General features: G+C 36.0%; 4 protein-coding genes across 5 annotated transcripts in view; all 4 read left to right on the top strand.

Moving 5' to 3' along the window:
* The first annotated feature begins 6815 nt into the window (after positions 1 to 6815).
* Positions 6816 to 11227, top strand: mmp13b (matrix metallopeptidase 13b). Its single transcript, XM_073817829.1, has 10 exons — positions 6816 to 6911; positions 6996 to 7234; positions 7312 to 7460; positions 7570 to 7695; positions 8083 to 8238; positions 8323 to 8443; positions 8548 to 8681; positions 10393 to 10552; positions 10670 to 10773; positions 10861 to 11227. Exons 1-10 carry the CDS (start codon positions 6816 to 6818, stop codon positions 10959 to 10961), a joined length of 1386 nt encoding a protein of 461 aa, XP_073673930.1. The 3' UTR covers positions 10962 to 11227.
* A 3780-nt stretch (positions 11228 to 15007) lies between these two features.
* On the top strand, positions 15008 to 22003 carry n4bp2l2 (NEDD4 binding protein 2-like 2). The gene is made up of 6 exons (XM_073817722.1): positions 15008 to 15118; positions 15374 to 16413; positions 16616 to 16740; positions 20606 to 20694; positions 20913 to 20989; positions 21284 to 22003. The coding sequence occupies exons 2-6, from the start codon at positions 15374 to 15376 to the stop codon at positions 21405 to 21407; spliced, it is 1455 nt and encodes a 484-aa protein (XP_073673823.1). The 5' UTR covers positions 15008 to 15118; the 3' UTR covers positions 21408 to 22003.
* A 1861-nt stretch (positions 22004 to 23864) lies between these two features.
* On the top strand, positions 23865 to 74094 carry pds5b (PDS5 cohesin associated factor B). Its single transcript, XM_073817265.1, has 34 exons — positions 23865 to 24127; positions 27861 to 27987; positions 29957 to 30160; positions 30451 to 30537; positions 30629 to 30726; positions 33081 to 33207; positions 34429 to 34509; positions 35147 to 35287; positions 38707 to 38822; positions 38935 to 39029; positions 40602 to 40747; positions 43211 to 43362; positions 48080 to 48193; positions 49961 to 50042; positions 50159 to 50207; positions 50296 to 50435; positions 50530 to 50645; positions 50724 to 50829; positions 52351 to 52511; positions 52776 to 52899; positions 52975 to 53133; positions 56130 to 56198; positions 56425 to 56561; positions 58813 to 58936; positions 59708 to 59912; positions 63575 to 63689; positions 64003 to 64135; positions 65576 to 65695; positions 66175 to 66237; positions 66320 to 66462; positions 70759 to 71220; positions 71307 to 71402; positions 71524 to 71635; positions 73290 to 74094. Exons 2-34 carry the CDS (start codon positions 27880 to 27882, stop codon positions 73323 to 73325), a joined length of 4221 nt encoding a protein of 1406 aa, XP_073673366.1. The 5' UTR covers positions 23865 to 24127; positions 27861 to 27879; the 3' UTR covers positions 73326 to 74094.
* A 31206-nt stretch (positions 74095 to 105300) lies between these two features.
* Positions 105301 to 123995, top strand: part of amot (angiomotin) — a 57823-nt gene continuing 39128 nt past the window's right edge. The window contains exon 1 of one of the 2 annotated variants that reach the window (XM_073817248.1): positions 105301 to 105623. The gene's annotated coding sequence lies outside the window, so the exon portion shown is untranslated. The remainder of the gene's footprint in view (positions 105624 to 123995) is intronic. The other variant, XM_073817250.1, reaches the window with a different exon arrangement.

The following is a 123995-nucleotide window of genomic DNA, read 5'->3' as shown; positions in this document are numbered from 1 at the left end:
ATCGGCTTTCCGTCTCCGCCTCGGGCTCTTCCACCACCTGCTCCGCCTCCGTCGGTCGGCCCCATGGAGTCGTCAGCCCTTCCTCCACCATGGCTCCTCCCTCCATCGGCTCCACCGTGGGATTCCATCATGGCTGAGTTCTGGGTCCCACCTGGCTCCTCCTGCTCCAGCCCCCTTCTGTCACCTCCTTGGCTCCTCCCTCCATCATCACCTCCCTGGACTATTCTGTATCCTCCCTGGACTCTGTGTTTTGCCCTCCTTCCGGGAGGCCGTCCTCCGCCAAAACCCCCTCCTGAGACTTGAATTAATTTGTTTTCCATGTTCGTCGGCGCGAGGACGCGCCTTCCGGGAGGGGGATGTAATGTCACACCCCTGGACTATTTAGTTTGGTTTCTCCCAATTCCCCCGGTAGCTCTGTGTATTTTGGTTCATCCCTCATTGTCTGCACCTGTGTTAGTAATCAGTCTGTCTATTTAATGTGTGTGTTTTCCCCTGCATTCGGTTGGTCTTTGGTGTTATCTCCTGATGTTACCACTCCGTGTTCCTGTGTCTGCCTGTTTCCCATTGGATTTATTAAATATTCGTCTTTTACTACATCATTGTTGGTGTGTTCCTGTGTAAACGTGACAAATGTAAAATGCTTCCTTATTCTTTTATATTTTAATATGTACAAGTCAGAATAAGCATGTTGAATTTCTACATAAATATTGTGTTACTTTTTATTTTTTTCAGAAGCAGAGCACGCCAGCAGGAAGTTGAAGTTGAGTATAATGTTTATAGAGAGCGAGGTAAGATTGAAGTAGCGTTGATTGTAGTCTCATATATAGATATATGACTACAAGCAAGCCAAAGCTGGCAAATTGAGCTCATTCACCTATTTTACTACTACTTTCCCGCTGATGAGTGACAGACGCCCCTCCCATGACGCGAATTCGCCTCTGTTGTGAAGTAAATTTCACGCGCCAATGAAGCGAATAAACTAAAATGTTCAAACGTCCAACTACGCGCGAATAGCGCGATTTATTCGCGCAAGTCGCGTCCGGTGTGAACGCACCATAAGGATCGTATTCACACTGTTTCAGCTCGGTGAGGGCGGGTCTAAGGTCAATCAACTGTGTTTCGTCACAACGACAAGAAGCTGAAAATGACCTGATTTTAAAAAGGGGATATTACTTTTAAAGATCAAAAAATACCCCTGGGTGGATTTTTATCATTGTAGGGTGGTTGTGTACACAAACTGCCAACACACATTAATGTTCAAACATGTTAAAGTTAGTTTTGCATCCGATGACCCCTTTAAACAAAATGTGGTTTAAATGAAATTGAAAACAAAATGCCATCTGAACATTTTTAAAGACAGTCAGTTCCCCTCAGAGACACATTAAACATAACCCCCACCCCAAACTATATTGCTATTTGTTTAACAGCTGTCTTGAATTGTCATTTATTTTCAGCAATTTTCAACCAGCTCGGGTGCATCATTACATCCCTAGTTGTAATTTCATGTACACAACCAGTCAAAAGTTTTTGAACAGTAAGATTTTCATGTTTTTTTTAAAGAAGTCTATTTTGCTCACTAAGCCTGCATTTATTTGATCCAAAGTATACAGCAATAACAATACATTTTTTTAAAATATTTTTACCATTTACTGTTTACTATTTTTACTAATAACTGTAATTAATTCCTGTGATCACAGCTGAAATTTTGCATCATTACTCCAGATTTAGTCCAGTCTAAATCTATGACGCTTAGGTCATATAATACTTTTTCTTATTTGACCAAATGTATGTTTTTTTTAAATCTAGACAATTGTTGTTATAAGGTCAGCAGTTTAATCATCTCCAGTAAATAACACTTTAATCACAACTGGGTGGTTCTTACCATTTAGTACTGGCAGCTGCTCTTAACATCCCCTTCCTCATACATCATCCCTGCGGATGATCTACATTTTCAACCCGGGAAGTTCCCCATGGTCTCATTTTGACATGATTCACACTCATCATTCATCATGTTTGCACATATTTACAGTTCTGTTATAGCTCACAGTCCTTTTTCAGCTATTTTAAGATGTAGAATGCAATCATTGTTAATTATGAAAAATGTAGCCTGTTGTATTGCGTCAGAAACATCGTGTCATTTACACCCACCCACATCATTTACACCCACAATTTTTAGAGACGGTCATAATGCATTCTTAGTGTTTTTGATTAAGACGATAGACTAATAAAAACCTCAAAGCAGGACGTGAGGGTTTTACTTTTTCCACTGAAGTGTCTGATCTCAGCACCTGGATTTGACTAATGCCATCATCTTCCGGAGAACATGTAGGAGTTCATTGCATCTCCTTTGTTGAAATGGTAGTGTCTGTAGATTTTGGCCCCAGGTTATGATAGATCTGAATTACATCTATCATCCTCAGGTGCAACAATGTTTTTCTTTAGTCAGTGTTTTATTGCACATGTCTCTGCTTGCTTCTTTGTAAAACAGATGAGCAAATAGAATTTGAATCTTTATGCTCACTGAAATGACCTTAAATTAATATAAGAATTTATGATTTGTATTTTATGTAAATCAGCCTTACTACAACTGCTTACAATATACACTACCACTCAAAAGTTTGGGATCAGTATTTTTAATGTATTTTAAATAGGTTTCTAATGCTCATCAAGGCTGTGTTTATTTGATCAAAAATACAGAAAAAAATTTATATTGTGAAATATTATTACAATGTAAAACAACGTTCTTCTATGTTAATATACATAAAAAAATCGAGTTTATTTTTGTGATCAAAGCTAAATATACACTACTGTTCAAAGTTTGGGGTCAGTAAATTTTTATTCGTTCTTTTTTTTTTTGAAAGAATTAATACTTTTATTCACAAATAGATAAAAAGACTTATATTGTTAGAAAAGATTTATATTTTGAATAAATTCTGTTAAGTAAAAAAAAAATGTGTTACTTTTTATTCATCAAAGAATCCTGAAAAAAAAATAGTACAGGTTCCAAAAAATAAAATTCAAATAATAAATCAGCATATTAGAATGATTTCTGAAGGATCATGTGACACTGAAGTAACGCTGATGAAAATTCAGCTTTGCAGCAGGAAAAAAAATTTTTTTTAATGTATATGAAAAAAAACATTATTTTGTATTTTAATAACATTTTGCAGTGTTATTCTTTTTTTCTGTATTTTTGATAAAATAAATGAGCATAAAATACTTATTTTAAAACATTACAAGTTTTACTGATCCAAACTTTTGAGCTATAGTGAGAATATATTAGTTTTAATAATAATAATAAAAATAGTGGTAAAACCAAGTATAGCTAGATGCTTAAGATAGCTTAAGATGCTTAACAGCTCAACATTTTCTAATTTTTTTACAGTCTGTATCATCACACTATACATTTAAGGATTTATTTAGACTTTATATTTACCAGTTATTTTATTTTACATGTCAAAGTCTAATATTCCTTTTAATATCCAGAACATTTTATGAGGGAAAGAAACAGAAGCCTTGAACCACAAGAATAGTTTTAAAACTGATGTTGCAATGTAAAGAAAAAGGAAAAAACATACATAGTTGCATTAACCATGATTTGATTTGACTGAAATTAAATTCACATTCACATTCCCACTATTTGCTCAAAATGTTATTCTTGAGCAAATAGTGAGAGATGATAAAAAAATGTTCACAGTGCTTTAACATACCTGCCTAGTCACCTATAATTGTGACAACTTTAAAAACATAGTGCATTACGTATATTGTTAAGTTGTTTTCTGTACATTATGTCTCATGTGTTGCAAGTGCTTTTGGCCAGTGGTTTTATTTACAAACCTTCTGTAAAATCAGTGTTATTAGAAAGCTAGACACTTGTCTGTTTAATAATGTGTACTTTACAGAGGTGTGGAGTGGCAAAGTCACATTTGAAGAATTCTGTCACTCTATTATGGCTTTATATGGGTGACAACTGCCATTAACAGGACATGCCTACACTTGCAGCCCTGAAGATATTTTGTTCTTTGCACCTCAATACAAGCACCTTAATACAAGTTAATGTATAAATAGATTTAAAGGCCATTTATCCATCTTGTTTTTCAATGCAGAAGTAAGATGCTTTCTGGTAATGTGTGAGACTTCTGGTTCATAAGCCGCTGTAGGGAAATAACGAGAGGAATAAAGTGCAGTAAACACTAAAACTGTTTGCTCTACAAACCATTGTGTTCAAAATTAATATAATACATTGAAATAAAATGGTAAGACTCACCAGTTTGCAACATCAAGCAGCAAAACAAGCTTTTGTACAGCTAAAAATATCTGGATGAGACCGGAAGCAAGATATATTAAATTTACAAATGGCAATACTAATTCTTTCAGAAAAAAATAAGGTGGATTGTCAATCTAATATTAACAGTCATTTGTATTGTGTACAGTGTCTTTTCTTACGCCTTTTAACTGGGTTCAGGCTGCACCACAGGAAAACCAACAGATTGGCTGTTTTTCATGTGATGACGCAGCAAAGCTGCAAAAAAGCCCCTAACAGCTGTGCAAAAACATACAGAGTATTTTGTTTTTGATGAAGCAATAAACCTTAGTCAGTCTGTTTTTGACAGGAATGAAAATGGGGCTGTGAGGGAAAGAAGTGCAGTGCGTTCAGTGGGTTGTACTGTTGTTTAATTGTTCAGCTGACAAATGGTTTTTCCAAAAAAAAAAAAGTTTTTTTTTTTTTTGAGTAGACAGAACTTCACAAAACAGTTTTGAACGTTTTGGACCTTTATAGAGTGTGTGCAAAAATGAAGTAAAAACTAATATTGTGAAATATTAGAACAATTTAAAATTACTTTATTTTAGTGTATTGTAATGTATTTTAAATTCCAATTTATTCATGTGATGGAAAAGCTGAATAACATAACAAATTTCTTAGTTTCCTAAACTTTTCATAAATTTCAAATCCCATTCTTAAATCCCAAGAATTGGTTAGTTTAGCCTGTTTTCAGTTAAGGAACAGAACATTGTAATGCACCTCACATCAAATAAATCATAATAAGATGAAACAATATCTAAAATTTCACATTTTGTCTATTTTTACAGTATTCAAACAATAAATGGCATTTTGGCTCTTTTTAATGTGGAGAGACAGATCGCTGTGGTGCCTCAGTTCAACAGAAGTGGCCATGGACTGATCATCTCCTCTGCTTTAATACCAGTTATTGCACAAAATAAACATGAATAAGCATCTGAAGGTATGTTAAAATAAAAGTACAACTTACCGAAATCAGTATACTGTCTCATGTAATTGCTCAGTCAGTGTTTCAACCACACAATAGATGGTTTGCACTTATGTCACAGTTTGGTCAGTTCCCTGGATGCGCAGCCATATTGGCGATACTTGGATGTAAACAACAGCATTGATTGGTTAATGTACTACTGAATATGTTGTTCTGCTAATTTATGCTGTCTAAACCATGGAAAAACCACATGGAAGCTGGTAAATCATAAAGAGAAGGACTCAGTAAGCAGGAAAGGGCGCAATATTTTGACAAACTAAAGTAAATACTGTAGGTGGTAAAGAAACATACAAGCAGTATTAATAAAGATATTAGCTTAATATTTCACCTACCTGACTGGAACAAACTTGAATGTTGTCAAGATTCTTGACTTGGAAATCCTGGTTCAGTTTGGTCAACCACAAATGCATTTTGTTCCTCAGACAGTTTTTTGCACTCTTCTCCATGATTTGTTATTACTTTTGTCAGTCTATAATACTCAAAATGTTTTCCCAGTCCGACCAATTAGTTGAGCCCAAAACATGACAATTATTGACTATTTTCAGTAGAAATAATCAGCAAAATATGTAAGTTCCGTTCATTTCAGTGGCATTGTTTACGTTCAGTGCCGCAAAACGTCACATTTACCTCAGAAAAAAACTTGTTAGTAAGCAAGAAAAATGATTTTTTACTGTTCTTCAATGTTTAATTTCCGTATGAATAAATCCTTAAAATTTATATAACAGCCACTTTTAAATATTTATATTTCAAAAAAACTGAAATCTGGCATGTATTGTACTTGATATATAAACCCTAAAATAATCTATATTGAATCAGAATCTAATGAAATTTGTCAAAACCCAGCGCTAGTGTATATTGTAATTTTTCATTGCTGATGACTCAATTTGAAGTCATCAGCAATGATATTTATTGGTAACTGTGTAGTGAAAGATGTGTTGACAGCACTCGTTTTGGTGTCTGTGTATACTTCAGACCCTAGATCTGCAAAATTTCCTCTATGTCTTAACATCTGTGCAGGTTTAGAAGTCATATGCCAGGTCTTAGTCAAAACTGAATGGCTGTGATTCATATTCCAGAAGTCTGGAAATATTAATAGTCACCTTGAAACGAAGCCAAGAGAGTTAGCATCAAATTTTTGCCACCATTTCTGGCTAAAAATAGATTTCTTTTGTACTTTTTAAATCAAACATAAGCAAGACTGAGAGCATGTTGTACTAGAGCTTCAAAAACTTAATAAAACCCACAAGAAATATCAAAACAAGAAGTACAAACATGACTTTATAACCTGTCATTATACCAAAATGAGTCAACATATCACTTGCAGCCAAAAGTAGCGCCACAGAAGTGACATCACTGCCCACTCAGGTGTCCTAAAAGCAGTTTTTAACCACATTCTGCTGGCTGTGTGGTTTAGAGGAAGTGGCAGATTGGGCAAGGTACTTTTTACATGAATCACAAACAATTTTTTGACAGGACTGAGCACTATAAAGATCCCAGTCAGACTGTGCTGAACATCATTCGATCAACATGGAGCTCACAGCTGTGGTTTTGTTGGTGATTGCTGCACATGCTTTAGCAAAACCTGTCCCAACTGAGGAGAAAGACAAGACGTTATTAGCTGAGGTAGGAAGTGCTTTCTTATGATAAAAGATCTTTGCTTTTTAATTGACATGTTCTTTAAATTTTTCTTTCTTTGTTTTTTGGTAGAAGTATCTTCGGAAGTTCTATGGCATGCCGGTTGGTCTCCAGGGAAAAGGAAAAACGTCTGATCTCATGCACCAGAAGATTCGAGAGATGCAAACGTTCTTCAAGCTGGAAGTGACAGGAAAGCTAGACGACAACACTTTGGAGATCATGGAAATGGCTCGCTGTGGAGTTCCAGATGTGGCCGAATATAACCACTTTCCCCGAGACCTCAAATGGAAAACCACAAATGTGACTTTCAGGTTTGTGTCTGCACATTAAAGCATTGAATGTGATAAAAGGGGCAGTTTTGGTTTTAAAATCCGTCTTTTATTCACAGGATTTTGAACTACACTCCTGACCTGAAGAAGGCAGAGGTGGACAGAGCCGTTCGAAATGCTTTTAACACCTGGAGCAGGGTGACTCCACTGAGGTTTAAGAAACTGTATGAGGGGAATGCAGATATCATGATCAGCTTTGGAGCAAAAGGTACTACTAGCAGTCGTGAAATTCATTGAAGTGGGAATAAAATGCAGGGTATTTCTCCTTGATATATTTCTGTCAATCACCATGCTTTTTGTTTATTTGTGAATGACAGAACATGGAGACTTTAACCCGTTTGATGGACCTGATGGGCTTCTTGCTCATGCATATCCACCTGGAGTTGGCATTGGTGGTGATACACACTTTGATGAGGATGAGACATGGACCAAAGACTTTCACGGTACAAAGCAATATATAAACACATTGAAAGAAGTCTCTTTTGATCACAAAAGCTGCATTTCTTAAATGAACAATACAGTAAAACCAGCAATATTGTGAAATATTATTGCAATTTTAGAAAGCGAAAATTACTTTTTGAATGTAATTTATTCCTGTGATGTAAAACTGAATTTTCAGCATCATTACTCCAGTCTTAAGTGTTTTGATCCTTCAGAAATCATTCTAATATGCTGATTTGGTGCTGAAATAAGAATTTGAGCATTTCTTTGAAAATCTTCACTGTCATTTTGGTCAATTTATTCTCTCTTTGCTTATTACAAGTAAAAAATGTAGTGTATATGAAAAGTTCGATTTCTAATCATAGTAACTTTTCCTATGTTCTTTGCAGCATTCAATCTCTACTTGGTTGCGACTCATGAGTTCGGTCATGCTCTCGGCATGGCCCATTCCTCTGATCCAGGTTCACTGATGTACCCTGTGTACTCCTACGACAAGGGTTACCCTCTGTCTGAGGATGACATTAAGGGAATCCAGTCTCTCTATGGTGAGTAATACATTTCGACCAAAAGATCATTCTGAAAAGCCTCACATTGCTCTGATTGGGTCTTTGCTTTTGGTTTAATTGCAGGTGAAAACCCAGACCACGGAAAAGTCAAGCCTAAACCAGATGCTCCAACTAAGTGTGACCCTGAACTGAGTTTTGATGCCGTCACTGAACTCCGTGGAGAGACAATCATTTTCAAAGACAGGTGCAAAAAATAGTCCACGATTCATTGCCACATTTTTAAACTCTTATATGATGTATTACATCCTAATATGGTTCCTTTTTTTTTTTTTTTTTTGATGTTGGCAGGTTTTACTGGCGGCTGCATCCACAAATGCCTGAACCTGAACAAACTCTCATTAAAAACACCTGGCCTGAAATACCAAACCAAGTAGATGCTGCCTATGAGAACCCACAGAAAGATATTGTCATCATATTCAGCGGTAAGTTTTGAGATTTAAATGTCAAATTATTAGTCATGTTATTTTAGCATTGTTTTGGTCAACCTTTTGTGAAAGTTGTTTTTACCAACATTTACAGTTGAAGTCAAATGTTTACAGACACCTAGTGGAATCTGCTAAATGTTAATTATTTCACTAAAATAAGAGGGATCCTACAAAATGCATGTTATTTTTTATTTAGTACTGACCTGAGAAAGATATTCCACATAAAATATATTTACAAATAGTCCACAAGAAAAAATAATAGTTGAATAAAAATTACCCTGTTCAAAAGTTTACATACACTTGATTCTTAATACTGTGTCGTTATCTGAATGATTTATAGCTATAATTTTTTTGTTTACTGATAGTTGTTCATGAATCCCTTGTTTTGTTTTTGTGTAATTGAACCCTTTCCAACAATGACTGTATGATTTTGAGATCCATCTTTTCACACTGAGGACAACTGAGGGACTCATATGCAACTTTTACTGAAGGTTCAAATGCTCACTAATGCTCCAGAAAGAAAAACGATGCATTAAGAGCCAGGGTGTGTAAACTTTTGAAGTATGCATTTTTCTTATTTTGCCTAAATATAATATTTTTTTTATTTAGTACTGCCCATTCCAAAAGTTTTCAATCCCCGGCCCTTAATGCCTCCTGTTTCCTTTAGGAGCATCAGTGAGAACCTTCTGAAATAGTTGCATATGAGTCTCTCAGTTGTCCTCAGTGTAAAAAGATGCATCTCAAAATCATACAGTCATTGCTGGAAAGGGTGCAAATACTTGAATGTTTTTTCTGATGAACAGCAGGCAGTTTAACTGTTCAAACTAGGCAGTTAAAACTCATTAACAACTAAAAAAACAGCTGTGGATCTGTCACAAGGAGAGTCAGACTGAGACGTGCGGATCCATTTGCAGCATTTATTAGAATCGTCAACAGGTCAGAATAATCACCAGAAAACAGGAACAACGTAGGTAATCCGGGAAACAGTTCGATAGACAGGGAATGGTCGCAATGGCAGGAAGCAGGAATCGTCAACGGGGTACACAGTCCAGAGTCATACACAGATAATCCAACACAGAGAAAAACGCTTAGAATTACGACCATATGGAACGATAAGACTTCGCCAGGAAGTGTGTGTGTCTGTGGCTTAAATGCATGTGGGTAAATGTAAAACAGGTGTGTGCAGCAATCAGTTCAGTGGGAAACAAGGAGCAGCTGTGTGCAGTGATTGGTGCAGTGGCTTATGGGGATTGCAGTCCAGAATGTGTGTGCAAGAGTTCATGATGAGAAGACAGACCAGATACGTGACAGGATCATTCATGCAACAACATAGTATTAAGAATCAAGTGTCTGTAAAGTTTTAAACAGGGTAATTTTTATAAATTCAAGCATTATTTTCTCTTGTGGACTATTTGTAAATGACTTTTATGTGAAATATCTTACTCCGGTCAGTGCTAAATAAAAAATAACAAGCATTTTGTACAATCCCTCTTATTTTGGTAAAATAATTAACATTTTGCAAGGTGAATGTAAACTTTTGACTTCAACTGTATTTATATACTATTATGGTAATAAGCTAATAACAACTATATAGACATAAAAAAAACTAATATAAATGACAAAAACAACATTTACAGATACAGTCTTTTTTTTTTTTTTTTTTTTGTTAAATTAACTGGCATATTTTTATGAATTAAAAATAATACAGGTATCCGAATGTGGGCTCTCAATGGCTACACACTGGTGGATGGCTATCCTAAATACATCCACACGCTGGGTCTCCCAAAGACTGTCCGCAAAATAGATGCAGCAGTGAACATCCGAGACACGGGCAAGACTCTGCTTTTTGTAGATGAAGAATACTGGAGGTATGTTACAATTTTGTGGAACAAAGCTCTAAAATCTTGCTTTTTGAGTATTTTGAACTCATAAGAAAATCCAACACTCAATGCCAAAAGCTAATGTGAGCTGCATCTCATCTCCAGTTATGATGAGGAGAAAGGCACAATGGACCGTGGATACCCACGATCCATTGAGAAGGACTTTCCTGGAATAGGAGACGAAGTGGATGCTGCTGCATATCATTATGGTATGTGTGAATTCATAATGTTGCGTAACTTTCATAATTATTTCTCATAACTTTCTCATAGTAATTGTTGTTTCTGTCTTTTAACAGGATATTTGTACTTCTATCATGAGCACCTGCAGTTTGAATACAGTTTAAGCTCTCGTAAAGTCATGCGCATCATGAGGGCCAACTCCATACTCAACTGTTGAGCGCTTGTGATGTAGACAACTGCTGTGAATATAAGCATTCTTTTATTTGAGTTTTCAACTACTGAGCTGGTAAATCAGTAGAAATTTTCCATTCTTTTAAAATGTATTTATAGACCATGATTCAGGAATCATGTCTGGGATATTTTGGTAAAATTAACTGAATGATTCTGTATATGCATCCAGTGGGACGCAACAAAAATATACTGATTGAACTGAAAACTGTAAATGTGTTATGAACTCTTCAATACCACTGTTAAAAAAAAAAATGTAGGGATATTTTTGTGGTGATTTATTGGTATGAATTTGTCACAAATGTATAAATAGACACATAAGTGAATAAATACGATGAATAAACAATGTAAAATATGTATTTATATGGAATGGATCGATAAATTAAATAAGTAGACTACTTACAATCAGCAAAATAAAAAAAAATACACTACCAGTCAAAAGTTTTTGAACAGTAAGATTTTTTATGTTTTTTTAAAGAAGTCTCTTCTGCTGAGCAAGCCTATATTTATTTGATCCAAAGTACAGCGAAAACAGAGATATTTAAAATAACTCTTTTTCTATTTGAATATATTTTAAAATGTTATTTATTCCTGTGATTTTAAAGCCATTTTAATATTCTGATTTGCTCCTCAAAATACATTTATTAATAGTATTATGTTGAACACAGCGGAGTAGAATTTTTCCAGGTTTCTTTAATGAATAGAAAGTACAGAAGAACAGCATTTATCCAAAATAGAAACCTGTTGTAACATTATAAATATCTTTTCATCACTTTTTAACAATTTAAAGCATCCTTGCTAAATAAAATTATTAATTTCTATCATTTTGGATCTTTCGGTTCATCAAAGAATTCTAAACACGCAACTGTTTTAAATTAATAATATTTGTGATAAAGAATGTTTCCTGAACAGCAAATCAGCATTATAAGAATGATTTCTGAAGAATCATAAAACACTGATGACTGGAGTAATGATGCTGAAAATTCAGCTTTGATCACAGGAATAAATTACATTTTAAAATATATTGAAATAGAAAGCAGTTTTTTAAAATAGTAAAAATATTTCACAATTTTACTGTTTTGCTGTACTTTGGACCAAATAAATGCAGGCTTAACAGAAGAGGCCTCTTAAAAATCTTACTGTTCAAAAACTTTTGACTGGTAGTGTAAATGTAAATTATACATCATAACAATTCATTCACAGTTAAAAAAAAAAGAAAAAACATCAAAATTTGTCATCTAAAAAGGATTGTTTGTCTCTCCCATGACTAATAAACACATGAAGACCATGAGTTCCTTCATGGTTCTGGGTCAAACGATGGACACGTTTTGTTTTTATTCTCTTTTTCTAGAATCTGACCCTGTTGATGGTATCTGTGACTAGACTAAACGCTTTTGGCGGTGAGATGACTGAAAACATTCTCAAAAGCTGGTCTGAATTACGCTCAGCACTCACGGTGTTTGGCTGCCTGCAGTGTTTACAGGGGATTTCAGTTAAAACCCACATATTACCACATATGTTTGCATATGTGCCTGCACAAATTTCCTGTTGTGAGAGAGAGAAATGTTGGGGATTTTATAGGAAAACACAGTAGTTTGATGGTCATCAAAAATGAAGATGAGAAGTAGTTCGGTTTAGTGAATAGGTGGATATTTTGGCCTTCTTTTTTTAAAGAAAAGTTATGAAAAAAGGAATCCAATGATAATATATCATCTTTTACTATCATGTGTTTGCAATAATACCACAGTATACAGTTGAAGTCAAAAGTGTACATACACCTTGCAGAATCTGCAAAATGTTAATTGTTTTACTAAAATAAGAGAGATCATACAAAATGCATATTATTTTTTAGTACTGACCTGAATAAGACATTTCACATAAAAGACATTTACATAGTCCACAAAAGAAAATAATAGTTGCATTTATAAAAATGACCCTGTTCAAAAGTTTACATACACTTGGTTCTTAATACATTGTTGTTACCTGAATGATCCACAGCTGTGTTTTTTGTTTAGTGATAGTTGTTCATGAGTCCCTTGTTTGTCCTGAACTGTTAAACTGCCTGATGTTCTTCAGAAAAATCCTTCAGGTCTCGCAAATTCTTTGGTTTTTCAGCATTTTTGTGTATTTCAACCCTTTCCAACGATGACTGTATGATTTTTAGATCCATCTTTTCACACTGAGGACAACTGAGGGACTCGTATATTTAACTATTACAGAAGTTTCAAATGCTCACTGATGCTCCAGAAAGAAAAACGATGCATTAATTTTAAAGATCAGGGTAAATTTAACTTATTTTATCTTTTGGGGAACATGTAAGTATCTTCTGTAGATTCTGAAGGGCAGTACTAAATGAAAAAAAATATATATATTTTGGCAAAATAAGAAAAATGTACACATCTTCATTCTGTTCAAAAGTTTACACCCCTGGCTCTTAATGCATCGTTTTCCTTCAAGCGCATCAGTGAGTGTTTGAACCTTCTGTAATAGTTGCATTAGAGACTCTTCAGTGTGAAAAGATGGATCTCAAAATCATACAGCCATTGTTGGAAAGTCTTCAGATAAACAAAAACGAATTCCACTTCCTTATCCATATTCCCTATGTAGGCTATGTTAAATCATCCTTCAAAACAAAATATGGTTTTGGCAGTTATTTCGATCAGGGTTATTATTGTAAGAATGGTGACTCAAACTTTATGTCTGTTCACAGAAGAGGATCTAAGTGGTGACTGACACATTCTGTGGTTAAACTGGAGGAGCGCAGTGAGTTTAAGTTCACTTCTGGTTTAAGTGAAATTTGTAATTATACTTTTTTTGTTGACAATATTCTACCAATACATTGAAACAACGTGTAAACTATAGTAATATCGTTTTATATCACGTTCATTAAGTTTATTGAGGAAGAGCCCATTAATTTGATCAAAAGTGTAGTGAAGACATTTATACTGTAACCAGTGTTTTATGGCAAATAAAAGTGTTCCTTTGATCTTTATATAAATCAAAGAATCCTGAAAAAATGTGTCATGGATTTCACACAAATATTAAGCAGCACGACTGTTTTTAACATCCAGTGTTGGGGGTAACGCATTACAAGTAACGTAAGTTAATAATATTACTTTTTCCAAGTTACTAAAGCAACGCATTACTTCTTAATTGACAAGAAAATATCTGAGTTACTTTTTCAAATAAGTAACGCCAGTTACTTTTCCCCCGCATTTATAAATTAAAAGCTCTCCTGTCCCCATGTTGAGAGAAATTGTAAGATGTTACTTTAGTTCTAGAATAAATGTGAACGTGCATTAATTCATCTCACTCACTACACTAAAAAAAAGTACATCCTCAAAATGAATAAAAACAGTGAAATTCTACACAAACCTTCAATAATTAATTATGTTAAATAATACAAATATCCTTTATGTATTTAATCCTATTTTATTAACCGATGTCTTTGCTGCAGACCTTCGAAGATCCAATTCATCCATATAATAAGCAAAAATTACTCAAGATAATCTAACATTTGCTTCCCCTTTTTATTTATTTTTTTATTTTTTTTGCGGAAGAGTTGACTTTTTTCCTTCTGCGGTCTACTGTACAGACGTTTTTTGGTGTAAAAAAGCTTTTACATTTGCCAAAAATAGAACTTTTTATATTAAAAACAAACAAGCAAACCCTGCCCAGATTTAAAAAGTAACGCAAAACTAACGTAACGCATTGCTTTTCATAAAAGTAACGTAATTAGTTACTTTTATAAGGAGTAACTCAATATTGTACTCTCCCTAACACTGGTAACATCGTTGATAAGAGATGTTTTAGAGCAGCAAATCAACATATTCGAATGATTTCTGAAAGATCATGTGACACTAAAGACTGGAGAAAAACATATTTAAATATTAAATTGGAATAATATTTCACAATATTACTGTTTTAAATACATTTGCGAAAAACATTCGAAAACATTAAGTATAATTGTTTTTTCATTTTATTTTAATTTTAGAGACTTTTATTTTGAACTGGCTTACTTCCCTGTTGTGGTGTTGTGTGTCTAGGCGGCTGGCTTCTCGGCTCGCTATGCTATTAGCAGATATGTCGATGTTCAAAACATTGAATTAACCAGAACATAGTGCTTACAAGTTTTTCACACGTCAGGTAAAGCTTTTCTCCGTAACTTGACAGATTTGAGAAAATATCAACGTAAAATAGATAAATATTGAAACATGAACCTCGTTGTTTATCGAAGCTAGTAACGTTAAGTTAAATGATGGTTGTCAAGCAGATATTGGTTAACTTTTTTATCAGTAATAAAAGGTTGACCTGACTATTCCATTCATCTTTCTACAATTTACATAATATTGCTTTACTGTGTGGTTCAAGTCACTGTTTTGGTTTCTTTTTTCTTTATAGATGCCAAATGTCAATACCAGTAAATCTACTTCTCCACCTGATGGTGGAAATGTAGAGAAACCATATGAAAGCATACCATTAACTCACGCAGATGGTGTCAGAATAACACCATTGGCTAATTCGTCCAATAACCAGACAATCAATCAAACTGAATTTGCTTTTTTGCCTCATGGAAGTGATTTAAACACTCTACAGCATGTGAATCCAGATGGTGGAGAACTGGATCCTTCAACACAAATACAAACAGACACTAATGTGAAAGACGTTACCAACACATGTTCAACTAAGAACACAAGTCCGACAGAGAGAGAACGTGTCATTAGAGAGTTGAGCATCACTAGTACTTCATTCATTGGGCCTGTTTGTCGCCCAGAGCCATCCATTGAGAAAGAACTTTCTGAATTTTACAAAGAGCTTGAGGAAGTTGATAAGGTTGATGTCAGCGCCGAAACCACACCGGTTAAACAGCATGACTTTCATCCTTCTAGCAAGCTCGAAAGTGACCAACCAAATGGTGCAAACATTCCTGTTGTTGTAACTGATCATGGCAGAGCCTACAGACCTTACCCAGATCCACATGAACGCAACCAAAGAGATACACAGAGATGGAAACCTCGCTTGCAAAGTAATGTAAATGATTTTGGTAGAGGAGGAGGATATCCAGAGCCGTGGTATCCTCCTCCATCATGGGTTCCTCCAGGCCCAAGGGTGCAGTTCTTTCCTCCCCCAAACTCTGGAGGTGCTATCATGTATCCTCCAGACATGAGACCTCAGGAGAACGTCTTCCACAGTCTCCATGCCAATAACAACAGCTGGGGCCCATGGGACGGACCACCGTTACCTTCAAACAGGTGGCATGAACAAAACAGGGGTTTCCAGTCACATGAGCATCCTGGATTCCCTGGGGAATATCAGTCATCTTCATCACACTGGCAGCAGCATTATCATGAAAAAGACCAATATCAGCATTATAATAATAATGCTTCGGTGCTCATATTGTTGAGGGGAGTCCCGGGATCTGGAAAATCCTCTTTGGCCAGGTAAGCGAAACTAACATATACATATGATCATTGATGTTTTTGCACTAAACTTGTGGTCAAATGTTTGATTTAAATACTAAAGACATATGAAAAGAAATACTGATTGGTTAAGTTGTGCTTATATTGTCTAAAGGCATGTTTTGATTAGCTAAGCTAAATAGACAACTGTAGATTTTCTAATACTGCACTGTATGTCTTTCAGAGAGCTCCTGTCCACTGGTCCCAATGGAGTCATACTGAGCACAGATGACTACTTTTTCCAAGACAACAGATACGAATTTGATTCCGCTCTCCTTGGGGACGCACATGACTGGAATCAAAAGAGAGGTGAGGACGGGTTAAGTTACATCTTTGTAGACATGGGAGACAATATCTTCATCCTATAATTTAATACTTTATCCCCTGGTTTCACAGATAAGACTTTAGACTAAAATGTAAGTCTGTGCTGTTTCAGCCAAAAGACAGTTGCACTGACTCATTTAAAAATGTATCAGTGCCTTTGTTTTGTCTCAATATTTTTTTCTAGGCCTGTTTATAAAAATGACTTAAATGGCCTAATTGAACTATGACCTACTTCTGGCTTAGTCTAAACCCTGTCTGTCAAACTGGGCATATGTAAAACAAAATAGTTTGGGTTTAGTTTGATTAAAAAAACAGTAATATTATGAAATATGATTTCAATGTAAAATAACTGTTTTCTCTGTGATTATATTTTAAAATGAAATTTATTCCTGTGATGCAAAGCTGAATTTTCAGCATCATTACTTCAATCTTCGGTGTCATTCTAATATACTGAAAACAGTTGTGCTGCTTAATGTTTTGTTGGAACCTGTAATGCTTTTTTCAGGATTCTTTACTAAATAAAAAGTTAAAAAGAACAGCATTTATTTAAAATAGGAATCTTTTGTGACAATATAAAGTACCATTTATAAGTTTGTGGTCAGTCCATTTTTGTTCCTTTAAAAAAAAAATAATAAAAAAAGATTTTCAATAATTGCTGCTCTTTTTATTCATTAAAGAATTCTGAAAAAAGAATCACAGGTTCTAAAAAACATTAAGCAGCACAACTTTTTCCAGCATTGACAATAAAAGTAATAAATCAGCATGATTTCTGAAGGATCATGTGACATGTTGCATTACAGGAATAAATTATATTTCAAAATATATTAAAATAGAAAACCATTTAAAGAAAAAAACAACATTTTTATATTTAATTTAATTTAGTCTATCAAATACATAATTTAAAATTAGTTGGTTGACTCAAGGTCACGATTCAGCACAAAATAAGTAAGTTATATATGTCATAATAGATTATATAAAGTAAAAGAACCATATTTTTGTAATTTATTTTAACTGGTGATTCACGTAATTATTTGTGCTTTAATGCTGTCATTTTTACTGTAGTACAGTTAAAGAATAAATGATAAAATAAAGATTAGTGAAGATTACACAAGTAATTCTGTTTATCAAATATTAGTGGTGTATACATACATATATGCCATAAAATTTGGATTTATATGCGTTACATCAAAGAGAAATGGCAGGAAATTATATTTATATTATTGGTGGGCATAGATTAATTTTTTTAATCTAGATTAATCTCACTGTAATCTTGAAATTAATCTAGATTAAAATGGCCAATTTGAATTCTGCCGAAGGCATTCAGAATATGTGTGCTACCCAAATAATGGCTAAAAGTAAGTCTTTGAGAACGGGTTTCTCAAGCCAGGTGGCGCATTAGACCAGGGGCTCATCTCCTGTTTCCAAAATGCATCTCAAACTGCTTGACAGTTGCATTTACAACACAATTAACTATACAAACTTGTGTAACCAACTATTCCTACACTGCATGTACTTCTGCGTAAAAGGCTGCGCGACGTGCGCGTTGCAGTTAAATACACAGACACGCACGGCATGGATATCTGCGTGCATAGTCTTCGGTTAAACTGCGTTGCTTTTAGAAGCGTCAATTCAGTTGTTGCATATACTGTAGTTTAATGTCTTTATTTCGGGATTATCAAAGTAAATTATAACTCAACTTTGAGATTTTACTGGGGCACAGCAGATTTTCACTGGGGCACGTGTCCCAGTAAAAAAGGGTCTAGCAACGCACCTGCCCTGAAGCAAACCCGGCGGCTTCATAGCTGCATCCATGTTAGCACGTCTCGTTTGATGTGGTAATTTCACAGTAGGTATACACACAGATTCGAAGACTCGTTCTCGCCCCCTACAGTGCAATTCGGCTAGGTATACATCCGCTAAAATATCAAGGTGAAAGTAGCTTGCGTAGTATAGACCCAGCTCCCAACCCAACTCTGAGAATAGATTAACGGCGATATTTTTTTTATCGCCCGATAAGAGTCTCATGTTAACGGCCCACCACTCATATATATATTATAAGAAAACAATGTTATTGTGCAAAAAAAAATCCAAAGAATCCTAATATACAGTGCCTTGCGAAAGTATTCATACCCCTTCAGTTTTCTCACATTTTGTTATATTGCAGCCTTACGTTAAACTGCTTTAAATTGCTTTCTTACTTTACTACATCAATCTACACTCCATACACCATAACAAAAAAGCAAAAAAACAGGTTTGTAACAACTTTGTAAGTTTATTAAGAAAAAAACTGAAATGATTCCTTTGCATAAGTATTCATACCCTTTTTTGGGACACTTAAAATTTAGCTCAGAAGCATTCATATCGCTTGTAGATGTTACTACACTTCGAATAGAGTTAACCTGTGGCAAATTCATTTGAATGAGCATGATTTGGAAAGGCACACACCTCTCAATAAAAGGTCTAACAGCGGAAAATGCATATCAGTGCAAAAACCAAGCCCTGAGGTCAAAAGAACTGCTTGTAGAGCCCAGAGACAGGATTGCATCAAAATGCAGATCTGGGGAAGAGTTCAGAAAAAAATTCAGCTGCATTGAAGGTTCACAGAAGCATGTAGTCTCCATTATCCATAATAAAAGAAGTTTGTTACAACTATCACTCTAGAACTGGCCTTCTGGCCAAACTGAGAAATTGATGGAGAAGGAACTTGGTTAGACTGGTGATCAAGAAGCTGATGGTCACTCTAGTTGCGCTCCATGATTATATATGCAGTTGAAACAAACTTACAGAAGGATAAACATCACTGAAACACTTCACCGATCTGGGCTTTATGGTGGTGTGGCCAAACTCGGTGTTCTCAGTGAAGACATAAAAATCTACTTGGAGTTTGCAACAAAGCACCTAAAGAACTCAGATTGTGAGAAACAAGATCCTCTGGTCTGATGAACCTCAATTTTAAGCATCATGTTTAGTGGAAACCAGGCACTGCTCATCACCTGCACAGTAGCATCCTCATGCTGTGGGGCTTTTTCAGCAGCAGGGACTAAAGGACTCGTCAGAGTAGAAGGAAAGCTCAACACAGCATACAGAGATAGCCTTAATGAAAACCCAGTACAGAGCATTCAGAATCTCAGACTGGGAGGAAGGTTCATCTTCCAAAAGGTCAGTGACCCTAAACAAACAGCAAGAGAGAGTGGCTTATAGACAACCCTGTGAATGTCCTTGAGTGGCCACAGCCTGAATGCAATCAAACATTTCTGGATAAACGTGAAAATGTCTGCCACCCCCAACCAAGCTGACAAAGCTTGAGAGGTGAAGAGGTGAGGAGAAGAATGGCAGATAATTGCCAAATGCAGATTTGTTGCATCATACCAAATGAGGCTGTAAAGCTGCTAAATACTTATGCAATGTACTTGTTTCAGTTTTTTTAATTTGAATAAATTTGCAAAGTTGTCACAAATATGTTTTTTGCTTTGTCATTATGGTGTATGAAGGAGTGTAGCTTGATGTGGAAGAATAAGTTTTGTGAAGCAGTTTAACGTAAAGGCTGCAACATAACAAAACATGAAAAACAAAGGGGTATGAATACTTTTGCAAGGCACTGTATCTTTCATTTTCTTTATGAAAAAAAAAAAAAAAATCTTTAGTTTTTTTTGGTGTCAAATATGACCAGGACTTTTCCTTGCCAGTTTTTTTGTGAATGTCCTGTTTACAAAATTATTCAGACAATGTCAAGAATGGAAACCTGTGCAATTGTGAGTACTGAATGTTAAAAAAAAAAGAAAAAAAAAGCATGTTATTTTTTCTGAATTCAATCTTGATGCTAATTCTTTATGGCTGTGTCATTTCTAAGCTGAACAGGTGATGTTAGAGGGCCGCTCGCCTGTTATCATCGACAACACTAATGTTAAAGCCTGGGAAATGAAGCCTTACGTTGAAATGGTGAGTTTGCATTTTTAGGTAATGCCTGGGATTAAAGTGATTTTTTTTTTGTTTGCAAAATTGGCTCTGAGCCCTGGCTAAGTTTTATTAGCAGTGCTTTAGAGAATTTCCATATGTTTGCATTCAGAGATTTTGTAGTACAGTGGTATTTGCTAAATGAACTATATCTGCTTACTAATTAGTAATACATTTTTATTAATTTACTTTATTTCACACAGGCTTTAGACAACGGATACAGAGTGGACTTTCTTGAGCCAGATACCCACTGGAAATATGATCCTGCCCAGTTAGAAAAGTAAGTCAGTGACTTTTATGAATCGCAGAACGAAAAAGACTATTGACTTTGGATCAGGTTTTGACTTACGGTACAGAAGTTCAGATTTCAGTTGTGAGTAAGTGGATCAGATATTTCATAGTTTAGGATCAGTGATTATCTTTCATATCTCTGTGAATAAGAGCAGCTGACTCTGGTCGGATTAGAAGCCATTGTTACTTTCATTTATTTGTTTTATTTACAACTGGCTTTGTTTAGCAGTCTAATAGAGCTTGGCTCTCCTGGTAATTTCCTGTCTATTAATTGAATCTACAGGAGGAACAAGCACGGAGTCCCTCGAGAAACAATAGCGAAGATGCTGGATGGTTTCGAGCGGCCGATGAATGTGGACATTGTGATGAATTCTGTGGTGCCTCCCCATAAAAAGAAAGGCCATTAACAGAGAACAGAAGATGTAGCTGTGCTTTAAATATTGTCATGTTATCATTCGGAATGATAGGTTTATATATATTTTAATACATACTGATGCAGCTAAAGATGTTTTTAATGATTGTATGGTGATTTTAATGTTTTAATGACCATTGGCATATTTATTTATTCGAATGTCTTTTAAATGACATTCAAATAAATGCTTAGTGCACATATGAAAATGTTCTTTGCTGTTCTAGTTTTGTGTATTGTGATATACAAATGTTAATTGTAAATTACCACATTGATAAGACCATTGGTGTCTGATAAATACTCTGACTTTTAGACAGTCTGACACATTATTAATGCTAAGCTTCCACAAGGAAGACTAAATAAAAAGTGGTATCTGTAAATATTTTTAAGCATTCTCTGTAACCTTTTTGTTTTTAAAGGCCGGCAGCTCAATCCATTAGACTAATCTAATCTCAGGGTTTGCATTTAATGAATATGCTGGTGCTGTACATTGTTGATGGCTCATGTACTAAACAAGACACTGTTTTCTGAAGTGTTGATTATTTTTGTAAATAAATGTTGATTTGTTTTGATACAATGGAAATAATTCATTTCTTTACTTGGGTGCTTTTCTTTCTTTCTTTTTTTTTAAAGACCAATATATCTTTCATTTCATTTATATAAAATATATTTTTCTTTCAATAGTCAATTGTTTCTGTGAATAAAAATGTTAACATGTTCTTTTATGATGAATTGATTTTTCATATTAAATAGATTTATATTATAATAGATTTATACAAACACACACACACACACACACACACACACACACACACACATACATATATATTCATATATTCTATATTGTATATATGTGTAGCAATAGCCAACAATACATTGTGTGGGTCAAAAGTATTGATTTTTCTTTTATGCCAAAAATAATTAGAATATTAAGTAAAGATCATGTTCCATGAAGATATTTTATACCATAAATATATCAAAACTTATTTTTGTCATTAGTAATATGCATTGCTAAGAACTTAATTTGGACAATTTTAAAGGCGATTTTCTCAATATTATGATTTTTTTTTGCACCCTCAGATTCATAACAGTAAAGAGAAATGGCAGGAAATTATTTTTATATATTATATATTAATTAAATTAATCATGTAAAGGATGTTAAAGTGCAAAATAATCTAAAGAAAAAGAATATATCTTTAATTTTCTCTATGAAATATATATATATATATATTTTTCAATAGTCAATTGTTTCTGCGAATAATTTCATATTCATTATTATTCATATTAAATATATATATATATATATATATATATATATATATATATATATATTATTATTATTATTATTGTTATTTAGATTTATACACCCACCCACACACACACACACACACACACACACACACACACACACACACACACACACACACACACACACACACACACACACACACACACACACACATATATCTTTTATGCCAAGGATATTATTTAAACATCATGTTCCATGAAGATATTTTATACATTTTCTACCAAACATATATCAAAACGTATTTTTTGATTAGTAATATGCATTGCTAAGAACTTCATTTGGACAACTTTAAAGGTGATTTTCTCAATATTATGATTTTTTTGCACCCTCAGATTCATAACAGTAAAGAGAAATGGCAGGAAATTATTTATATATATTAATTACATTTTCATGTAAACAATGTTAAAGACCAAAACAATCTAAAGAAAACTAATATATCTTTAATTTTCTTTATGAAAACTATATATTTTTCAAATAGTCAATTGTTTCTGCGAATAAAAATGTTAACATGTTCTTTTATGATGAATCCTTGACTTTTATTTTTTCATATATATATATATATATATATATATATATATATATATATATATATATAATTTAGATGTACACACACACACACACACACACACACACACACACACACACACACATATATATTTGTATATATGTGTAGCAATAACTAACAATACACTGTATGGATGAAAATTATCGATTTGTCTTTAATGCCAAAAAATAATTAGTTCATGTTCCATAAAGATATTTTATACATTTTCTACCATAAATATATCAAAACGTATTTATTAGTAATATGCATTGCTAAGAAGAGCGATTTTCTCAATATTATGATTTTTTGCCCCTTAAATTCAAACAGTTGAGATAGATTCTCAAATAGTCATCAATGGAAAGCTTATTTATTTAAAAAAATGACCCTTATGACTGGTTTTGTGGTCTAGGGTCACACACAAAGATTGAATTTTTCACCGAATATTTATATTTTATTTCATTTATTTTTAGCTACACTGGTGCAGTGCCTTTATCCAGCCATTGTAACTGTCATTTGTGAAGGTGGAGACCCGCTGTCATTCTCCTCATAGCCTATAGGTGTCACTGTTGCCCCACACTCCAGCCCGCTAGCGCCTGAACATAAACGCTCGTTTATACACCAGCCATTTACATCACTATTACAGCAGTTGATTTCTTTTTCCAAACGCAAACAGCCAATATATCCACAAAAAACACAGTCATGCCCTTAAATAAATAAACTCGAGCGGAGGAGGGAAGCGAAGGATCTGTATTGAGCGGAGCTGCACTGACTGGTGCAGATAGGGACAAATTGGCGCCATTTTGAAGCCGACAGGAGGATCACAGCGGTGGGAGAAGCGAGTGGAGCGCGCACTTTTTCCAATAAGGTAAACGTCTGCTTGAATTTATACCGCAAGCGAGTGGAATCGACCCTCGTTGATTGGAGTCCGTTAACGGGAATTAGTATTTCGTGGCTGTTTTAGTAGGTGCTTTTTGCTTTTTAAGCGGTTGGTTGTCTATTCTTCTGTTAACCCATGCGAGGGTATCCGACTCTCACTCTCACTGTCTTTCCCCCCAAATTTGCTCGTTCTCTCCTCAGAACGCAAACGGCATTGACAGTCGTTGTTGGTTTACGTGTAACGTGTGTTTTTGTGGCCGTTTTCATTGCAAAAGAGGGCCGTGCACTTTCCTGATGCCTCGTGTGTGTACATGCATATGAGTGTTTGTGTTTTAGCTCTGTTAGCTTAGCTTAGCTGATCGTAAACCGCTTCAGCCTCTGTTTAAATCTGATTCGAAACACATTTCGGATTCTACTGCTGTAGTTTGCATTCATATTTCTTATGGGTTCATTTAGTCCGTTGCATATCGAGGTGAGACGTGCTGTTGTGCGTTGGATCTAGATAGTAACAGAGGAGCTGTAGTGGTGTGCAATGAATTTTAGCTAGTAAACACCCCCTTAGGGGTGTTATCTCGGTTTCTATGGGATAAACCACTGTCAAAGGAACGAAATGACAGCTGCTGTGTGATCAAGATCGTATTTTGTTCTGCTTGTGCTGCACAAAGACATCAGTTCAGAAAGTCAACCTGCTGTCGGAGTGTAAGCCTCTCTTTTTCCGTGCAAAATCGTTGTAAGGGTGTAATGTGTCTGTAAATAGCTGGAAATGCGATGCATTGTTTATTAATTGCATGCATAGAGGTGTTGTAAAATGCTGGATGTGTTTAGCGTTTGCAGGGATCGTGAAACACTTGCACTGTGGTGAACCTGCTTAGAAATGACAGCTGTTTTTACCTCACCTTACATTATTAATTTCTTGCGTAATTGTCTTGTTACAACTTTCATGGTTTCCTCAGGGGAAATGCAGAGCACCTATAATGCATCTATTTGGATTTGGACTCATTTATTCATATACTGTGTATTTAAAGTGTATTGTTAAAATAATTAGTATTAACTGTTAGTAGACCATTACCTATGTTGTGTGGGTGTGTGTATATATATTAATTATAATGCGTCAGCTTATATTTTGTTTTTGGTATGTGAAAATATTTAACAATTTATTATTTCGTAATTTTTAATATTTCTATATAGCTTAAATTTAAGTTTTCATAATTTTAGTATTTTAAAAAATTCTGGAAATTGTACTAATTTTATGTTTTTTGGTTATTTATTTGTCTTTAATTTATTTTAGATTTAGTAATTGCAGGAAGTTTATTTAATTTTTTTTATTTATAATTTTTGAGTGTGTTTATCTTTTAGTTGTAGTTCTGTTTATGTCTTTAATTTTATATTCTAACATTTAACAATTAAATTATTTTATATATTTCCATCTATTATTGCAGAAATTGATTATTGTAATTGTTTTCTAAAGTTAGTTTTTTTTTGTAAAGAGAATTTTAAAGTCCACATGAAATAAAAATGGACCTAATTTGTAAAATTCATATTACAGATCTTGAATGGTTCATGCATGTATATTTCTCATTTAAAAAATGTTTTGACCTAATTTTCTTGAATAAAATGTCAGAATTCGTTCTTCTGTTTAAAAAGACAGATTTCTCTCTGTTTATTGGGCTTCTTAATTTTTTTTAGTATGCTTAAGATCCTTGCACACTGAGTTTGAAATTCTCACCCGAGATTTTCGCATTTTAAAAAATAAATGCGACCTCATGTTTGGTTCTTAATGTTTACACCCTGCCTCCGACACTTTCATCCGTCATAAAAAAAATTCAGATCGGGTTAAATTTTCCGTATCCATAGCAAGCATTTTGAAAGGTGTTTCGAACATATTGAGATTCTGTGCGTGACAAATTTTTTTTTTTTTTTTGTTCTTTTATGTTTTAAATAAATCTAATAAATTATATACTTGATGTATCCCTTTTATTGGTATAAAGGCTGAAATACCATTTTATAAGGTTTTTTGTTTTTGTGAAAACCTTTAGCTGAAATGTAAATTAGTTAAATACATTTTTGGGCTACTAAAATCTGAAGAGTATCTGCCCAAAGGGCTACCAGAGGTTTTGAAATTTGAAAAGTTGTGTTTTGGGCTATTATGCTTTGGCACAGTATCTGTCAAACTAAAACTGAAAGCACAATATAAATTTAATCCTTTCATGAAGTCTGTTTTTGCTCTGTTTCAAAGCAAATCGTGCACTTCGTTCAGGCAATCAGCTCGTGATCTGGTGTTTTCCGCTCCTCAGAACGGCTCAGTTCACAGTGAATGCGGTGAACTTGTTTATTGCACAGGATGTGAGTTTAACGCATTTGGGAACAAAAAAAGGCCACCAGTTAAGCTTTATTTTTGAGCAGATGATTACAGCATTTTATTAGATTTGTAGTAAGAGGTGTTTTTGTAAGCCTGTTTTCACTGAAGCTGGAGTGTTCCATCAAAATAAAAGCTCTACTGCCGTTTTCGTCAAAATCAAAGCTTAAAAGTGCAGTATGAATTGCTGGCAGCTAGCAGTTTAAATGGGTACCGTTACTGCAGTCCAAATTCAAAATATCTTTCGAGTGTAGAAATTAGGAAAGAAGTATTGTAATTTCCCTACTGTAGTGTAAAGCAAAAATAATATAGCTATGAAATATTCATTTTCATTTATTTTACTGTGCAGTTGTTTATATTACTCTCATAGAAATAACAGTGAAATAAGATTATTTATATTATTGTTATATTCTAATTTCTTTGGCGTCCTGAAACACCAGTGTAAATGTAATTTAGACTGAGACAGTATACCACAAATAAAAAGTTAAGTTATCTTGAAGTTGTCTTAGTTAAAAGCATGGGTTGGAGCTCTTAATTTTGAACTCTTAAAGTGCACTGGATAGAATAATTAACGTGAAACTGTAAAAAAAAAAAAAAAAATTCATTTTGTCTAAGCCTTCATTTGTCTTTTTTTTTAAGTATCACAATAAAATTGTATTGTTGCCCTCATATCGAGATATTGTATCGTAGGATTTTGATATTGTTACATCCCTATTGTTAGGGATATAGAATTTTTTTTTTTTGTCCAATCAAAGCTAAAATGTACAAGCCCTATAATACATCCTCCTCCAGTTTCCTGTTGATGGTTCCTGTTGATTTCATTGGGTCTTTAATTTTTACTCTTCATTATGCCAGTAGGCTTAATTTAGCTGTTTATAATTATGAATTACAGCTGATGATTATGTGCAACACTTATTATGCAGTTGTTTTAATTAGCATTTTTCTCTTGTCTGTTTAGATTAATCTGCTTGGTATTGTAATTCATGTGTGGGTGTTGTTTTAGTTTGCTAATCGGCAAAACCTCTGTGCACATCGACTGGAATTGAAAGTATAGCATTTCTTTGAATTGAAATGTCTCTGTGGCAATGAAATGCATGAGATTGCTCTTTTTAAAATGGGTTTTTTAGCGCTGTCAATATTTAGCCGTCCACAGGAGGTGAGGGTTTGGCCATCATCCTGCGATTTTTGAAGAACAAACTGATTTTGTCACTTACTTTTCTTTTTCTTTTTTGGGGTGTAGTCAAATCCATATTAAGAGGCCATTGGATCATTTCTTTAACGGCACATTCTTTTCCAAAAGAGTAATTGATGGAAATTCCCTGTTGTGCACTGACATATTCATGCCTTTTTTTTGACACGTTTGCAGCGAGCACTGATTGGAGAGCATGGCTCACTCCAAGAATCGAGCCACGGATGGCAAAATCACCTACCCGCCGGGGGTGAAGGAGATCTCCGATAAGATCTCCAAGGAGGAGATGGTTCGGAGACTGAAGGTGAGGAGCAATCTGTCATTTGCCCAAGTGGAAACGGCTTATATGTAATTACAATGAATAATGAGTACTGAAGATTGTCCATACAACTCTTGATGCCATTAACACAGTGTTATTTGATATTATTTATAAATGGATTCTTTTTGATTTGTTCATTTTAATTTTAAGTTTTAGTTATGTTATTTTGTCTTTTTGTTAATATTCCTATTTAGCTTAAATTTATGTTTTAGTAATTTTAGTATTTTAACAGAAATCTGGGAATTTTACTAATTTTATGTTACTTTGTTCTGATTAATTTCCTTAGTCATTTTATTTATTTAATATTTCAAATTAGATTTTATTTCAGTTTTAATGAATTTAGTTCTTGAAATATTTTTTTGTAAAAATTTTAGTAATTTTTATATTCCTTTTTCTTTAGTTTAAAGTACTCAGTTTTGTTTATTTAATTTTTAGTAATTTTAGAAAGTTTGTTCATTGGTCATTTATTTATTTAATTATTATTTTTGTCAAATTTAGCTTACTTCAGTTTTAATAATTTTAGTACTTGAACTAATTTTTTGGAACATTTTACTCATTTTATGTTCCTTTGACATTTATTTAAAATATTCAATTTAATTTATTTCATCTTTAGTAATTTTAGCACTTGAACTAATTTGTTTTGTAAAATTTTAGTCATTTTATGTTTCTTTGTCATTTCTTTATAATATTCAATTTAATTTATTTCAGTTTTAGTAATTTTAGTACTTGGATTAATATTTTTGTAAAAAAAAATGTCATTTTATGTTCCTTTGCCATTTATTAAAAATATTCAATTTAATTTATTTAATGTTTAGTAATTTTAGGAAGTTTACGTTCCTTAGTCATTTTTATTTGTTTATTTTTTTTAAATATCAAATTTAGCTTGCTTCAGTTTTAGTGATTTTAATACTTTAAATATTTTTTTGTACAATTTTAGTCATTTTATGTTCCTTTGTCATTTATTAATACTCAATTTCATTTATTTCATGTTTAGTCATTTTAGGAATTTTATGTTGCTTAGTCATTTTTATTTTATTTTTTGTCAAATTTAGCTTACTTCGGTTTTAGTAATTTTAGTACTTGAACTTTTTTTTTTTTTTAAGAAATTTTAGTCATTTATTTAAAATATTCTATTTAATTTATTTAATTTTTAGCAATTTTAGGACTTGAACTATTTTTTTTTTGGAAAATGTTAGGCATTTTATGTTCCTTTTATCATTTATTTAAAATTTTCTATTTAATTTATTTCAGGAAATAATTTTAGGTAGTTCGTTCCTTTAGCTTTTATTTCAGTTTTAGTAATTTTAGGAAATTTGTTTCTTAATTGTTTAAAATTTGCTTTTTAATATTTTAAATTTAACTTTTATTTCAGTTTTAGTCATTTGTCAACAAGATTTTTTGCCAATTTTTAGTCATTTTATGTTCCATTTGTTTTTTCCCCCCCAAAATATTTGTTTATCTTTTAGTTTTAGTAATTTTAGTAATCCTTGATTTATTTCAGTTATCAAAATTTTTTATTTTTTTATTTTTTTAATTTTCAAATTTGAGTTGTTTTAGTTTTATTAAACAGTATCAGAACTATCAATAACCACAATTAATTAATTTGAAAATTTGTTTATGGATTTCTGCGGATTGATCCATATTTGTTAGGCGCGTTTTCTCCCTATTTCTTTAGCAGAAATATTTTGTGTGCAGCTTTTCGTGTTCAGATTTGTTCATCTATAATCCTCACCTGAGGTTTTATCACAGAATGAAAATTAAATTTATCTCCTCATAGTTCAAGCTGTTTTTACAGCTTGTAGATAGCGTTTCCTCTCTCCGTGGCTTTGTCACTTATGTCTATTTTTAAGTTAGACTGCCAAGTGAAAGTGTGTTTCCCATTAGAGTGTCTTACATCACACTGTTAGCTGGATGCGTGGTTGACACACGGCTCTATGGTGCTTTTCAAAATCAGATGGTGGTGAAAACCTTCATGGACATGGACCAGGACTCAGAGGAGGAGAAGGAACTCTATCTGAACTTGGCCTTGCATCTCGCCTCGGATTTTTTCCTCAAACACCCAGACAAAGATGTCAGACTACTCGTGGCCTGCTGTCTTGCAGATATATTTCGCATATATGCTCCTGAGGCACCGTACACATCACCTGATAAACTTAAGGTTGGAAAACTCAACATCTATTGGTTTGAATGCAGTACTACATCACATGACCAGCCTAATAGTCTTTTATGGCCCCATTAAGTAAAAAAGTGATTTGTTTTAAGAAAGAAATGGTCAGTTATATTAGTATGCAATAAAACTAATGTGTCTGTTTTTTTCACCTTGAACAAAAGACAGCAACAGATCAAGCTGTTCAGCAGGAAATACTAAAATAACACTGCAGTCTCCTCATGCATTGCCTTCACAGGTGCTTAAAATATTAAAACTCTCTGCTCTTCTTTTCCACTTAGGATATTTTCATGTTCATAACTCGACAGCTGAAAGGGTTGGAAGATACCAAGAGCGCCCAGTTTAATCGATATTTTTATCTACTGGAGGTATGACATCCAGCTAATATATAGAAGCAAGGTCTTACAATAGTTTGTTGAAACAGTATCTGACCTTGTCTTTCCTTTTCTGGCTCTCTAGAACATCGCTTGGGTGAAGTCCTACAACATCTGCTTTGAATTGGAGGACAGCAATGAGATCTTTACTCAGCTCTACAGAACTCTGTTCCAAGTGATCAAGTGAGTCTGTTGTTCATGTAAAAAAGACATTTGATAATTTCAGATTTTAGTTATATATGTATTTATTTTTTTAGACTCACTTTTCCAAGTAATCAGTTTGGCCTATGTTTATCCATTCAAGCGTTTGATATAGCCAAAATATTATATCTAAACAAATTAAAATATTCTATGTAATTTATTTTAGTAATTTTATTTCAGTTTTAGTGATTTTAGTACTTGAACTACGGTTTTGTTAAATTTTAGTCATTTTATGTTCCTTTGTCATTTATTTAAAATATTCTATTTAAATTATTTCATGTTTAGCATTTTTAAGAAGTTTGTTCCTTAGTGATTTTTATCTGTTTATTTTTAAAATTATTTTTAGAACTTTACTAAAATTGTATACATTTTTTTTTATTTAACATTTATATTTAATTTTATTTCCTCTTTTACTTTCAATAACCACAATTAATAATTAATTTGAAATATTTTATATATATATTTTTGTATTGTGTATTATATATATGTATATATATATATATATATATATATATATATATATATATATGTAAACATTTTATTTTTGTCAATTTTAGTAAAGTTCTATAATGTATACATTTTTAAATTTGACATTCATATTGAATTTTACTGCAGTTTTATTGCAATTGTCAAAAAAAGATTTTTAATATTTTAAGTTTTATTAAACCATATCAAAACTGCCAATTACCACAATTAATAATCAATATGAAATGTTTTAATATATTATATCTAAACATTTTTCATTTTTAAATGTTAATTTATTTGAGTTTTAGAAATTTTAGGAAGTCTGTTCCTTAGTGATTTTTATTTATTATTTGTTTTAATATTTCCAGTTTATTTTATTTCAGGTTTAGACATTTTAGTACTTGAACGAAATCTTTGTAATTTTTTAGTCATTTTATGTTCTTTTTGTCTTTTTTTTATATTTCTCTTTTAGTTTTAGCCATTTTAGAACTTTACTAAAATTGTATACATTTTTAAATTTAACATTCATATTTAATTTTATTTCAGCTTTATTTCAATTGTCAAAAGTGATTTTTAATAGGTTCAGCTTTATTAAACCATATCAAAACTGCCAATAACCACAACTAATAATTAATTTGATATGTTTTAATTAATATATTACATCTAAAAAAAATTCTGTTTTAAATGATGATAATTTATTTCAGTTTTAGAAATTTTAGGAAGTTTGTTCCTTAGTGATTTTTATTTATTAATTGTTTTAATATTTCCATTTTATTTCAGTTTTAGTAATTTTAGTAACATAATTTCAGTGTAAAAATTAATATGAATAAAATGTAAAAACAATGTTTATAAAAATGACTATTTATAGTAATTATACTATTTTATACTATTAACATGGATGTTAACATAAACAATAATATCTTAATATTTTGATTTGATTGTTATTACACATACATACACACACTTTTTTCCCCCACTTTTTCCAATATAAACAAGGTTAAATATTTAAAAAGCATATATATATATATATATATATATATATATACACACACGTGTGTATATGTGTAATGATTCAGGTGTTGCTTAATTGCTGTATAAGCTGATAAGTGTTTTATCTAGTTTATAATAATGCATATCTAAGACATATTTTCACTCTTTCTAATATAAACAAGGTTAAATATTATAATATTAAAATTGTACTATTATAATTTAGAAAAAAGCATATATATCTTACACTTATTAGAGTATAAATATATAACAATATAACACATTTATTACATTTTATACAGGTAAGTTTTGAGTGATGTTTCACCAGAGATTTGGTGATTTATATCACCAAAAATATGATTGCATAAAATGCATCACATTGTTTTTGTAGTCTTGTATTGGTGCAGCCATTTGCTTCGAGGGCTCAACAGTGATTCTTGCAATAGCGACTGTCATAATTCGGTTAAGCATCTCCTAGGTTTACTGTTTTCTGTTTGAGATGTAAATGTAAAGCTGCAGCCTATTTGTTATGTCCTAATGAGCTGTCAGCCTCCTGCTTGCTGATATTATTTCCCTGCATTCGGTCAGATGACAATGATGTGTGCGAATCCCAGGTGGAAACCCTTCATTGCATGTGTGCTATAAAGGCTGCATATGGGGGTGATTCATCTCAGCCAGTGTTGTTCACTCAGTCGGAAATGTCCTCTATGAGCGGGACACTGCAGAGCTCGCCTCTAATGTGTAAATGGAAAAACAGAGAAGTGTAGCTGTTTTCCCTGCCCCATTGCGTTTGCTTCCCATCTTCCTCTACTCTACTTTAAGTGCCTGATATGCACCTGATTTTAGGTCACTTCTTGTGTTTACCATTTTTTCTTTCTTTTTAGCAATGGACACAATCAGAAAGTCCACATGCATATGGTGGATCTCATGAGCTCAATTGTCTGCGAGGGCGACTCTGTCTCACAGGAACTCCTGGATACTGTTCTGGTTAACCTGGTCCCAGCACACAAGGTACAGAGAACTAACTTAAATTTCACCAAAAAATATCTAGGTCACCCAAGGGAAAAATAAATAAATACAAATAAAAATCTAAGGTAAAATATTATAATATAAATATTAATGATAATAATATATTAGAGAGCAGGTTTTTCAACCGCTGTGTAGAGACAGAGGTATATTATTGCATTTTAAGCCTGGCATATATGCCTTTAATAGTGTATTCATGCATTTACACTTGCCATTCAAGAAGTCATTACTTATGAGCAGTCATGTAAATGTACATTACATTTGAATTTAATGTAATTAATTTGAATGTAGGTGGGACAATGCAGCATTTAGCAGAACTTTAGCCTTCTAGGTTTAGTTTTGTTTCAACTTAATGTTAAATAAATTAATAAAAAAAAAATTAATTAATTTAAATGCACATTTAAAAATGTAAAGTTAATGCTGATTTAATTTTTAATGCTTAATTTAAATTGTTAAATATTTTTTACTTTATTTTACTGTTTTTTTTCTTCTATTTTTATATATTTAACAAACTAATTAGAGCTTATTAAAATTGTGTATCATCTTCATAACAATTAAGCCCCCCATTATTGATTTTAATGTTTAGTAATTATTAAAGTTCAGTAATTTTGCAATAAAGTCAGTATAAAAATACTACCATAATGTGTATTTATTTTACAAATTATTTTTGTGGTGTGATTTATTTTTATTTTCATTAATTTATTTATTGGCTTTGATAATTTGAGAGGGGGAAAATAATTGAAATTGTCAGGAAAATGAGAAAAATTGCAAGATATGAAATTTGTATAGCCCTTAAAATAGGTTTTATTGTTTGAGCAAAACATTATTAATTAATTTTGAGATTTTTATATATTTATTCTAGCTTTTAACATAGGTTTCATTTAATGTTTCATCAGATTTACATAAAACAAAAAAAATTTTTTTTTTATATTTTTGTATATAAAATTATTTTTATATTCTATATTTAAAAAAAATATTATTTTATTTTTAATTTTAAAACGAATATATTCATTATATCAGTTATTGGCCGCTTTATATAATAATGGTACTAGCCACTAAAAAAAAAGAAAAATTGCTAAAATAAAATATTTTTTAAACGATGGTTATTGTTGTATTTTTTTATTATTATTATTTAGTTTGTTTGTGTAATTTTTTAATTCTTATCTAAATTATATACATTTTTAATTTCTCCATCTTGTCTTGCAGAACCTCAACAAGCAAGCATACGATCTGGCCAAAGCCTTGCTGAAGAGAACCGCTCAGGCCATAGAGCCGTACATTACCAACGTGAGTAGATGTGATTGATTATAGTTAACTTTACATACAATGTACAACCTACCTTCTTGACAGCTGTGCCAAAATCATGCTGACTTACAAGGATACGAGAAACGTCTTCTCATTTATTTAAACCGTGAGTAATCCCTAATGAACCTCCATGATTTGACTCCAGCCCTTTTGCTTTCGAAAACTCGTTGAGGCTTGCAACATTAACCGGAGATCAAGAGCGGCTCTCCGTGCTCAAACGGCATGTTGAGCTTAGACACATTCATCAGTAACACCCGCAGGAGCGTGCAGTGCTGCAATGCTATGAACCTTATTCCCTGCAGTGCTCATTAAAAGCACCAGAGATAGCGAGAATAAGCATGGAGGAGAATCCTTTTCAATAACTCTAATAGATCAGCAAGGCCTGATTTACTTTTATTCTGTACATGCGCTCAGTTGGAGACAGCCTCCCCCGCCTGTAGATGAAGCCACTTACTTTTTTTATTTTGATCTAATACCAGCTTTCTCAGACTGATCTCTAATCGACGTCATGTTAAATGCCGATGCCAGACGGTTATGCACTGAGGGGTGCCGTTTTCTAGTGACGTGCAGTAGACGTTGATGGATGCCAGTGTGTGATGCACACTTTGGTGTGTCTCAGTTCTTTAACCAGGTGCTGATGCTGGGGAAGACTTCAGTCAGTGATCTGTCAGAACATGTCTTTGACTTAATCCTGGAGCTCTACAACATCGACAGCCATCTACTGCTGTCCGTCCTGCCGCAGCTGGAGTTCAAGCTCAAGGTAAGATTGCTTGGTAATGATAGATGGCATTTTGTCGTCTTTGGGGATCTTAGATAAAGCTTTTTGCTTGTGTAAAGAATGCATGATTGATTTGATGATGATCAAGTTTATTATTTTAAGTTTCCTTCAGTTCTAAAATGTAACAACAGCCATTATAAATGTATGATGCCTGTTTTCTGTTTTGGGTAAATAGTGAGAATTTTTTACGATTTATTATTGTTAATTTTATTTTTATTTAAAATTTATATTCATTGTAGCAGCCATTGGCCCTTTATTTAATTGCACTAGCCACTGAAAAAACACATATAGTTTCTTGCTTAGCATGTGATTTATTATGTGATTTTATGAATTATTACAGTTAAGGTCAAACGTTTACAACCCCCTTTCAGAATCTGTAAAATGTGAATTATTTGACCAAAATAAGAGGGATTATACAAAATGCATGCTATTGTTTATTTAGTACTGACCTGACTAAGATATTTCAGATAATAGATGTTTACATATAGTCCACAAGTAGTTTTATAAAATGACCCTGTTCAAAAGTTTACATTCCCTTTGATTCTTAGTATTGTGTTGTTACCTGAATGATCCATAGATGTTTTTGTTTTGTTTAGTGATAGTTTTTCATGAGTCCCTTGTTTGTCCTGAACAGTTAAACTGCCTGCTGTTCTCCAGAAAAAATTCTTCAGGTCCCACAAATTCTTTGGTGTTCCAGCATTTTTGTGTATTTGAACCCTTTCCAACAATGACTGTATGATTTTGAGATCCATCTTTTCACACTGAGGACAACTGAGGGACTCAAATGCAACTATAACAGAAGGTTCAAACGCTCACTGATGCTCCACAAGGAAACACAATGCATTAAGACCCAGGGGGTGGAAACTTCTGAACAGAATGGAGATGTGCATTTTTCTTATTTTGCCTGACATATTTTTCCATTTAGAGGCTACAGAAGATAGTTACACATTTCCCAGAAGACAAAATAAGTTAAATTTACCCTGATCTTCAAATTCGAAAAGTTTTCACCCCCCGGCTCTTAATGCGTTGAGTTTCCTTCTGGAGCATCAGTGAGCGTTTAAACCTTTTGTAATCGTTGCATATGAGTCCCTCAGTTGTCCTCTGTATGAAAAGATGGATCTCAAAATCATGTAGTCATTGCTGGGGGGGATGCAAACCTTTGAGTTCAACTGTATATACATTATGTCAGCCATTGACTAGGGTTGTGACGATGAGGAAATTTCCCCACCGGTTAATCGGCACGTGACAACACCGGTAATACCGGTATCACCGTGGGGGTGGGGGTTTGCTCTTTTTTCTGCTTTTAAATAGCTTATAAATGCGTGCGTATTATACTTTCACTTTCAGTTTTGCGGGAATTGGCAATTCGGCGTCAATTGTTTTAATGGACGACAACGAAACTACAAAAAAAAAAAAAACTTTGAACCCAAAATATTGCCAAACAGGTGCTTTTGGACACTAAATCGTCCGCCATTCTCTTTCTGTAAATTCGACTCCTCGCACAGATAATTAACACGGCCAATTCACCATCAGCAATAAGCAATACTCCGTATCCAAGCACTACAAGAGAATCCCTTTAAATAGCCAAGCAGTCTTACCTTCATCATCTCTTGTTTTCAGCATCCCTCTCCCTGGGCAGGGGGAGTGCCCCGGGCTCGGCCAAACATGCTTAACTTTTACGCTGTTTATTATATGTAAGCGCGAACTCCTCACGTGATAAATGAAATATGACGCATTGTAGCCGTGTTCAGTTTTTAATTATACTGCATGCTCTCGTCTTAAGTAAATTATTTAGAATGATATTTTCCATTCAATTCAAATAAATATTTAATAAAAAAAACGAATACTTAAAAAAAAAAAAAAAAAAAAAAGTGGAGACGGTGTCACGGTGGAAAAGTGATGTCACCGGTGTTGCGTCTTAAAACCGGTAACACCGTCAACACCGTCTATCGTGGCAAGCCTACCATTGACCCCTCTGCTTGCTTGATATTGGCATTGAAAAATGCTTCTTTTTGTGACTATCCTCACATCTTTACTCTTTATATACTGGTAATTAATAAATGTTTGACAGCATAGCATGCTTATTATTTATTGATAATGCTGCTAGGACTTGACATTAAAGGGATAGTTCACCCAACAATGAAAATTACCCCATGATTTACTCACTCTCAAGTCGTCCAAGCTGTCAAGGGTTCTGGGTTTTTCTGGGTTTTCGTACGAGTGTTCTTGAGAGAGTAGTGTTAGCAGATGACCTAGGACATAGGCATGGCATAAGCTCTTACACAAACACATCGATTCGCTTCAGAAGGCCTTTATTAACCCTCTGGAGCCGTGTGGAGCACTTTTTATAATGGATGAATGCACTTTATTAGACTTCAAAATCCCAACAGCTATTCACTGCCATTATAAACCTTGGAAGAGCCAGGACATTTTTTTTAATATACCTCTGATTGTATTCATCTGAAAGAAGAAAGTTGTACACCTAGGATGGCTTGAGTGTAAATAAATCATGGGGTCATTTTCATTTTTGGGGGAACTATTTTTTGAAGGTTGGCTACTAAATCTTTGTCCTCTTCTAATGACAGTCTGGTTAGAGGTCTAGTTTTGGATGGATATTTGGCTGCTTCTAGGAATGCATGGTACCCCTGTAATGAAACCCTTATTGAGCCTTTAGGACATCTGTGATAGCTCATGATTAACATCTCACAACATCACAGAAGCAGTACCTTGTTTACGACTCTTTTGGCAGCCTGTGGGGGTAAAAAAACCTCTGGAAAACCTTGAGTATATTAACTGTGGTCAGAACCTGATGACACACATAGTGTTTTAATGGCTAAGTAAATTTACCCTTCAGTGGCTTACCTGACATTGTGTTTTTGTGACAATAGAAAACTTGGTTCATTTGTTAACTGAAAGTTAATAGATGTGGTTTTTGCTGTTTAAAAAATTGAAGGTTTGTAATGAATGAATCTACCCTTTCTGAACAAAAAGATGCTGACATGCTGAATGAAAATGATTACCCTTCAGCCGAGTCAACGATCCTTTCTTTCGCTTTCTTTCACATGAGATTTAATCCAGCGTGGCCTGAAAGCACAGTTAGCATTTTTCAAGAACTAGCAAAGGCGATTGCTTTCTTTTGTGTTGGCCATGTAATTAAATGTTGTATACATTTTGACAAAAGCAGGTTAAGTTTGCGATTAGTGTATGAATGAATGTTATCGGTCTGTAAGGAGCTGTACCGTATTTGACGTCATGCCTTTATCTTTTGTTTTTATGCGAAGCTCAACAACTATGAGGCTAAATCAACTAAATGGGTTCATTCAATCTTTGTGCTGTAATTAATGACCATGGGCCTCGCTTTCTGCAGTTGTGTCACCGGGAGACTCTTGTGTGTTTTGTAGAGCAATGATAACGACGAGCGCCTGCAAGTTGTGAAGCTCCTGGCCAAGATGTTTGGTGCAAAGGATTCAGAGCTCGCTTCGCAGAATAAACCTCTCTGGCAGTGCTACCTTGGGAGGTACAGCTCTCGCACAACACGTCCAATTACCTGTTTTTCTCTCTACACAAACTGAGAAACATTTCAAAAGCAAGACCAAGCTGAAAGGTTTTGACCATCTGCGTTTTCTTAGGTTTAATGACATCCATGTCCCTGTTCGACTGGAATGTGTGAAGTTTGCCAGCCATTGCTTGATGAACCATCCAGACCTGGCAAAAGATCTCACAGGTACAAATTGTTCTCTTTCTAACTTTGAGTACCCTTATATTTCACAACTGAGCATAAAAGTTAACATTAAACTGAAACCGACCCTCTGTACTTTCCTAATACATGTTTTTGGCCTTCGTTTGGGAGCAATAAGATTTTTAATGTATTTTAAAGAAGTTTCTTATGCTCATAAAGGCTGCGTTTGTTTAATTAAAAATACAGAAAAAAATGTAATATTGTGAAATATTATTACAATGCGAAATAACGTTTTTCTATTTTAATATGCATTAAAAATCTAATTTATTTATGTGGTATTCAGCATCACACGATCCTTCAGAAGTCATTCTAATATGCTGATTTATTATTAGTGCTAGAAACAGTTCTGTTGCTTAATATTTTTGGAACCTGTCATACTTGTTTTTCAGAATTCTTTGAATAAAAAGTAAAAAATAACAGCATTTATTTTTAATATTTTTTTAACAAAAGTTTGTGGTCAGTGCATTTTATTTATTTTTTTATTCAGCAAGGATGTGTTAAATTGATAAATGGTGATAGCAAAGACTTATATTATTAGAAAAGATTTATAGTTTGAATAAATACTGTTCTTTGTAAATTTTTATTCCTCAAATAATCCTGAAAAAACTATCACAGGTCCCAAAAAATATTTGTTGCCAACATAGATAATTCTAATAATAAATCAGCATATTAAAATGCTTTCTGGCAGATCATGTGACACTGATGACTGGAGTAACGGCTGATGAAAATTCAGCTTTGCATTACAGAATTTTTTTTATTGTATATTAAAATTGAAACCATTATTTTATATTGTAATAACATTTGCAGTATTTTTTTTTTCTGTGTTTTTCATCATATAAATGCAGTCTTGATGAGCCTAAGAGACTTTTCTTACTAATCCTAATCTTTTGAGCAGCTATGTTTTTTTTTTAAACTAAATAAATATTTACAGCACACAGTAAAAGGAAAATGGTGCAAAAACACATTGTAAAAAAGTATTCACCACAATAAACACATTTTTATGTATTGAATATAAAAAAATATGAATAAATAATATATTAAAATATTTAATTAAATTAACGATTAATTTAATGTATTTTATTAATTTAAAAATGTATTAATATAATGTTATTTTTTCAACGTGTAAAAAAGAAAGAAAATATATATACATAAAGTATTGTTCATTTATTAAGTTATTTATTATAATATATTAATAATATTAAATATTATTTAATGGATATATAACACACACACACACACACACACATTTTTAACATTACAAATCCAGCAAAAAGAGAATGCACATTTAATTTTTTTTTTTTTGCAAATAAATAGTAACCACCATCCACTGCAAACCGTTTTTTTTAAGCCTTTTTTTCTTTTTTGGGGTCTTTTTATGTACTTTCATAAATATAGTTGTGTTTCTTTTGTAATTATAGATTTGTTCTTTTATTTTAAAATGAATTTACTTCACATTTATTTAAATGAAATCCCTTTTTGAAATATTTAATGCATGTCACAGTGAAAATGCATATGCACTATACACCAAATTGTGCATGTTTTCTTTTTCTCCTGCAGAGTATTTGAAAGTAAGGTCACATGACCCAGAGGAGGCAATTCGACACGACGTCATTGTGTCCATTGTGACCGCTTCCAAAAAGGACCTCTCTCTGGTCAATGATCACCTGCTGAACTTTGTGAGGGAGAGGACTCTGGATAAGAGGGTATGTGGCAGGCTCTCTTTCTGCTTGTTTGTTTGCTGTCTCTTAAACATTCTTTATTAGTGCTGCAGTCGTTTTATTTCATGCATAATATCCGAGGGCCTTTTCTCCCATTAGTACCCCAAATGAACCAGAGACTTTGACATCACCGCATTGAGGGCAGAGCCGAGCTGGAATACATTAGCTTCTTGTTTCTTTCCAGACACACTCCATTTCTTCTCACTATAATTTAATCAGCAGTCTCCTTTAGCCACCCGAGCTAGAGGGGATGGAATAATACAAATTGGACTATAACTCACATATAACCATTCCTCAGCCTTTTCAAAACCCTTTCAGGGAGAATTTAATTGAAGGCCCCTCTGTGTTCCTGGACAAATGACACCGCGGTAGTCTAGGCGTATCTCCATTTTGTCTTATTACACCTCGTTTGCTTCTGCTTGCCATACGTAAGATGTGGTTTTATGCAGGAACTGTCATATCAGGCTTTTCAGCTTCAGCTGTAGCTAAATGGATGTTTTGTCATTTTTATGTCTTGGTGAAACCTCAAAAGCAGCCGTTGCTTTGACGTATTCATGTTGAGGCGAAATGTGACTACAGACTAAAAGTGTGATTTCTCTTCTTTAATGTCTCCCTTTTTACTGTTGTACTGCAGCACTGTTCCAAAATTTAGTAAACTGCCTATCTAAGGCAACATTGTAGTTGGCATGGTAGAGACACTTTCATGAATTCAAGATGGGTGAAAAGTACTTTTTTGTAATGATTACAAAAGATTTCGAATACATGCTGTTCTTTTACACTTTTTATTCATCAGATAATCCTGAAAAAAATGTATTAAATGTATTAAAATGTATTAAAATGTATCCTGAAAAAAATGTAATACATTTATAAGAAGAAGAGTAATTGCTTGAGCAAAAAAAATCAGCATATGAGAAGGATTTTCTGAAGGATCATGTGACACTGAAGACTGGTGATTAATGATGCTGAAAATTCAGCTTTGCATCACAGAAATAAATTACATTTTAAAATATATTAAAATAGTAAATTCTTATTCTTAATTGAAATAGTATTTCACAATATTACTGTATTTTTTTTTTTAAATCAAATAAATGCAGCCTTGGTGAACATAAGAGACAATAAAAATTATTTTAATTAAAAAATTGCAATTTTAATTTTACAGATCCCAAATGTTTGAAAGGCAGTGTATGTTTTATTTCATACTGAAAGGTGCTTTATATTGTATCGTTATGGCTCACTTGGTTACGTCACTTGTGGTTAGGGGTTGACCGATATGTGTTTTCTTTTTTGAATTGGAATAAAATGCATTTATTCCTTTGATTTCAAAGCTGCATTTTAGCATCATTACTATAGTCACATGATTCTTCAGAAATCATTCTAAAATTCTGATTTGCTGCTCAAAAAACATTTCTTATTTTTATTATTATGTTGAAAACAGCTGATTAGTATTTTTTTCGGTTTCTTTGACGCATCGAAAGTTCAGAAGAATTTAAAATAGGTTTTTTTTTGTAACATTGCAAATGTCAATTTAAAGCATCCTTGCTAAAAAAGTATTAATTTCTATAATTTCTGTCTGCCCAAGAAAATACTGACTCTAAGGTTTTGAATTGTATAGTGTATAATGTTACAAAAGCTTTTTATTTCAGATAAATGCTGATCTTTCTATCTTTCTATTCATCAAATAATCTTGAAAAAATGTACTCAACTGTTTTAAATATTGATAATATTGAAAATAATAATGAAAAATGTTTTTTGAACAGCAAATCAGCATATTAGAATGATTTCTGAAGGATTGTGTGTCACTGAAGGCTACACTAATGATGCTAAAAAAAGATTTGACTGCTGGAATAAATTACATTTTAAAATATATTCAAATAAAAAAATATTGGTTTTAAATAGTAAAGGTATTTTACATTTTAACACTTTTTGCTGTACTTTGGATCAAATAAATGCAAGTGAGCAGAAGAGACTTCTTTAAAAAAATAAAAATAATCTTACTGTTCAAAAACGATTGACTGATAGTGAATGCCAGGATGAAAATTAAAATTAATGTTAAAATGAAGAATAACAAGAGCTCTGACAAAATCTTTCTGTAATGCTTCAAATTGTTTTATTGGCAAATCGGTTTTGAAAATGGCTGATAACGATATCCATAAAAATACTTAATATCTGCAGCAATAATTGGCCTACACTTATAGTGCATTATGGGATTAGTTCATTCTCTTAAAAGTACACAGCCTTCTAATATTTTAAAGTATTTTTTGCTTCAGATAAAAACATAAGTAAAAACACAACACAGCATAACATTTTGTGCCTATAAACATATCTGTTTTCTCTCTTACATGGGCTGCTGACACAGTCGTTTTTATTACTGCTGGCTTTAACGGCTCATTTTTACACTGGAGCATCATAATCTCACTGAGTAGAGCTTCCTGTTGTGTTATCTTGCAGTGGCGGGTCCGTAAGGAGGCTATGATGGGTCTGGCTCAGATCTATAAGAAGTACGCCTTACAGGCGGAGGCCGGCAAAGAGGCGGCCAAGCAGATCTCCTGGATCAAAGACAAACTGCTTCACATTTACTACCAGAACAGCATCGACGACCGGTGAGTAAAGCTGTTAAGTCGGCGGTCTTTCAATACTTGTATGACATCCCTGGCTATTTTAAATTCAAGTTTATTTATGGTTTATAAATTGGGTCAATAGTGAGTGCTGCTTTCAGTCAGTACTTAGACATTAAGTGGAAGATGCATAGATTTGTCTTGGTAGAAATATAGGGCCCTATGATTTCCGCGATGAGGAAAACGGATGGAATTGTGGAATCCAGTTATTAAAAAAAGCAGATATCAAGGAGTTTGGCAAATTTTGGATGGATGCATCAAAAGTAGGTCAGTACATTTAAATTAAAACATGATATGGACTAGTGTCTGTGAATATTAAGCCACAAAAATACCATTTAAATATGAATCCTGAATGTTCTGCGTGTCTCTGTGTGAATGAATGGTGCGGACGTGCGGTTAAGTTTATTATACGCATACTAAAGCATCTCAGTATATGAGTGCATGAACACAAACATCTCTAGAACTGTTCTGAGAGACACTTCATGTGCATTTTACCCTTTCTTTTGAGAAAAACTATCGTTCTCATATACAAACAGAAACGTAGGTCTTCACAGCAACCCGTCAAAATAAAAGATCAGTTTAACTTGACAGAAACCATGACAGAAACATTACAAAATGTAATGATAGTACTACTGCTACTACTACTACAATTATTATTAAAACATTATCTTTAAAGGAATATTTACCAGAATTTATGTAGCAGAAATAGTAAATACACAACACAGTATTTATGGAAAGAAAAAAAACAATTTTTTGATTTATAATATCAATTAGAGATGCTTTTGATTAATAATATTTCACAAAACCATTTAAATGGAATCCAGAAAACAGAATTTGGTCAATAAAATTGAATTTAAGAAGAAAATAAAACATTTCATAGGGCCTTAAAATGTACATTTTCGTTAAACTTTTAATAAATTGCTGTTGAATACTGTGAGTTTCATGCTTTCAGTTATTTAGACATGCTTTTTGATAAATCAAATTTAATTTAACCATTAAAATAGAGTCTAGAAAAATGAAAACAAGAAAAAAACTGGATCCAGAAAAATTTAACTGAATTTGAGAAAAATAAAACAGATTTCATAGAACCCTAGTAGAAATGTTTTTTGATGATTGATGGATTGTATACATGATTATGTATGTGTAATTAAAATACTGGAGCCTTAAATCATAGTTTGCCATTTTAAGTAATTGGCACAGATTTAGTAATATTTTCCGTGTTTATTTAAAATTGCCCAAATCTTAAGTGTTTTAAAGTGTTTTTGGGGAAATACAACTGAAAATGTGCCTATTACTTGAGATATTACTTAAGGGGTGTCTTGAGACATCTGTCTCTGTCTCTGTGAAGGCCCTAAGCTCTGTAAACCGTAAAAGTCTTTTAGCATCAAATATTTAATGTGCTTCAGTATATGAAATTACCCTTGGGTGGCTGGCTAAAAAGGCCCAAAAAATCTAATCACAAGATTCAGTGAAAGTTTCTGTACCAAAAATTGACACAGCTTCCTGTAGTTAAAGCCCTGCTTTTTCGGTGTTGACTTATGATGCTATTGAAAAAGAGCTAGTGTCTGACAGACTTTGAATGAGGCGTGAAGCCTGTAAGAGTTTGTTACAAAACAGAATCTGCTGTATGAAGGAGCTCTGTTGAGTAATTGGATTTTATAAGGTCGTTCACAAGCTGTTGGAATTTAAGGGCCACTGCTGGACGGAGGATTTGAGATGCTGCTGTTTACAAAGGAAGTTCTACAGTGGTACTGATGGCCGACACATGTCGGATATCTGCCCCCTCAATGTTAAAAATTCGGTAGTTTCTTTAAAGCTTAAGGTGACTTTTAGATGCATTTAGACACCCAGTGGGAATGTTTATGGAATGAGAATATAGAAAAATGTCTTCTAAAAGTCTGTGCACTTTTTCACAGTTCTCTAATAACAAGAGAACTGTGAAAATCCTCAGCTGAACCTCCATTGAGTGATTCTGCAGAGCTCCCTGAATACAAGGCCAGTCGTAAAGAGAGAGAACAGTGATGTCACCAGACAGATTTAGTAATGCATGACTTGGAGTCTGTTTATGTGATGCATTTTAAAGTCGTCATATTGCACATTGTGTGTGTTGTAATGTAATACAATATCTTTTTTTATAAATGGTGGCAATCACTGTTGTAATACGTTATCAGGGTTCACAAGGTTGCCTATATTTTGGGTGGGCATGCAAAGAGACTTCATTTTTTTTCATTTTTCATTTTTTTTTTTCAAATTTTAATTATTTTTGTAAAAAAAATAAATGTTTTATGTAAACTACCAGTCAAGGTTTTTGAACAGTAAGGTTTAAAAAAATGTCTTCTGCTCACCAAGCCTGCATTTATTTAATCTAAAATACAGCAAAAGCAGTAATATTGAGAAAATATTTTTACTATTTCAAATTTTTCTATTTGAATATATTTTAAAATGTTATTTATTCCTGTGATCAATTAATAAATAATAAATAGTGAATAAATTATAGAAATATTTTATTTAGCAGGGATGTTGTAAATTGATCAAAATTGATGATAAAGACACAAATAATGTTACGAAATATTTCTGTTTCAGATAAATGTTGTTCTTGAGCTGAATGTTGAGCTTTGTATTCATCAAAGAAACCTGAAAAAATTCTACTTAGCAGTTTTATTATTAATAATAATGTTTTTTAGCAGCAAATAAGAATATTAGAATGATTTCTAAAGGATCATTTGACTGGAGTAATGATGCTAAAAATGTATCTTGGATATATATATATATATATATATATATATATATATATATATATATATATATATATATATTCAAATAGACAACAGTTGTTTTAAGTAGTAAAAATATTAAATATTTACTAGTGTTTTTTGCAGTACATTGGATCAAATAAATGCAGGCTTGGTGAGCAGAAGAAACTTTAAAAAACATTAAAAATCTTACTGTTCAAAAACTTTTGACTGGTAGTGTACAATTGTTTCTTTTTTTTTTAACAATACATGTTTAAACAGTTAATGTAATTATTTTTAATTTGCAGTAATGGCTCAAAAACTGTGTAAGGAGTGTAAGGTGTAATTATGGTTAGCTATATTCATGCTCACACTCGAAAATAAGGACATAATTTAATTTTGTGTGTAATTTTTTCCAACCATTTAAACTAATTGTTCAAATGATAATGAAAGACTTGCCATTTTAACAACTTGAGTTAGGTTAACCAGCTACATAACTTGAAGAAATACACTACTGTTCAAAGGTTTGGGATCGGTATAATTTGCTTTGTTTTTTGAAAGAAGTGTCTTATGCTCACCAAAGCTGCATTTATTTGATTTAAAAATTCTGTAAATCCAGTAATATTGTAAAATATTATTACTAGGGCCGGGACTCGATAATTTTTTTTTAAATCTAATTAATTAGAGGCTTTGTAATTAATTAATCGAAATTAATCGCATTTTAATCGCAAATAAATATTTGACCTGAGGACAGTGAGAAGTTTTTTTTCATATGGATTTTTAGTATACCATTGAATAATGACTGAATACATAAGCTTAAGCAACAAAATATTGTTTATTTTTGTTCAACCAAGTCCAACAGACCAGTGCAATATTGCCATTAAGTGTAGCAATAGGCTCGATGTCCTGCGGTGAGATGCGAATTCCTTGTTGCATAGCTTGCACACAACCATGCTCTTATCGACGCTTCCATCCATTCGTTTTTTATAACAAAATATCCCATCCACAGGGCCAACCAAAGCGGTCTCATCAGCTTCTTTGTCCATGTTCACTGTGGTTTGTTTTTGTCTGAACGACAATTCTTTGATGGATAGAAACAGCTATTCTTTGAAATATAATTTTTTGTAACAACACTATTTACCAATTTAATGTGCCTTTACTAAAGAAAATAAATTATTGAAGAAAATCCAACTGACACTGACTTTTGAACAGTAGTCTGTTTAGTTCAGCAGAATGCATCACAGCAAACCAAAATTTAAAATTTGCAAGGTGCATGTAAATAAGACCGCACTGGGCGGATAGGTGAAACTAGCCTATCGGCCGTCTTTATTTTTGAGCACTGGAGCGGTCCATATGGACGTACATAGAATGCATTACAATGCTCTAAGAACACCTTTTGTAAAGTTTTATTACATACAGGCTTCAAATAAACTGCTACCACACATTCGCCTCACATTGAACCCTAGACTGGAGCCACAGGATGAGAAATGCAGAGATGGTCGCAATTTGTGGCTCGCAACTTTTCATTTGAAATTTAAATACACATGCTGAGTTCATTTGCGGTCTTTTTTGTTTGAAACATGATTCTCTTTCCTGTCTTGTAATCATTTCTGACCTTGTTGGCGTTTTTGTGCTTTGCGACGTGCAGGACTTTTCATTTTCAAGCCTTCCTGGCATGTTGCATACAGCTTGCTCAGATTGTCCACGTGCCCATTTTGAACTCTGCACTGATGAGTTGGTTTTATAATGTTATTGCATCATTAAAGCATGTAATGACAACTGTGCAAATACAATTTTGTGTTATGATTGGGTCATCAGTATGAGATTTGAGCTCAGTTGAATGCCATCTAAGATCATTTAAATTTGGGTAAGAACATGGCAATGAAAACAACGTGCAATGTTAAAGGAATTTAAATTGAATATTAAAAAAAAAATACATAAATCAGATTGGATTTGTTTTTTTCTGCTAGGTTGCTTGTGGAGAGGATCTTCGCCCAGTATCTCGTGCCTCACAATCTAGAGACTACAGAGCGAATGAAGTGTCTTTATTACTTGTATGCCACATTGGATGGAAATGCTGTCAAGTAGGTGCAGTAATTCTTGTTTTATTGTAAAACAGAGGTGCCCAAACCAAGGTCTGCAAGCCAAATTTGGCGCCTGGTGACTTTTTGTTTTGGACCCCTCTTGCAATATATATATATATATATATATATATATATATATATATATATATATATATATATATATATATATATAAGAAAAATTAACATGCTTCAATGGCATGTTCCTTCCTAATTAAGATTTTTGTTTTAACTTTTTGTTGTTGTTGCATTGAAGTGTACAAAATATGCGTTTTTTTTTTTAATGTAATTCTTTCTATTATTTACAGATATTTTTAAATAATAATACATTTATTCAAAACAATAAAAAGTCATTTTAATTAAATATAGTTGTATATAAATTAAAATTATTTTTATTTTGTTTATATATGACTTTATTTTAATGTTCATTAGTTATGTTAATTTAATATTTTTGTTTTAACATTTTTGGTTGCATTTGAAATGTACAAAATTATATAAATATAAAAATGATTAATATATAAAAGATAAATGTAATAAAATAACTATAAAAATGTTTAAACATAATACTTTTAATAAAATATAGTTGTATATAAGTTACATTTACTTTTGAAGTATGTTCCTTTTTTATAATTATATATTTACAGTTATTTTTAAATATAAATAAGAAATAATGTATATTTAAAAAAATAAAATAACATTAAAATTATATTTTTAATATAATAATTTTAATAAAATATAGTTGGATACAAGTTAAATTTACTTTTGCTCCATTGCCCTCAATCAGAAAAAAAGTTGAAGCATGTTCATCTCTAATTAATATTTTTTTTTAAATATTTTTTGTTGCATTGAAATGTACAAAATATCATGTTCTTTAAATGGTTATATTATTTACAGTTATTTTTAAATAATACAAATAAACATATTTAAAAGAAATAATAAAATGACAAAATTATAATTTTAAAATAAGAATAATTCTAATAAAATATGGTTGTATATAAGTTACATTTACTTTTGGTCCATTGCCCTCAATCCGAAAAAGTTAAGGCATGTTCATTTTTTAATTGTGATATTATTGTTGTAACTTATTTTTGTTGTATTGAAATGTGAAAAATATACATTTTATTTACAATTATTTCTGAATAATATAAATTAAAGTAAAAAAAAAAAAAAAAAATCTGCAAAAAAACATGCCATTGATGCATTCATTTCTAATTAATATTTTTGTTTACCCGTTTTTTTGTTGTTGTTTTTTTTGTTGTTGTTTTTTTGGAATGGAGACATACAAAATGTTTTTTTTTTTTAAATAATTATTTACATTTATTTAGTTATTTTTAAACAATATAAAAACAAAAAATAATAATAATATATATAAAATAAATGTAATCAAATGACAATTTTTTTTTTAAATCATAATATTTTATTAAAATATAGTTAGATGTAAGTTACATTTACGTTTGTTCCACGACACTCAACCAAGTTTAATTTTTGGCCTTTTGTATTAAAAGTTTGGGCACCTCTGATCTAAAACATCTGCTTGTGCAGAAGTGAAATAGCTAAATTTTGAACCATGAAACCTGTAAACAAAAGTCCCACCCTGTTATATATTGCTTCCCTTAAAAAAATGTCACATAATGAAGAGAAAAACAGTTGTTTCTTGTTTTTAATGGTTTTATAAGGTGTCTATGGGTCTGAAATGAGATTGCACCTATAAAGATGTATTTGCAGACATGGAATGTTGATTGTGGTTATTGTGGTCCATCTCTCCTACAGGGCTCTGAATGAAATGTGGAAGTGTCAGAACATGCTGAGACACCATGTCAAAGATCTTCTGGATCTTATAAAACAGCCAAAAGTTAGTTTTCCCTCACAGTTGTTTGGTTTTGGTTATAGCTGTTCTAAATCATCTTTATTACACGTTGTACTTCTGTTTGAACATTCTTGAATATCTTTTTTTCTTTATTCCCCCAGTCTGACTCTTACAGCAAGGCTGTTTTCTCAAAGGTCATGGTTATCACAAGTAAGTTGTGTTGTCTGCTCTTCAGGGGTGTTAAAATTATCTAAAATGTTTACTGATGGGGAAACATCTCTGTATCTTTGTGTTGAAGGAAACCTGCCAGACCCAGGCAAGACGCAAGACTTTGTGAAGAAGCTCGCTCAGGTTCTTGAGGAGGACGAAAAGATCAGAAAGCAACTGGAGACTCTTGTAAGCCCGTCCTGCTCATGTAAGCAGGCTGAAGTCTGCGTGGTAAGTACCATATCACTTCACCTCACAGGGAAAATCATGTTTTTATCTTTGCAGCTGAAATTGTCTCAAAATTGGCTGTGTTTGCACCCCACAGAAAGAAATCACCAAAAAACTGGGCAGCCCCAAACAGCCCAGCAATCCTTTCCTAGAGATGGTGAAGTTTTTATTGGAGAGGATAGCGCCTGTTCATATTGACACTGAATCCATCAGGTACCTTAGTACTTTTAAATAAGAGGTAGATGTGGTGTTATATGTTCACAGTCTCAATTTTCGTTCTTTTTTGTGCAGTGCACTTATCATACAGGTCAACAAATCTATAGAAGGAACTGCTGATGATGAAGATGAAGGAGTCCCGACCGAGCAAGCGATCAGAGCTGGCCTGGAGCTGCTGAAGGTAAATAAATCTGTAGACCCACGTTGGACTGTGCCCATTTTGCATTAACATTTACATTTAGTCATCTAGCAGATGCTTTTATCTAAAGCGACTTACAAGTGAGGACACAATTAAACAAGCAAATCAAAACCAACAAAAATGTAATATGTGGGTGCTGTGACGAGTCTTGTTATCATTTCGCACTGATATTTGCATGTCAATATATAGGTTGAAAGTCAATTTTCTTTTAGCTAATTTGTTGCTACAGTGTAGCTACTGTTTTTTATTATTATTTTATTTAACTTACATTTTATTCATATATCTTTTTTAGGTATACATTTAGTCATTTTATGTATGAAACCTTGCCATTACTAGTGTCATGCTCTTTTTTTTTTTTTTTTTTTTGAGTTACAGTTTTATCTTATTCCTCAGATGAACCATTATTTCAATTAAACAGTTATTCTTTGAATTAAAATGTTACAAATCCAGCAAATTAATTTGTTGCTGCAGTGTAGCTACTGGATTTTATTTTATTTTTCAGATGAACATTTATTTAAATCAAATAGTAATTCTTTGATTGAAAATGTTACAAATCCAACCAACTTATTTGTTGCTGCAGTGTAGCTACTGGATTTTATATATAAAAAAAAAAATTCTCAGATGAACCATCATTTCAACCAGTTATTCTTTGTTATAAATCCAACAAATAAATGTGTTGCTTTTTTTTTTTTTTTTTCGATTCCTCGGATGAACCATTATTTCAACCAAATGATTATTCTTTGATTCATAACATTGCAAATCTAACAAATTAATTTGTTACAGCATTTATTTAATTTAATTAAGTTTAATATTATTTTACTGCTCAGATGAACCATTATTTCAACCAAACAGTTATTCTTTGTTTCAAAATGTTGCAAATCCAACAAATTAATTTATTGCTGCAGTGTAGCTACTGGATTTTTTTTAATTTTTTTTTTACTTTATTTTATTTATTTTTTAATTTATTTTTTTTAATTTTTTTTTTTGGTTCCTCGGATGAACCATTATTTCAACCAAATAGTTATTGTTTGATTCAAAACAATGCAAATCCAACAAATTATTTTGTTGCTGCTGGATTTTATTTAACTTTATATAATTTTACTATATTTTATTCACATGAACTATATTTCAACTAAATAGTTATTCCTTGATTCAAAACATTACAAATACAAATCACTTTGAGTTACCAAAAACATCTGGTATCATTCATAATACAAATGAATTTGTAAATCAAGTTTTTAATCGGTTTATTAAAGCAGGCAGTTTGCACTGATTAATGGAAATGAGTCAAACTTCCCAGTGCTATAGCATTTTTACTACTGAAATCAGAGACTCCATTAAACATTTTCAGAGAACCTGATTTTTTGTAGGAATCTTGGCCCAGTAAAATGACCTCAGACAGCATCGCTCAGCTAATACACATATGTAAAAATACAAAGTAGCCTTTTTATTATTAGTCTGAGGTTTGTGTATGTAACTGTAAAGTGTCTTTACGCCTCTTAGGTCTTGTCCTTCACCCACCCTGTGTCATTCCACTCTGCTGAGACCTTCGAGTCTTTGCTGGGCTGCCTGAAAATGGACGACGAGAAGGTTGCAGAGGCCGCGCTGCAGATCTTCAAAAACACTGGCAGCAAACTGGAGGAAAGCTTCCCTCACATCAAATCGTAAGTTTGACTCTGTCTCACGGCCCTCACTGATCAGAAAAGCACATCTGGGTTTTATTCAAGAGGATTGATGTTGCCTGATTTGTTCCATCAATTTAAATTTCAAACATGATTGTGTTTATCGAAGACTGTTTCTCATTTCTTGGTTTCTGAGATGCTCTGTCACCTTTAATGGTGAGCTAATTTCTATTGTGCTGTGCAGTCATCCATAAAGTTGGATGGTGCCATTCACTCCTGCCTGTTTGACTTCCTTTTGCCCCCTAGAGTCCTTTTACCAGTACTGCAGCACAAAGCAAAGAAGGGTCCTCCTCGCCAGGCCAAATATGCCATCCATTGCATCCATGCCATGTTCTCCAACAGAGACACACACTTTGCACAGATATTTGAGGTAAGATTAAGAAAATATTTCAAACTTTCCGTGGAGGTCTGGGTTTTCTTACCAGTTGCTTTTTATCTGCCGCAGCCTCTGCATAAGAGTCTAGACACAGACAACATGGAACAGCTCATCACCCCTTTAACGACGCTGGGACACCTGGCCATGCTGGCCCCGGAACAGTTTGCAGCTCCTCTCAAATCTTTAGTGGCCAATTTCATCGTTAAAGACCTGCTAATGAACGACCGGGTAAGTTATAGCACTGCTCATTACGGTTCCGCAATATAGCCTGCATTTTGATGAGAGCACACAGCAATCAATGTGATGCACTGCGTAAAAATGCACATTTTTATGTCTTGCCTTCTGGTGAAGTAGTGCATTATGTGAGCACTCGAAATGAACTCAGATGCTCGATGCATAAACGCCTCTGGATTGCTCAGGTGTGCATGATGTTCTTAACGTGCTTTGTGACCTCTATTTATTTATGTATTTATTTTCAAAACATCTGTCCATTTTGGGCTGTTTTGGATGTGTCTAAATGATATGGAATTAATTTGGAATTAAATAAATGAATGTTTCAATATACAATATTAATAACTGGAGCTTTAATGGCAACAATAAAATATCCTACAATTAATGATCTTGTAATTAAAATATTTTTCCAATTAATATAAAATATATATGTAATTAAATAATTAAAATTAAATATTGACATGTAATTGCTCTTATATATAATATTGCCAATACCAAATATAACATTTTATGTATGTTATTAAATAATCATTTTTGTAAATATATAACATTCCAGTGTTAAGAACAATATACAACATTTTATAACTATTTATGTATTTATTTATTTATTTAAATGTATATTATTCCAGTGTTAAAAACAGTATATTCCAGTTTTATAATAGCAACAATAAAATATCCTATTACAATATAATTAATATTTAAAAATATTTAAATGTATAACATTACTAATACTAAATATGACATTTTATTATATAATTTATTAACTGTTAATTTATTTAAATATATAATATTCCACTGTTAAGAACAAATGTATTCCAATATGACAATGGCAACAATAAATTATATTACAATTAATTATCTTGTCATTAAAATATTATTTAAGTTAATATTTAAAAACAAATAATGAAATTAATAATTAAAATTAAATATTGATATGTAATTGTTTCAATGTATAATATTGCCAATACTAAATATAACATTTTATTATACATAATTTATTAGTTATTTATTAATTTAAATATATAATGTTCGAAGGTTAAGAACAATATATTCCAATATCATAATGGCAACAATAAGAATATACTATAATTAATAATCCTATGATTAAAATGGTACTCCAATTAATATTTAAAAATAAATAAATACAATTAAAAATATAATAATTTCTTTGTATAATATTGCCAATACTAAATATAGCATTTTATTATATATAATTTATTAACCATTTATTTATTTAAATTTTCTAGCATCAAAAACAGTGTTAAGAACAATATATTCCAATATCACAATGGCAACAATAAATTATATTATAATTAATAATCCTGAAACTAAAATATTATTCAAATAATATTTAAAAATAAATAATTAAAATTAAATATGTATGTAAATATGTAATTGTTTCAATGTATAATATTGCCAATAAGAAATAACATTTTATTATATATAATTTCTTAACTATATATTTATTTAAACATATAATGCTCCAAGGTTAAGAACAATATATTCCAATATCATTATGGCACCAACAAAAACTATCTATAATTGATCATCCTATAATTAAATTATTATTCCAATTAATATTTAGAAAATAAGTAATTAAAATTAAATATTGAAATGTGATTGTTCATATGTACAATATTGCTAATACTAAATATAACATTTTATTACATATAATTTATTAAGAATTAAGAACAATATATTCCAATACCACAGTGGCAACAATTAAAATATCCTTTAATTAATAATGCCATAATTAAAATATTACTCAAATTTATAAATTAAAAGCAAATAATTAAATTAATAATTCTAATTAAATATTGATATGTAATTGTTTCAATGTACACTATTGCCAGTACTAAATATAGCATTTTATTATATATAATTCATTAACGATTTATTTATTTATTTATATAATATAATAGTAAATATAATAGTATAATGTTCCAATATTCCATATTCCAACGTTAAGAACAATATATTCCAATATCATAATGGCAGTAATAAAATGTACTATAATTAATGATCCTATGATTAAAATATTACTCCAATTAATATTTAAAAAAAAAAATTTCTTCTTGGTATAATCAATACTAAATATAGCATTTTATTAGCCATTTATTTTTTAAATATGTAATTTTCCAGAATTAAACACAATGTATTACAGTAACATAATGGAAAAATAAAATATCCAGTAATTAATAATCCTGTCATTATCAACTATTAATTAATTTAAATATATTATAATCCATTCTGAAATTAAGAATCCTATAATTAAAATATTAAATAAATAATAAAAATGAAATATTGCTGTGTTATATTAGTTTATAGAGCCTTAAAGGAAATCAATTTTAGTTTTGTGTGATTCTAAGCAGTGTAAATAAATTGTGGTGTATGTGTATTAAGCTGTATTAAAGACAATAAAATAAAATAAAAACAAAGAAAAAAAATTATAAAAAGCATTAGCCATTTAAATCATTAATCACAATTATTTACATAACAATAAATCAGCCAAAATTTCATGATTATCAAAGCCCCGCTGATAATGGATATCATAGCTAGTCGAGAGAACAGCATTAAATATGCATGTGTTGTTTATTTGCCTGTAGCATTAACTAATTTAGTCTCATTGATTTAATGTGATTTCATGGGGTTGTGCTTCCTCTCAGCTTAAATCAACACAGAATAATTATGAGAGTAAATGGGTGAGAAAGTTTAAAATGCATCAAACAGATGAGATCCTCTTTACTCATCTCATTTGATTGACCTTGTGGGCATAGTTTTATTCCATTTTTAGTGGTTTTAAACCAAGTAGTGTGTTTTAATATACATAGACTTGCGACACATCATTTGTCTCCCGCTTCTATAACAAGAAGTGTTTATTTTTTTAGTCATAACCTTGTTAGCAAACTTTCAGACCAGGCAATAAAGGATTCTCCTCACTCTCGGCTTTTGAGGCATCTGATACTGATCTAGATTTTCTGTTTGCTGCAAAGATTCCTGGCAAGAAAACCACCAAGCTGTGGGTCCCGGATGATGAAGTCTCTCCTGAAACATTGGCTAAGGTAAGACGCAGCTATTATTTATTATTCATTTTTATTGAAGACAGTAGCAGAGTGATTCACTTCTCAGCTAGCATTGCGTTGATTCCCAACAGATATAAATAGACAGGTTGTTTTCTTTTCTTCTCCTGTACATTGTAAATAAATACCAGCTGAGCTTGCACTCGCAGGAGGTGATACTGAGGAGTAAAGTATGAGATTAATGTTTGTCTATTTCTGTGTGAATCAGATTCAGGGTCTGAAACTGATGGTCAGATGGCTGCTCGGTGTGAAGAACAACCAGAGTAAATCTGGCAACTCCACTTTGAGAATGCTGACGGCTATCCTGAGCAGCGACGGTGATCTGACGGAGCAGGGCAAGATGGGGTAAGTGACATTTCCATAGTTTCAAACCCTTCACTAGTGACTATCCTGAGCTGTTATGTCAAAAACTGCTGATAGAGAAAATAAAAGTTTTTAATCTTTTTAAGAGCCCTCAAAAACAAAGTACAACAAATTAACATATACCGTTCAAACTTTAAGTCTTGAAGATTTTTATGCTCAGCAAGGCTGCATTTATTTGATCAAAAATACAGTAAAAATAGTAATATTGTGAAATATTTTTACAATTTTAAATGAACTGTTTTTCTGTTTTAATATATTATGAAATTCCATTTATTCCTGTGATGCAAAGCTTCAGTCTGCAGTGTCACATGATCTTTCAGAAATCATTCTAATATGGTGGTTTGGTGCTCAGGAAACGTTTTTATTATCAGTGCTGTAAGAGTTGTGCTGCTTTATATTTTTTGGAAACTGATACAATTTTTCAGCTTTCTTTGTTGAATAGAATTGAATAGAACAGTGTTTATTTAAAACGGAAATGTTTTTAACTTTTATAACTGTTTTACTGTCACTTTGTGATTCATTTAATGTGTTTTTGCTGAATAAAAGTAGTAAGTACTTATTTTTAATTTTTTTTTAATTACTGACCCCAAACTTTTGAAGAGTAGTGTATGTAAAATCATCAAAATGTAAATTTAATTGTTTTATTTTATATTTAGAAATAAGAAATGTGTAGTTTTCAGTTATTATTTACTGTTTATTGTAAAATTATAAAAAAAAAAAAATCATGTGTTTTTATTAGGGCCGGGACTTTAACGCGTTAATTTAGATTAATTAATTACACAAAAATAACGCGTTAAATTTTTTTAACGCATTTTAATCGCACTTATTTTTGCACTGCGGAACGTTTCTCACTGGATGAGTTTCGGCGGACCGATTATACTGGAGCACCAACTAGCGTTCAGACAAAAACAAACCACAGTGAACATGGGCAAAGAAGCTGATGAGACCGCTTTGGTTGGCCCTGTGGATGGGAAATTTTGTTAAAAAAACGAATGGATGAAAGCGTCGATAAGAGCATGGTTGTGTGCAAGCTATGCAACAAGGAATTCGCATCTCACCGCAGGACATCGAGCCTATTGCTACACTTAATGGCAATATTGCACTGGTCTGTTGGACTTGGTTGAACAAAAATAAACAATATTTTGTTGCTTAAGCTTATGTATTCAGTCATTCAATGGTATAATTAAAAATCCATATATGAAAAAAAACTTACTCCTCACTGTTCTCAGGTCAAATATTTATATGCGATTAAAATGCGATTAATTTCGATTAATTAATTACAAAGCCTCTAATCAATTAGATTATTTTTTTTAATCGAGTCCCGGCCCTAGTTTTTATATATAAACTGCCATTTGAAAATTTGGGATCAGTTGGGATTCTTACGCTTATCACGGCTGCATTTATTTGATCAAAAATGCAGAAAAAATGAAACATTGTAATATATTATTACTGTGTTAAATAACTTTTCTCTGTTTTAATATACATTAAAATATAATTTTTTTTAAAGATTTCTATTTTAAACAGCATTTATTTAAAATAGAAATCTTTTGTAACAATATAAACTACAGTTTAAAAATTTGGGGAATTTTTTTTTTTGAAGGAAATTAATACTTTAATTCAGCGAGGATTTGTTAAATTGATTAAAAAAGTGATAGTTAAGACTTAAAAGTTAGGAAAGATTTCTGTTTTGAATAAATGCTTTTCTTTTTAAAATTTTATTCATCAAAGAATCCTGAAAAAAATAATAAGCAGCACAAATATTTCAAACATTGATAAATCAGCATATTAGCATGATTTCTGAAGGATCATGTGACACTAAAGACTGGAGTAATTATGCTAAAAATTCAGCTTTGATCGTAGTATCATTTTAAAGTATATTATAGTAGAAAACCATTATTTTAAATTGTTATACTATTTTACAATATTGCTGTTTTTCAGCATTTTTGACCACATAAATGTAGTCTTGATGAGTCTAAGAGACTTCTTAAAAAAAGCCTTACTGATACCAAACTTTTGAGCAGCAGTGTAAAAATGAATTTACGTGCCCTTTATTTGTACAAAGAAAATTTGCAAATATAGCTGAAAATCATACTTCATAGACATGTTATATAGGAAACTCCAACACTACACTAAATGTATGAATGCATCTGTGGCACAACATTTTTATTTATTCATATACATGTTTGTAATATGGTAGTGATTTCATGTGCAGATTTTTTTCTTCTGTGTTTAGTAAGCCAGACATGTCTCGTCTGCGGCTGGCAGCCGGCTGTTCCATTCTTCGCCTCGCTCAGGAGCCCTGCTACCATGAGATCATCACCCTGGAGCAGTACCAGCTCTGCGCCCTCGTCATCAACGTAAGACCCATCGCCGCCTCCTTATCTGACTGCATTTTGGCCTGATGGACTTATCTTTCATCTTAATGTCAAAAAGAAGGTCTCGTAACATCATTTTAATGGGTTACACTGCTCTGACTGACTAATAGGCTGGTTATGTAGTGAGTGTTCTTGGTCACCAGTCATGCTTTGAAATTTAATTTTATGTCCAGTTTATCTAAACGATAAAATCAGAAGCCAGCTTCAATAGCCCTGATTAAATCAGTTGAGAAAAATGCCTCTCTTACCGCAGATGGAGGTGTAGCCACATTCACAACCCGGAGAGTGGATCAGAGTGGAACAGGATGTTCAACCAAAAAAAATTTGGCTGGGAATTTATTGGATTGTTGAAAGTGGGTGTTTAGTATTAAAATGAAGCCAGACCAAATGCTTGTTTGGAAAACCAATGCTTAAGTAGCCTGTGCAGGATATTGAATAATGTTGTTAACCAACAGCCAAGAAGTGAAGGTCAGAAGAATACATAAGTGGTTTTGGATACATAAGAGGAAGAAACGGATGAATCTTTCATAAAAAGATGAAGAATGTGAATTAAGAAAGTGAATGAGGTTAATTTGGATTTTATAACAACCTATACAGAAAACCAAAAGAGTGTAGGTTGAAATCCTGCAAAAGAGCATTTCACAAGCCATATGCTGGCACTTAACCCCAGGTTACTTGAGGGTTATTTTCCTTGGACTGTTTTGTGAGGTAAATGACTCAATAGGAACTAATGAGTCCTCTTGTCTTTCTCAGGACGAGTGCTACCAGGTGCGACAGGCCTTTGCCCAGAAGCTGCACAAAGGTTTGTGCAGATTGCGTCTGCCGCTGGAGTACCTGGCCGTGTTCACGTTGTGTGCCAAAGACCCAGTGAAGGAGCGCAGGGCGCATGCCCGCCAGTGCCTGGTCAAAAACATCAACCTGCGCAGGGAATACCTGAAACAGCACGCAGCAGTCAGCGGTAAGGAGAGCTTGCTAAAATCCTGCTCTAAAAGCAAGGGCTAGGAATGGAGAACCAGTTCATATTTAATTAATTTTCTTGTTTGTTTGTTTTATATAAAAAGGTATTGTAAATGACTGTTTTTTTTTACAATGTTGATTCATTATTTTGTTCTTTGTTGTGTTGCATCAGGGTGGCCGCGGATCCTTAAAAAGTCTTAAAAAGTCTTAAATTCCGTTGTCCTAAAATAAGGCCTTTAAATGTCTTAATTTGTCTTAAATCTAAATCCAAGGGTCTTAAATTTTTTACACTTTGAAAAGGAAAAGTTTATCGTTTTGAGGAGAATCTCCTGCGCACGTTCTAAATCTGTTCTGTTGCTAGACACGCGCTTGCTTGACAACGCCTCAGTGTTGCCAGATTTAGCGGGTTTCCGCCCAACTACACGCATTTGATTTGCAGATTAACTGTTAAGTTTAACCATCATAGAGTAAAAGTTTATAATTAGCACATGTTTTTACGTTGCCGCACACACCTGACGCGAGCACGCGCAGAGAGAGAGAGAGAGAGAGGCGCGCGGCGCGATTCACACAGATTGATTCCTCTTTAACTGCTATTTGAACGGAAACGTACATACCAAGTCATGTCTTAATACCCGTTTTGGTATTCTGTTTAACAGTCGTTTATGTCTTCAGTGAACCGAAACAGCTGAGAAAGAGATGCGTGCATTTGGCCTTAAAGAGACAGCGTCCTATAAATACCTGCAGTGAGAAACACTAGTTATTTTACAATTAATTATTAAATTTCCCCTCCTGAATACTAGTGTTATTGATTTTATTACTAACTTTATGTTGTATTCATTTACACTTGTCATTTGTGTAATTGTTCTTGTTTTGTTACTGAACTTTAGTTCAGCTAGTAGTTTTTGCTGTGGATGAGAAGTAGCCTACCTAAAGTAAGCATTCAGTAATTAGGAAAAAACAAACTTTTTTTTTTTTTTCTGATCCGAAAAATGATCCGATCCATGACTCAAAATCCGTGTTTGTTACACTGTTACATTGGCTTCAAAGTGTGTGAGAGCCTTGACTTTGTCATGGAATAGAAAATAATTTCTTCTTCTGGAATAGTGTTTTCTGTTGAATATTCCCAAGAATAATCAGTTAAATAAAATAATAATTTAAAATATCTTCATAGTTTTGTGCTAGACTTTTGCGGGACTTTCAATTTGGTCTTAAATTTTGTTTGAAAATGGTATTAAAAAGTCTTAAAATGTCTTAAATTTAACTTGGTCAAACCTGTAGACACCCTGTGCATCCAACAACAACCGTATGTATGTCTAGTGTTTGAGTGTAACTCTTCAGAGTTGGTTATTTGAATTAATCTGTACAGTAGGGCTGTGCAATTAATCCAAGTTCAGTTTCAAATTCAGCTTCACATGATTATGAAAATACAATATTAGAGATAAAACGATTATTGCTCCCGATTTTGCCTCCTTTGTGTGCTTTTGCGCCTCTATAAAAGCCCAATTTCACATGCAAATCAGTAAAATCATGTAACGTGACTTGCATAAAATAGGACGTGCTTGATTTATTGATGTTTATTTGATGTTGTGTTTTTAAAGGGGTCATCGGATGCCCATTTTCCACAAGTTCATATGATTCTTTAGGGTCTTAATGAAAAGTCTCTAATATACTTTTAAATTAATTACATTAAATTTCCCCCCCAAAAAAACTTTTGTCTTTTTTTTTCTATTGTATTGCTATCTTTATATTAATCAATCATATTAAGTTCCAGACCCACTCATAATCGTGTTAAATAATCATGATTACAATATTGACCAAAATAATCGTGATTATGATTTTTGCCATAATCAAACAGCCTTACTGTACAGAAAGATTCTATTTAATTTAGGGAGTTTATAGCAACAATTATTAGTAATTCATTATGAGTTAAAGAAGTGATTCTCCAGTTCATATACATTTTAGGATCTTCACTATATTTTATATTAAACATACTTTTTGGTTTAAGTGTGCCGTTTATCACCATGTTTTCAGTCGACTTACATAGACTGTCTAATATTGTTGTTGTTTTTGTTTAATGAATCACGGAAAAAAGTAATTTCTAACTATAACCTCTATTGCATTATAAAAGTAAAGATATAAAAAGAATTCTCAATTTTAGTTGATTCTCATTTTTACGAAACAATATTGATTCTTAACCCACGAATCAATTAGTCTAGCTTGTTTTCAGTTAATGAATGGAATTTTGTAGCACCACCTCCCATCCAGTAAGTCACAATAAACTTAGTGTTTTGTTACGTTTCATATCTAACAAAGTCTCAGATTTCAAATTCTGTCCATTTAATTACAATATTCAAACTACCAGTTCAGCACAAAATAAACATGAATAAAGCTATTTTAAAAGAGTACACTTTACGGAAATCTGTATCCTGTCTCGTGATCTCTCAATTAGTGTTTCAACCACAGAAAGACATCAATATAACAGCTTTTAAACGATGTCACAAAACATCACATTTACCTCAGAAAAAACATATTTGGTGACACTAGTCAGCTTGAAAGATCCCTAATTTAGCTAAATATATACACCATATAACATATTTATTATAATTTGTACTGTTCTTAAATGTTTGTGTAAATACATCAGTCACGTTTTTATGACAGCCACGTTTTAAATGTTTATATATATCAAATTGGAGTATGAATGGAGTAAATATGATTATGTAATTGTAACTTTAGTATTCTAAAAACTTCTTTGGGTGTAATTTAAGCATTTGTATACAAATCAGTTAAATTTAACGTTCAATATTATAGTAATGTACCAACTGACAGCATAAGTTAGGTTTTTTTTTTTTGTTTGTTTTTTTTGTTTTTTTTTTTACTCGAGGAAATTTGGCACGTGCTATACCTGAAATATAGCCAAAATAACCAATATTTAATCGAATCACAATCTTGTAACTCAGTATCGTATTTTGAAATTTGTGTAAAAACCCAGCCCTAATATTTAGGCACCTCACAGTTCATTTAGATTTAATTCGGGGAATTACAGTTACGTTCCAAATTGATTCACAATGCATCTTATTACCAATTATTAATTAATTTCAATTTTAAATTAATTAATAATTGGTAATAAGATGCATTGTGAATCAATTTTTGGGTTGATTCGTAAGAGAATCTCAACGAATCCATCATTATGTTTAGTTAATGCTGGTTATTCGAGAGCTTAGGACTCTTTAAATACTAAAAGAGTCATACAGGAATCAGAAGCAGAATCAAATTCCCCATTAGAGGCATTGAGGTATGTTTTTGTGCTAGTGACCTTTATTAGTTAATATTCATGTGTCTTCCAGTGCAATGAAATCTTTAGCTGCTCAGTTGAACTGTTCATCAGGGTCATTATGCTAGGCTGCTGTTTTTATGTCTGTCCTGTCAAGTGGATTTGCCGGTCCATTGTGTTGGTTTCTTCATCTGTTGCTTTTGGAATGAATTCATTGCACGTCAGGCTTTTCAGTTTTGATTTGTTAGTTTCAGACCCTTGGAGGATGTGAACCTTTTCCAATTGTAATTCATATTCATGAGACACCATACAAACCGGGGCTATTGTAAAATATTGTGGGTCCTGGAATATGCCCTGTTTTTTTATAATAAGCGTGTATGTGTATACTGCAGAAAAGCTGATATCGCTTCTGCCGGAGTATGTGGTGCCATATGCAATTCACCTTTTGGTTCACGACCCAGACTATGTGAAAGTCCAGGACATCGAGCAGCTCAAAGACATCAAAGAGTGAGTGCACACAAACTCCTTCGGCTTCTCTTACATTTTTAATTGGAGAGTGTTTATATCTTCATTAGGTTTTCATTTCAAGCTCTGAAAATGTCATATGCGTAATTTGGACTAGTTATTCGTTACCAATATGTTGTCCTTCAAATTTTCATAAACAGTGGCGAAAATGTGCAGCTTGTTAGATGTTTGGCCAGCTGCCGAAAACACTGATAAATGGTGTTCCAGAGCTGCCATCTGCCTTTAATCTTGAAAATGATGTTTCTCTCTCCATTGCTCGCTCTCTCTCTCTCTCATATCTTTCCTTTTCCTTCAGGGCTTTATGGTTTGTTTTGGAGATCCTAATGGCCAAAAATGAAAACAACAGCCATGCGTTCATCAGGAAAATGGTGGAGAACATAAAACAGACAAAAGATGGACAGTGTCCGGATGATCCCAAGATTAATGAGGTCCTTTCTGTTTCAAAGAGATGTTTTTCTCTTGTGGCTTTTCAGAAGTTGTTGACTAACAAAATATTTAAATTTAAAGCAACTCGAAAAGCATTACATAATAACAAAACATGGAAATCTTTATAGTCCGTATCAACAGTCTTTCCCGAAGACATCTGTTTGTTTAAGTTTTATTATAGACATTTTTACAGTTTTCAACATTGATTAATGGTTCTTGAGCACCATTAATTGAAATGCATTGACTGCACTGAAATTTAAAACCTTGTTATATTTACAATTACATTGAGTAGTGTTTATTGATATTTTTAAGACAATATTTTTTTATGTACACTACCAGCCTACATTTATTTGATCCAAAATACAGCAAATCAGTAATAATGTGAAATGTTTATTATTTAAAATGACTGCTTTCTATTTGAATATATAAAAAAAATTATTCCTGTGATCAGAGCTTAATTTTCAGCATCATTTCTTCAGTCTTCAGTGTCACATGATCCTTCAGAAATCATTCTAATATGCTGATTTGCTGTTCAAGAAATATTTTTTTATTTTTATTATTAATATTTAAAACAGGTGAGTTTTTTTTTTTTTTTTTTCTTCAGGATTCTTTGAATAGAAATACCCAAACATCAGCATTTATCTGAAATAAAAAGCTATTGTAACATTATACACTACACCATTCAAAAGCTTGGAGTCAGTCTAATTTTTTGGGAAATAAATGAATACTTTTATTTAGCAAAGATTTTTTTTACATTTATCAAAAGTGATGATGAGGACATTTAAAAAATATTTCTATTTCAGATATATGCTGTTCTTCTGAACTTTGTTCATTGAAGAAACCTGAAAAAAAATTACTCAACATTTACTCAACAAATTCTAAAGGATCATGTGACTAAGTAATGATGCTAAAAATTCAGCTTTGAAATCACAGGAATAAATTGCATTTTTAAAATAAATTCAAATAGAGAAGAGTTATTTTAAATTAAGTCTTTCAAAATGTTACTGTTTTTGCTGTACTTTAGATCAAATAAATGCAGGCTTGGTGAGCAGAAGAGACTTTTTTAAAAAACATTAAATGTCTTACTGTTCAAAAAGTTTTGACTAGTATTATATACACTATGATTGTGGAAAAAGTGGACGGATAAAATGTAATGAAACCATTAAATTGGAATCCAGAAATTTTATGGAAACAGAATTTGGTTTTAAAAAAAAAAACAATTAATTGACATGCTTTTTGATTAATATTTCATAATTTAACCATTAAAATACATTCTAGAAAAAATGGAATCCAGAAAAATTGAAACACAAAAAATGGAATTTGGAAAAAAAAAATAGTAAAATTGAATTTGGAAAAAAACAGGGGCCTATACATTTTGCTCTGTGAAAAAGATCATACCTAAATGTGTTTTACACTGTTCTCAATTCTCTTTCTCCTTGCAGAAATTGTACACCGTGTGTGATGTAGCCATGAACATCGTCATCTCCAAGAGCACCACATACAGTCTAGAGTCGCCGAAAGATCCCGTACTGCCTGCACGTTACTTCACACAACCAGACAAGGTGATTAACTACTGTCGTTGTTGAACTGTTACAAGTCTTCCAGTTATAGAAATATCAGAGATTTTTTTTCATTCTGAGTTTTTTTTCTTTTTTTTTTTTTTTTCTTTCGTTGACAAGGGAGAGTTAAGTGAATGGAAAGAGAGGCAGTATGGGATTATGACTTAATTTGAAGTCATATCTCCCATGAACAGCAGCTCTTTATTTATGTATCATGAGCACTACACATTTTTGAAGTCACAGAGATTTATAAAATATTAAAGAGTCATGGTCTATAGAGTATATAACTTTTTCGTTAAGCCCTAAAAAATCAAAGTTCTCTTGAGTGCAGTCTCTATAAAAATAAGTCTTGATCTAGTCAGAAGACATAGAAAGTAATTGGTTTGCAGGTCAAATCTGAATTTCGAACAATGTTTGTTCAAATTGATTTTTTTTTCTCCCACTTGTTCACTAAGTCTCTCAACGTTCTCATTGCCTTTCAGAATTTCAGTAACACGAAAAACTATCTGCCTCCTGAGATGAAGTCATTCTTTACCCCAGGAAAGGTACATATTTGCCCTCTATTGCTTCTTTAACCTTCTTGGGTCCGACTGGACTGTGAGATTGACTGCCTGATTCTCTCTGTAGCCTAAGGCAGCAAACGTGCTCGGCGCTGTGAACAAGCCTCTGTCCGCCACAGGAAAACTGCAGACCAAACTCTCACGCATGGAGACCATCAGCAACGCCAGCAGTAATTCCAACCCCAGCTCCCCTGGCCGCAGTAAAGGAAGGTTAGTGTCACAAATGCTCCTACCATGTGAGCTTTCTGATAAACACTACCATTTTTATTTCATTCGGCAAGGATGCATTCAGTTCCAAAGTGACATTAAAGGCAACCCCATGTATTAAAGGAGTAGTTCACTTCCAGAACAAAAATACATCCAAGATGTTCATGGCTTTCTTTCTACAGTTGTAAAGAAATTGTTTTTTGAGGAAAACATTTGCATATAGTGGACCTCTATGGTGCCCCCGAGTTTAAACTTCCAAAATACAATTTATATGCAGCTTCAAAAGACTCAGACCCCAGATGAGGAAGAAGAGTCTTATCTAGTGAAACAATCAGTTATTTTCTAAAAAGAAATTACAATTTATATATTTTTTTAACCTCAAACACTTGTCTCGTCTAGCTCTGCATTAACTCTGTGGATTTCGGTTCATGACAGTTAGGGTATGTCGAAAAACTCAAAATCGACCTACATGGCTGTTTTACCTTTCTTTGCATGTTCACTTTGTAAACACTGGGTTGGTAAAACTGTTGGAACCTCAGAAGCAAAGACCAGGAGACTCTTGGCTGTCTTCAGCAGAGTTCTTTATTGAGAACGCACTGCGCGGCGCTGCAGTCATCAAAAGTCTAACTAAGGCAGTCCTTAAAAGGGTTGACCTTACACAGCCTCAGAAGTGATCACTTAATCAAAACATCTAAAGACAATACAGGAAGTCAACCCCCACTGTTGATCACTTAATCAAAACATCTAAAGACAATACAGGAAGTCAACCCCCACTGTGAGTTTCAACAAACTTACTCCCCAAAGATAACAGTACCCAAATGGTTTAAGTTGCACCTGGTCACAAGAACAAAAGACGTGTAACAATTCACATCTAGTTAACTTTCAGTAGAAAGTTAAGAGACCAGCAGAACCCCCTTACTAGAAACTATATTGAATCTAATCAGTAAACAGATGCCACTATGTTCACATTAAATGCCCAATACAATGTAGGTCACTTTAGTCTTTCATACGATGTTGCAAATAAGATGGATTCTTAAATTTGTAATCCCACAGTCTTTCTGCAGTGATGTAGGACGATTTTGAAAAACTATAATTTTTTTTTTTTTGCGACTGAAGAAAGAAAGACATTAACATTTTGGATGACAAGGGGGTGAGTAGATTATCTGTAAATTTTTGTTCTGGAATTGAACTACTCTTTTAAGACTTGTATGGGTTAATATAAAGTAAATAGCCTCTTACTGAAATATGTGGAAAAAAATCTATTTAAGATTTATCTTATTTAAAACATCCACATCATTTTATACATACTTTGGACTGTGGGTGGCAACATTATTTCAGTTATGTGAAATGGTTGCACTCTGTGAGCTATTGATGCCACTGTTGCTATTTTGACTGAAACAACTCAGAAAATAAAATGCTGATACGATGAACACAGCTACTGAAAGCACTTACAGGTGCCTATGGATATAAGCTTAGGCTTAAACCAAATGCTGAACCATCAATTTTTTTCACCACAAGAAATCTAAACACTATAATATCGAGTGAAATCCGAGCTGAGAAACTCCTTCAGTGACATGACAAGCAATGTTTACATCCTGCCACGATGGCATCTAGCGTTTTTTTTTTTCCTGCTGTTTGTAAGCTCTTTAAGTAGCTGGGGTCTACTAAAAGCCTCAAAAGCATCAGGGCTAAAGTGGAGAGAACAAAGACGCAGGTCTTTAGGAAGTTTTATTTATCCACAAGCATCTTCCTATTCTTTTCTCCTCTTATCGCTATGAAAGCAGTGAAGACTTGCATCGCTTCTCTTGTTGACCTTTGACTGAAAATTACAACCAAAAGCCGCACAATGCGGCATTCTATCAGTATTTCATTTTCCAAGTTGTGTAAAAATAGCAACAGGTAGTGGCAGTAGCTCACCGAGTGCAAACATTTCAAGTCATCAAAAATAATGGCGCTCATTGTAGTCTAAAATATGTATAAAACGATGTGGATTTTTTTTGTTTTTTCAATAACGTAAATCTTTCATGGGATTTCTACTACATATTTCAGTAAGAGACATAAATTTGTTCCAGATGTCCCATAAAACCAATGCTGGTGTGCATGAACACACAAGCAATACACACTGCTTCTCTTCAAACTGTAATATTGTTATGAACTCTGAGCTGTCTGCAGTTTGATCGCAAGCCTTGTCTGAATCCGTTTTGGATGTTATTAAAATGAATTTTCGGTCTGCAAAATACGGCTGTGGTATTAACATCCTACTGTGGACTAAACAAGCTCTTTTGAGGTTACGCTGCTCAGTAATCACACCGCCTTTCAGCTTCCCTGCACGAGTGAAAGCAGAAAGGGTAGGTGTGCGATGGTCGCCTCCGAGACGCTCGGTGTCTGAGTAGGTGTCATTGAGATTCTTTTGAATGGAGCGTTTCATGGATCTGCGTCATGAAGGCACAATAATTGCTGTTTTCTTTTACCTGTGGCACGTTGAAAGAGCACTCAGGGAATGTGCTGCCCGATGGCATTGAGATGACTCATGCCGTGCCTCGAGATATATAATGGCCAAACTTGGAGGTGTCTTGATACGTGACCAAGACAAATAGATGAAAAATTACTAGAAGTTTGTCTTTGAAGTCTTTCAATTGAAGTTTCTTCAATTAGTAGTTCATGGCTTTTCAAAACGACCATGGACCACAAAACCAGTCTTAAGTAGCACAGGGACATTTGTAGCAATAGTGAAAAATACATTGTATGGGTCAAAATTATCCATTTTTCTTTTATGCCAAAAATCATTAGGATATTAAGTAAAGATCATATTCCATGAAGATATTTTGTAATTTACCTATCGTAAATATATAAAAAGTTAATTTTTGATTAGCAATATGCATTGCAGTAAACTTCATAACATGAACAACTTCAAAGGTGATTTTCTCAGTATTTAATTTTTTTTGCCCCCCTCAGATTCCAGATTTTCAAATACTAATATCTCAGCCAAAAACAAACAAACCATACATCAGTGGAAAGCTTATTTACTCAGCTTTCAGATGATGTATAAATTTCAATTTTAAAAAATTGACCCTTATGACTGGTTTTGTGGTCCAGGGTCACAAATAATCTGAATGCAGACAGTAATTTGTCTTGCAGTGTATGTGCTATGGACATGAAGGATGGCTCAATGTTAATGTATTTATTTTATTATTTTTTTTTAAATACATTTTTAATCTTGGTTTAATAATATAATTTAAATTTAATTGTAACTAATTTTATTAACATATTATTATTTTTATGTGAGCGTATATGAAGTACATAATTTTTCTTATTATTATTTTTAATAGGTATTATTTGTTTAATAAATTATTTTAATGTATTGCTAATTTTATTATATAATGCAATTGTAATTGTTATGATTGTAATGATATTTTTTATAGTACAATTCAGATAATATCAATACAAATTATTTTTTTTATTAAATAAATTTTTTGTTTCAGAACTTATTTTTAATTTGCTATTTTTATTGTTTTATTTATATATTATAATAATGTTATTACACATAGTATTAGTACAATTTAGAAAATATCAATACAAATTGTTAAAATATATTTAATTATTTGTACTAACGGTATATATTTTAATGAAGTACATATTTGGTAGATTTTGTCAGTACATTTGTTTCTTAATATTAAGAAACAAATTAATTGAATGAATTTTGTAATGGTAGTATGGTTTTTGTTTTGTTTTTTGGACAAAGTTGACTGTTTAGCAATAATATGTATCCCAGGATCACAAAACCAGTCATTAAGGTAAATTTCTTTTTTTAATTGAGATTTATACATCGTATACATCAAATAAGCTTTCCATTGATGTATCGTTTGTTAGGATAGGACAATATTTGACTGAGATACAAATCTGGAATCTGAGGGTGCAAAGAAATCTCAATATTGAGGAAATCGTTGTTAAAAAAAAAAATAAAAAAAGTTTAAAGTTGTCCAAATGAAGTTCTTAGCCATGCATATTACTAATCAAAAATAAAGTTTTGATATATTTACGGTAGAAAATTTACAAAATATCTTCATGGAACATGATCTTAATATCCGAATGATTCAATCATTTTGACCCATTCAATGTATTTTTGGCTATTGCTACAAATACACTCGTGCTACTTATAATTGTTTTTCGTCCAGGGTTATGCATGTTAAAAATATCCCCAGACATACGCTGACACCCTAGAAACCACCCAAAGTAATTTTGGCACCATACCAGTAAGTTTTGAATGGACTAAAACCTAGATTTCCTTTCTCGCCCCAGACTGGACTCGGCTGATGTGGACCACAGTGAGAACGAAGACATTTCAATGAAGAGCCCTGAGACAGAAAAGCCCACCAGGGGGCGCAAACGGGGTGCTGCAGCCAACCAGGACGACAAGGGCCAGGAGTCCAAGCCCAAGCGAGGCCGGAAGAAAGCAGCCAACACAAGCACCGACGATGCTGAGGACCAGTGGGGCGAAGACAGCAGCATAGCAGAGGCCACCATGGAGACCGAAGACGAACAGAACAGTCCCCCCAAGAGAGGACGACGAGGACGGCCTCCCAAATCAGCAGCCTCAAAGGACGAGACGCCCAGCAAGGGCAGGAGGGGTCGCAGGAAGGCAGCTCCACCTGCAGAGGAAGAAAATGAGGAGGAGCAAGAGGAAGAAGAGGAGGAGGAGGATGACGCAGGCAGTGAGAATATGGAGGTGAAGCCCAAAGGAAGAAGAGGACGTAAAGCAAGGTTAGTGGCTACCTGTATGTCCTTGTAGTTTTCCTTCCTGAATACTCTTTATTCGTAACATATATCTTTGAAATGGTTATTCACAGAGGTGAGCCAGATGCTGCCAGCGATTCTGTGGAATCCACACCTCAGAAAAGAAGAGGACGACCTCCGAGGGCACAGACAGGAGCTAGGAAAGCCAGGTACACAGACTCATGTTGCTAAAAGCTTTCTGATTCTTATCCCTTGATGCTGTCTGGAGTCTATACACGTGTCTTGGTCTATTTCATGGGTTTTATTTTTGACTCATACAATCTGTTTCAGCGGTGGGAGATCAAAAGCTGCCGCCAACCAGGAAGAGGAGTCTGAAGAGGAGATGGACACAGCCCAGCAAAGTGAGGAGGAAGAGGAGGAGTCAATTGACTCTTCACCTAAAGTGAGTTTCCTTTCTACTGAAACCCCACAGTCGTGAAAAATCAAATCAGCTGATTTAATTATTATTCAATTAAATTATTCATTCTAAATTATTCATTGAACCTCATTCAAATCTTAAGATTACCAGGTTTGGGATGAGTACAATTTTTTTTTTTCCTTATGTTATTAAATATTATTGCAATTTAAAATAACAGTTTTATATTGCAATGTACTTAACAATAATAAAATATCATTTATTTCTGTGAATTTTCAGCATCATTACTCCAGTCTTCAGTGTCACATGATCCTTCAGAAATCATTCTAATATGCAGATTTATTACTTTTATTATTAATGTTTGTAAACAGTTGTGCTGCTTAATATTTTTTGGAACCTGTAATTTTTTCAGGATTCTTTATAGAATAAAAAGTTAAAAAGGAAATCTTTTCTAACGATATAAGTCAATTTAACATCCTTGCTGAATACAAGTATTAATTTCTTTCAAAGAAAAAAAGATTTCTTTTTTTTTACTGACCCAAAACTTTGAACTGTCATGTGTATATTGTTACCAAAAAAAATCTATTTGAAATAATTGCAGTTCTTTTTAACGTTTTATTCCTCAAAGAATTCTGAAAAAAATATCAAAGGTTCCAAAAAATATTAAGAACTGTTTCCAACATTGATAATAAATCAGCATATTAGAATGATTTTTGAAGAATCATGTGACACTGAAGACTGGAGTTGCGATGCTGAAAATTCAGCTTTGCATCACAGGAATAAATTCTGTTTTAAAGTATATTAAAATAGAAAACCACTATTTTAAATTGCAATAATATTTCACAATATGCTTGTTGTGCTTCTGTATTTTCTGTATTAATCAAATAAACACAGCCTTCTTTAAAAAAGGCTTCTTTAAAAAAAAAAACTGATCCTAAACTTTTGATAAGCAGTGTATATCTAGTAATCACAAAAGCCATACAAATGTATTGGGATCTTTAAAATTATAATAAATATTAATATAATAGTTGTTTAAATATATAAATTCAACACAGAAATCAGCTCCGGAAATCTGTATGAAGATTTAAAAATCTTTAAGTAATCATGATGTGAAGTCTAAATTCATTAGGCAGAAATCTTGAAAATAAAATGATCCTCATAAATAGTAAGTGTTGAAATATATTAATTCCATAGAAATTTGCGGCAGAACTTTGTATGAAGGTTACTTTTTTTTTTTTTTTTTAACAAGTAATCATGATTAACTTGTGTCATAAAAAATTGGATGGAAATCTTTAAATTTATAATAATAATAATAATAATAATAATCTGGATTTGAGGGTGCAAAAAAATCTAAAAATTGAGAAAATCACCTTTAAAGTTGTCCAAATGAAGTTCTTAGCAATGCGTATTACTAATCAGAATTTTTTTTTATTTTTTTTATTTTTTTTTTGGCTACTTAAGACTATTTTCGTGGTCCAGGGTCACATATAGTAATTATTTAAATTACATTAAAATGGTTTATAAAAAAAACTTTCCTTTTAACCATGAGTGATGTAAAAGCATAATTCATTTAGTTGAAATCTTGAAGTATTTCTTGTTTTTTGTAATCACGAGTGACAATGTAAAATTCATTAGTTATAAACCTTGAAAGTTCTGACAGTGTGCAAATGTGTTTTTGTAGGTGCGACGGAAGGTGGGGAGACGGGACCGAAGATGAGTGCTTACAGAGACAAAATGCCAGATAGATTGGAAATTGCTATACTTAAGAAAGTCCCAAGGAGAGGAGTGAACTTGTGGAAAGTTTGGACTTTTTGGAGCCATGCATCTGCTTCAGCTGTATTTTGCCGTCTTTTACTGCCGTACGCTTCTGCCCCACCTATCCACCATGACTTGTGGTTTGTTTTCCATTGTTATGTGTGCCGACCATGTGATCTTAATCTTATGAGAAAGAAAGTGTAAATAGTTTTTGGGCTCTTACTTTTTCCCCCACCCAAGGTTAGGGAGGCAACTTGTATAGCTTTTACCTCCAGCTTTAAATATATTGCACCAGCTGATCTGTCCAAGTAAAGGAAAAAAAAAATCTGAACAACTTTTAGCAGTACTGTATGTGTCCCGTGTGTCTTCTGTATATCATTCTGTACTGTGCTACACCAATAACCATTTTGTAGTTCCCTTTTTTATTTGTTCGTCATTTTATCCTTTCCTTTTTTTAACCCTTCTCATTTGTGTAATTCGTGTGTGCATATGGTTGTGCATGTGCAAATGTGCCTCTGCAGATAAAAGAAACACTGGTCTGATGAGAAACTCACGTATTTGTTACATTTTACAGCCCAGTATTGATTTTATCAGTGTTTGAAACAGGGAGGAGATGGTACAGAGCATTGGTTTTTAATATTGGCTGTGTTGGGAAACAATTGAAGATTCTCCCTCACCACCCAAATCAGTTTTTCAGTCTGCTGAACCAATAAAATATTCTGTATAAATAACTTGCACATTTCTTATTCGTATTGTTTATTTAGCCAGGGGTTTTGATGCAAAACACCTCAAAATATCTTGAGCGTCTTTCTATAATATAAAGGCAGATATATAGAACCTGGTTCATGAGCTGCTATATGCGATTACTGGTATTCAGGCGCTTTAAGGCAAAATACATATTATTTAGAAAGCCTGTAACAACCTAAATCAATGCTTTTAAAAAACATTTTTGGCAAATACAGACAATTTACCATAGAAATGTTTTTTTTTTTATTTTTTATTTTTTATTTTTTTACAATTATGACTGTTACAGCATCAGATGTGGTCCGATCTTTCAAACTTTGCATGCTTGTTTAAAATCACTTGTATGTGCTCACTAGGTTTCGTTAAGTTTTGAGCTTTTGTTGAGGCTTTATAGGCTTTTGAGTATATTTGGACAGGCCCCTTTTCTAAACAGCCCAGTTATAGCTTCCCAAAGGGTAAAGTTTAACTTTTTTTTTTTTTTTGATAATTATTGACCAAGAAAGTCCAGAAAATTGTACTGTGCAGTTTTTTCCAGATCGAATGAAAAACCTAGGACTAGAACGCAAAAGCACGTTTTTAACATCTCAATTTACTTAACGGTTTGATTGACAGCAGTGGTTCTAGAGGCAAAGTTCAGAACGAGTAGGTCTATCCATATTACAAATATTGTGCGTATGTGTGAAAAACACTGCAATATACATACGTTTACGAAAAATGCAATATGGGCAATTTCTTTCAAATTTCTCAGACCTTTAGGGCCGTGAGTCAAACGGGCCCACCGAGTTACGTTACGATCGTCCTCCTTTAACTTTGTCTAATGGTTGTCTAAAGTTCATAGGCCTATGGCAGCCATGTTTTTTGAGATATGCAAATGTCCTTAAAATGTCCTTTGTACCAAGACCGTGCGTAACCATTTTCACGTTGACAGGACAAACGGTTGTGTAGTTATGGCTATTTAGCCCTGCCACTTTCAAACGTTTTGGCGTCTAAAGTTCAACTTTTTTGATAATTATTGATAATCAGTTTCCAGAGAATCTTCCTGTACTGGTTTGGTTCCGATCGGCAAAAACATTTAGTTTGCAAAAGTAGGTTTAAAAAAAAAAAAAAAAAATGCAAAATACCTGAAAATTGAGTTTTGTCTGGGGTGAGCCAAATGTTCTAACAAAAGACACTTGAACCTGAGACGAATTGGTTTAGGATTTATGAGAGATTTAGTACTTTGATCGCTGTAGCGCCCCCGTCAGGCCGACTGGGGTGAGCCTTGGTGACGTTGTAGATAGCGTGAGTACTACCATCTCTCCAAGTTTCAAGTCTCTACGACTTACGGTTTGGTCTGCACAATCAGTTTTATGTTGAGATTGCTGATCCTTAACCATTTTAACAACCATTTTGAAACCTCTAATAACATGCAGTAAAGGGTAAAACTGTTTGCACTACAAACCAGTGTGTTAATCATTAGATAATACATTAAAATATGATAATACACACCAATTTGCAATATCATGCAGCAAAATGAGCTGTTTTGTACAGCTAAAAAAAGCTGGATGTAGATGAGACCAGAAGCCACACCCATAAAATTTACAAATGGCCACGCCCACTCTTAAGGAAAGAAAAAGGTGGATACAGTCATGTGAAATGTTTTGTTTTTTAATGATAATGATAGTCAAACATCTAAAATAATATCTATACTAATTTCAGGACTTTCTAATCTGTCCAGAAGAAACTTTACTGATGACTGAGGTGATTAAACAAATCAGTGCATATATCTGAGGGTCGACAGGATTTACAGCTACTAAAGAATTTTAATAAATCTGCCTCAGTTTCTCATTCAGTACTCTACAAGCAAAATGGTTTCAATCCATTCGAGTGCACTTAAAATCAGAAGACTGATGACTGGAGATTGATCTTGTGCTTTTGACGTCCTTGCCGTTGCTTTGCAAATCTGCATACATCATTTCAAGTTTGAGAACAGTTGGTTTTAAATGATCACTTAACATCATATTTTTGTAAGATGTAGCAAAAATTGTTTTTCGTGCACTCATTTTGGGAACATCTGCTGACCAGCTGATGTGGCATTCACTTCAAAACTGGAAATCCATTAGACTGCGTTCAACTGAGCAACACGAAGCAGTTTTTGTACTATTATAACAGCTTTGTGGAGAGCAGTAATTTGCATGTGTTCATACACACCCACACTATGGAAGAACTCTACTTCGTGCCAACTGCAACAGAGAAATAATGAAATAAGACAAACAATTCAGTGTTGGTATAAGCAAAAACACTTAACGGCCATTTACACTCCGTCTGTCCTACTGCGGTCAGGCCAGCCGCCAAGTCGAAAAGCACAGTCAATCTAGCCGCCAATATATTTCGACGGTCGCGCATAAACTGCGTATTACGGTAAAAGCGTCCGAGAAATGATCCAAATGGCAGAGCTCGTCTAGAACGTGATTTTTACCATAGCGCTCATATATACATATACATTTATGATATATATATATATATATTCTTTGTTTCTGCTTTTAAAAAGCTATAAATATAAAAGTTCTAGATTGCACAGACTACTTTCACCTCAGATTGAGAGTGCACCTTGCCACAGTGCTAGCAGCAGAGTTTCAGGATTATCTGATGTGGAATTACAAAATAAGAGCCCACCCAAATCTGATTTATTTGTTTTTTTGTCTCTACTTTAGGAAACTATAAAAATAAAAGTTCTAGATTGCACAGACTACTTTCACCTCAGATTGAGAGTGCACCTTGCCACAGTGCTAGCAGCAGAGTTTCAGGATTATCTGATGTGGAATTACAAAATAAGAGCCCACCCAAATCTGATTTATTTGTTTTTTTGTCTCTACTTTAGGAAACCATAAAAATAAAAGTTCTAGATTGCACAGACTACTTTCACCTCAGATTGAGAGTGCACCTTGCCACAGTGCTAGCAGCAGAGTTTCAGGATTATCTGATGTGGAATTACAAAATAAGAGCCCATCCAAATCTGATTTATACACTATTTTCTCTATATTTTAAAAAGCTATAAAAATAAAAGTTCTAGATTGCACAGACTACTTTCACCTCAGATTGAGAGTGCACCTTACCACAATGCTAGCAGCAGAGTTTCAGGATTATCTGATGTGGAATTACAAAATAAGAGCCCACCCAAATCTGATTTATACACTGTTTTGTCTCTACTTTAAGAAGCTATAAAAATAAAAGTTCTAGATTGCACAGACTACTTTCACCTCAGATTGAGAGTGCACCTTGCCACAATGCTAGCAGAAGAGTTTCAGGATTATCTGATGTGGAATTACAAAATAAGAGCCCGTCCAAATCTGATTTATACACTATTTTCTCTATATTTTAAAAAGCTATAAAAATAAAAGTTCTAGATTGCACAGACTACTTTCACCTCAGATTGAGAATGCACCTTGCCACAGTGCTAGCAGCAGAGTTTCAGGATTATCTGATGTGGAATTACAAAATAAGAGCCCATCCAAATCTGATTTATTTGTTGTTTTGTCTCTACTTTAAGAAGCTATAAAAATAAAAGTTCTAGATTGCACAGACCACTTTCACCTCATATTGAGAGTGCACCTTGCCACAATGCTAACAGCAGAGTTTCAGGATTATCTGATGTGGAATTACAAAATAAGAGCCCACCCAAATCTGATTTATACACTGTTTTGTCTCTACTTTAGGAAACTATAAAAATAAAAGTTCTAGATTGCACAGACTACTTTCACCTCAGATTGAGAGTGCACCTTGCCACAATGCTAGCAGCAGAGTTTCAGGATTATCTGATGTGGAATTACAAAATAAGAGCCCTCCCAAATCTGATTTATTTGTTTTTTTTGTCTCTACTTTAAGAAACTATAAAAATAAAAGTTCTAGATTGCACAGACTACTTTCACCTCAGATTGAGAGTGCACCTTACCACAATGCTAGCAGCAGACTTTCAGGATTATCTGATGTGGAATTACAAAATAAGAGCCCACCCAAATCTGATTTATACACTATTTTCTCTATATTTTAAAAAGCTATAAAAATAAAAGTTCTAGATTGCACAGACTACTTTCACCTCAGATTGAGAGTGCACCTTGCCACAATGCTAGCAGCAGAGTTTCAGGATTATCTGATGTGGAATTACAAAATAAGAGCCCATCCAAATCTGATTTATTTGTTGTTTTGTCTCTACTTTAAGAAGCTATAAAAATAAAAGTTCTAGATTGCACAGACTACTTTCACCTCAGATTGAGAGTGCACCTTGCCACAATGCTAACAGCAGAGTTTCAGGATTATCTGATGTGGAATTACAAAATAAGAGCCCATCCAAATCTGATTTATACACTGTTTTGTCTCTACTTTAGGAAACTATAAAAATAAAAGTTCTAGATTACACAGACCACTTTCACCTCAGATTGAGAGTGCACTTTGCCACAATGCTAGCAGAAGAGTTTCAGGATTATCTGATGTGGAATTACAAAATAAGAGCCCACCCAAATCTGATTTATACACTATTTTCTCTATATTTTAAAAAGCTATAAAAATAAAAGTTCTAGATTGCACAGACTACTTTCACCTCAGATTGAGAGTGCACCTTGCCACAATGCTAGCAGAAGAGTTTCAGGATTATCTGATGTGGAATTACAAAATAAGAGCCCACCCAAATCTGATTTATACACTATTTTCTATATTTTTAAAAAAGCTATAAAAATAAAAGTTCTAGATTGCACAGACTACTTTCACCTCAGATTGAGAGTGCACCTTGCCACAGTGCTAGCAGCAGAGTTTCAGGATTATCTGATGTGGAATTACAAAATAAGAGCCCACCCAAATCTGATTTATACACTGTTTTGTCTCTACTTTAAGAAGCTATAAAAATAAAAGTTCTAGATTGCACAGACTACTTTCACCTCAGATTGAGAGTGCACCTTGCCACAATGCTAATAGCAGAGTTTCAGGATTATCTGATGTGGAATTACAAAATAAGAGCCCATCCAAATCTGATTTATACACTGTTTTGTCTCTACTTTAAGAAGCTATAAAAATAAAAGTTCTAGATTGCACAGACTACTTTCACCTCAGATTGAGAGTGCACCTTGCCACAGTGCTAGCAGCAGAGTTTCAGGATTATCTAATGTGGAATTACAAAATAAGAGCCCATCCAAATCTGATTTATACACTGTTTTGTCTCTACTTTAAGAAGCTATAAAAATAAAAGTTCTAGATTGCACAGACTACTTTCACCTCATATTGAGAATGCACCTTGCCACAGTGCTAGCAGCAGAGTTTCAGGATTATCTGATGTGGAATTACAAAATAAGAGCCCATCCAAATCTGATTTATTTGTTGTTTTGTCTCTACTTTAAGAAGCTATAAAAATAAAAGTTCTAGATTGCACAGACCACTTTCACCTCAGATTGAGAGTGCACCTTGCCACAATGCTAACAGCAGAGTTTCAGGATTATCTGATGTGGAATTACAAAATAAGAGCCCATCCAAATCTGATTTATACACTGTTTTGTCTCTACTTTAGGAAACTATAAAAATAAAAGTTCTAGATTGCACAGACCACTTTCACCTCAGATTGAGAGTGCACCTTGCCACAATGCTAGCAGAAGAGTTTCAGGATTATCTGATGTGGAATTACAAAATAAGAGCCCACCCAAATCTGATTTATACACTATTTTCTCTATATTTTAAAAAACTATAAAAATAAAAGTTCTAGATTGCACAGACTACTTTCACCTCAGATTGAGAGTGCACCTTGCCACAGTGCTAGCAGCAGAGTTTCAGGATTATCTGATGTGGAATTACAAAATAAGAGCCCATCCAAATCTGATTTATACACTGTTTTGTCTCTACTTTAAGAAGCTATAAAAATAAAAGTTCTAGATTGCACAGACTACTTTCACCTCATATTGAGAATGCACCTTGCCACAGTGCTAGCAGCAGAGTTTCAGGATTATCTGATGTGGAATTACAAAATAAGAGCCCATCCAAATCTGATTTATTTGTTGTTTTGTCTCTACTTTAAGAAGCTATAAAAATAAAAGTTCTAGATTGCACAGACCACTTTCACCTCAGATTGAGAGTGCACCTTGCCACAATGCTAACAGCAGAGTTTCAGGATTATCTGATGTGGAATTACAAAATAAGAGCCCACCCAAATCTGATTTATACACTATTTTCTCTATATTTTAAAAAGCTATAAAAATAAAAGTTCTAGATTGCACAGACTACTTTCACCTCAGATTGAGAGTGCACCTTGCCACAATGCTAGCAGAAGAGTTTCAGGATTATCTGATGTGGAATTACAAAATAAGAGCCCACCCAAATCTGTTTATACACTGTTTTTTCTCTACTTTAAGAAGCTATAAAAATAAAAGTTCTAGATTGCACAGACCACTTTCACCTCAGATTGAGAGTGCACCTTGCCACAGTGCTAGCAGCAGAGTTTCAGGATTATCTGATGTGGAATTACAAAATAAGAGCCCACCCAAATCTGTTTATACACTGTTTTGTCTCTACTTTAAGAAGCTATAAAAATAAAAGTTCTAGATTGCACAGACTACTTTCACCTCAGATTAAGAGTGCACCTTGCCACAATGCTAGCAGCAGAGTTTCAGGATTATCAGATGTGGAATTACAAAATAATAGCCCACCCAAATCTGATTTATTTGTTGTTCCCCTTCAGTCGAATCACTTCGACGTTACATTGGGATCTTGCTTGAGAGACCAATCATCTCTGAGCCTTATTCAAAAGGCCAATGAAAATTGGCGAGTGGTGTGTGCGTGCCAGCCACACCCCCGTACGTACGGGTTTATAAGATGGTGGCGCGCACCACTCAAACAGGCTTTTGCTGAAGAGCCGGGAGAGCCCGGCGTCAGCGCAACGTCAGGTCGTGGCAGGGGAATGTAACGTCTCCGTTCGACGTTACATTGGGAACTTAGACCCATGGAAAAGGCCACGACCCTGACGCTGCGTTACGCCAATGCCACGTGCAGGCAGGTCCTTTCAGAAGTGACCGCAGGCGGCTATTGTAACGTAACCTTCCCAACGCCCTGGGGGCCGAGTAGGGACCCCACAGGGATGCCAGTTATACTGAAGCAGGGGTTGGGGGGGGCGGAGCACATGAGATATTTTACATGTGGAATGAGAATAATTCGATGTATCCATAGGGGCTAGGGATACACGAGGGAAACCACGGCCTTCTGGCTGACCGGGGGAATAATACTGAAGTATTTTGCCACAACCTTGCGGGGCGAAGGAGACACGGCAGGAGCACAGTCAGTAACTACTCCACACTAGGCTGACTGCGGGGCATGGAGGACCCAGGTTCGCTTCTTGGAGGGAACAGCTGGGAAATGGCGCACGGATCCCGAAGGAATGGCGCAGCAAGCCGGCACCAGCCGGTCTCCCGTTTGCCTGATGTCTTATATTAAGACACGAGAAGACACGGCTTCTACGCAGAGGTTATAAAACCTGGCGAAGGTATTAGGTGTCGCCCAACCCGCAGCTCTGCAGATGTCTGTTAGAGAGGCGCCATGAGCCAACGCATAGGACGAGGCAACACTCCTTGTTGAGTGAGCTCGAAGTCCTAAGCGGCATGGCTTTACCTGGTATAAATAAGACAGGGAGATGGCCTCGACCACCCAGTGGGCCAACCTCTGTTTAGAGACAGCATTCCCTTTCTGCTGACCTCCAAAACAGACAAGGGGCTCCAGGGGCAGAGCTTGCAGGTTCACCACCTGATCGCGGAAAGGCGTGGTGGGAACCTTGGGCACATAACCCGGGCCGGGGTCTCAGGATAACATGAGAATCGCCGGGCCCGAACTCTAGGCACACTTCGTCGACAGAGAAGGCTTGTAGGTCCCCTACCCTCTTGATGGAGGCCAGCGCCGTCAGGAGCGCTGTCTTGAGTGACAGATATTTTTTTTAGCTCAACTGAGGCGAGTGGCTCAAATGGAGCGTCCTGCAGGCCACGAAGGGCGACGGAAAGGTCCCAAGAGGGTACGAGGTGCGGCATGGGAGGATTGAGTCTCCTGGCACCTCTAAGGAACCTCACATCCAGTGGGTGCTTACCTAGGGATGTTCCATCCACTGCATCGTGATACACTGCGATGGCCGCAACGTACACTTTGAGAGTCGAAGGGGACAGCCTGCGCTCCAACATCTCTTGCAGGAAGGAAAGCACAACTGCAATCGTGCATCTCTGGGGGTCCTCTGCTCGAGAGGGGCACCAGTCGACGAACAGACCCCACTTTAGTGCATAAGCCTGCCTTGTAGAGGGAGCCCTGGACTGAGTGATAGTGTTTACTACGGCCTGTGGGAGGCCAGCGAGGTCTGACGCGTCCCGTCCAGGAGCCAGACGTGCAGGTTCCATAGATCGGGACGCGGGTGCCAAATTGTGCCCATCTCCTGAGAAAGATTGGTCCTTCCTCAAGGGGATTTTCCAGATCTATCTGGGCCTCCCCGAAATGGCTACAAATCAGCTGGACTGTCTCGGGGTGGAGTCGCCATTCTCCAGGGTGGGTGGACTGCCGTGAGAGCTGATCGGCCACACGGTTGAGTTCCCCTGGTATTTGAATCGCACGTAGCGATTTCAGCCACGTTTGACTCCAAAGGAACAGACAGCGGGCAAGTTGTGACATGCGACGGGAGCGAAGACCACCCTGACAGTTGATGTAAGCTACAGTCGCAGTGCTGTCGGTACGAACAAGCATGTGTTTCTGACGCAACACCGGTCGGAAGCGGCGAAGGGCCAGAAACACCGCCAGCAACTCGAGGCAATTGATATCCCACTGCAGTCGAGGTCCTGTCCAGGAGCCCGATGCTGCTTGCCCGTTGCATACAGCACCCCAACCCATGGTGGAGGCATCCGTGTAGACCACGGTGTGCCTGGACACCTGTCCTAGGGGCACCCCTGCCCGTAGGAAAGCAGGGTCGGACCACGGGCTGAATAGGCGGCGACACTGCGGGGAAACGCCAATCCGGAGTGCGCCACGGTGCCATGCCCATCTCGGGACTCGATCGTATAACCAGTTCTGAAGTGGTCTCATATGAAGCAAGCCCAGCGGCATGACCGCGGCTGCAGCTGCCATATGCCCCAGGAGCCTCTGAAATGTTTTGAGAGGAACCGCTGTTTCTTGTCTGATTGTTTCCAGACAGTTTAGCACCGACAACGCACGCTCGTTGGTGAGGCGGGCTGTCATCTCGACCGAGTCCAGCTCCACACCGAGAAGAGAGATCCTCTGCACTGGGGAGAGTTTGCTCTTTTCTCGGTTGACCTGAAGGCCCAGACGGCTGAGGTGCTGGAGCACCAGGTCCCTCTGTTCGCACAACAGATCTCGCGAGTGAGCTATGAGAAGCCAGTCGTCGAGATAGTTGAAGATGGAGAGGCCGAATGGGAGAGCTTTGTACTGATACGTTCGACCCTCGAAAGCAGACAGTAGAAAGGGTCTGTGTCGAGGAAGAATCGAGACGTGAAAGTACGCGTCCTTCAGGTCGATGGCTGCAAACCAATCCTGGGGGCGGATGCATGTGAGCATGCGCCTCATAGTGAGCATCTTGAACGGCAGCCTGAGAAGGGGCCGATTCAGTGCTCTGAAATCCAGGATGGGTCTTTACCCACCGCCCTTCTTGGGCACGATGAAGTAGGGCCCGTAGAACCCTGACTTCATCTCGGCTGGAGGGACAGGCTTGATTGCATCCTTCGCCAGTAGGACTGCAACCTCCGCACACAGGACAGTGGCATGTGTGTCTGATTGAACAGTAGTGTGAAACACGCCTCTGTACCTGGGGGGACGCCTGGCGAACTGAATCGCATAGCCGAGACGTACCGTCCGTATCAACCACTGCGAGGGGCTGGGAAGCTGAAACCAGGCTCCCAGCAGAGTCGACAGGGGTATCAAGGGAACGTTGACCAACGTGACCGCGGTGGGGCAGCCTGGGGGGGAAAGGGGACTGATCCCAGAAGGATAAACGTCCTGGAGAAAAGTCTGGCTGCATTGAGCAGCGCTTACGTTCTTCCCCGATTCCCACGCTGACGACATCCGGCTCCGTGTCTGGTTCCGAGGAGTGGAAATGCTGCTCAGGAAGGAAACACGGGGCCGGAGCTCCGGAGGTGAGATACCCAACTCTTTTTGTGTACAGCAACTCCCGGCCCTCCACCGGAAGTGGGGAAGCAGATGTCCGCGTCCCCCAAAGAGCGGATTTTTCCACCTCCGGAGTCCCCGCCTCAGGGACGCTTCGTGGCTCGCCTGCGGGTATTCCTCGCAGGACCCTGAGAAACGGGCGGCGTCCCTCTCCCACGGGGAGCTCGATGTCGGGCTGCGAGTATCTCTGCAGGGGACGGAGCTGGTGTTGGTTTAGGCCGCCGGTGCCCCCCCCAGGAACCAATCGTCCAGCCTGGAAGGACTGGACGGAGGTTCTTTGGAAACCTCCAAACCGATCCCCCTGGCGGCCCGGAGGAGCATAGCCGACAGCTCGACATCAGTCTCCAAAGGAGCAGCGACCACGAGGGGGCGCTGCGCCAATGGAGAAGACGTCTCACCATCTGACTCTCCCTCTGATGCTGCGTTAGACATCTCATTCTCTGCAGGAGCACCGAAGGAGACGCTCAGCCTGGCAGGTGGGGAAGCATACTGCTGCGGGAACTCGACGGGGTCACGCTGATGTAGAGAAGTCCGCTGGGCTTTACGGTAATTTGAATGTCACCCCCAGGCCTCACTGCGGCGGCCGGAAAGTATTGACGGCTTAACGGCCGACTGCGGGAGGAAGGCGGGGGGAGCCGGCTCGTGAACGAGCGGCGGGACTTCAGCGTGTCCATGGTCATGCTCTCACAGTGTGGGCATGAACCATCCATGAAAGCTGCGTCAGCGTGCTCGAAGCCCAGGCACGTGAGGCAGCTTTCATGTCCGTCCGCTGAGGAGAGGAAACTACCGCACCCAGAAACGCACAGTCGAAAAGCCATTCTGAAAAGAACGTCTTAACAGCCGTGAGAAATTGCTCTTTTGTGATCCCGGTTTGCCCAGGGAGGAGCCGCGGGGGCAGCAGTGCACTCGCCAGGGCTGCTCGCTGGTTTGCAAAGGCTTTGTTGATGCCGTGAAAACGGCAGCCCGCGGGATGAAAGACACTCTTTTAGATCTGGCAAAAACCAGCAGAGAGAGAGCATGAACTCTCAAAGAACTGACGGCAGATGAATCGCTCGTAGTAACAGCTGTAGACGGCTCGAACCATTGGCTCTGAAGTCTGTTTGAGTGGTGCGCGCCGCCATCTTATATACCCGTATGTACGGGGGTGTGGCTGGCACGCACACAGCACTCGCCAATTTTCATTGACCTTTTGAATAAGGCTCAGAGATGATTGGTCTCTCAAGCAAGATCCCAATGTAACGTCGAAGTGATTCGACTGAAGGGGAACAACAAATAAATCAGATTTGGGTGGGCTCTTATTTTGTAATTCCACATCAGATAATCATGAAACTCTGCTGTTAGCATTGTGGCAAGGTGCACTCTCAATATGAGGTGAAAGTAGTCTGTGCAATCTAGAACTTTTATTTTTATAGCTTCTTAAAGTAGAGACAAAACAACAAATAAATCAGATTTGGGTGGGCTCTTATTTTGTAATTCCACATCAGATAATCCTGAAACTCTGCTGCTAGCATTGTGGCAAGGTGCACTCTCAATCTGAGGTGAAAGTAGTCTGTGCAATCTAGAACTTTTATTTTTATAGCTTCTTAAATTAGAGACAAAACAGTGTATAAATCAGATTTGGGGGGACTCTTATTTTGTAATTCCACATCAGATAATCCTGAAACTCTGCTGCTAGCATTGTGGCAAGGTGCACTCTCAAGCTGAGATGAAAGTAGTCTGTGCAATCTAGAACATTTATTTTTATAGCTTTTTAAAATATAGAGAAAATAGTGTATAAATCAGATTTGGGTGGGCTCTTATTTTGTAATTCCACATCAGAAAATCCTGAAACTCTGCTGCTAGCACTGTGGCAAGGTGCACTCTCAATCTGAGGTGAAAGTGGTCTGTGCAATCTAGAACTTTTATTTTTATAGCTTCTTAAAGTAGAGACAAAACAACAAATAAATCAGATTTGGATGGGCTCTTATTTTGTAATTCCACATCAGATAATCCTGAAACTCTGCTGCTAGCACTGTGGCAAGGTGCACTCTCAATCTGAGGTGAAAGTAGTCTGTGCAATCTATAAATTTTATTTTTATAGCTTTTTAAAATATAGAGAAAATAGTGTATAAATCAGATTTGGGTGGGCTCTTATTTTGTAATTCCACATCAGATAATCCTGAAACTCTGCTGCTAGCACTGTGGCAAGGTGCACTCTCAATCTGAGGTGAAAGTGGTCTGTGCAATCTAGAACTTTTATTTTTATAGCTTCTTAAAGTAGAGACAAAACAACAAATAAATCAGATTTGGATGGGCTCTTATTTTGTAATTCCACATCAGATAATCCTGAAACTCTGCTGCTAGCATTGTGGTAAGGTGCACTCTCAATCTGAGGTGAAAGTAGTCTGTGCAATCTAGAACTTTTATTTTTATAGTTTCCTAAATTAGAGACAAAACAGTGTATAAATCAGATTTGGATGGGCTCTTATTTTGTAATTCCACATCAGATAATCCTGAAACTCTGCTGCTAGCATTGTGGCAAGGTGCACTCTCAATCTGAGGTGAAAGTAGTCTGTGCAATCTAGAACTGTTATTTTTATAGCTTCTTAAATAGAGACAAAACAGTGTATAAATCAGATTTGGGTGGGCTCTTATTTTGTAATTCCACATCAGATAATCCTGAAACTCTGCTGCTAGCACTGTGGCAAGGTGCACTCTCAATCTGAGGTGAAAGTAGTCTGTGCAATCTAGAACTTTTATTTTTAAAGCTTTTTAAAATATAGAGAAAATAGTGTATAAATCAGATTTGGGTGGGCTCTTATTTTGTAATTCCACCTCAGATAATCCTGAAACTCTTCTGCTAGCATTGTGGCAAGGTGCACTCTCAATCTGAGGTGAAAGTAGTCTGTGCAATCTAGAACTTTTATTTTTATAGCTTTTTAAAATATAGAGAAAATAGTGTATAAATCAGATTTGGGTGGGCTCTTATTTTGTAATTCCACATCAGATAATCCTGAAAGTCTGCTGCTAGCATTGTGGTAAGGTGCACTCTCAATCTGAGGTGAAAGTAGTCTGTGCAATCTAGAACTTTTATTTTTATAGCTTCTTAAAGTAGAGACAAAACAACAAATAAATCATATTTGGATGGGCTCTTATTTTGTAATTCCACATCAGATAATCCTGAAACTCTGCTGCTAGCACTGTGGCAAGGTGCACTCTCAATCTGAGGTGAAAGTAGTCTGTGCAATCTATAAATTTTATTTTTATAGCTTTTTAAAATATAGAGAAAATAGTGTATAAATCAGATTTGGGTGGGCTCTTATTTTGTAATTCCACATCAGATAATCCTGAAACTCTGCTGCTAGCACTGTGGCAAGGTGCACTCTCAATCTGAGGTGAAAGTGGTCTGTGCAATCTAGAACTTTTATTTTTATAGCTTCTTAAAGTAGAGACAAAACAACAAATAAATCAGATTTGGATGGGCTCTTATTTTGTAATTCCACATCAGATAATCCTGAAACTCTGCTGCTAGCACTGTGGCAAGGTGCACTCTCAATCTGAGGTGAAAGTAGTCTGTGCAATCTAGAACTGTTATTTTTATAGCTTCTTAAATAGAGACAAAACAGTGTATAAATCAGATTTGGGTGGGCTCTTATTTTGTAATTCCACATCAGATAATCCTGAAACTCTGCTGCTAGCATTGTGGCAAGGTGCACTCTCAATCTGAGGTGAAAGTAGTCTGTGCAATCTAGAACTTTTATTTTTAAAGCTTTTTAAAATATAGAGAAAATAGTGTATAAATCAGATTTGGGTGGGCTCTTATTTTGTAATTCCACCTCAGATAATCCTGAAACTCTTCTGCTAGCATTGTGGCAAGGTGCACTCTCAATCTGAGGTGAAAGTAGTCTGTGCAATCTAGAACTTTTATTTTTATAGCTTTTTAAAATATAGAGAAAATAGTGTATAAATCAGATTTGGGTGGGCTCTTATTTTGTAATTCCACATCAGATAATCCTGAAAGTCTGCTGCTAGCATTGTGGTAAGGTGCACTCTCAATCTGAGGTGAAAGTAGTCTGTGCAATCTAGAACTTTTATTTTTATAGCTTCTTAAAGTAGAGACAAAACAACAAATAAATCATATTTGGGTGGGCTCTTATTTTGTAATTCCACATCAGATAATCCTGAAACTCTGCTGCTAGCACTGTGGCAAGGTGCACTCTCAATCTGAGGTGAAAGTAGTCTGTGCAATCTATAAATTTTATTTTTATAGCTTTTTAAAATATAGAGAAAATAGTGTATAAATCAGATTTGGGTGGGCTCTTATTTTGTAATTCCACATCAGATAATCCTGAAACTCTGCTGCTAGCACTGTGGCAAGGTGCACTCTCAATCTGAGGTGAAAGTGGTCTGTGCAATCTAGAACTTTTATTTTTATAGCTTCTTAAAGTAGAGACAAAACAACAAATAAATCATATTTGGATGGGCTCTTATTTTGTAATTCCACATCAGATAATCCTGAAACTCTGCTGCTAGCACTGTGGCAAGGTGCACTCTCAATCTGAGGTGAAAGTAGTCTGTGCAATCTAGAACTTTTATTTTTAAAGCTTTTTAAAATATAGAGAAAATAGTGTATAAATCAGATTTGGGTGGGCTCTTATTTTGTAATTCCACCTCAGATAATCCTGAAACTCTTCTGCTAGCATTGTGGCAAGGTGCACTCTCAATCTGAGGTGAAAGTAGTCTGTGCAATCTAGAACTTTTATTTTTAAAGCTTTTTAAAATATAGAGAAAATAGTGTATAAATCAGATTTGGGTGGGCTCTTATTTTGTAATTCCACCTCAGATAATCCTGAAACTCTTCTGCTAGCATTGTGGCAAGGTGCACTCTCAATCTGAGGTGAAAGTAGTCTGTGCAATCTAGAACTTTTATTTTTATAGTTTATTAAAGTAGAGACAAAACAACAAATAAATCAGATTTGGGTGGGCTCTTATTTTGTAATTCCACATCAGATAATCCTGAAACTCTTCTGCTAGCATTGTGGCAAGGTGCACTCTCAATCTGAGGTGAAAGTGGTCTGTGCAATCTAGAACTTTTATTTTTATAGTTTCCTAAAGTAGAGACAAAACAGTGTATAAATCAGATTTGGATGGGCTCTTATTTTGTAATTCCACATCAGATAATCCTGAAACTCTGCTGTTAGCATTGTGGCAAGGTGCACTCTCAATCTGAGGTGAAAGTAGTCTGTGCAATCTAGAACTTTTATTTTTATAGCTTTTTAAAATATAGAGAAAATAGTGTATAAATCAGATTTGGGTGGGCTCTTATTTTGTAATTCCACATCAGATAATCCTGAAAGTCTGCTGCTAGCATTGTGGTAAGGTGCACTCTCAATCTGAGGTGAAAGTAGTCTGTGCAATCTAGAACTTTTATTTTTATAGCTTCTTAAAGTAGAGACAAAACAACAAATAAATCAGATTTGGGTGGGCTCTTATTTTGTAATTCCACATCAGATAATCCTGAAACTCTGCTGTTAGCACTGTGGCAAGGTGCACTCTCAATCTGAGGTGAAAGTGGTCTGTGCAATCTAGAACTTTTATTTTTATAGCTTCTTAAATTAGAGACAAAACAACAAATAAATCAGATTTGGATGGGCTCTTATTTTGTAATTCCACATCAGATAATCCTGAAACTCTTCTGCTAGCATTGTGGCAAGGTGCACTCTCAATCTGAGGTGAAAGTAGTCTGTGCAATCTAGAACTTTTATTTTTATAGCTTCTTAAAGTAGAGACAAAACAGTGTATAAATCAGATTTGGGTGGGCTCTTATTTTGTAATTCCACATCAGATAATCCTGAAAGTCTGCTGCTAGCATTGTGGTAAGGTGCACTCTCAATCTGAGGTGAAAGTAGTCTGTGCAATCTAGAACTTTTATTTTTATAGCTTCTTAAAGTAGAGACAAAACAACAAATAAATCATATTTGGGTGGGCTCTTATTTTGTAATTCCACATCAGATAATCCTGAAACTCTGCTGCTAGCACTGTGGCAAGGTGCACTCTCAATCTGAGGTGAAAGTAGTCTGTGCAATCTATAAATTTTATTTTTATAGCTTTTTAAAATATAGAGAAAATAGTGTATAAATCAGATTTGGGTGGGCTCTTATTTTGTAATTCCACATCAGATAATCCTGAAACTCTGCTGCTAGCACTGTGGCAAGGTGCACTCTCAATCTGAGGTGAAAGTGGTCTGTGCAATCTAGAACTTTTATTTTTATAGCTTCTTAAAGTAGAGACAAAACAACAAATAAATCATATTTGGATGGGCTCTTATTTTGTAATTCCACATCAGATAATCCTGAAACTCTGCTGCTAGCACTGTGGCAAGGTGCACTCTCAATCTGAGGTGAAAGTAGTCTGTGCAATCTAGAACTTTTATTTTTAAAGCTTTTTAAAATATAGAGAAAATAGTGTATAAATCAGATTTGGGTGGGCTCTTATTTTGTAATTCCACCTCAGATAATCCTGAAACTCTTCTGCTAGCATTGTGGCAAGGTGCACTCTCAATCTGAGGTGAAAGTAGTCTGTGCAATCTAGAACTTTTATTTTTAAAGCTTTTTAAAATATAGAGAAAATAGTGTATAAATCAGATTTGGGTGGGCTCTTATTTTGTAATTCCACCTCAGATAATCCTGAAACTCTTCTGCTAGCATTGTGGCAAGGTGCACTCTCAATCTGAGGTGAAAGTAGTCTGTGCAATCTAGAACTTTTATTTTTATAGTTTATTAAAGTAGAGACAAAACAACAAATAAATCAGATTTGGGTGGGCTCTTATTTTGTAATTCCACATCAGATAATCCTGAAACTCTTCTGCTAGCATTGTGGCAAGGTGCACTCTCAATCTGAGGTGAAAGTGGTCTGTGCAATCTAGAACTTTTATTTTTATAGTTTCCTAAAGTAGAGACAAAACAGTGTATAAATCAGATTTGGATGGGCTCTTATTTTGTAATTCCACATCAGATAATCCTGAAACTCTGCTGTTAGCATTGTGGCAAGGTGCACTCTCAATCTGAGGTGAAAGTAGTCTGTGCAATCTAGAACTTTTATTTTTATAGCTTTTTAAAATATAGAGAAAATAGTGTATAAATCAGATTTGGGTGGGCTCTTATTTTGTAATTCCACATCAGATAATCCTGAAAGTCTGCTGCTAGCATTGTGGTAAGGTGCACTCTCAATCTGAGGTGAAAGTAGTCTGTGCAATCTAGAACTTTTATTTTTATAGCTTCTTAAAGTAGAGACAAAACAACAAATAAATCAGATTTGGGTGGGCTCTTATTTTGTAATTCCACATCAGATAATCCTGAAACTCTGCTGTTAGCACTGTGGCAAGGTGCACTCTCAATCTGAGGTGAAAGTGGTCTGTGCAATCTAGAACTTTTATTTTTATAGCTTCTTAAATTAGAGACAAAACAACAAATAAATCAGATTTGGATGGGCTCTTATTTTGTAATTCCACATCAGATAATCCTGAAACTCTTCTGCTAGCATTGTGGCAAGGTGCACTCTCAATCTGAGGTGAAAGTAGTCTGTGCAATCTAGAACTTTTATTTTTATAGCTTCTTAAAGTAGAGACAAAACAGTGTATAAATCAGATTTGGGTGGGCTCTTATTTTGTAATTCCACATCAGATAATCCTGAAACTCTGCTGCTAGCATTTTGGTAAGGTGCACTCTCAATCTGAGGTGAAAGTAGTCTGTGCAATCTAGAACTTTTATTTTTATAGCTTCTTAAAGTAGAGACAAAACAGTGTATAAATCAGATTTGGGTGGGCTCTTATTTTGTAATTCCACATCAGATAATCCTGAAACTCTGCTGCTAGCATTGTGGTAAGGTGCACTCTCAATCTGAGGTGAAAGTAGTCTGTGCAATCTAGAACTTTTATTTTTATAGCTTTTTAAAATATAGAGAAAATAGTGTATAAATCATATTTGGATGGGCTCTTATTTTGTAATTCCACATCAGATAATCCTGAAACTCTGCTGCTAGCATTTTGGTAAGGTGCACTCTCAATCTGAGGTGAAAGTAGTCTGTGCAATCTAGAACTTTTATTTTTATAGCTTCTTAAAGTAGAGACAAAACAGTGTATAAATCAGATTTGGGTGGGCTCTTATTCTGTAATTCCACATCAGATAATCCTGAAACTCTGCTGCTAGCATTGTGGTAAGGTGCACTCTCAATCTGAGGTGAAAGTAGTCTGTGCAATCTAGAACTTTTATTTTTATAGCTTTTTAAAATATAGAGAAAATAGTGTATAAATCATATTTGGATGGGCTCTTATTTTGTAATTCCACATCAGATAATCCTGAAACTCTGCTGCTAGCATTGTGGCAAGGTGCACTCTCAATCTGAGGTGAAAGTAGTCTGTGCAATCTAGAACTTTTATATTTATAGCTTTTTAAAAGCAGAAACAAAGAATATATATATATATATCATAAATGTATATGTATATATGAGCGCTATGGTAAAAATCACGTTCTAGACGAGCTCTGCCATTTGGATCATTTCTCGGACGCTTTTACCGTAATACGCAGTTTATGCGCGACCATCGAAATATATTGGCGGCTAGATTGACTGTGCTTTTCGACTTGGCGGCTGGCCTGACCGCAGTCAAAAACCGAGGGTACGGTTTACAAAATCTGAGCGCACGGATTGGAAATTCGTGGGTACGGTTTGTTAATCCGTGGGCACGATTTATTAAACCGAGGGAACAGTTTAAGAATTCGTGAGTACGGATTATAAACTGAGGGAACGAATTGCAAAACCGTCCCCACGGATTAATTATTTTTCTTCTACAGGTGACGTAAGGGGCTCCGTACTAATTGGTGTGTCTTAACATATTATTTTAATGTGTTATCTTAATTATGAGCACACTGGTTTGTAGTGCAAAGAGTTTTACCGTTGTTATTCTTCTCGTTATTTCCCTATAGCGGCTATTGGGAAGTAACGAGATCCCTAATAGCACGGTCTTTATTTCCAAATCGAAATGAACCTAGAAATATGACGTATTGTTCTGTTGTGCTTTACAGCGCGTTATGAGATTTAAAGGAGTAGTTCACTTTCAGAACAAAAATTTACAGATAATGTACTCACCCCCTTGTCATCCAAGATGTTCATGTCTTTCTTTCTTCAGTCGTAAGGAAATTATATTTTTTGAGCAAAACATTTCAGGATTTCTCTCCATATAATGGACTTCTATGGTGCCCCCGATTTTGAACTTCCAAAACCGATCGTTTTGCTAGATAAGACCCTTCTTTCTCGGCTGGGATCATTTAGAGCCCTTTGAAGCTGCATTTAAACTGCATTTTGGAAGTTCAAACTCGGGGCCACCATGAAGTCCATTATATGGAGAGAATTCCTCAAAAAAAAAAACATTTCTTTACAAACGAAGAAAGAAAGACATAATCTTGGATGACAAGGGGGTGAGTGCATTATCTGTACATTTTTGTTCTGAAAGTGAACTACTCCTTTAAGCAGAGTACCACGGCACACTAAGCACGTTACTGTTAGAGGTAGTGGACTCTAGTCTAGACTACATTTCCCATAATGCACGGAATTGTCTTAGCTCCGCCCTCACCTGCCGAGGTGTGTATGCGTCATTTAACAACAGCTGTGAGCAAAAAGTGCGGGGTTGTTTTTGGCATTAAGGTAAGCTATATTTTGTTCTTTTTTTTGCCGAAGCTAAAATCTGTTTTACAGGACCTTGCACACGCGAACAATGGGTCAGTAAAGACTAGCCACGTGGTCGTCTATAACATGCAGCAGTGGAAGATGGAGTTCAGATTAATAGCTTACTGTACATGTGCATTGATCCAGTGAAATGGATTTCATAGGATTTTATTCTCACTTCTCTTAAACTAGTAGTCTAACTTTATTAAACACCCTGAAGTCGAAATGTTTAAATTAGTGAATTGTTCATTGTTTGTATGTTATAATAAACGCTTGTGTGATGTACATTACTAAGGCAGGAACGATGCAGAAGAAGCGAGTATAAATGCAAGCATGATTTCAATCGAGGACTGGAGTCCAGACCAAGTGTCCACATGGATAAAGCATATTGGATTTCCTCAATATGCGCAGAGTTTTGTGGGTGAGGGGATTCATTTTCATCAAAGGTCCAAAGACTTAAAACATCACAAAGACTTTAAAATTCAAAGGCAGTAGTTTTTTTCTATTGTAGTTTAAGTAATTTTTTTTTCATTGATAGAATTTGTGCCATCACAAGAGGGCGCTCAGTTACAGTTGTCAACCCTCATGTTCTTTTGAAATTCACTCTGATCTTTGTTTATAATAGTGATTGTGATACCATTATATTTCTACCTCAAACACACCTGTTATATACACTCATCAAAAAAAAGTTTTTAAACATGGTTTACAAATTGATGTCTTCACAGAAAATGGAGTTTCTGGATTAGATCTTTTGGAAGTCACTGGTTCAGTTTTAGGTAAGACTTCTTTGTCATACTTTTTTATTTATTTAAATAAACTGAAAGACACTTTCAGGCATGTTTTAAAGCCTATTACATTACCTGTCGTTGCATATGTGTGACTTAGTTTGCATGAATCATTGTTTGGAAAAAAAGAAAGAAATCTCATATTTTATTATCGTAATCAGTTTCTCAGTACAGTAGGTACCAGTAATATATTTACAGCACAGGTTTGAGCCTGTTGTAACAATCCTTTGTTGCATTAAAAACCACAAAATAAATATTCTCATTGAACATGTACCATTACTTCAAACAAATGTAGAGCTATTCATCTTAGAAAGAAAAAAAGGATAGAGGCATTAAAGGGTGTGCTATGTTTATTTGGTAGAAAGCCATCTTTTAAGCACTGGCTGATGTCATGCCATTATCATTAAGCTTTTGCAAATGCATGCCATTGGATATTGTTCCGCAGCTGTTCTATTACTACAAAGAAATATGAACAATAATAATACAATAAACTTTTTTTTTAAATCACTGTTGAGGTTGTCAAAACTAAGGGATTGTATTTTGTCTTTATATTTGACAGCTCCTAACTGTATGCTATTAAATAATGTAAGATTAATATATCAACCTATATATGGCTATTCAAATCAATTTGTTACTGTAAAAATGATCTAATAATAAAGGTGGTACAATGGAAAGTCACATGATGACTCTACATTAATCAAAATCAGACTGTCCAGCAGCTGTAGTAATATAAATTATTGGGTAATCTTTAAGTGTCACCCCCCATTTTTGAACAGACGTGAAAGTGCACGATCCAGACTTAAATTGTTATAATTCATGAATGCTTTGGAATACAGACTTATGGTTGGACTGTTTTTTAAGAAGACAATTGGCAGATTACAGCAGAAGTGTCTTTTCAAAGTATGAATGTATTAAAACGTTGTTATATTTTATATACAATAAATGTTTTACAAAATATTATATATTATTGTCTAAAATAGTTATGTTCCAAATTTGAAATTTGTTCCAAAGTTGATAGAAAAAAATTGTAGGTTCCTGTGAGATTTTATTTAGGGCGCTATACTACAAACAGCCACCGGGTGTGATCAAAACAAAATGTTTTAATGCATTTTTCTGTCAATATTATTTCTGTTAAAAAATAACCACGAAATATGGAATCTTGAGACTCAGACCTTTCCGGCAATGTGTTTTGTCAAGATTAAAAAAAGCTTTGATTATAAGACAACATTTTGTAATATGACACTTGACTCCACCCACTAAGGGGAGGAGAACGCTAAAATATTTTAAAGTACCATTTTCATGGTAAACAAATAAAATCTTTTTAGTGTTTTTTTATTTAATTGATTTTAAAATTATTTTTTTTATTTTTAAAAAAAAATGTAATTAATTATTAGCTTTTCATTGACCTCATAAACCCCCTGCAGTTCCTCCACAAGACCCTTCATGTATTTTCTTACTATTTTCATGTCAATATGGTACATCATTAACCTATATAAATCAATGTGATAAACAAGTTCGGTCAAAAGGAATCTAAAAGTAATCTTAACCCTTTAGGTGTCAACCCCCATTTTTGAACATGACCTAAAACTGCTATAAAATGAAAGCCTTATGTCTAAAATAGTTATTTTCTAGGGGTGTGACGAGACGCTTATCTCACGAGACGAGACGAGACGAGATTTTGGGTTCACGAGAACGAGACGAGATGAGATTTAACTTTTTTAAATAAATCCTCAATGATGAAATATATAGGGGACAATAGTATTTTATTCAACAAAAAACACAAAATGCAAAAACAAATAAAATAAATGTAGGTGCATTTTGATTTGAACTTGTACCTTTTGAATTTAAACTTATATTTTAATGAATTATATGCAGTAATAAAAATGCTGCATGATTCTGGGTAAACTGAAAAACAATTTTCTTTTATAAACTGGAGATCATGATTCTGAAGCAAAAGGATTAGAAAATTAAACAAAATTACATAATTTACTAGTGGCTCTGAAATAATGTTCATTGCTTAAGTCTGAAAAAAAAAAACTAAAAAAAATGAAGGAGCCCGTGTCTCAATTAATAAAGACTTTCACTATTGGAATCTCTTGAATGTTTAATTCAATGACAAATACTTTTTTTAAACGTGCAGTTGTCGCCCTCTCCTGGTGAAGAGAATAAACGTTACTGTACAGACGTGTTATACTTTCGTTTTTGATCGCTACTGTAGACAATAAGTGTTTATATCCAAACTATAAGCTTTTATCCCAGTACTTTATTTAAATGTCTGTAACAAAGACATGATGATGATTATGTGGTTAAAAAGACTGTGTTGCTTTCTGAAACCGCTGCAGTAAGAATGCAGATTTTAATGTCTTCAATAACTTTCACATGGTAAGCGTCAGTGGAGCGCGTGAAACAGTTGTAATAGACAATGCTGAATCGTTGTCATTCATGAATAAGATCGCATGGGTGTTTGAATAGAGATCGTGATATGTATATAACTATTAGTCATGCTGCCCTAATGTAAACATTGCAAAATGTTTTGCCATGATATCGTCACGTTCTCGCGAGACCAGTCAGATCTCGCGGGACACATCGGAGTCTCGCGAGATCTCGTGCCACGTCACACCCCTATTATTTTCCATATTTGAAGTTGATAGAAAAAAATGGAGGTTCCTGTGAGATTTTTTTAGGGCGTTATACTACAAACAAACACCGGGTGCCATCAAAACAAATATCTAAGTTTCTCTCTTAATATTACTTCTATCAAAAAAATAACCATGAAATATAGAATCTTGAGGCTCAGACCTTTCCGACAATGTGTTTTGTCAAGATTATAAAAAGTTTTGGTTCTAAAAGACCGTAATTGTTACGAGCGCGGTCTCTGTGGCTCCCTCCGTTCCCAGCCAGCAGGAACCCTCACCTGAATATTGACTCCATTTCCCACATTCCCGTGCCTGGGACTGTGCACTTCCGGTTCCGGGTAACCCGGGTCACTTCCGCTCTGTTCCTCTTATCAGCGTGCCACGCTGGCTCACTCGTCGCAAAGTTTTGATGGTTATCCTCCCAATCCTGAGCGTTTCTTATCGGACTGATTACACGTTGCCAACTGGACTGTTTATGTGGTATTGGAACCTCTGCTGCCTGCCCTCGTTTGACCCACGCTATCCATACGGACTATTGCTTTGTTCAGCCGCCAGCCTCGACCCCTTTGCATGGACTCTGACTACCCGATTGGATTTGCCTACACCACACCAGTTTGCCAGTATTGACCAACGCCTGTATAAGTTGTCTGATTTATTAAACTTGTTGCAAATGGATCCGATGTCTCAAGATTCCTCTGTTGATACGTCACAGAAAACTTCGCCACCCACGGATCCAGCGACAGTTTCCCAGATAGCATCGGAGATGTCTACACAAGCTTCGATGTTGTTTCACCACCAGCAGCAGCTGGATCACCTGAGTACTCTGACCGCACAACTGGTCCAGGCGATTCAGTCCCTACGGGCTGCTGCAACACCCGCTCCACCTCCAGCGCCAGCGCCGATCACGCCGCCTGCACCCTCTGCGGGAAATCAGGCAGCCATTGCCAGCCCCCGACTTGCATTCCCTGAGAAGTTCGATGGGACCGCTTCAAAGTGTAAGGGCTTTTTACTACAATGCACACTGTTTGTGAACCAACAGCCGAACTTGTATGCTGCTGATGAAAGCAAAATTGCATTTGTTTGCTCCCTTCTCACGGGAAGGGCGCTGGAGTGGGCCACGGCTGTCTGGGATCTGGGCCAGGCTACCTACCCCACGTTTGCCACGTTCCTTCAAAGCTTTAAGGAGGTTTTTCAACCCACTCCAGAAAGCGGTGATGCGGGGGAAAAGATTCTGGCATTACGTCAAGGACGACGCTCCGCAGCGGATTATGCTCTGGACTTTCGTACACTGGCAGCTCAGAGCGGATGGAATGATGGTCCCCTCAAGCTTCACTATCGCAAGGGACTAAATTCCGATCTCCAAGTGGAGTTGGCTTGCCGTGATGAAGGTTTGACATTCTCTCAGTATATTGATCTTTCCATTCGGGTGGACAATGTTATGCGGACTCGCAAGCCGAGTTGGAATTTCCTTCCCATGGCTCTTCCCCAGCCTGCCCAATCCTCAGCTTCCACAGCTCCCGAACCCATGCAGCTTGGCGGTACTAGAATCACCATCGAGGAGAGAGAACGTAGGATGCGCAATCACCTCTGTCTGTACTGTGGTATGACGGGACCACCTGTCCTACCAGACCACCACGTCCACCTACCTCGGTGAGTTCGAACAGACTTTGTATAAACCGCTGTGTGATACCTGTTGTGCTAAAATCTGGGGAGAGATTCATAAGGACTACAGCATTCATTGACTCTGGGGCAGCGGGTAACTTCATGGATGAGGACTTTGTGAGAACTAATCAGCTGTCTCTCTTGTCTTGTGCTTCTCCTGTGGCAGTGGCCGCCCTCGACGGGAGACCACTAGGCTCCGGACTCGTCAACCACACTACTGATGATCTAACTCTCCAACTAGAACCCGGTCATCAGGAAAAGATCCGCTTCTTCATCATCACATCACCTCAGACACCACTCATCTTGGGTTTCCCATGGCTGGAGCGCCACGAACCAACCATCTCCTGGACAAAGGGTATCATCACACAATGGTCACCATACTGTCACCAGCACTGCCTTTCACACACTATTCAGTCTCCATCTAGTTCCACCACGGCACCATCAAGCAACAACATTCCTGTGGAGTACCAGGACCTGCTCGAGGCCTTCAGCGCTATCAAAGCCACTGTTTTACCCCCCCCATCGACCTGGAGACTGTGCCATCGACCTTGTCCCAGGAGCTGTAATTCCACGAGGTCGTATCTTCCCCCTCTCACAACCTGAGTCCGAAGCTATGGTGCAATACATTCAGGAGGAGCTCGCTAAGGGATTTATCCAACCTTCCACATCACCAGCCTCAGCAGGATTCTTCTTCGTAAAGAAGAAGGAGGGAGGTTTGCGACCATGCATCGACTACCGTGCACTCAATGAGGTGACTGTGAAGTACCGATACCCCCTACCACTCGTTCCTCCAGCCCTTGAACAGCTTCGATCCGCCAGATTCTACACCAAGTTGGATCTCCGCTCAGCTTACAACTTAATCCACATTCGAGAAGGAGATGAGTGGAAGACGGCTTTCTCTACCACATCAGGTCACTATGAATACCGGGTCATGCCCTTCGGCCTATCCAACTGTCCATCATACTTTCAGGCCTTCATCAATGAGGTATTTCGGGACATGCTCAATCGATGGGTGATAGTATACATTGATGACATCTTGATCTACTCCAACACTCTTCCTGAACACATTCAACACGTCAGGTCTGTTCTCCAGCGTCTCATCCAGCACAAGTTGTACGCCAAGCAGGAGAAATGTCAGTTCCACCAGGAGAAGATCGGCTTTCTAGGATATGTTATCAGCTCTGAGGGAGTGGCAATGGATCAGGACAAAGTTACGGCTGTACAAGAATGGCCCCGTCCCAAGACCCTCAAGGAACTTCAGAGATTCCTGGGATTTTCGAACTTTTATAGACGTTTCATTCGTAATTTCAGCAGTATAGCTGCTCCATTAACCTCCATGATCAAGAAAGGAGCGAAACGTCTTATCTGGCCTTCCGACGCAGTACATGCCTTTCAAGACCTCCGTCAGCGCTTCACCACGGCACCTGTTCTCCGTCATCCGGACCCTCAATTACCGTTCCTTGTTGAAGTGGACGCCTCCAGCACCGGGGTCGGTGCAGTACTCTCTCAACGGCAGGGTCAACCTCCCAAAACCTTCCCGTGTGCCTTCTTCTCCCACAAACTGAGTCCGGCAGAGAGAAACTATGACGTGGGGAATCGAGAGCTGCTGGCCATAAAGCTCGCCTTGGAGGAGTGGAGGCATTGGTTAGAGGGAGCTAGACATCCATTCACTATTCTTACTGACCATAAGAACTTGGAATATCTGCGGGTGGCTAAAGTACTCAACCATCGACAAGCACGATGGGCACTCTTCTTCACGAGATTCCAATTTGACATTAAATATCGCCCAGGCTCCCAGAACACTAAAGCCGATGCTCTCTCCCGAATCTATGAACCTGACTCCGTTTTCCACCCTCCTGAGTCTATCCTGCCCACCTCAGTGATTATGGCGCCCGTCATATGGGACTGTATGACAGAAATCACTGAGGCTCAGGCCCAAGATCCACCTCCCAATGACTGTCCAGACAACCTCACATATGTCCCTGCCGCACTTCGTTCCCGCATTCTCTCTGAGGTTCATACTTCCCCTAGCTCTGGTCATCCAGGAATTGAGGCTACCATCCAACTCCTTCGTAACAGGTTCTGGTGGTCTTACTTTAAGGGCTGATACTATTACATTCGTCAAGAACTGTGTTACCTGCAATACCTCTAAGGCCTCTCACCAGCTCCCTGCCGGCCTACTCCAACCTCTACCTGTTCCCGAACGACCATGGTCTCACATTGCTGTGGACTTCGTAACAGATCTTCCTCTGTCCCAGGGATATACCACCATCCTCTCAGTAGTGGATCGGTTCTCCAAGGGTTGCTGCTTCATTCCTTTACCCAAACTACCCACTGCCCTGGAGACGGCCGAGGCTCTGTGTAATTCTGTCTTCAGGTTCTATGGGTTACCAGAAGATATCGTCTCGGACCGGGGACCACAATTCACCTCACGCCTATGGTCCAGCTTCTTCCGTCTTCTGAACGTGAACGTAAGTCTCACATCAGGATATCACCCGGAGTCCAACGGGCAGGTGGAACGCCTCAATCAGGAATTTACTCGATTTCTACGTTCCTACTGTCAACAACATCAAGAGGACTGGAGTCGTTTCCTTCTCTGGGCAGAGTACGCTCAAAACTCCCTTCACAAACCTTCTACCAACATGACTCCGTTCCAGTGCATATTAGGATTCCAACCACCCCTGTTCCCCTGGTCTGGAGAACCCTCAGATCTACCTGCAGTCAACTCATGGTTCCAGCGGAGTGAGGAAACCTGGAATCGGGCCCATGTCCATCTGCAACGAACGGTTCGTCGTACCCAGGTCCAGGCAGACCGTCAACGACGTCCCAATCCTCCCTATGAACCGGGACAATGGGTCTGGCTCTCAACCCGGAACCTACACCTCCGGTTACCCTGCAAGAAACTAAGTCCCAGGTCCGTGGGTCCTTTTCAAATTACCCGTCAAATCACTCCTGTATCATTCAGACTCGATCTGCCTTCAGAATATCGAATCTCACCCACTTTCCATGCCTCTCTGTTGAAGCTCGCTGGTCAGCCCGAGGGGACGGAGGTCCTAGACGAGACCGCACCACAGAATCCTGCTCCCCTGATCATCGATGGCGAGGAGGCATACAGAGTCAGTACTATCCTGGACTCCCGACGCCGGAATGGTCGCTTACAGTACCTGGTCGACTGGGAGGACTACGGACCGGAGGAACGGTCCTGGGTGCCAGCTGTGGACATCCTGAATCCGTCCCTCATCACGGATTTCCATTCTACCCACCCAGATCGACCAGGCCCCCGTGGAAGAGGTAGACCTCGGCGTCGGTTGCCTCCTCGTGCCAGGAGACACTCGCAGGGGAGGGGCTCTGTTACGAGCGCGGTCTCTGTGGCTCCCTCCGTTCCCAGCCAGCGGGAACCCTCACCTGAATATTGACTCCATTTCCCACATTCCCGTGCCTGGGACTGTGCACTTCCGGTTCCGGGTAACCCGGGTCACTTCCGCTCTGTTCCTCTTATCAGCGTGCCACGCTGGCTCACTCGTCGCGAAGTTTTGATGGTTATCCTCCCAATCCTGAGCGTTTCTTATCGGACTGATTACACGTTGCCAACTGGACTGTTTATGTGGTATTGGAACCTCTGCTGCCTGCCCTCGTTTGACCCACGCTATCCATACGGACTATTGCTTTGTTCAGCCGCCGGCCTCGACCCCTTTGCATGGACTCTGACTACCCGATTGGATTTGCCTACACCACACCAGTTTGCCAGTATTGACCAACGCCTGTATAAGTTGTCTGATTTATTAAACTTGTTGCAAATGGATCCGATGTCTCAAGATTCCTCTGTTGATACGTCACAGTAATACATTTTGTAATATGACACTTGACTCCACCCAATAAGGTGAGCAGACTGCTAAAAGATCTTAAAGTGCCATTTCGTGGTAAACAAATAAAATTGTTCATTTTTGTGTTTTTTATTTAATTGATTTTAAAATGATTTATTTAAATTTTTTAAAAATGTAATTAATTATTAGCTTTTGCATTGACCTCATTAACCCCCTGCAGTTCCTCTACAAACACCTTCATGTTGTTAATTACGAGTGAAATATATTTTCTTACTATTTTTATGTCAATATGGTAAATCATTGTCCTATTTAAATCAATGTGATAAACGAGTTAGGTCAAAAGTAATCTAAAAGAAAACTTAACCCTTTAAGTGTTACCCCCCATTTTTTAACACAATCCAAAACTGCTATAAAATTAAAGCCTTATGTCTAAATAAGTTATGTTCCAAATTTGAAGTTGATAGAAAAAAATTAGAGGTTCCTGTGAGATTTTATTTAGGGCGTTATACTACAAACAGCCACCAGGTGCCATCAAAACAATTTTTTAATGCATTTTTTTTTGTCACAAATGTCTAAATTTCTCTGTCAATATTACCTCTGTCAAAAAATAACCACCAAATATGGAATCTTGAGACTCAGACCTTTCCAACAGTGTGTTGTGTCAAGATTATAAGAAGTTTTGATTCTAAAAGACCGTAATACATTTTGTAATATGACACTTGACTCCACCCACTAAAGGGGAGGAGACCGCTAAAAGATTTTAAAGGACCTCATAAACCCCCTGCAGTTCTTCCACAAACCCCTTCATGTTGTTACTTATGAGTGAAATATATTTTCTTACTATTTTCATGTCAATATGGTATCATTATCCTATTTAAATCAATGTGATAAACAAGTTAGGTCAAAAGTAATCTAAAAGTAATCTTAACCCTTTAAAGGTCCACTGAAGTGCCTTGAAACACGCAGCGTTATTCTATGTGGTGACGTACTTTTAACTGAAACAAAAACATATCGCTAAGCCCCGCCCACTTATTTTGAAGAGCCAATAGCGTTCCATTAATATCTGCTCGGGCCAGAGCCGTTGAGCTTGGTAAAGCCGCATTTGTAAGCTTATGACAGCAGTCTAATAAATTACCCCATAGATTCAATATGAAACTCTTGCTAAAACAAAATAGTGATCATAATCATGCTGAGGCTGTGTAGTTTAATACATACCGATCGCACATATGATCTGCTCCGTGTATTGCGTCTCTGTGTAGGGGGCGGGACGGTACGGACTCTAGAAAGCATTTGATTGGTCAGAAGGTTTGATGAGAAACTGAAGTGCACGGTGATATCATCAAAATCGTTGATTCATATTGGCGGAAGTGACGAGACTGTAAGTTTTGAATGCCCATATCTTGTAAAAGCAAATTTTGTCATTGTTTTGAAGCACACTAGCTTATAGATAATCTTAAGGCTAATATATTCATACTAAAAGCCCAACAACTTTAATTTTGATTTCAGGGGGACTTTAAGTGTCAACCCCCATTTTTGAACATAATCCAAAACTGCTATAAAATTAAAGCCTTATGTCTAAATAAGTTATGTTTCAAATTTGAAGTTGATAGAAGAAAAATTGAGGAGATTTTATTTAGGGCGTTATACTACAAATGCATTTTTCTGTCACAAATATTAAAATTTCTCCGTCAATATTACTTCTATCAAAAAATAGCCACGAAATATGGAATCTTGGAAAAAGATTTTAAGTACCATTTTCATGATAAACCAATGTCCGATTGAAAAAAAGAGCGCCATTGTGCCCATCGGTGGTCCGGTGACACATCATATTGCTTAAAATGTGTAATGTAATGGATTATGTTACTAAGTAAAATTTTTATAATGTAATTTGGAATCAGTAACTGATTACAATTTGTAAGTAATCTACTCAACTCTGCTTAATACAAAATATACTTGGCAACTTTCAGGCTTTTTTTTGTAAATCCATTGTTAATTTTTGAGTCACATATCCAGGATACATTAACATATTAATATATAACTTGTAAAGTTGTCAACTCCTGGTCTACTCATGCTAGTAAGCTTGTTTAAGTGTTCCAAGATAAAGTTAGCTATTAGTCATTAGATTATTTGAACGTTAATGCTTAAAAAATAGACACACATCTTGTGGAGAAAAGCAGGAATTTTAAATCTCTTTAATCATTTCCCTCTAACTCTCTGCTGTGGGCTGTGCTACACACAAGACTCTTTGACAGGCTCCTGATCTTAAAGACACACAAAAGCTTTTTGTCATTTTCTTGCTTGAGCGACGTTCCTTAAAGCCAACAGAAGAACAGGAACAATCGACAAACTCTCCGAAGGAGGGCTCTGCTGGCTTTAAAAAAGTCCTTTTGATTCCCTTGGTCCCCTGTTTTTTCTCCTCACAACTCTTGAGTTCGTAAGTAATTTCGCTGCAGCGGCGACTTCACAGTTCGCATGAAGAGAAGGGCAGTCCTAGTCCTTCCCCTCACAGCACACTTCTAGTGGAAAACACATTTCAGCAGCTCAGAAAATGACACGGGGAAGAGGGAACGCGTTTTATGTGAAGAAAAGTGCAAAGATTATCGGAAAGTCCCCTCGGGTTGAAGAATTTAAACATCTGTGAAGCTTGTTCGAAGCGTTGGGATCAACAGAAAAACTTGTAACGGACTTAAAACGTAGGACGCACGAAACCGGCGGCAGATCGAAATATAGCGGGACTTGGCGAAAACTTATGAAGGTAAATAACTTTAACAGATGATTCATGTAAACAACCATTAGTTAATTTAACTTAGAACTATTGTAAGTTTTATTCAGCCTGCAAAAGTTTCACCTAAACTAATTTATGCGACTGTAAATAAGCTTATTGTTGTTTTTGTGCTTTGAAAACATCTTTAAATAAGTATATTGGTAAGTGTTTAAAAAAAATGCAAACTATGCATGGTTTGCATCCTTCTGCAAGGAACGAGAATGCTGTTGGGAAAGCTGCATTGCTGTTAGTTTGTAGATAGGACGATAATGACATGCGCAGTGCTGACATATTTGCTACAAGTCAACCTGCTCCATATGGCCTGAAGATATACATGAACGCTATGTGTACTATTAAATAATATCTAAATATATAAGCTATTATCAAGTATGTTTGTCTTGCAGAAGCAGTATTTAGAGTATGTCTATATGCTAACTGATGCAATACAGATTTTTTTAACGATTCATAATAGCTATATTACCATTGTAATTTATGATAACTAATGAATTTGGCTGCACGGGATCATTAGACACCCTGCTGACGGATGTCACCCCACTCCTCTGAGGAATGCTGGCCAGGGCTGAGGGGGAGCAGGACACAGATATGCACACTACATAGGGCAGGAATGCAGTCATGTGTTATTGGAAATCAAAGCAAGAGGCCAAGTTATGAGGAACGCTCTGGCTTTATTAGGTGAAACTAATTGCCCTTTACTACTTAACCGTTGCTAGCAGGAGCACAGGGCCTTGCTTCATAATGCTTTCATTGAGTGCTTTGCATTTAAGAGCTCCCTCTGAATGTAGGGAGGTCTTGTTTACTCAGATTTCCAAAAGGGTTTCTGGGGTAGCCATGGACGACATTCCAAGAAATGTCCGTCGCACTTCCAGAGTGAGCCCACAGCTTTATTAGCTGGACGCTCAGCATTCGGATGGTCTCCTCTCTCTTCCTGTTGTCCATGGAAAGCTAGTGGTTTTTGTTGTAAAGGTAGTGAACAATTGCCAGAAAAGTGCCTAGCGGCGTTGACTCACAGTGCTGGAATGTCAGCTCTCTTTCGCTTTTCCATCTCTTTCCATCCCTCACTTCCTTTGCCCCCTGCCTCCCTCCTCTTTTTTTTCGGAGGGGCCAAAATTGTGCTTGCTGACTCAGCCTCCAAATCACCCAATTGCCTTTTCCACTGAGCTTTCTTTAGCAGTTCTAAAGTTTTACAATTATGTTGCGTCCAGCTGAGAACATCGCATCCCCCGTCTCCCTCAAGGGAATCTGCCTTGTCCATATAACACGAAAATAGCCATTAAAAAACATGGGTAAAAGGACATGGCGCTAACTAAGGAATGTTGATGAAGCTGATAATGAAAAGTTGACAACAAATTCTGTTGTTGGTTAGTTGGGACCGTGCTGAAACTTTAAGACATTCAGTTTGCTTGCAAAAAAGTAATAATTATAACTGACAATGTGTACAACAATGACTACAAGACAGTATTGTCAGCAGTGCACTACAGTACAGTTGAGTTCAAAAGTTTACACCCCCCTTTCAGAATCTGCAAAATGTTAATAATTTTACAGAAATAAGAGGGATCATATAAAATGCATGTTATTGTTTATTTAGTACTGACCTGAATAAGATATTTCACATAAAAGATGTTTACATACAGTTCACAAGAGAAAATAATAATTCAATTTATAAAAAGACCCTGTTCAAAAGTTAACACCCCCTTGATTCTTAATACTGTATTGTTACTTGAATGATCCACAGCTGTGTTTTTTTTTGTTTAGTGATAGTTGTTCATGAGTCCCTTGTTTGTCTTGAACAGTTAAACTGCCCGCTGTTGTTCAGAAAAAATCTCCAAATTCAGCATTTTTGTGTATTTGAACCATTTCCAACAATGACTGTATGATTTTGAGATCTATCTTTTCACACAGAGGACAACTGATGGACTCATATACAACTATTACAGAAGGTTTGAATGCTCACTGATGCTCCAGAATGAAAAACAATGCATTAAGCTCTTTAACCCTTAAAGGAACACTCCACTTTTTTTGGAAATAGGCTCATTCTCCAACTCCCCCCGAGTTAATAAGTTGATTTTTACCATTTTGAAATCCATTCAGCCGTTCTCCTGTTCTGGCGATATCACTTTTAGCATAGCTTAGCATAGATCATTGAATCCTATTAGACCAATAGCATCACCTTCAAAAATGACCAACGAGTTTCCATATTTGTTGTATTTAAAACTTGACTCTTCTGTAGTTATATCGTGTACTAAGACCAGTGGAAATGCAAAGCTGCGAGTTTCTAGGCTGATAAGATTAGGAACTACACTTCCATTCCGGCGTAATAGTCAAGGTTTGCTGCCGTAATACTGTATGGCCGAAGCAGGCGGAGTATTATCAGAAATGAGTTCCCAGCTAGTTTAGCATTTGCACATGTGCACATATTACGGCAGCAAACTTCCTTGACTATTACGCCGGAATGGGAGTGTAGTTCCTAATTTTATCAGCCTAGAAAATTGAAGCTTTGCATTTCCACTGGTCTTAGTACACGATATAACTACAGAAGAGTCAAGTTTTAAATAGGACAAATATGGAAATTCGTTGGTCATTTTTGAACGTGATGCTATTGGTCTAATAGGATTCAATGATCTATGCTAAGCTATGCTAAAAGTGATATCGCCAGAACAGGAGAACGGCTGAATGGATTTCAAAACGGTAAAACTCAATTTATTAACTCGGGGGGGAGTTGGAGAATGAGCCTATTTCCAAAAAAAGTGGAGTGTTCCTTTAATGCATGGGTTTCCCTTCTGAAGAATCAGTGAATCATTGTAGGAAAGGGTTGAAATACACAAAAATGCTGAATTTGTGGGACCTGAATGATTTTTCTGAAGAACAGCGGGCAGTTTAACTGTTCAGGACAAACAAGGGACTTATGAACAACTATCACTAAACAAAAAGAAAAAAAAAATCATTCAGGTAACAACACAGTATTAAGAATGTAAACAATAACATTTTGTATGATCCCTCTTTTTTTGGTAAAATAATTAACATTTTGCAGAAATGAAAGGGGGATGCAAACTTTTGACCTCAATGGTAATCCAGCGATTAAGGTCCTCTAGTCTAGTGGGTGGATGTTATGTAATTAATACTCACAAGCAACACTTTTCAAACTGACTATGAACTGAAAACTGTCTGATGTAATTGTAATGTAGAAACAACATAAAGACAGTACATTAAAATATTTGTTTTATATCTTTTTTTAATGACTGAAGGTATCACACAGGTATACTACTGATTTCTGATATTTAACTGTTGAATATATATAATGTTTAATATACTAACATTACAGTATAATTGAGAGCTATAATTTTTAACATTTATTAGACTTAAACTTAAAACAATCCTCATACGTGCCCTTCAGCAAGTAGGAAATATGCAGAGATTAAATAAAGTTATCAAACACTAAATTCTAGTATAGAGGAATCCTTAAATCTACGAAAGTTATTGATTTCCTCTTTTTTCTTTTAACCTTTGGCTTTAGTTTATTTGGCTGCTATTACTTTAAGAGCTGCCACTGCTCTACATGATGCAAACGATAAGTTATTTTCTAAAAAAAAACAAAAAAACAATTTATATACTTTATAGCCTCAAATGCTCATCTTGCGTGTACCCTGTTCTAGACATTTATGTCGAAAAACTCACATCTCATTTTCTCCTCCAACTCATTCTACATCACTGTTTTACCTTTTTTTGCAAAGGGAGTTTGATCTTCTTTGCATGTTCACTTTGTAAACACTGGGTCGGTACTTCTGCAGTGATGTAGGACGATTTTGAAGTTGGAGGAGAAAATGAGATGGGAGTTTTGTGACATACCCTAACTGTCTTGAACTGGAATACACAGAGTACAGGCAGAGCTAGACAAGACGAGCGTTTAAGGTTAAAAAGTATATAAATTGTAATTTTTTTTTAGAAAATAACCAATCGATAGGTCTCTTCTTCCTCAGCTGGGATTTAGAGGCCTTTGAAGCTGCATTTAAACTGCATTTTGGAAGTTCAAACTCACTGGCACCATAGAAGTCCACTATATATAGAGAAATGTTGAAATGTTTTTTTTTTTTTTCAAAAAGCATAATTTCTTTATGACTGAAGAAAGAAATTAACATCTGGGAAAACAAGGGGGTGACTAAATTATCTGTAAATTTTTGTTCTGGAAGTGAACTTCTCCTTTAAATATTTTTAATGCAGTTAATCGCCTGCCTTAACACACTAATTTTGATAGCACTAGTTTCTACAGAATGTTTACATTTTGAATTGGTCCCATAAATACGTGTCCAGATCACATTTCCAAAAAAATAAAAAATAAACAACCTGAAAATCAAACTCAACTTAGCCTTGGATTAATTAGAGAAATAGCCTAATAAAATAGTTGCACCCCTAGTGTTTTATTATTGTGTTTTGTGTAACCTAATGCCCCAGCATGATGTGTACCTGCTTACCTCAGGGTAGTGAAGTCAGACACCCCTGTGGTGGAATGTGTCACTGATTTTCAGACATAGTCACATGGGCGAGGTACATTGTCTCGCCATGCACTCATATTTTGGCCATTAATTGCTTAAGCCGGATGTGTCATTTAAAAAATTTCAGGAATAGGGGGAAGCTACCACAAACCAGACAGTGATTTGTATCCAGATGGTCAAATGAGGTATATAATGTTTTCTGTTTCAACCTCTGTTAAACCGAAATGGGTTTTTGCCATCTGGTTGAGTAAAGGCTTACCTTGCTAAAATTGTCTTATTAGTGGTGATGCTTTAATGGTATAAATATTACATTATATTTATGTATATATACACATATAAAATGTTATATATTAAATGTTACCATGTTACAATATATAAATATACGTGTGATTTACATAATTGAAATAAAAAAAAATAGGGCTGTCAGATTGATTAATCGTAATTAATCGCATCGAAAATAAAAGTTTGTGATTGCATACTCCGTATTCACACACATATAATTTAAACACAAACTTTAATTTTAAGTGTGATTAATTCATTATTTAATGAAATTGAATGTGTCTTTATTGCTGCCGGTATCTTGAAATGCATTTTGAACCTTCCTGTTTATCAGCAAAGGCATTACAAAAATATTTAAATTGTATAGACATTGGATATGTTTGACCGAGATCTTGCTGCTTGCATCCCCCCACATCTGTCGTACATGACCGAAACTCTGTTAATTGTCACTTTGGTCATAAATTTCAGATTTTATAGATGTGATTTTTTTTTTTTCCCTCTGGCAAAATGGGAATGGGGGGGTGAATGTGTCTTTTTTTTCCCCTGCTGAGGGAATGAAACTGGTGCAGAGCTTCAGTGGCAAAGATGAAGCATCTCTAGCACATGCTTTTCATTAAGGCTTTGGATGGAAGAGTGGGTGGGGGTTGAGCTGGAGTCGAGGGGAGCAGCGCTGTGTTTCCAAATACTTGGGCCTGTATCAGGGACTTGTGGGGGGAAAAAAACCACATTATAGAGACCTTGTTGCAGTTGGAGTATGGAGGAAGAGAAGAAATAGAGGGAGTTATTCTGTGACTCATGTTGGATTTTTCTGCCATAATGGCACACAGGTTTGCAGGGCCTCTATTGCAGCTCTTTCTTTTTCGTTTATAGTTGACTTAAGATAAAAAAGTGACCTTTAGGATAACAGTATTGCCTAACCCTATTAAAAGCTCTGTTTTCATTGAAGGCTTATCTCTGATGATGAATGAAACATCAATAATATACCTTTGTTTTGAAGGTAATAGTAGAGTAGAGTATAATTACTTATATTTTTGCAGAAGTATAAGTGCTATGGTGGTACCATGTTACAGTGATGGTATTTGAGAATAATACTATGCTAATACTAATTTTATATATAAGTAAATCTCACTAAACTAGAACCAGTCATTAAAAAGGAATTTACTGTATAACACTGAATGCCATGGAATTTGCCAAATTGACAAAAATTGTTTTCATCCTGTTACCTCAACTTATGAGTACATGAACACATAAACAATTTGTAGAACTGCTCTGAGTCACTTCATGCGCATTTTACTGTTTCTTTTGAGAAAAACTATCGTCACACCATTAAACAAACAAAAAGTTCTTCACAGCAACCTATCAAAATAAAATGTTTTAACTTTTTTTTTTTAATGTTTGTACTCTTAGAAAAATAAGTGAAAACCATTTTATAGGGCTTTAGAAATGTAATTTTTGTTAATCTTAATAAATTGCTGTTAAATTTTGTAAGTTGTCATTTCAATTAATTAGGCATGCTTTTTGATTAATATTTTTATATTAATATACAGAATCCAGAAAAACTTAAGCAAAAAACAACAGCAACAAAAAAAAAAAAAAAACAGAATCTGGGAAAAAATAAAAAACAGATTTCATAGGGCCTTACTAAATATGCCAACAATATTAATGGGTAGCAATTTATTTATATCATGCCATGCGGCATTATTTTCATTACAGTTACGTCCATTTGCACATCAAAATCTCATTGCCTTAATGCAAAACCAGTCTCAACATTAACCTCTAACTCAAACTCTCTAGTGCCATCACTTGTTCAAACTTTCAATAATAACTTTTGAACCATAAGGCACAAAATCTAAATTCTTTTTTTGCCGAGTCGAATGAACACCAAAAGGTTTAGTTTTTTTCTATTTTTAATTGTTCGAAAAACCTACTTTTTCAAACTCATCCTAGAGGAGCCAAAATTGGCTCACATCATTTTTAGACCATGCTGGCAAAAAGTTATGGAATTCAAGTTGATTAGTCAAATCATTCTTGAATAGCGCGTGAATGAATTCTACTAAAAGCACGCTAAAATGGATGTGAGCCTATATCTCTGCAACGGTTTGGTGTATTGAGACCAAACTTGGTGTGTGTTATAACAAGCATGACCTGAGGCTACCTGTAGTGTTTCGGCATAGTGCCACCTAGTGGTCAGGATATTTCAAAAATCGCTCAAAGTTTTGCTCAACTTCTCAATGGTTTGGTAAAAAATCTTGAAACTGGTCTTGTTAGATTCGGAGAACCATGACGAGTCAGCTATTTTGAGCGTCAGCCATTTCAAATTTTGTCATATAATGCTATATTTTACGAATGCATTGACGTATCACTACGAAAATCGGTCTGATTTTCACCAAATTTGACTCAGATCATCTTCAGACTATGCTGACAAAAAGTTATGGATTTTGTGTCGATATACAAAACCGTTTTCATTTAACGCATCAACAAATTTGTTGGAAAGTTGCAAAGCGCATCTGAAGCTGTATCTCTGCAAAGCTTTGAGATATTTGCACCAATTTTTTTTATGTGGCAGTGTAACAGTGCAGCCTATTTGTCAAGAGTAATAAACCATTCATTAACCATTAATTATGAAATTTACAAAAATGCTAATAAGTGTAAATCGCATTAGCCGATTGTAATGAATTCCTTGGGTCATGCCGACAACATTGATTGCAATTATATAGTAGTTGGCCGAACATCCTCTCCGCCTTATTGATTTATGTTGAAAACCTACTTTATCGAACTCTTTCTAGACCGTTCATCCGATTTTCACCAACATTGAGTCAAATCATCTACAGACTGTGCTGACAAAAAGTTATGGATTTCATGTTGATGGATGAAACCGTTTTCGTACAGCGCCGCTACAAATTTTATGCTTGATGCCAAAATGACTCTGAGGCTTTATCTCTGCAAAGCTTTAAAATACTTACACCAAACTTTGTGTGTGCCTTTGTCACCTCAAACTAAACACACCACATCCATTTGATAAGAGCTCCACCTGTTGGTCAAAAGTGATAAGCTATTAAATCATATTACTAGCAGTGCTACATTTATTTTTCTGTCATTTTGACTAAAATCATCTTAAAATGGCTTCCTTTTACTGTTGCAGTTGGTCTGGTGCTCCATGCCATGCTTAGCTCGTCATTTTCCCTTTGGTGTGCTTGGCCCTGTAATTTCTGCTTGTAGCTATATTTTTAAGTTAAAATTTATGTATCACCTGAACGCTAAATAAATAAGCTTTCCATTAATATATGGTTTATTAGGACAAAATTTGACCAAGATACAACTATTTGAAAATATGGAATCTGAGGGTGCCAAAAATCGAAATATTGAGAAAATCGCCTTTAAGTTTGTCCAAATGAAGTTCTTAGCAATGCATATTACTAATCAAAAAATTAAGTTTTGATATATTTACAGTTGAAATTTTACAAAATATCTTCATGGAACATGATCTTTACTTAATAGTCTAATGATTTGGCATAAAATAATTTTTTACCCATACAATGTAATGTTGGCTATTGCTACAAATATGCCCGTGCTACTTTCGACTGGTTTTGTGGTCCAGGGTCACATATGTAAAATTCTGGTCTTAAAATAGACTTTTCTTTATGCAAAATTATTTAATCATTTAATGTTTCATTTTCTTGCTTTTTCTCAACATTGACACTTTTGTTAGATGTGCAGATTCACCTGTGGATGTGTATTGCATAGATGTATGGTTTCACATGGTATTTAGTGATACTTTATAGAGTACCTTGGTATAATAGTAGTAACCAATATAACATGGTATTGTCATGCAACTGTATCCAATAAAGCATGGTATTTTGCAAGTGTATTCTATCCTAAAACAGTCGAATCCTGAATGCACTGTGTGCTCAAGTGTTGTAGCCCCAAGTGCTGTCCTCTGGTTTCTCTCAGCGCTGACTTCCCATCAGGCCCCTCACATGTTTAAAAGAACGTAATCCCTTGAAATGAATCACGGTTGAATTCCAAGAAAGCAGCACAATCGAGGGAGGAGGTGAATTAATGCGTTGAAGACATATTGCGACGAACATGGAAACCGAGGTAGAGAGAAGGAGCAGATGTGTCAGAGTTTCTTGGCCTACTTCTTTTCCAGTCCTGCAGTGTGAGAATCTCTCCAAGCTGGGAGTAATGGACACAGGGGGAGGCTGAGCTTTACGCTTTCTCCACGGTTGCAGCGCCAGACCTTTCCAGAATGGAATGTTGCGTTTCCTGCTCAGTTCCTGCCATGTGTTTCTCAATTCCCCCTTCTGCCTTAATCTCTCTGTCTGCATGTGTCTTTGTTCTCGGACTGTTCCCTTTGTCACCGTCTCATCCACTCGTTGGATGCATGCTGAAAGATTAATCAAATTTGTGCATTAGAATAGTTTGTTATGGTTTGGGGTGCATCTCTTTTCTTTCTTAAAAACCCCATGAAATCAAAATGAAAGGTTGTAGTCCATGTCTTTTAGTTTTGAGGCATCTACAGTCGTGGCCAAAAGTTTTGAGAATGACACAAATATTAGTTTTCACAAAGTTTGCTGCTAAACTGCTTTTAGATCTTTGTTTCAGTTGTTTCTGTGATGTACTGAAATATAATTACAAGCACTTCATACGTTTCAAAGGCTTTTATCGACAGTTACATGACATTTATGCAAAGAGTCAGTATTTGCAGTGTTGGCCCTTCTTTTTCAGGACCTCTGCAATTCGACTGGGCATGCTCTCAATCAACTTCTGGGCCAAATCCTGACTGATAGCAACCCATTCTTTCATAATCACTTCTTGGAGTTTATCAGAATTAGTGGGTTTTTGTTTGTCCACCCATCTCTTGAGGATTGACCACAAGTTCTCAATGGGATTAAGATCTGGGGAGTTTCCAGGCCATGGACCCAAAATTTCAACGTTTTGTTCCCCGAGCCACTTAGTTATCACTTTTGCCTTATGGCACGGTGCTCCATCGTGCTGGAAAATGCATTGTTCTTCACCAAACTGTTGTTGGATTGTTGGAAGAAGTTGCTGTTGGAGGGTGTTTTGGTACCATTCTTTATTCATGGCTGTGTTTTTGGGCAAAATTGTGAGTGAGTCCACTCCCTTGGATGAGAAGCAACCCCACACATGAATGGTCTCAGGATGCTTTACTGTTGGCATGACACAGGACTGATGGTAGCGCTCACCTTTTCTTCTCCGGACAAGCCTTTTTCCAGATGCCCCAAACAATCAGGAAAAAGGCTTCATCTGAGAATATGTCTTTGCCCCAGTCCTCAGCAGTCCATTCGCCATACCTTTTGCAGAAGATCAATCTGTCCCTGATGTTTTTTTTGGAGAGAAGTGGCTTCTTTGCTGCCCTTCTTGACACCAGGCCATCTTCCAAAAGTCTTGGCCTCACTGTGCGTTCAGATGCGCTCACACCTGCCTGCTGCCATTCCTGAGCAAGCTCTGCACTGGTGGCACTCCGATCCCACAGCTGAATCCTCTTTAGGAGACGATCCTGGCGCTTGCTGGACTTTCTTGTATGCCCTGAAGTCTTCTTAACAAGAATTGAACCTCTTTCCTTGAAGTTCTTGATAATCCTATAAATTGTTGATTTAGGTGCAATCTTAGTAGCCACAATATCCTTGCCTGTGAAGCCATTTTTATGCAACGCAATGATGGCTGCACGCGTTTCTTTGCAGGTCACCATGGTTAACAATGGAAGAACAATGATTTCAAGCATCACCCTCCTTTTAGCATGTCAAGTCTTCCATTCTAACCCAATCAGCCTGACATAATGATCTCCAGCCTTGTGCTCGTCAACATTCTCACCTGAGTTAACAAGACGATTACTGAAATGATCTCAGCAGGTCCTTTAATGACAGCAATGCAGTGGAAAGTTTTTTTCGGCATTAAGTTAATTTTCATGGCACAGAAGGACTATGCAATGCATCTGATCACTCTTCATAACATTCTGGAGTATATGCAAATTGCTATTATAAAAACTTAAGCAGCAACTTTTCCAATATTTATGTAATTCTCAAAACTTTTGGCCACGTCTGTACACTACCAGTCAAAAGTTTTTGAACAGTAAGATATTTAATGTTTTTTTTAAAGCAGTCTCTTCTGCTCACGGAGCCTGCATTTATTTGATCCAAAGTACTGCAAAAATTGTCCAATTTTGAAATGTTTTCACTATTTAAAATAACTGGTTTCTATTTGAATGTATTTTAAAATGTAATTTATTCCTGTGATTTTTAAGATGACTTCTATTCTGATTCGCTGCTCTGATTTAATGTTGAAAACAGCTGAGTAGAATTTTTTCAGGTTTCTTTGATAAATAGAAAGATCATAAGAACAGCATTTATCCGAAGTAGATATATTTTGTAACATTATGTCTTTATCACTTTTGATTTATTTAAAGCATCATTGTTAAATAAAAGTATTAATTTCTATCATTACTTTCCCAAAGAAAAATAATAATAAATAAAATTATACTGACTCCAAGCTTTTGAATGGTATAGTGAATAATGTTATTTCAGATAAATGCTGTCTATTAATTAAAGAATCCTGAAAAAATGTACTCAGTTGTTTTTAAATATTGATAATAGTAATAATAATAACAATGTTTCTTGAACAGCAAATGACCATATTAGAATGATTTCTGAAAGATCATGTGACACTTAACACTAAAGTTATGATGCTGAAAATTTTACTTTTATCACAGGAATAAATTACATTTTAAAATATATTCAAATACAAAGCAGTTATTTTAAATGGTGAAAATATTTCAAAACTGTACTGTTTTTGCTGCACTTTGCATCAAATAAATGCAGGCTTGGTGAGCAGAAGAGACTTCTTTAAAAAACAATAAAAATCTTGCTGTTCAAAAACTTTTGACTGCTAGTGTATCCTAAACTTTGACAAAAAGTTTTGAGATAATTGTGCTTTAAATGGTTTTTCTTTCCCCAAATTATTGATGACTGCACAGTTTTTGTCCAATTAGATGATCTCTAGAATAAGATTGTCCCGCCCCCTAAATACCACCTTCAACTGACTAGCAAAAGAATGAAAAAATTTGTGGGCCATAGCTGTGGCTTAAAATCAAAACCTAATAGCTGCACTCAAGCACATTTAATACATTTACCAATTATTTGACTATTTGTTCAGGCAGCTAACAGCTCTAGTTTGTTAACAGTTCATAAAAAACACAGCAGTCTTAGATTCTCAATTATCCTTTACTGTCATTTATGCTGTTCTTGTGACCTCATCATCATCATCTCAATCTCTTTATCTCTTCAAACACGCATAAACTTTATTCCGTATTAGCTCCTCTTTTACCCGTAACAATATTGTCAGTGTTATCATGTCCTACATAAGCATAAAAGAACTCTTAACATGGACGAGCTCTCTGGAGTTCATTAAACCCTTGGAAAGGTTCCACTAATGCTCCCCTGTTATGTAAACAGCGCCTGTGAAAGTTGGGGGTGGCATTTTTTTTAAATCAGAAGGCTCGCTCTGCCCTAACAGACGTTTTCTAAGGTCACCTTGCTGATCTTTCCCGCTTTTATGTTTTGATGTCAGAAGGTTGTCCTGGTGAAACTCTAGCCCTTGTGGAATGCTGCTCTACCACTCGTCAGCGTTAGACGGTTTACCGTTGTTGCCAGCGGCAATATTCATCAGAGGTCGGGAAGTAAGACAAGAAAATGCAGGGGAAAATCGTCTCAGGTTACGTATGTAACCCTAGTTCCCTGAGAATAGGGAACGAGACACTGCGTCCTCTAGAGGGCGCTTTTGGGGAACGCTGCAGCGTGCCTCGAGTCTGAAGAATGCATAGAAAAACTACATGAAATGGCCGGCGCCAGCGTATGACGTCACCGCGGCGCGTCAGTCGCTGCCGTTGCGTCACTACCGGGCGACCATAACATAAAGAGGCGCCCGTGCAACACAATACATCTTCAAAGTCTGAAGCTTTATCGTCCGAAGCATGGCGAAGAAGCCTAGAGGACGCAGTGTCTCGTTCCCTATTCTCAGGGAACTAGGGTTACATACGTAACCTGAGACGTTCCCTTCCGAAGGGAACTCTCACTGCGTCCTCTAGAGGGCGCTTTTGGGGAACGGTATACCAACACTGCCATGCTGAGGGGAGTGCATGCTAAGCCAGCGAGCACTAAGCAACAATTCTGAGAGGAATTGCCCCTACTAGGACGTGGTGACGGCTGTCAAAACGTTACCCCTCCCGGCCAGAGGCCTGACCTGTTACCCACTTACCAGACTGGGTAGAACCCAGGGCACAGCTCAGGCTTGGAATTATAGTAATTCCTTCTGAGGGAAACGGCTAAGCTTCGATGGAAACTTAGACTTGTCAGAACCAGAAACTACCGCAACATAGGGCCTAGTTCCCTCAGGAACTGGCTCCCATATGAGGGCAGAAACCTGTCCTGGGTCCGTTCAAAGGGCCACTAGTAGTGGCGCGCCCTAATAGTGGATGGTCAGCAGACATCAGCTAAGATATCAAAGGAGTCGAACCCAGGGAACCGGGGTTGTGAGCCGACTCCAATAGATGGGAACAAGGCAAAACGTGTGACCCATACCAAAAAGGGATTTAAAAGAGGAACCCAAACTTGGTGGGAACCTACCAACACGTGGATTTTATAGAAGTGCCCCAGGTGTGTGTGCACTTACCACACTTGTGGTTTTAACTGGAAGACGCCCAGGCATAGCGTGGGACGCTTACCGACATGATCGGATTTAAGGAGAGTGTTTTCCCAGAGGGTTTCACTATCAGCTCCATGCCGTCTGAAGAGACGGAAAGGGGATAACCCTGAAGGTGAGGGGATTGCCACACTAACCCTCCCCTGGACAGAAGCTCGCAAGCTATCTGTCAACAGAGAAGAACATGGAGCTGAGACCATCCTGCAATAGTGGACGACAGTGGAGGACAAAAATCCTGACCCTGATCCACAGGGAGAATCGCTTCTCCAGAAGGGGGCACTGCTGTCTTTTTAGGGAACCCTTAATGAAAAGGGGAAGCGTGCACAGCCCGGTCCACGCGACCTGTATGAAGGTCTGGCAATCTCACGAAGGTGGGTTGGCGCTCATAGAAGACCCTTCCCAGAAGGGGAGCTGCACAACCGAACAGGAGCGAATGCTCTCACTGTTACCCTTCATAGAGGGGAGCATACATCCAGAATAAAGGCTGGAGAGTAGAAACCTGAAGCATGAAGGTCAAGCTCCTACCCTGGGAAACAGGGAGGAGAACTTGGCCACCAAGGAGTGGTGCTCTTATAAGTGAACCCTGGAAAGGGGGCACGCCAACATCCTTGTAGCAGGTCCATAACTCTCAAAGGTCTGTCCCTGGTAGATTCCTACCCTCAGGAGGGAGGAAGCATTCAGTCCTGGGAAGTTGCTCTGAAGGAAACCCTGAATTAGGGGAGCTCAGGTCCGTTCCAGCAATCCTGCGCACAGGGAGGAACGTGAGCTCTTAACCTTAACAAACCCATTCCTCAGAAGGGGGAGCACTCAGTCCTGGGAAGTTGCTCTGAAGGAAACCCTGGATTAGGGGAGCTCAGGTCCGTTCCAGCAATCCTGCGCACAGGGAGGAACGTGAGCTCTTAACCTTAACAAACCCATTCCTCAGAAAGGGGAGCACTGTTTGCCTTGAAAGTTTCTGGGAAGCTCCGAAATGAATAAGGGCAGCTTCCTAGTTCAGACACTTCGTAAACCTTTCCTCAGAAAGGGAAGTGGAACTAGGCCTGGGGAGCGAGAATCGATCCTAAAGTGACGGCTTTCTAAGGTGTTAAACACCGAAGGATGCTCAAACCCTCTGTAGGGGAGACATTCGACAGCCTGGGTGTAGATCCTACATCAAGTGCTGCTTCAGCCCTCAGGCTTAGAATGAGGCGACTTGGAGAGAGTCTCAAAGTAGCGCTCAGATAAAAACCCCTTTCCTCAGAAAGGGGAGCGCACACCGAGAATCAAGACCCCAGCTGGAAAGCGTGTCACCAGGTGGTGCTCAAATAAAAAGCCTTTTCCGCAGAAAAGGGAGCAACCAAACCTGCTCCGAGTCCGCAGCGAGCACTCCGGACTGCTGGTACTCCTATGTAAGTGAACACCTGTCTCAACAGGTGTAGACACTCAGTTTCCATAGAAACCGTATTTAGGAGAGGACACGAAGCGGATCCTCGCACGCAGGCCGTCTGCAACAGAGTTAAACATACTAGTGCAATCTTAAATATAAATATCTTAAGATGCTTACCTAGGGAGAAAGGAAAAATTTCCTTTTGCTCGTTTAACCACTGAAGGGAGAAGCCCGATTGTGCTGGAACGAGTGTTGTGTAGACGGACACCACCATACAACCGGAAGGGAGGGGTGCTCCGTTGAGATGTTTCCACATTCCTTTTCTGAGGGAAAAACACAACACGCAACCCAAACCCTGCAGGCAACACGCCTATCCAGCCATAAGGGGGGCGTAACTAGGGAGTTATGCTCCTGTCTCAACAGGACATAAGTCTACACTAGGCCTGCAAAGGACAGCATAAGCATACCAAGGGCAAACCTAAGAAAAACTTAGGGAGCTTACCTTGAAGAGGACAGAGGTCCTATGTGTAATATATGCTGTAAGGGTTGATTTACCGCACAGCCTGTGGAGTGGAGAGGGCAAACACTGCCGTAACCTTAATCCATAGGATCAGAGGGGGCGTCTGCCGTAGACTCGTCGTATTTCTTCTGTGAATAGAGAAAAACATACACAGGTCTGAGACAGTATGAAGTTCCTTCACGTAAAAAATGGATCATACTCACCCATTTAAAAGCATCCTGTTTCATAGAAAGAGGCGGGGTTTTTTTTTTTTTTTTCAGAGACCGCCTGATTCCAGACCGTCCGAAAATTAGGGTTCTATACAGGTAGAACCCCCAAAGGACATCATGGGTCCGGGGAGTGCAGGAAGCTTAAATGGAGACAGGGGAATTAATATGGCGACCCGACTGGACCGAGGGAAGGAGAGGTATTACTCTGACCCCTGCGAGAATTTTGTCTCGCTTGGATGACTTCCCTGAAATCCTGTCTGTCACCTCTCGATCCGCGTCGCCTCCTAGACCTGCTCGCAGGCGGGGGAGGAGCGCGGGATGCAACACTAGCCTTCTGCACCTACCTCCGTTCCTCAGAAGGAGGCGGAGCAGGACCCCTGTGGTGTTCGGGCTAATACCTGGACCTTCGAGGGATAAAGGATTTTTCAGCAGATCGGCTGGGTAGGCTTGGAGCACTGCCATGGTGTGCAGTGCACCCACCGCCTGACCTGCTGCTGCATACGCTCTGCCGTTCAGCAGGGCCGGAGAAGGCAGAGAGGGAGTCTTGAGAGAGAAAGCCCGCCCTGTGGAGAGATAGCATCTCTTCCACAAGGGGCGTCCTCTCATAGCCGTGGTCGCGCAAACCCTCGATACTAGCATAGTTCGCAATGGACGAACTATGAATGCGCGCCGCGTACGGCTTTTTCCAGACCCTCTCGATTTCAGTATGAAGATCGGGAAGGAATGGGAGACTCACCAGAGCTGGATGGTTATGGCCTGAAAAGATATCGCTCGTCAAGGCGACCCCGCGGCGCTATCTTTCTAGCCCGCTTCCACAGCAGGACAAGCCTGGCCGTGGTGCGGTCCATAACCTCTGGCAGCTCTTCGTATGCAGGGCAGGAAGGTAGAGAGGATTCAGCCTCAGCGTCTTCATCCATCTCTAGCATTTCCTGCTCTTCTTGGGTGGAACCCAAAAGAGCACTTGCTCCTGGATCTGATGACGTCAGCGATAACGCACCATCATCAGCTAGGAGCCTGTCGTCGTCTCCGGCTGGCGAGAGAGAGAGACCCCTCTCAAGATCGTCAGCCAGTTCCACTTGCGAGCCCCACGAGCTCAGTTTCCTCCGTGCCTCGGCAACGGCAGGACCCGAACCGCGAGGGGCAAGTGGACGCTCATCTTTCCTCAGAAAGAGAGACAGACGAGACCGGAGCTTCTTCATAGAGAAGCGCTCATAATGTATACACAATGCCCCCTCAAGGACATCGCGTGTGTGCTCTTAGCCCAAACAGAATATCGCAAAGATCATGTGTGTCATCAGGTGTCAAATAACGCGGACACGGATGAACACACCGTTTAAACGACTTGCTAGTGCTTGCCATGATAGTAGTTCAAAGAAAGGATTCTTACCGTTTCTTCCCATGCACATCCAAACCGGGAAAGCTGAAGACAGCGAAGATGTATTGTGTTGCACGGGCGCCTCTTTATGTTATGGTCGCCCGGTAGTGACGCAACGGCAGCGACTGACGCGCCGCGGTGACGTCATACGCTGGCGCCGGCCATTTCATGTAGTTTTTCTATGCATTCTTCAGACTCGAGGCACGCTGCAGCGTTCCCCAAAAGCGCCCTCTAGAGGACGCAGTGAGAGTTCCCTTCGGAAGGGAACTTGCTTTCTTCTGTCACAGTTCTCTGAAAAAGTGGTACCAAAGGGAAAAGTTCTTGCCTATAGTAACATGCGTAAATTGTTCAATGACACATAGCTCATGTTTTGTGTCCACATCTATCATTTTATTTTAAAAATGTTAAAAATTCAATTTGTACATACAGTGACCTAGATATACGTTTTTAATGATGAGCGTTTTTTTATATTTCCAAATTTCTTGGATCTGCATAAGTTAACGAATGCCAGGGTGATACAGTTTTCCTTCTGATATCATGATGAGGTAGAAAAAACCCTCTTTTGAGTAATGAGTTTAACAACTTTATTAACATTTGAAAACATTTCACCACTAAAATGAAGTCAAGAACCAACATTCAACAAAACTAAAAACATAAAGCAAGAATTTAAATACAGTTAAAGTCAAAAGTTTACATACACCTTGTTAAAATGTTCATACAAAATGTTTTTTATTTAGTACTGACCCGAGTAAGACATTTCACAATAAAGATATTTACATGTAGTTCACAAGAGAAAATAAAAGGTGAATTTATAAAAATGACCTAAAAGTTCAAAAGTTTACATGTACTTGATTCTTAATACTGTTTTGTTACCTGAATGATTCGCAGCTGTGTTTTTTTTGTTTTGTTTAGTGATAGTTCATGAAATCCTTGTTTGTCCTGAACAGTTAAACTGCCCGCTGTTCTTCAGAAAAATCCTTCAGGTCCCACAAATATTTTGGTTTTCCAGCATTTTTGTGTATTTGAACCATTTCCAACAATGACTGTATGGTTTTAAGATCCATCTTTTCACACTGAGGACAACTGAGGGACTCATAAACAACTATTACAGAAGGTTTAAACATTTACTGATGCTCCAGAATGAAACATAATGTAGTAAGAGGTGGGGGTGAAAACTTTTGAATTTGAAGATCAGGGTAAATGTAACGTATTTGTCTTTTGGGAAACATGTAAGTATCTTCTGTAGCTACTGAAGGGCAGTAATAAAGAAAAAAAAAAAAGATATTTAGGCAAAATAAGAAAAATTTACACATTTTCATTCTGTTCAAAAGTTTTCACCCCTGTCTCTTAATGCATCGTGGTTCCTTCTGAAGCATCATTTTGTACGG

This window comes from Garra rufa, chromosome 14 (genome assembly GCF_049309525.1).
Source record: "Garra rufa chromosome 14, GarRuf1.0, whole genome shotgun sequence".
NCBI lineage: Eukaryota > Metazoa > Chordata > Actinopteri > Cypriniformes > Cyprinidae > Garra > Garra rufa.
The sequence above is the reverse complement of the archived record's forward strand: the minus strand, read 5'-3'. Positions and strand labels throughout refer to the sequence as shown.

Excerpts from the sequence above, each read along its gene's own strand:
- mmp13b (XM_073817829.1), top strand. The coding sequence starts at position 6,816 with ATGGAGCTCACAGCTGTGGTTTTGTTGGTGATTGCTGCACATGCTTTA. Across the intron at positions 8,682-10,392 it reads TATTGTCATCATATTCAGCG|GTATCCGAATGTGGGCTCTC; the intron begins GTAAGTTTTGAG and ends AAAATAATACAG. Across the intron at positions 10,774-10,860 it reads TGCTGCTGCATATCATTATG|GATATTTGTACTTCTATCAT; the intron begins GTATGTGTGAAT and ends GTCTTTTAACAG.
- pds5b (XM_073817265.1), top strand. The coding sequence starts at position 27,880 with ATGGCTCACTCCAAGAATCGAGCCACGGATGGCAAAATCACCTACCCG. Across the intron at positions 50,830-52,350 it reads CTGGCCTGGAGCTGCTGAAG|GTCTTGTCCTTCACCCACCC; the intron begins GTAAATAAATCT and ends TACGCCTCTTAG. Across the intron at positions 65,696-66,174 it reads ACTTCACACAACCAGACAAG|AATTTCAGTAACACGAAAAA; the intron begins GTGATTAACTAC and ends ATTGCCTTTCAG.
- n4bp2l2 (XM_073817722.1), top strand. The coding sequence starts at position 15,374 with ATGCCAAATGTCAATACCAGTAAATCTACTTCTCCACCTGATGGTGGA. Across the intron at positions 16,414-16,615 it reads GGAAAATCCTCTTTGGCCAG|AGAGCTCCTGTCCACTGGTC; the intron begins GTAAGCGAAACT and ends TATGTCTTTCAG. Across the intron at positions 16,741-20,605 it reads TGACTGGAATCAAAAGAGAG|CTGAACAGGTGATGTTAGAG; the intron begins GTGAGGACGGGT and ends GTCATTTCTAAG.